At 45.3% G+C, this 132,343-nt stretch overlaps 1 protein-coding gene across 2 annotated transcripts; it reads right to left on the minus strand.

Annotated features, from left to right (window-relative positions):
* Positions 1-23,813: 23,813 nt before the first annotated feature.
* Positions 23,814-101,640, minus strand: LOC119649285 (protein rogdi). Of its 2 annotated transcripts, none has more exons than XM_038051378.1 (8): positions 101,340-101,640; positions 92,562-92,715; positions 92,126-92,197; positions 91,936-92,067; positions 91,632-91,789; positions 91,445-91,565; positions 91,126-91,335; positions 23,814-25,295 (listed from the first exon to the last, which is right to left on the minus strand). In XM_038051378.1, the coding sequence occupies exons 1-8, from the start codon at positions 101,354-101,356 to the stop codon at positions 25,227-25,229; spliced, it is 933 nt and encodes a 310-aa protein (XP_037907306.1). In that variant the 5' UTR covers positions 101,357-101,640; the 3' UTR covers positions 23,814-25,226. The 2 variants fall into 2 exon arrangements, with proteins under 2 accessions (XP_037907306.1, XP_037907305.1); XM_038051377.1 differs by lacking the exon at positions 101,340-101,640 and adding an exon at positions 101,220-101,332.
* Between the last annotated feature and the right edge of the window lie 30,703 nt (positions 101,641-132,343).

A 132,343-nucleotide genomic window follows, 5' to 3' on the forward strand; every position in this document is an offset into this window, starting at 1 on the left:
ATGCAATCGTGAGAGACCTTCAAACATTTTTCACTTTCTTCAGAGATCTCTTCACCTAGATTCGATTTTAAGATACAATCAATAGTTCGTTGGCTCTCTTGAGCTTTTTTGTGAGACCTACAGCAAAAATGACTGAGCATAAATTCGGTCCCCCAGGCAAGTGTGACCTAGTCGCCATTGTCTAGAAAAACAAATCACTGAACTTTTCATTGACCTACCTTTTGGGGTCAATCTTTCACGCATGCTTAAACCAATAAGAAAGATGCAAACTTATGCAAACCATTGCAACATCTGCTCAAATTAATTTGACTGCAGCACCTCGGTTGAAGCGAGGAATACTCATATGTACCTGCCCATTGTCAACATTGTGAACAACCACATGAAGTATGAGTTTTTCATGAGTTATGTAGTTGAATCACAGATTTCCGGCGAATGGATAATTGTGCAAATTATGGAATGTATCTTCCTACTACGTTAGCGGAAGATATAGATATTTAAAATTTTCTCTGTCATTGTCTTTGCGTCTAGACGTAATACTAATATTAGCAATTTTGGCACTGGTAATTTGGAAATTGGAAGGAAAATGTCAAGTGGAGGCAACTGAAAAAGAGCCCTTCCCAGATAGGCGCGGATGGAGAAATCTGTAAAATGACTGGGTTCTGTGAAATGATTACGAAAACAAGCCAATTTCCCCACGAGCTGTTACAGAATACTCAGCTTTTAATAAATGCGAATTTTCTTGAGATTTAGTTATTTACGTATTTATAGACTGGCGGAGCTCGAAACAGGTTATACTAACATCTAGCTTTTGGTTGGATACCGACCTAAAATTATAGGTCGTCCGGCCAGTTGACATAAATAAAGTCATCTTTCTCTGCTCAAACTCTAGCTTTTGGACCTTCCTATTAATTCAAAAGGTAAACCTGTAATTACCTTTTTGGGAGAAGAAAGGCTGGGCGTATCTAATTTCCAGATCTGAGTGCTCGTTCATCAAAGCTTGTAAAGGAAACAATTTACGTAATGGAATAGTTTTCATATAATTGCCCAATTATCAGGTTACTACTACTACTTACTAAATTTCAACCTTTGAAACGTTGGAAGGCAGTTGTAACACTACTAATGAAATTTAAATAATAACCTTTATGGAGGTGGAACAAAAATTCGCAGTGGCGGACAATCTAATTTGAGCTTTTCCTTTCGATAGGTTTGGTTACAATAAAAGCTCTATTAATAGCGTTTTATACATAACTTTATAGATATTTTTTAAGAGGCCCTGATTCCGGGTCGACTTAATGGTGCATGATCAAAGAGTAATCAGGATCCCTCCGTCTTTAACCAAAATTTGCCCTGCCCAACCCTAGACCAAATCTAGGAGCTTTTCATCCTCAATATAAGCCCCACCACTGGAAAACAGAACATCCCCATTTGAAAAATATGACGCTCCACAAAGACAACCCCACGTTCCCCCAGTGTAGTGGGTGGTCTAACACCAGTACCCGCCTAACCCCACGGTCTTCTTACAGTGCGGATTGATTTTATGGCCATAATCAAAGCCCCTTGTAACAACCCCAACGGTACCAATTTATACTGAGAGCAGAGTTAGTATTCATACTGGTGGATGCAAGAAGACTATACCTAAAGCCTCTCCCCAACTAAGGAGAAGGGTTTCCGAATTGTATAGCCGGACAAACGGTAGTATAGGTCCCGGGGCGAAACGTGGATTGGTACCCACGATGGAGCATAAAACCTGGGAAATGCCTGCTCAACCAACACCAACAGCTCTACTACCAAACCCTATCTCCACCTCCACGTGGTGACCGCTGGGAGCTCTTTCTTAACGAAAAGCTGCAGACGGAGAAGGATGAAGGCGAGTCTCCCGCGCCCAAAAACGGGACAAATTGTACCAACTGGTCCTCCAGGTTGGGGGTTGGGTAGGGCTGACAACCCTACACGGAAAACAACTTGTTACGAAGCCACAACAGGAGCCTCGGACAGGATGGGATTTTTAAAACGACGGACCCGGCAACAAACACGGAATAAAGATTTGCGCATTTTCTCATGGAACGTGCGCTCCCTGTACAGAAATGAAGCTGATGAGCAGCTAGCCGATACCCTGTCCCAATATAGGGCTGATTTAACAGCGTTGCAAGAGATGCGATGGACAGGGACCGGTTTCCTGGAGAAGAGCCACTACACCATGTATTATAGCGGTCATCCAGTAAACCATGTGCTCGGAGTAGGTTCCTTAGTCAGCCAAAAAAAATGAACCCTGCTGTTATCGGCTTTGAAAACATAAGCGAACGGCTATGCACTCTGCGCTTGCGAGGCAAGTTTAGAAATATAAGCCTCATAAACGTTCACGCCCCTACAGAGGAGACTGCAGAGTCGGAGAAGGATACCTTCTACGGGGCAGTAGAAAGAACCCTCGAAGCCTGTCCCAGATATGATATCAAAATCATAGCCCATCCCATATGGTTATTGGTACCTGGTTTACGCGGAAAGCGGTCCACAAACATACATGGGCCTCTCCAGACAGGACCACTTTCAACCAAATTGACCACGCGTTGATCGAACGCCGCCACCTCTCAGCCTTGATGAATGTCAGAACATATAGGGGGGCCAATATAGACTCGGATCACTATCTCGTTGGCATGGTGCTCTGAGCTCGAATAACAATACCACCTAGAATCCCCTCTGACAATCAGGTGAGAGTGAACACTGAAGCCATCCACAACACAACCCTCCGCGGCACCTATAAGAGGGAAATGGATGCCGCAATAACCGCAGTCAACAGAGGACCTGGAGATGAAGCAGCAACAAATGATCTTCACAATCACCCGAAGAACGTTATCATGGATACCGCCACAAACACACTTGGCCCCAGCCGCAAAAGAAGTCGGAACGGCTGGTTTAACGATGAATGTAAGCTAGCAACGGAACGGGAGAATGCCGCATACCGAGTAATGTTGCATTCTCAAAGAACGCGGGCACGCGCAGAGACTTATCACGAACTCCGTCGAGTGGAGAAGCGACTTCACAGACGGAAAAAGGAAGCCTGGGAGAACCAACAAGTCTGTGAACTAGAAAAGTACAGGGAGCAACCGCACCAGGCGCGCAAGTTTTACCAACAAGTCAGCAGGATGAAGCCTTATACACCTCGATGCTCATCCTGCCGAGACAAAGAGGGAAATCTGATTTTCGACAGAATGGGCATATTAGAGCGATGGGTTGAGTACTTTGATGAACTACTGAACAACCAGAACATCGGCGAGTTGGAGGTCCCGCCAACTGAAGACAACGGACAAATACTGCCACCACCAAGTTTAGGAGAAACAGTCCGTCCAATTCATCGGCTAAAAAATCATAAGTCGCCAGGAGCCGATGGAATTACAGCCGAATTGGTTAAATATGGAGGCGACCAGCTACACCAAGTGGTTCATCAACTTGTGCTCAAGGTATGGGACAGCGAATCAGTGCCTGACGATTGGCAACGAGGCATTATCTGTCTCATACATAAAAATGGAGATATCAAACAGTGTAGCAATTATAGAGGTATCACGTTGCTGAGTACCATCTATAAGATATTCTCCACTATCTTGCTAGGCCGGATAGCCCCATACGCCCAGAACATCATTGGCCCATACCAAAGAGGCTTCACTCCAGGCAAATCAACACCAGATCAGATTTTCTCTCTGCGGCAAGCGATGGAAAAACTGTTGGAATATGGACAATGGTTGCACCATCTATTCATCGACTTTCAAGCCGCCTATGATAGCATAGCCAGGGTAAAACTGTACATGGCCATGGGAGAATTCGGTATCCCGACGAAATTAATAAGACTGACTAGGCTGACCCTGACAAATGTGCGAGGCCAGATAAAAGCAGCAGGATCACTCTCAAGACCATTCGACATCAACAACGGTCTACGACAAGGGGATGCGCTATCATGCGTCCTCTTTAACCTGGTTCTCGAGAAAGTGATCCGTGATGCTGAGGTAAATGCAAGAGGGACGATCCTCTTTAAGTCCACCCAACTACTGGCCTATGCTGACGATATCGACATCATGGGAAGAACCACCCGAGACGTACAAACTGCCTTCATCCAGATCGAGCAGGCGGCTATTGGCGCGAGATCTTGGGCTGCACATTAATGAAGGCAAGACAAAATATATGGTGGCAACGTCAGCACCGAAGACGAATCAACCAACAACATCAAACCGCACTGGTCAAACACAAACACGAAGAAGAATAAGGATAAGAGAATACAACTTTGAGACCGTTGACATTTTCTCCTATCTAGGGTCGAAAATCACAACCGATCACAACTACGGTGATGAAATCCGTGCACGGTTGTTGTCAGTCAACAGAGCCTATTTCAGCTTACAAAGACTGTTCCGCTCGAAACGTCTCACCATAGGGTCAAAGCTCTTACTGTACAAGACTATGATCTTACCAGTCCTCATGTATTCCTCGGAAACTTGGGTTCTTAGCAAGAAAAATTGCGAACTCTTGGTCGCGTTCGAGAGAAGAATCCTCCGAAGAATTGTTGGCCCCTACATGAGGATGGACGATTCCGTAGTCTACACAATGACGAAATCTATGAGCGATATCATGACCGTCCGGTTGTGGATAAAATCCGGCTCAATAGGTTACGGTGGGCGGGTCACTTAATCCGTATGGATGAGGATGATCCCACCCGGAAAGTCTATAAGGGCAATATCTATGGTAGAAAAAGAAGACGAGGCAAACCCTGCCTAAGATCGAGCGATGGCTTAGGTCAGGACGCCAGACAGCTTTTAGGAATATCGAATTGGTGGACCTCGACGCAAAACCAGGATGTCTGGAGTTCCTTATTAAGGTAGGCCTAGACCGGATACCGGTTGTTGCGCCGTTGATGATGATGATGATAGCCGGATACAAGACCCAGGAATTCCCCTCAAACATATAAACTCGTAGGGCTATTTCAGTTCCGAAGATGCCAAATAACTTCTAGTAAGGCTTCGTGGCCGAAACCGAGATGAGTTTCCGTGCAGTTCGGGTCTGATCACCCAAAGCTTTGGAGCATTCATCTACTGCATCACACCCTGTAAATCAAAGTAATAATACAGCGTTTCTCGTTGCCACCACATGGAGGTTCTTCTCGCTTGATGTTGATTCAGTCAACAGGGTCTACCTCCTGGTCACTTCGGAACACCTGTCAAGTAACCAAACAAGAATGTCGCACTGCAGCAAGTGCCGTCAGACTGGACATCCTTCTAACTGGTTGCTAGGTGGGAAACAGAAGAGAAATTATCTCGGCCACCTGTGCACTCAAACGGAGTAAAATCGCTAAGCTCGACGGCTTCCCTGCAGAGTTATTTATAGCTGCACCTTTCCTTCCACTACAGGAGTGCGAGATCTTTCCCAGGGAGTGGAACACAGAGATGATCGTTAAGATTCCAAAGAAATGTTACTTACGGAACAGCTATGGTCCCACGTTGGGCGCCAACTCTGTTACGACAAGAGTCCAGCGTTACACCACCTTGACACCAACACGGTCACCAAGGCTGTCAACCAACAAAACTCCCCTAACAGGTTTGCTAGTCATAACCACCGACTGGGCGAGGTATATTTGAAATCGGACGGCATATGCTGGAGCTAGCCCGAATGCTAGCAATTCGGCGAGATGAGGGCCTTGGTCCATAAATATTATCTCTCTGTCAGGACTGAGAAATTTTACTCACGTGCGTGGACTCAATAGTCACAAAAACTAAACCCACCCAGGGTACACTTCTTTAGTTGAGACGTGAAGTCTCGAGGCGAATTGATACCACCAAAGATTTCAATCCCAAAGAAACTACACTGCCTAACGGCCTAGTAAGAGGGGGCACAAGCACAAAGAAAAAGGGCGTCGAATGTCAGTAAAATAGCTATATCACTCAAAAATGATCATCAAATAAGCAAAAGGCAAGAAAGGATATGTATTGAAGAATGAAGTAGTGGAAGCTCGACAGTTGACCATTTAGAGTATTGCATATTAATCGGGGAGCATTTCCTAATATATAAGTTTACGTTAGGAAATGCTGCCCGAGAATTCACACCCACGCTAATCCAACAAACGCGATGCTCCGGCGCCACACGCAATCCCGCACCCCGATTGCATATATCTTTCGATCGTGCCGTCCACATCGGTTTTGGGCACGTGATTTTTGAGAGGCATTTTTGCGACGATTGCTTACCAATTCTTACCAAGTCTTCTTTCCTCCTAGAACCCAATTCCCCAGTCATGTAGGACGAAGCATGTAGGCCGAAATCTCGAAAGCGGCCAGGAAAATTATATCGACGTAACAGAGGGGGACTCGTTTTGAATGTGATAATTGGAGGGGTATCTGCGTGCTCCCTACCATCGCCCCTCGAAAGCACGCTGGTTCCCGCTCCGGATCCTCCTACATTGACCACATCAATACCCTACCCTAGATTGATTTCGAGAATGTTTCCGACAGCGTGAAGGGAGAGTGCATCTGGCATGCTCTAAGGCGACAATTTCATTGGTAGTTACGCTATGCAGTGGAACACACTGTCCCAAAATGACCGCCGAATGGGTCGCCCAGAGCGCTTGGTGCAGATCAGGAGCACTGCGGGGGGTAGTTGCCCCGCATTTCAGCGATGGTGCATAGCAGTGGCACGCTATACCCCACAAGGAATGAATAGCAACGATATATATTGAGCTCCCTCTTAGCAAAGCAAGTAGATAGTATCTACTCTATTCTTCGTGAAAAGACAGGACTAAACAACGAATTCTTACATGAATCACTTATTCAACGATCCATGCAAAGATCTAAGTCTTCCGATAGCCAAATATTGTCATCTTCTTCTTCTTCTTCAGCCTTTGTCCCGTACACAAGCGGGGTGGGCTCGTCGTGATCGGTTTCGCCATTTGGCTCTATCAAATGCCTGATCTGGATGTAATCACGAGTGTTTTAAATCCCCATCCAGCGTATCAAGCCACCGTTGTTTCGGCCGGCCTTTTGGTCGCTTACCATTGATTTCGATGTTCACACCAATCTTGGCAAGTGAACTCTCGTTAGCACGAATTACGTGAATCGAACACGCCTCTCTCACAGTCTTTCCGCGATCGGTACAACCTCATATCGATCACGAATATTCTCATTTCGGATGTGATCAAAACGTGTCACACCACTATTCCAACACAACATCTTCGTTTCCATTATCGCAAGATGCCGTTCAGTGTCTTTTATAGTCGGCCAACACTCAGAAATATGAAGAACGACAGGACGAATAACATTGCGGTAAATTTTAGATTTGAGACGTTCACTGATACGTCGATCACAAAGAACACCCAATTGTGGAATGCCTTTTCATCCAGGTTACGTTAAAGTGTGAAGATATTTCATTACGCAGTTCTCCATTGGCTGATTGCGTTGACCCGAGATATTTAAATTGCTCAGTTCTGGGCAGGTCACTGCCGTTGACAGTGATCGTGCCTGCTGCATGGGGATCGGTGGTCAAAAACTCAGATTCACTCTGAGACCGTGTTGCATGAGGCGATCATTCCATTTTTGGACAAGTTGCTCGAGATCATTTTTGCTTTTAGATGCTAGGAAAATATCATCTGCATAAAGCAGTGTGTAGGGCGCTGGACGTTGGATATCCCGTGTGACGGTGTCCATAACAAGAACAAAGAGGAGTGGTGGAAGAAAGCTACCTTGATGAATACCAACAGATACATCCAACACATTTGGAACTTTACTTTTCGGATCGTGGTAGAGCAATTGAATGTACCGCACGAGTTCTTCTGGCACTAAGTGTTGTCGTAGAACATACCATGAGTTCGTGTGGCACACGGTCACGACTTCTCACAATGTTTCTCCATGAGCAGCGGCGCAGCGTGTATTGCGAGAAGAATCCCCCGGAGAATGACTAGCCCCCTACATTGGAATGGACGATTCCGTAGACCACATAACGACGAAATCTATAAGCGATACCACGACCGTCTGGTTGTGGACCAAATCCGGCTCAATAGGTTGCAGTGGACGGGTTACTTAATCCGTATGGATGAGGATGATCCAGCCCGAAAAGTCTATAAGAGCAATGTCTATAGAAGAAAAAGAAGAAGAGGCAGACCCTGCCTGAGATGGAATGATAGCGTAAGTCAGGACGCTAGACAGCTTTTAGGGATATCGAATTAGTGGACGTCGACCCAATACCGAGATATCTGGAGTTTTTTATTAAGGCAGGCCTAGACCTGATACCGGTTGTGGGGCCGTTAATGATGAAATGTGAAAAAAAAAAAACAACCATCGATTTCTTCTAAAGTAATTTAAGTATATAAAAATAATTATGAATTAATTGTATTGATTTTGCTCAAACCTCCCCAGAAGGGTTTAGAAGTTAGAAACCACGATGTTCACTGGTTATAACACTTTATTTATTTCATAAAAACAATGGCACTGAATACTTCAACAAAGGATGAATTTCATAGAAACTTTGTATAAAAATCTTTTCACTTTTTCCAACAACACAACTGGTGCTAGTTGTTTTTATTATTTTTCTGATATCTTGCATCCTTCGGTTCTCTTTTTTTCTCCTTCTCAAAATATGACATTTCTCGTCACGTACTCTGCTCTTCACTCCTGTAGCGAGGTCTAAACTGACAGGAGTGTAGCGACATGATAATGACATGACAGCACCAACATGGCAACGCCTTTCAACAGCTGATATGCTCAACAAAGTAACGTCACTATATGGATCGGCAAGGATATAAATTCGACGCCATCCGACTCTTTTACACACTCTTTCTCTCGACCTTCTCGGTGTTTGTTGAATAAATGGGTAGAACCTTAAAAACATACTTTTTCATCTACAGGAGAACGCCGGTGACGTCATCTGTCCGCTGGTATTCGCAACATTCGAAATAAATTTCGAATCCTGCCGCGGCACAAGGGCATCTACCCTCCCATTTAGTTAGGGTTCCCCACATTATGTTGGAAGCGGCAGAGGGCCCCCCTGAAGAAGAAAGGAAACTCGAGAGCCACTCATCGTGTAGATGCCTGAATCGGCTCAATACTTCCCTTTCCATCCCGCGCGCGTTAGGTTTTTGTGATTTAGTCCCCTCCCTTATTAGGCCATTTGGGCGCTTAGCTCCTTTGGGATTGAAATTTTCGGTGGTATCAATCCGCCTGGAGACTTCACGTGGGTGGGTTTAGCTTTTTTTGACTAGTGAGTCTACCCGCGTGATAAAAGCTCTATGTCCAGACAGGGAGGTAATATTTGAGAACCGGGAACCTCGGCCCTTGTCTCACCGAATTGGTAGCATTCGGGTTAGCTCCAGCGCGTGCCGTCCGGTTCCTCATATTATCTCGCGCAATCGATGTTCACGAATGACAAACCTGTTGGGAGTTTGGTTGGTTAGTATTCTGGGTGACCATGCTGGTGCCAAGGTGATGCATCGCCGTACTCTCATCATAACAGAGTTGGCGCCCAATGTGGGGCCACCGTTTTATTTGTTTGAAGAATTCAATCCAAAAATAAAAAATTACCCGTCATTATTCCAATGAATTTTTACCTGGAAAAGCTTTTAATTTTACTGTTTTGCGAAATAAAACCACCCCCAGTGAGTAGTGTTACGGGAGTAGCACATAGAAGGTGATACCCTTTGTTTCTTGAAAGCGTTAAGTAGCCGTGAACGCTTACCTGCAACGTATCATTGATAACTATGATCCGACAAGATTCCGATTAAAGCACTTCGTCGTCCGATAGGAACAAATCCCGTAGGTAGGTCACATATGCGACAAGATCCATTTTCTTAGGATGACCCACAAGTGGGTTGCCCCAGAAACGCATGGCACAGAACAGTGAAAGAGTTTCATGCAGTAGAAACTCAAATATATCAAAAATTAATTTTATTGAACTGAATATAGGACCGGCATAGCCTCGGGATCGGAGAGTGGAAGTAAATCTCGAGCTCCACGAAGGGTACATCAAAAATGTCCGCACTACGTGTGTTATGAGACGAGGTAATACGAAAAGTAATATCCGAGTTGGCGGAGCAGTCCATCAGATAATTGTAGAGATTGAAAAGAGTACACATATCAAGGAAGATACAGCGTTGCTGCAGGGATAGGAGATGGAGGGTGCGGAGTCGTGACGGATAATCAACCCGTGAAAGGTTCCTTTTGTAAAAGAGGGTCCGGGTGAATTTGCGTTGTACAACTTCAAGAGCGCGGCAGTCACGGATGCGGAAGGGGGACCAGACTACGCAACAATATTCAAGGATGTTTCTGACAAGGGAATTGAAGAGTGTTAAGGAGAGCTGAAATGAGGTAAAGTCGGAGAAGGAACGTAGAATAAAACCAGAGATTTTGGAAGCTCTATTGATGATGTCAACGAATTGGGAATTGAAACGAAGTTTGTCGTTGAATATTACACCCACATCTTTGAAGGAGGTCAGTAGTGAAAAGGGTTGTCCACTGAGAGAATAGGAAAAGGGTATTGGGGAGGGTTTAAGGAAATAGCGCATCCAGTGGCATTTGTCGACATTCAGTGTTAGCTTGTTGACCGAACACCAACGGACTAAATTATCAAGATTGGACTGTAAGAGAGCATAGTCCAACGGAGACGAAACAGAGGCAAACAATTTAAGGTCGTCTGCCTAAAGCAAATACGGGCAGGTGAGGATGAAGGCGAGGTCATTGATAAAAAACAGGAAGAGTAGCGGGCCAAGTATAGAACCTTGGGGAACACCAGAGGAAGGAGAGAAGGAACGAGATGAGTAACCATGAAAAGAAACTTTGCAGGAACGGTATGAGAGATGAGAGGAAAGCCAAGAGATGACTGAGGGAGGGAAGTCTAGTAATGAAAGTTTAGAGAGGAGAATGTTATGGTTAACGGTATCAAAAGCTTTGGAGAAATCGATATAAATAGCATGTACCTCCTGTCGTGAATTCAAGCATTTAGCAATAAAGTTGGTAAAGACCAGAAGGTTTAAAGCCGTTGATTTATGTTTTACGAAACCATGCTGCTCTTTGAGAATGAGGTGACCGAAGTGCGCGGTCAACCAGTCGTTGACGTATCTTTCCAGGATTTTGGAGCAAGAGGAGAGAAGAGAAATGGGGCAGTAGTTCACAGCAAAGGAAGGGTCTCCGCTCTTGAGGATAGGAATGATAAGGGCCTCTTTCCGGAGACGGGGAAAGTAGCATTCATTTAGACTTTTGTTGTAGATTATACTCAGGGGGAGGGAAATGTGTTTTCTACAGTTAAGGAGGAAGAGATTAGGAAGCCCATCGGGGCTAGGTCCGACATTGGGGTCAAGATTGCCAATGGAGGGCGAGAAAACACTGAAGAGAAGTAGGTCGCAGAATTGTTGTGGAGAGTTGGCAGTGCGGTCAGTGAAGCTGATAGAAGAAGGGAGAGATTGATTACGAGAATTGTGAGCGTGAGACCAAAGGGGTTTTAAGTTACCGCGAGTAAGAGCGGCTTCGACGTGCAGTAGGTACCTTTTACGCACTTTTCTGGCCATTGACTTCACAGTAGAGCGTATAGGATTAAAGTGAGCAAGGTCAGCGTCATTCTTAGAAGCCCGAAACTTCTTCCGCAGTGTATGTTTCAAACGAATGTTAATAAGAATTTCCGTTGTGAACCAAGTTGGGTACGAACGTAGGCAGGGAGGGGAAGAAGGGACATAACAGAAGAAGAGATCGGACAGGATATTGTAGAAAGTGTTTAGAGCTTGATCACACGATGAGTTGCTTAATACCCAGTTGAAATACGTTAAAGCTGAGTTCAGACCATCAAAATTGGCTTTGCTGAAGTTGAACTTAGTGGATTTACGCTTGGTTTTGGGTTTTGATCGAGGGAGCTCCGCTTCAAATTCAACTGCGGGGTAGTGAGCGTCAGTTTTGACATACGGGGATGTGCATGGAAATAAAAAGTGGTTGCGCTCGAAGAGGTTGGAAAGGAAGAGATCGATAGTGCGGCCCAAGGAATTTTTGGTGGTATTGAAATTCAGGTCAGAGCAAGTGTTCATAAAGGAAGAAAGTGGGAGGAAAGAATGGGAGAGGTTGTTGGAAGGAATTGGAAGGCTTGGATGATTAGGCCACTGGAGTATGGGAAGGTTGAAATCTCTGCAAAGGAAGAAAGGGAGGGAAGGGAATCTGACGGTTAGGAGTTCAGACAAACTGTCAAACAATTCTTCATACAGGTGAGAAGGGCTAGCACAGGGGACGTATACACAAGATACAATGAACGGAAGGAAGTTGGGCGGGGCGGCACGAAGAGCTACACAATCAAACGGAAAGCCAGAGGCGGAGAAGACGAGTTCGGCGGGGAGTGTATCTTTTATTGCAATTAGGACCCCACCGCCGGTGGACTTTCGAGATGCATCCCGGTCCCTGTCACAGCAGAAAGTGGAGTACCCTTTGGGAAGCTTAATTTTAATATGGCATCCTCCAACCAAGTTTCGGAGATACAGATGGAATGGTGTTGCTTAGCCAACGCAGATAAATTGAAGGTCCCCAGCTTGGTTCTTAAACCCCTAACGTTCTGATAAAAGAGACGGACAGTAAACATGGATCCAGTTATATAGCTCGACGAGGCAGGCGGGTTACCCTAAAAATTTACTTGATGGGAATACCTTCAGGCCAGTAAGAAGGGTTGCCGACATCAGCTTCGTGTGGGTAAATAACCTTGAAAGATGCAATCACCCGGTCGGTGTTGTTGTCTTTTGTGAGTTTAATGCAGGACAGAGGAGAAAGTAAACCAACTTTGCTCTTTATATACTCCAGAACATCGTCCGTAGAAGTTGTGAGCGTTAGCCTGAAGATAAAGAGCTGTTTAGGTGGGGACGCCACCTTTAGCTTGGGGCCACTGGTATGGATGGATGAAGTGCCAAGATATATGTCTGTGACTGTCGGTTTCGTCCATGGCAGAGGCAACTTATCAGACGCTACCTGGGAGCAGCGTGACCGAAAGTGGCGCTCCATTATGTATAATCGCAAATACGACATTAGTGCGAATTATATCCAAGTCAAATCCGCCTTTATATTGAGGTCCGAACTAGACCGAAGCGAAATTATTTTATCTGAGGATTGAATGAGTCCCAAGTCCGCATCCTGTTGATGTCGGTGGAGGACCAATTGGAAAGAAATTCCCCACTGTCGCGACTTTCCTGCCTCCAAAGCAAAGTTGAGGCAACATCTGATGAGTTGCCTCCGCACTGGACGAAACGACGAGCACTTTTACAATCTTCTTAAGATCGTTCATCTGTGGTTTGTTTTGCCTCTTTGTCTTCTCACCAAACACTACAAATCTTATCATAATCATAATTCCATAGTAACCTAATAATGGACACTATATTACTACAGAAACTCGTGCACTCCAATATGTAAAATATTGAACCATGGCCATAAACTCAATTTTCTTTGACCTTGAAGAAATCATGAATACATTCGTGCGGAAAATGAGCTTATCTCTAATTTGAAATTCAAATTGATCGAGCTCGGAAATACCTGACTTACTTTAGTTTTCAGTTGCTAAGAAACGTAATCTTTAAGTTAAGCAGCTTCATAGGCCGCCATTTCGTTACAACTGACCGGGCCCTTCTTTGGAGAACCAAGCGCGTGAGATAATCTAGATACAAATAATTTCAACGAGCCTACAAAGATGGGTCTTGTAACGATATGAGGATAGGTTATCCACAACATCCAAATTATAAGTCATCAGATCTTTGAAATGATGGCTGCTATGTAGTTAAGAATTATATGCTGGACATATTTATACCTTGAAGTGCAATCTAGAAAACTGCAGGAAATATAAAATAATTATTTCATCTAATTCAGGGGCAATAAAATCCGAAAACAAACAAAGTACAGAAAGAATTATTGGTGTATAGTAGGGTGGAGCCATCCTATATTGACTGTTTTCAACACAACGGGGTGATTCATTGAAATGCAATGATTTTTTCAGATTTGTGGATTGACATTTTCAATCTCCCGCACTCCCCACCTTTCCAGTAAATGTCAAAACTAAGACCGGCTTCTGAAAGTGCTAACCAAGACCTTTCATTTGATACCCCACATAAGAATATTTCATGAAAAAAAATGTACACGCACCTTTTGCATGTATGGGGAGACCCCCTCCTTAAGTTCAACATAAAAGGATGTAACTCACTGTTTGCATGAACATTCACAGTTCTCACTTTTTCACCAAATTTGGTGTCAATCACCGTAACCGTCTCCGAGAAAAATGGGTGTGACGGACGGACGAACAAACAGACCTATGAGGAGTGGCCAGATCTTCCATCAGGCGCGACCCCAGGTAGCGGCTAGGAGCATACCTATTGATATGTAAATATGTGTTCATGCGATTTTCTTTTCTGACTGTGCATGGGCTAGTGTTTGCTCATCTCTGGTTCGTGGACAAAAATGGATATGGGAAGGACACCCAGAAAATAAAACCAACATGGACGAATTCGGAAGGAGTAAAGTTACGGTGCAGGGGCTCGGAACCCCAGGCCGTCGATATCCCTCGACCGCAGTGCCTCGGTGGTGGACAACTTGGCCACCATGGCATCTAATGCTACAAGTGTTTTAGATTTGGTAAAGGAGGTGTTCAAATGAAACACAACTCTGCCATTCTCTGCAACACAAATTGCAAAGACAAAGAATGATGAGCTAAAAGAAGATAGCTGGCCAAAAAAAGTGATTTTGACACCCATCAGAACTGATCAAGAGGGACTCCAGCAACAGGAAATAGATCCATTCAGGAGAAGCGCTTCAATTTTACGATCGTCTCCACTACCAAACCCGGCAAAAGAGAAAGCTCATTGGAGCTCAGTAATTGAAAAAGTTAAAGGAGTCAGTAAAAAGAGTAAATCTGGCCAAGACTCACTGAGAACAGAGCCCTGACTCAAAAGAACTACCTTTTATGCAGCTTAGGACTAAAATAGTGGAGCTGTCCGAATTCATCAAGGACAAGCACCACGTGCACTACGCTATTAAGAACATGATGAGAGTCATCAGGGTGCTTTACAATAGGTCCCAGGAAGAAGTAAGGAAGCCTAAGAAAAAGCCGGACATCCCAGCCCCAACAGTGCCACAGATGACCCAAGTGACACCAAAGCACGAGCTCATCGACCTTCAATCAAGTAAGAGAGTGCGAGACAAAGAGGGGGAAGGGGGAAAATGTCGCGATTCGTTCCCAAAAACATGAAATCTAGATACAGTGCAAGGACCTCAATGAGGTAACATCCAAGGTAGAGATCTGCACCGCTTGGAAGCAACAATTCAAGTTGAAGGAATTCAGCGAAGAATCTATCGTGAGCCTAAGAAAAGCTTATGGCGGTACTCAAACGGCCACAATGCAACTGTCAGTGGAGTCAGCGCATAAGTTGCTGGCCGTGGAGAAGGTTCGGATTGGATGGGTTGTTTGCCTACTAAGGGGACAGATTTCGCAAAAGAGGTGCATCAATTGTCTAATGTTTGGACACTTCGCGAAGGCAAGGACTAGCGGCATCGATTGGTCCGGTCGAGGTCGAAGGTGTGGGGAGAAAGGACATATTGGCAAGGAGTGCAATACAGACCCCAAATGCATTCTGTGCGAATGAAAGGAGAGACGAGATAACCGACATAATACCGGAAGTGGTAAATGCTCGGAATTTAGGAAGGCGTTAACTGCAGTGAAAAAATGAGCCTCAATCATTGCAAGGTCGCATAAGTTTTGTTTGCGCAGACCATATACGAATCCACAATGGAGATTGCCATCATTATTGAACCGTACAAAAATCTTGGCGGAGGTGTATGAGTCACAGATTCGACTGATGGAGCGGCGATATGGGCGTGCGGTCGTCAAGCCATACAATGTAGCATGGGTCAAGCTGCTTCGTGTAGGCAAAAATAAGCTGTACATTCGTATACAGCTGCTACGCCCCGTCGAAATTCACACTGCCTGAGTTCCTGAGTTTGAAGACCTGTTAGATGATCTTGTTCACGACGCAACAGGACGAGGTCCAAAGGTGATAGCCGGTGACTGCGTGGGTTACCAAGTGGAACAGCAAAGAGACTAACGCAATGGGGCGGTGCTTATTAGAAGCATTCGCCCAGTTGGATGTATGTAGTTCTAGCCAACGAAGGTGATGTAAACACTTATCAGAAAGGGGGATCTGCTTCAATTGTAAATCTGACTTTTGTGAGCTCTGCGCTAGCACGTGACATGTCCTGGCAAGTTAGAGAGGATGGCTACGTACACGTACAGCGACCACCAGGCAATCACGTTTGACGTAAGGACGGAGACCCACACCCCGGATGCCGAAATCCAAAAGAACACCAAGATGGTCTGGAAAAGCGATAGATGAGCAAACATTCATGAAGGTGTGACTAGACCTACCCAACAGGATAGAGCTCTCCATGTTACACAAAGCATCTCCAAAGCATGTGACGCGTCAATGCCTAGAAGATGCTCATCCGCCACTAGAAGACCCAATTATAGGTGGAATAGTGAACCTGCCAGCTTTCGACCGATTTTCCACGGAACCAGACGAACGGCTCAGAGGGCAATAGGTAGGATCGAGGGCAAAAGGGCAAAAGGAGCATGCCTATAGGGAAGCCCGCAAGAACCTCAAACTCGCCATCCAGCGGAGTAAGAGGGAATGTTTTAAGGAACTCTGTCCGGAAGCGGACATAAATCCGTGGAGTAGCGCCTATAAAACCGTCACAGGACGATTCAGAGGCCGATCATCTCCGCAGATCACGTGCCCTATGCTCTTGTTGAAAATAATCCAGCGGCTATTTCCCCAGCAAGAGAGAGGTACTGACACCTTCTTGAATGTGATGCAGATTCCACTAGTCACCAGGGACGAGCTGCTGTAGATCTGCAGTCGAATAGACGACAGCAAAGCCCCGGGTCTGGACTGCATACCGAATACTTGCCGTCAAATGTAGACCGGATATGTTCGCGGATCTGTTCGAAACGTGCATGTCTGAGGGTATCTTTCCTGTCCCATGGGAGCGGCAGAAGCTGGTGTTGCTGCCTAAGGCTCGCAAACCTTCAAGGGAACCGTCCTCCTCTAGACCCATATGTCTTCTTGACACTATGGGGAAAATGTTGGAGTGGGTTATTTATAATAAATTACTCCCAGTCGTCGAGAGCCAAGCAAGCCTTTCAGATAGGCAGTATGGGTTCCGTAAAGCCAGATCAACCAACAGATTGATGCCATCAAAATGGTTACTGGCTTGGCCGAAAATGCAATTCACGGAAGGGGCAAATATTGTGTGTGGTGACCCTGGATGTGAGGAATGGATTTAACTCGGCCAATTGGAACCTTATACGAAAGTCTCTGGCGACGATTGGTATTCCCACCTAGCTCGCCGCTATTATCGATTGCTACCTGGTGGAAGTCTCCGAACAATATGCGAGGAAACTCCTTAGCAGCGGGAGAATCAAAATTGGATGTGTAGTATGCAGGGTGCGAATGTGGATAGACCCCACCAAGTGTAACAGATGTGTGGACTATGGACACACGTCAACAGCTTGGAAGGGACCGAACAGAAGGACAGCATGCCGAAGATGTGACCAAGTGGGTCATCAAGCGAAGACCTGCAATGAAAGCGAGAGTTGCTTTCTCTGCAGGGATCGTGGCGCGTCTGGTGAGAACGTCGCACAGACTGAGGGCTCGGGATGGTGTCCAATCTTCAGGGCGGAATTGAAAAGGGCTAGGGTGCGGATGGCATGATCCGCATTTTACAAATTGACATGCACCTGAGTGCAACCGCTCACCAGTTGCTAGCACAGTTTACTGCGGCAGTAAATGCTAATCTGGTGCTAATTAGCAAGCAATACCGAAACAAGGACCCGTCCTCATCGCGTGTCAACTTATCGGGCACTGCTGTCATCTGGATTTGGGACGACGTTCGACTTCATGTTCTTGATGAAAGCCGGGGGGGGCTGGATCCGGTGTTTAGGCATAACGTTTTTTAGCGTTTATCTGACGCCGAACGAGACGATGCCGGACTTTCAGCGCCGGCTTGATGCACTGGAGGACGCCGTTTCGAGCATGGAGGGACGAATTGATGGTAGGCGGTGATTTTAATGCCAGGGCTCTTCAATGGGGCACGCCTCAGTCAGACTCCAGAGGGAAACGGATTCTGGAAATGGCGGCGAGAACCGCACTCGTAGTTTTAAATACCAGATCCACGTGAACGTTTCGGCGCCCAGGCTGTGAACTGACATTACTTTTGCTTCAGAATCTCTGGCATCATCGATGGACGGGTGGCGAGTTCTAGAAGACTTCTCGGCAAGTGATCACCAGTACATCGCGTTCGAAGTGGTCGAGCACCAACGCGACGCTCCCCCTTTATGTGGAATGCCACGAGAGTGAACACCGGGAAGTTCGTCGAAATTCTTGGAGCAGGCAGGGCCGCGCTGGAAGCTGATACCGTCGTAAATTCAGTGATGAACCTGATAACGCCGGCGTGTGAGGCTTCCATACCCCGGAGGGGCTCCAGCCGCGACAAGTCTTCTATGTACTGGTGGACGGCAGAAATTCCCGACGTAGGAGGGAGTGTTATAAGCTCCGCCATTTGGCACAACGTTTGCACGCCAACGAGGGGGCATGCGCCATAAAGGTACAGTATAGATTAGCAAAAAGGAGACTTTGCAGCGCTATAAATAAAAGCAAAGCATGCGACTGGCAGAACCTTGTCAACGAGGTGAATGAGGATCCGTGGGAACTTGTCACCTGGAAAATCGGAGCTCTGCGAAGGCCCTGCATACTAAGCACCGACCAGATGGACTGCATGGTGCGGGCATTGATCCCCAGACATCCTGTACGAGTTGATGTCAATAGCGCGGAAAGGGTCCAGGATTGCCCCCTTTTCACAATGAGAGAGCTCGAAGAAGCGGTTCTCACTTTGGCTCAAGAAGACACCAGGTCCTGATGGCAACCCGACGGAAGTTTACAAACTGGTGTTCCGCCAACGGCCAGAATTGCTGCTTAAGGCGTTCAACGCTCACTTGAAGGAGGACATTTTTCCTTGTCGCTAGGAAGTAGCCAAACTGGCGCTAATCAGCAAGGGTAAAAGAGCTCCCGTCTGCATACCGATCGCTATGTGTGCTTGACACGGCCGAGAAAATGCTCGAGAAGCTCATCAGGGGTAGACTAAGTGAAGCGATTCATGTCGCCGGGGACTTATCAGCAAGGCAGTTCGGGTTCAGAACAGGAAGATATACAGTGGATGCTGTTATGGAGGTCGTAGATGCGGTTCATCGAGCCGAGGCACACAGCCGCCGATCTAGACGAATAGTGCTCCTCATAACGCTTGATGTCAGAAATGCCCTCAATTATGAAAGATGGACAGATATGCTAGGCACAGTAGAAAACTCATCTCACGTGCCAAGCTATCTCTTGCGGATATTGAGGGATTATCTGAAAGACCACACCCTACTTTATGAGACGCTAGAGGGCCAAAGGAGGATCGAAATGACATCGCGAGTAGCACCGGGATCCATCCTAGGGCCGGACCTCTGGAACGCTTTCTATAATAGTCTGCTGAGACTCGATATGCCCGAAGAGTCGCGCCTGGTTGGTTATGCAGACGACGTTGCGGCACTTGTTGCCGGACGCACTGTTGAACAGACGCAAAATCGACTTGGCATATTGATGCGACGGGTAAGCTAATGGATGACTGCTCACGGTTTCAGCCTTGCGCTGGAAAAAACCGAAGTAGTCATCTTGAGCAGATATAGCACTGGTTGTGGTCGCAAAGCATCCGAAGATGCTTAGTTGTACTCAAGCGAAGCAATCAGTGTTGTTAAGGCTTGGTTAAAGAGTGCTGGACTGACGGAAGCGGCCCTTATCACTAAGTGCCGGAAGCATCCACCTGGCAAGGATGATGCCGAACGTAGGAGGACCGCGGCATATTTGCAGGCTGCTCATAGCTGTATGCAGTCCCAGTTTGGGGAAAAGCGCTGCATGTTTTAGGCAATGCACAGTCTTAAGGGTGTGTTCTGCCTTCAGGACCGTCTCAGATGATGAACATTTATAAGACCAGGTCCATTTTTCCCTTTTCGCAGGTGAAAAAAGCCGAAAGGGAGAGATCGATAAGCAGTGGCAACAGCGATGGGACCAGTCAGAAAAGGGTCGTTAGACTTACAGGTTGATCCCTTCCATCGGGGAGTGGCTGAAGTGAAAGCATGGGAGATCAGATGAAGCGCTATCACCGGAAAATTTTGTACGGAGAATGGTAGCTTGTCAGGAGGGCGTTGCGATGCGATCAATTTCATGATCGCAGCAATCCATCATGATCGCGTGGTTACGAACCCCGCGGCTAGACGGAAGGAAACCTAGCTCTTCTTGTTTTTCTTCAGCCTTTGTCCCGTTCACAAGCGGGGTCGGCTCGTCGTGATCGGCTTCGCCATTTGGCTCTATCGAATGCCTGATCTGGGTGCAATCTCGAGGCTTTCAAATCCCCATCCAGCGTATCAAGCCACCGTTGCTTAGGTCTGCCTTTTGGTCGTTTACCATCGACTTCGATGTTCAGACCAATCTTGGCAAGTGAATTCTCGTTTGCACGAATTGCGTGACCATACCATCGAAGACGCCTCTCTCGCAACTTTTCCACGATCGGTGCAACCCCATAACGATCGCGGATATCCTCATTTCGGATGTGATCTAAACGTGTGACGCCACTAGTCCAACGTAGCATCTTCGTCTCCATTACCGCAAGACGCCGTTCATTGTCTTTTATGGTTGGCCAATACTCCGAACCATAGAGAGCGACTGGACGGACGACATTGCGGTAAATTTTAGATTTGAGACGTTCGTTGATACGTCGATAACAAAGGGCACCAGTTGTGGAACGCCACTTCATTCAGGTTGCGTTAATGCGTAAGCAATTTCATAACGCAGCTCTCCATTGGCTGATAGCGTTGACCGGAGGTATTTAAATCGCTCAGTTCTGGGCAGATCACTGCCGCTGACAGTGATTGTGCCTGTTTCATGGGGATCGGTCGTCAAAAATTCAGTTTTGTTTAAATTCAATCTGAGACCGTGTTGCATGAGGCGATCATTCCATTTTTGAACAAGTGGCTCGAGATCATTTTTGCTATCAGATGCTAGGAAAATATCATCTGCATAAAGCAGTGCGTAGGGCGCTGGACGTTGGATATCCCGTGTGACGGTGTCCATAACAAGGACAAAGAGGAGTGGTGAGAGGGCACTTCCTTGATGAACTCCAACAGAGACACGAAGCGGTTTTGATACACCCACCATACTTCGAACTTTACTTTTCGGATCGTGGTAGAGCAATTGAACCCAGCGCACGAGTTCTTCTGGCACGAAGTGTTGTCGTAAAGCATACCAGATGAGTTCGTGTGGTACACGGTCAAACGCTTTCTCTAGATCCAGAAAGGCAATGTAAAGAGGGCGATGCTTCTCACGGTGTTTCTCCATGAGTAACCGCGCAGCGTGTATTGCGTCAGTAGTTCCGCAGTTCTTGACAAATCCGGCTTGATTCACGGTTATTTCAACGATTTCGCGAATACGGTTGTCAAGAATGCGTTCAAAAGTATGGGAAAGTAACCGGATCGGACGGTAATTTGAACATTCTGCTGGGCTACCTTTCTTTTTCCATATTGGAACAGTGGTACTTTCTTGCCAGTCAGATGGTGTTTTTCCTTCCTGAATAACCCGGTTAAAGAATTCACAGTGTTGGGTCCCAGCTCTTCGCTTTCCAGAGCTCAGATGCGATGTCGTCAGGTCCTGTTGCTTTCCCCGATTTCATTTGTTTTATTGCCTCCTCGACTTCAGTTGCGCTGACTGGTGGAACTGCTCCAAATGTCGGCAATGATTATGGAAGTGGAGGATGAGCAAATTCTTCAGTTGAAATCTGCTCGAAGTATTCTCGCTATCTATCCGTTGCGGCTCGACGGTTGATAAGCAGTGTTCGATATCCTGTGTGCGTTCATCACGGCTTTTAGCAAGTCGATACAGATCTCTCTCGCCATCCCGAGTGTCCAGTTTATCGTAAAGATTTTTGAAATGGTCCGCTCGGGTGACAGCGACCGCTTTCTTTGCTTCATGGTTGGCATTCTTATAAATTTGCCAATTAGCAGGCGTTTTATCGTCGAGAAATTTGTGGTAGAGGCGTTTCTTTTCACGGACCATTATTTCAACATCATCATTCCAAAGCCAAGTATCTCGATTGATGTACCGCTTACCCGGCTTGGTGACCCCGAGGGTTGCAGAGGCCGCTTTGTGGATCGTGTCTTTCATTTGGTTCCATGATTCTTCCACATTCGTAATGGTTGGCAATCGTATGAGTGAGACCGTTTCTTCTTTCTTCTCACCAAATCGCCACCAATTAATGCGCGGCGGGCCAGTGCGTTCCTCACGCTGTTTTATCGGTGGCTTAATTCGCAGGACGGCAATCAACGGTCGATGTTGAGGTGCGATGGTCTTATAGGGAACGACTTTACAATCAGTGACAGTGGTAAAATGTTGGCGTCTTATGAGAATATAGTCGATTTGCGTTTTACTCACTATAAAATGTAGGAAGATGAGACAATCGTTTGATGAACCATGTATTCATAAGTACAGGGTCATGGGTATCCGCAAAATCGATTATACGCTCGCCACCCTCATTGCGCGCTACGAACCCCTTTCCCCCATGGCACCTGTTACCGTCTGCCTTTTCACCCACATGACCATTAAGGTCGCCGGCAATGATTATGTAATCGTCAGCAGGCACGTGACCAGTCTTTTCATCGAGAAGTTGTCAGAAGGCATCTTTCTCGGCATCAGGTCGACCTGTTTGTGGTGCATACGCGGTGAAGAAGTGAATAGTGCGATCAGCTGATATAATGGTGAACTTCATCAGCCGATCATCAAATCGTTCGACTTCTTTAATGGCATCACGGAAACCCTCTGAGATGGCAATGCCAACACCATATTGAGTGTGTGGGTTACCAAAATAGAGAAGTTTGTAGCCATTTTTACCGCGTTCGCGTTCAATGTCGCAGCTTTTGGCACCAGACCATCGGGTTTCTTGCAGAGTGCAGATATCAATGTGCCTTTTCCGAAGGGCTCTCGCGAGTTCCTCCGTCTTTCCAGTTAGGGTACCAACATTTAGCGTGCAGACACGTATTTGTTTTGTTCGTTGTGTGCGGACTAACTTGCTTACGTCCTGACGCCGTCCATGCGTCAAGAACCCTTGCCCATTTCTCGACAGGACCGGGGCCGCGTCGGCTGAGGTGGACGCCCTAGCATTTCTCCGAGGCTTGTGACTCAATCCGATCATCATGTTTGTAATGACATTCTATGCATTTTCTTGGTCGACCTGTCGCGGGGCCTGTCACCAAGAGAGATCAGGTAGGATTTAGCATAGTAGAATAACTCCAACTATACTCTATTTATCTCTTTCCCTGATCTCAGCATTTTATTTTTGTTTTACTGAGAATAGTACAGAGTACGTTGCCTCAAACCCTCCTCCTTTACCTGGGCTTGGGACCATCATACTATGTGAATAGCATGGCGGAGTTACGGAAGGAGGTAAGGTAAGCTAACTCCGCTCCGTAATGCAATATCTAAAGGTGGTTCCACGGGATAGGGGAAGAGTCGGGGGTGGTTTTAGTGGGCAAAAAAAATCCCACACTCTGGTGTCTCCAGGCCAGAGTCTTTTGAAGATTTCCACCTCCTTAAAAAGAAGACAGACAGACAGACACACAGTAAACACAAAACCTTAAAAATCCGCTGCAACTGTCAGCCAATTCCTGGAATAATTTCCGTCTTCTTTGTTTCGTTCTTTAAAAATAAAACAACATTGTTCTTCGAAAGATGTTATATATTCGAAATTAACAAGAACGACATACTACTACCGCCATCGTATCCAATGGCAATGGTTCAAATCCACAAATAGTCAAAAGCTTTGGTTTTTACTGGTTAACTAGTTGGAAATCCTAATCACCACAAGTGTTACCTTTTGTTCTCCCTCTCAGTGTATTTTAACTTGTTATTGTTATAATATTTTATTGTCATCATCCTATGTTTTCAGCCAATGCAAACTACATTTCTTCATTAACAATTACCACCGTTTTCGAATGCGACCATCGTCATCCAGCACAGGCCCATTGTGGAGCACTTGAAAATTGTATCTTTTTATTACCCTAAGACAGTAACGATTTCGAACTTACAACTTTTGGAACGTTACACAATAATGAATGCATAAGTGCAAAAATGTTATCCAACGTAGTTTCACTTCGGTAAAAAGTTTAGTAACATTTATATGTGTTATTTTAGTGAAATGGTTTTTAACCACGCAATTAACCTTCAATTATACTCGTATGTGAACAGGTTTGTTCTTTTCAACATTTTCTTTTTGGTAATGTGGAGTTAAGTGTGTGCTTTGGGATGAATTTCGTCATATTTTTTTTCCGTAAAGTATGTCGCATTGTATGTGCAATAAAACTTCATAAAACTGCGCAAAGCGATTAGTGAGCCTATTAAGGTTTTATTAGAACGTAATTAAAGTAAACTTAGAGCCAACTTATACTTACAGGGATATAGAAGAGAATGTAACTACACAAATGGTAAAAGGATCTTAAGTGTTCATACCGTTGTCAGACCTACTATTGACAGATACAAGCTCGAATATCATGAAGCCAGGCAGGCTGTTGGGGGGAATTCAAAAGCGCACAACATTGTCCTGTTGTAATCAAGCGTAAAATTATCTAGAAGTTAAAAAAGGGTCTTCATATGTACAATTGCCTCACAAAAATATGAACTCACAGAGAATACAGTTCTGGACTTAACTTCATTTCCAATTGACAATCATAATTAACTATTGACTTAAATTGTAACTAAAAGTACACACATACTACTTTCAGGTGATTTGATCTTTTAGATGAAATTGATGTTTGTCTAGCGTAAATTACATTTATCTTTTCACTTAATCATATTTGATAAATAACAACATTTGCTTTATCATTTCTTGCTTAATCGTTTACTTACTTAAAGTGAAGGCATCATAACTTCAATTTGGTAATAGCGTTTTTGAAAATATTCGATAGTCTATTAAAATGAACAAGAGTTTGGGAAGTAAGAGGGGGAGGGATAAGACGGAGTGAAGGAAGCGATAAGATCACTAAATTATTTTTATTGTTAAATAATTCTCTTGACCAATAGTAATAATTATCAGTGAATGTATAGTTCACATGTATATTTGCTTCTAAAGATTGTTCTAATAGGAAAGTGCCGAGGCAGACCGCGATCCAACTGTAAAATCCTTATATTGAGAGAACACTGAGATCTGAAAAGAAAGAATCCCACAATTATTTTATGTTTCTCATGAAAAACAATTCAAATTTAACAAAAGATTTTTAATCAAAAACAGGAACCTTTTATTAGCAATAAATGTTCATTCAAAATAAATTCCGTGAAATACAATTATCCCACTCAAAAGATATTTGTCAATCCAAGAAACTTTAGTTAGATATGACTAATATTTGAAAGACCTATTTCCAGCAGGTGCGGGATTAAATTAAACAAGTCTGGAAACCGGAAGCTTGACACTTCAGGTATAAAAGGTTTTGTGTTTCCGTATGTGAGGAGCATAACGTAGAGATATTGAAATCGCTCAGTTCTGGGCAGGTTACTGCCACTGCCAGAACTGAGCGATTTGAATAAACTCGAGTCAATGCTATCAGCCAATGGAGAACTGCGTTCTCCATGCGTTGCTGCTCTGTGATCGACCTATCAGCGCACGTCCCAAATCTAAAATTTACTGCAATATCGTCCGTCTGCCGCTCTCTATAATTCTGAGTGTTGGCCGACTATAAAGATCAATGAAGGGCGTCTTGCGGTAATGGGGACGAAGAAGTTGCATTGCACTGGTGGCGTGGCACGTTTTGATCACGTCTGAAATGAGAATATCCCCGATCGATATGGGTTTGCACCGATCGTGGAAAAACTGCGAGAGAGGCGTTTTCGATGGTGTGGTCACGTAATTCACACTAACGAGAATTCACTTACCAATATTGGTCTGAACATCGAAGTCAATGGTAAGCAACCAAAAAGCCGGCCAAAACAACGGTGGCTTGATACGCTGGGTGGGGATTTAAAGGCCTCGCGATTACATGCTGATCAGGCATGTGGTAAAATAAAATGACGAAACCGATCACGACGAACCGACCCCGCTTGTGAACGGGACAAAGGCTGAAGAAAAATAAAAAGATGTGAGGAGTGGCGAGTGCACGACAGCTCCGTGTCACATGACTAAAAAATTCAATGCCCCCTATTTTTTAGAAAGTGATTTAAATAAATCATTTGATGGGAACCCCTGTATTGATAATAGTCAACCTAATACGCTTCACACTCTGAGTTTATTATTTACAAATGCCAAGAATGTAACCTACAGTCTGTCAAGTAAGAGCGTGGTCGACTTCACCGACAGGTAATGGAAGATTTCGCTCTAATTCATTCGCGAGCCGATAGAGGGAAGCTTTGTCCTTGATGCATTGTTAACAAAGATTCAGTTTTCGTTGATATTTTGAAAGAGAATCACGTTAAACGCCATAAGTGCTAAGTACGCGTCGCGCTACGAGGCTGTGTTCCTTTGCATCCACCCGAAAGGTCCCAAAATGTCGCAATCAGCGGCTGCTAAATATATGAGAAAGTCGAAGGCATTTGTACAGAAGTGGATACAGCGATATAAAGTGACTAAAAATGTCGATGATTTACCAGAACGTGGCTCGATACGAAAAGTGAACAAAAAAGATGAAAAAAGAATAGTAAATCTGTTTTCGCGGAATCCTGCTTTAACACTGCGGCAAGGACAAGCAAAATTAATGGCAAAAGATTTAGATATATCCTACGAAACTATCCGAACCCATCTTTGTACTCATGATCTGAAATGACGCAACACAATGACGAAGCCTCTGTGGACTGAAAAACATGTGACAAAGCGACTCGCTTGGGCGCATGAGAATATTGATAGAGATTTTGAAAATGTCATTTTTACTGATGAATGTTCTATATGGGCACGTTCTGTCCTCACGCAAGCCTGGTCAACTTCCACCAATAGGCTTGTTCAGCGGACTGTAAAACATGGAATACAGGTGCATCTTTGGGGCTGCTTCTCAAAGCAGGGATTCGGCACTTTGCACCTCTTTACTGGCAACCTAAATGCCGAGAAAATGATAAAAATCTACAAAAAGGCTTTACTGCCATCTGCGAAACGATGGTTCATCACAAGAAATGAAGATTGGATTCTGCAGAAGGACAACGATCCTAAAAACCGCAGCAAGGTCTGTACTTAGTGATAGACTCAATCTGGCATCGTTACATTGGATTGGCCGTCGCAGTCGCCCGATGCAAACCCTATTGAAAATGTGTGGGCATATATTAAACGGAAGCTTCGTGGAAGACGCACATACACTTTCAAGCAGTTGTCTTACGAAATTCGTCGGATCTTGAGATCCTTGCCACTAGAATACGCCGTCAAATTAGTAGAAAGCATGCCTCGGAGATTCCAGGCAATTATCGACGCCGGTGGTGACTGGACACATTATTGACCAAATTGCATCATTGTTTGTAATGTGTACAATGAATATATGAATATGAAAGTTTCATCAAATAAATTTTTTTATAAATTAACACGACCACGCTCTTACTTGACAGACTGTACATCAAATATAAACAAGTCGGCAAACCGGAAGCTGGACGCTTCAGGAACGAAAGGTTTTGTGTATATCTTAGTACGTAGCACATAATATATTCATATATTATGTGAGAGTATCCACTTTCGGGTGATATTGACATTCATAGTCTTCAATTTTCAAAGAAACAACAACTGTGACGTATTATAACTTTGTTAGTAATAGTGCGATTTCCACCAAACTTGGTAAGATCATGCTAGCCAATTACAAAAAAAATATAGTAATATACTATTATTATTATAACTTTATTTGAATAGATATCGGTATGGAAGGTATTTCGGAGCCCAGGCACCATATAGTGGCAGCCTTCTGATTTTTTTTCAGATTTTTCGGTTTAGTAGTTTCTGAGAATGGCCTACTTAAAGAAATGATCACTTTCAAACCCCCGCACTCACCACCTTTCCAGCAGATGTCAAAACTAAAACCGGCTTTGAAAAGTACTAATCGAGACCTTTAATTTGAAATCCCACATGACTATATTTGATGAAAAAAAATTGTACACCCTCCTTTTGCATGTTTGGGGACCCCCCCCCCCCCCCCCCCCTTTAAATTCAACGTAAAAGGATGTAACTCACTGTATGTGTGAGCGTTCACAGTTCCCACCTTTCTACCAAATTTGGTGTCAATCGCTATTACCGTCTCCGAGAAAAATGCGTGTGACGGACAGACAGACAGACGGACAGACAGATAGACAAACAGATAGGCATTCGTCAAGAATTACAACTTATTATCTTCACAAACACTATGGAATGCAGTGCTACGGTAGGTAACTTGCTTGATTTGTTTTGATTAGTAGATTATTTGAAAAAAATGAAAGGTGAATATAATCAACCCGGAAAAGAGACATCCGCCCGGACGTTGGATGGTAACACAACATCCAGCCTGGTCCCCACTAGTAAGGGCGTCGGCGAGAAGACGCCACTGGTAAATATTGGAGGCGACCCATTTAAGAGGAGCGGTAAAGTAATGCGATCCCCGACAGCAAAGCCCGATAATGCTCACATAATTAGCCAACGCGCCTCGATTAAGGATGCGAGTAGTGAGCCGGAGGCGATAACTAAGCTAGGGACATTGATAAAAAACCTCATGGAGTATGTAAACGCTCGACATAATGTCCATCACGCGATTAAAGACCAAGTGCGTGCTATTAGAGCTGCGTATCTTGAAGTACGAGAAGAATTAAAACAAAGTAGTGAAGGGAAGAAACAGGGAGAAACTGCAGCACTGCAGTCAACGCCTAGAGTGCTGCTTCCATCTAGGGGCAGCCCCTTCACTATTAAGGAAACTCCGGAGCTCCGTAAAAGACCGAGAGAGTCTAATGGGGAACCGGAATTTCCTCGACGTAGCTAAAAACGCAAAATGGAGAAAACGCAACTACCAGAGCCTACGGCGAAAGACGGTAACTCCAATCAAGGTTCCACTTGGACTAAGGTGGAAAAGAAGAAAAAGCTGCAGAAGAGAAGCAGGCCCGATGCGCTAATAATAACAAAAACAAGTGAGCTTACGTACGCTGATATTCTGCGCAAGGTCAAAACAGACACCTCGTTAATGGAGCTAGGTTAAAGTGTGAACCGCATAAGGCGAACACAGAAGGGCGCCCTATTGCTGGAATTCAAACCAGATGAAAACAAGTCAGAAGACTTGTAGAAAAAAATCGAGTCGTCACTGGGCGAGGCAGTAGAAGTGAAGCTCAGTCAAAATCGTGTGGTTATTGAGTGTAAAGACTTGGACGAGATCACAACCAAAGAAGAAATTTGTCAAGCCCTACGATCCCAGTTGGGAATACAGTCGGTCCAGGTGCGAGATATTCTACGGCTGAGGAAGGCATATGGTGGCACACAAACTGCGTCCATAAGCCTAACACTTGAAGCGGCCAAAAGGGCTATCACAGCCAGTAAAGTTCGGATTGGCTGGGTCGTCTGCCGACTACGAGAGCAGATAACTCTGAAAAGATGCTTCAGGTGTTTGGAATTTGGGCACGTGGCGAAGAAATGTACTAGCGTTCACGATAGGTCCGAGCTGTGTCGTAAATGCGGAAATAAAGGCCACATTGCAAAAGCCTGAGAAGAAAAACCCAAAAACCCAATTTTCTGTTCTGCAGGTAAATAAACGACATTGACAGCGCCCATGTCACAGGCAGCAGCACATGTCCGGTGTATAGGAAAGCGATCAACACTCTGCGCAAATGAGGTTCCTTCAGCTAAACCTGAACCCCCAAGCGGCACAGGACCTGCTCTCCCAGGCGATATTCGAAAACAAAATCGACGTTGCTATTATCTGCGAGCAGTAAAAAAACCTAGACAGTGGAGTATGGGTCGCGGATAAGAGCGGAAAGGCAGCGATATGGACATGCGGAAATCGGGCCATAGAAGGAACCACCAAGATCCTCGAGAATGGCTTCATTAGAGCAAAAATAGGCGGAATATCTATTTACAGCTGTTATGCGGCTCCAAGCCTTACGACAGAGGAGTTCCATTCTTTGGTGGAGAGGCTAGCAACAAACGCACAAAACCATAGTCCTAAGATAGTGGCTGGGGAGATTTCAACGCATGGGCTGACGAATGGGGCAGCCGAGAAACGAACGCAAGAGGACGAATATTACTCGAAGCTCTTTCTCGTCTGAATCTTGTAGTGGCTAACACTGGATGCGTGAACACTTTTCGTAAGAGAGAAATGGGGCCGTGATAGATGTCACTTTTGTTAGCGATGTTTTAGCTAAGGATCTGCAGTGGTATATCAGTGACGAATATACACATAGCGACCACCAGGCCATCATTTTTGAAATCAGACATGGAAAACGAATGAAACGGTCTCGGACGAGAGCTGAAAGGTGGGCAGCTAATAGGTTTGACGAGGAGATTTTCGAAGAGGTTCTGCAGCAAAATACAGCGCTTGAAGGAAGCGCAGAAAATAAAGCTCTGCAGATTGGCGAGAAGTTGCGATGAGCATGTGACGCATCCATGCCAAGGTATGTTGTATCACAGAAGCGAGTTCCGAACTTTTGGTGGAATTCTGAAATCGAAGAATGCCGCAAGGCCTGCCTCAAGGCCAGAAGGCGCAGTCAGCGAAATAGAAACCGATCTGGATACGAGCAATTACATGAAGAATAGAAAAACGCTCGAAAGAAACTACATGTGGCCATCATGAAAAGTAAATGCGAACACTTTAAGCGACTGTGTAATGAAGCTGACACGAACCCCTGGGGTGGCGCTTATAAAACCGTAATATCGAAAGTTAAAGGCAAACGCTCCCCACCGATCTCTTCCCCTACTCTGCTTGATGAAATAGTAACGGATCTTTTCCCACAGAATGTGAGTACCGCTAACCTTCCCACTGTCGAGATAGACAGCGCGGAAGTTCCCATGGTAAGCGAAAAGGAGGTCCTCGAAGCTGCGGATAAAATTGTTGGAAATAAATCACCTGGCTTGGATAGCATCCCCAATAAGGCTCTGAAGGCAGCAGTAAAAATAGCTCCAAATATGTTTGTCGAGGCGCTCACCACATGCCTTAAAGAAGGAGTATTTCCTACACAATGGAAAAAGCAGAAATTAATTCTAGTCCCCAAGCCAAACAAATCTTTGGGTGAAGCTTCGTCCTACAGGCCGATATGCCTTCTAAATAATACTGGCAAACTATTCAAACGAGTAATCTATAACAGATTAATTCGAATTGCCGAAAAGGATGGCGGTCTCTCCGAAAATCAGTTCGGTTTTCGAAAGGGGAGATGTACAACGGATGCACTTGTTCTAGTAGCTAACACAGCTAAGACCGCACTTGACGAGGGCAAATGTTGTACAATGATTACACTTGATGTGAAGAATGCCTTCAATTCCGCTAGATGGAGCAAGATACTTGAGTCTCTAATCAACTTAGGCGTGGCGAAGTACCTGGTGCGTATCGTTGCCGACTTCTTGATCGATAGGATTCTGTGCTGCGAATCAGATGAAGGAAGGAAATCATACCAAACGCCATGCGGAGTTCCACAAGGGTCTATCCTAGGGCCACTCTTGTGGATTATTATGTATAACGGGGTACTGACGTTAGACCTTCCTACTGGTGTAGCCTCCATTGGTTTCGCAGACGATATTGGTGTGACAGTTGTTGCATGCCTTCTCGAAGAAGTCGAGTTTTATGCAAATCAAGCAGTCTATGAGATCAAATCCTGGTTAGAGAATGCTGGTCTACAGCTCACAGAGCATAAGACGGAAGTAGTACTTATTACCAAGCGGAGAAAGCGCACTTCCATGAAGATCAAGGTTGGAACGCAAACAATTCACTCCAAGCCTGCACTTAAGTACTTAAGTGTAATGATTGACCAGAGGTTAAATTTCAAATTGCATGTGGAGCGTGCAGCAGCCAAAGCATATAACATCGGAGCGCTGGTTGCGAGAATACTACCAAATATAGGTGGCCCAAGGCCGAGCCGTCGACTCCTTATTTCGAGGGTGGTCAGTTCGATCCTACTGTATGCAGCCCAAGTATGGAAAGATGCACTGGAAAATATAGCAAATAAGAGAAAGATTGGAGCTGCGTATCGCGTAAGTGTACTCCGAACATGTTGCGCCTACAGAACAATATCTAATGAAGCAGCTTGCGTGATAGCAGGAATGGTTCCGATTGAGATTCTGGCGGAAAAAAATACAACGACTTTACGACCGAACGTACCTTACCGGAGAATCTCCTGCCCGTCGGCGACAGTTCGCACGAACTGCAACTATCGCGGAATGGCAAGAGTAGTGGGACGAGGAAAAAGGCCGCTGGACTCATAAAATCATATGGGATATCCAGAAATGGTTCGAGCGACCCCACGGCGAAGTAGGTTTCGACCTAACTGAATTCTTGAGCGAACACGGAAGCTATCGAGCATATCTGTATCGAATTGGGCTAGATGATTCGCCATATTGCCCAAAGTGCCCAAATATTGCAGAGGACGCAGAACACGTCTTTTTTCATTGCCCCAGATTCGAAGCCCAAAGGACTACATTAGAAGCTACAACCGGGGAGCACTTTACACCCGAAAATATAATGGAACTTATGGTGAAAGCCAAGGGGATATGGATCGAAGTCGAAAAAGTGATTGCAGCCATCGGAAAGAAGCTTAGGCAGGAAGAAGTCATCCGAAAGAATGAACGCACGAGGAAAACGAATATCAACATGAGCGCAGAATAAATTCTGATCCAGCACCGCGAGGTAATACCAAATGAGAGTCCCGCGGGGAGAGTGGAAGGAGGTGGTTAAGAGTCCCACATAACAGTGTGGCAGGAGCCTGCGGTAGCTTTTGAAGCTTTCCACTTTCCATGGAAAAAAAAAGACAAACAGACAGACAGTAAACCGATTTTAATAAGATATTGTAAAAAGCGAACTCAATCTCAAAATTGAGAGTGTCATTTTTCTCACTATTCGAACTTTTCCACCGGCCTCTTGGCCCCTCTCTTTCCAACTGTCGACATCGCCTCGCTACAGTACACCGCCCCTAGCTAAAACAGAGGGGTTTCCACGAAAGAATTCGCGGTGGATCTACTTGATCATGGTCGACTGGCGGACGTCCAAACGACGCGGCGTTTCTACTTCCTGCCAGTGCCGTCTGCCTCCTGGAAGAAAGGCTTCACCCTGTCTAAAGAAACCACCTTGAGCTTACCACCGACAACGCGTACTCCCCATGATCGAGGACTTTATAGGGACCCTAGTATGGTGACGAAATGACGGAGGCACTTCAATTTGAGAACGGCCTTCCATAGCAGGCGCAACAACACGGTGCCTCCAAACCCGTTTCTCTTGTCAAAGACCAGGCCGCCAGGGAATTTTAAGTTCTTCCCGTACATCAGATCAGTAGGACTAGCAGCAAACTCCTTGCAGACGGTTGTGCGGAGACCAAACAGAACCAAAAGCAAGACCTGTGACCAGGACGGCTCTCGCACGTCATAATGGCTGCCTTCAGCAGTCGATGCCAGCGTTCTAGCATCACATTGGACTGCGGTTGGTATGAGATTGTCCATTGGCATTTGAATCCAAGGAGCCATCCGAGCGCTGAGAAGAGAGTAAGTCCGAATTGCATTCCCACCAAAGTGAAAAATGCACTCTCGACAGAGGACCTCAGCACATGACTGCACTGTAGTGTCCTTCAGAGGTATTGCCCCAGGCCACTACTTGTAGCCGTGCAAGTGTCGCAAAGAGCCTACAAGGTCGAGGTCTATGACGTGGAAGCGCCTTGTTGACTTAGAGGATATACATACTTCCTTCTTAGCATGACTAGTGACCTGACACTTTTGAGATGCGCTGAATTCTCTCTATAAGCGTCCTTGTTAATGGATGATCAGAAATATTTTCTGGAGACTAGCCGGTTCGTTGTCCGAATTCGCAAAATCGTGCGCCGAGCAAAGCACCTCCTTACGGAAAGCGACCGGAATATATGACCTAAGTCCCTTTTCTCGCAGTCAGTGAGACTTTTTAATACCAAAAGGACTCAATTTAGTGTCTTTTAAGATCCATCAATACCTCAGTGCTTTCTGTCGTTTTTCAGTACTTTTTCACTTAAATAGGGGCTTTTCAATAGAAACCGCGGCAAAAGTAATGTTTGGCAATATCACACACGCTGCCTGTGGTCACTTTGTAAACAGATAAAAGTAAAAAAAAATAATTTTTTTTTTAGAATTTGTTAATAATGGGTTGGGAAAAAAGAAATATCGTATTTGTGATCGAAATTTGACGCTTTATTTAACATACTTAGAATTATCCCATTTAAGTCAAATATGCGCCGTTTTGTTCGCAAACTTGTTGCCATTTAGAGGGCAACTTCATTATCGCCCCCTTATAAAACCCCCCCTCCTTATTTGCAAAAAACTCAAACAGCCGGTTTTCGCAAGCCTCTTTTGAGGCTAACTTAGTAACACCAAGAGCGTTTTGTATGGACCAGAAGAGATGGTAATCACTTGGTACCAGGTCCGGACTATACGATAGATGCGACAGGACATCCCATCCGAGCTCCCGTAACTTCTGGCGGGTCATCAAAGATGTGTGAGACCGAGAGTTGTCCTGGTGGAACACAACACCATTCCTATTGACGAATTCTGGCCGCTTCTGGTGAATCGCCTGCCTCAAACGGTCAAGTTGCTCACAGTAGAGGACCGAATTGAGGATTTGGCCATAATTGACCAGCTCATAGTGGATGATTCCCTTCCAATCCCACCAAACACACAGCAAAACCTTCCTGGCCCTCAATCCGGGCTTGGCGATGGTTTGGGCCGGCTCGCCGCGCTTCGACCACGATCTTTTTCGCTTGAGGTTATCGTACGTGATCCTCTTTTCGTCACCAGTCACCATCCGCTTCGAAAATGGGTTGAATTCGGTTCGTTTCAGCAGTGCATCGCAGGCATTGATTCGGTCCAAGAGTTTTTTTTGCGTCAACTCGTGTCGCACCCAAACATCCAGCTTTTTTTGGAATCTAATCTTCTGCAAATGATTCCAAACGGTTTTATAGTCTATACCCAGTTCCTGGCCAATCGAGCGTGTGCTCACATGCCGGTCTACTTGAATGATATCGACGATTTTATCGGTTTCTACGACGATTGTCCTACCAGTACGGGGTATATCTTCGACATCCCCTGCACCAGAACGAAATCCATCGAACCAACGCTGTGCTGTGCAAATCGTTACAGTACCTCTTAGGTAGTAAAAACGTAAAATATGACGAATTTCTTGCTTGGTGGACTCCATCTTTGACGCGCTATAACTTGAGACTGAAACGTACGATCACAGCACTGCCAAAGAGACACTTGTAGCGCAGATTGCCGTCTTCAAATCGCCGTATAGTATGACCCGATGTGATAAGTACAACACAAAATATGTTTAAGTGTCATTTCTGTGACATTTCTTTTTCCCCAACCAAATATATTTAAAAAATTTAAAAAACTGAAATAAAAATTTGTAATGTTTGGGCAATTTTTCCCAATCTATACCGGGGGTTATCCCATGGTCGCCCTCGTTGATCAATGAACTAGCAGATGTTATGTTATGGAAAACAAAGGCTTTTATTTGAATTATGGGAATTTGGGGGCTCTGAGAGCAGATACCGACTTGGATTGTGTGGTATATGAGGTTATTATTCATTTGGGGGACTATTGAAAACAGGATTTGTTTTCGAAGAGACGACTTTATGTATATATATGTTGCGTTCTTGCGTTCTTCCTTGTTTATGGAAGGTAAGAGATGATAAGAGAAAATATTCAGAAGTGGTCTACAGTACCAATGTTTGAAAAGGAATCTCCTAAATGATAGCCGTGTAGGTTAAACCGGGAAACATCGTGACCCAGTATTAAACCTGCATGCATCCTTCAGCGGTCAATCTTCCCGAGATCATTTCCACCATTTGGGGCAGACATTTTGGGCCCTATCTCCACTGTGTAACCTAATATCAGAAATAAGATCAGTTTCGAAAAGTATCATACTAATCGCGCCCTTTCATTTAGTACCCCACATGACCATATTCTGTGAAAAAAATGACATCCCTCTTTCGCATGTATTGGGAGCCCCCTTCAAAGTCAACACAAAATGGCGCCACTGTATGTAAACGGACACACAGCCCACATGTTCTCACAAAATTTCGTGACATTCCGTTTATCCGTTTCCGAGTAAATCGGGTGTGACAGACAGGTAGACCAACAGGCAGACATTGAATTAATTTTAATAAGATTTTGTGTCACACAAAACCTCAAAAATGAAATCTGCAGCTAGTTGGTATTAAATTTTCACAAAAGAGATCATTTCCATGGCTGCAACGTTCATCAAATGTGTCATAAGTGAAGACGAGGCGGTTTATGGGCACCGTATGCATTGCAGGGTGGTCAAAGGGTAGTATAGGTCCCAGGGCGAAACGTGGTACCCACGATGGAGCATAAAACCTGGGAAATGCCTTCTGAACCCACACCAACAGCTCTACTACGAAACCCTATCTCCACCTCCACGTGGTGACTGCTGAGAGCTCTCTCTTAACGAAAAGCTGCAGACGGAGAAGGATGAAGGCGAGTCTCCCGTCCCTAAAAAGGGGACAAATTGTACCAACTGGTCCTCCAGGTTGGGGCTTGGGTAGGGCTGACAACCCTACACGAACTTGTTACGAAGCCACAACAGGAGCCTCGGACTGGACGGATTACACAACAACGAAACCGGCAACGATAACGGAATAACGATTTCCGCATTTTCATTCTCATGGAACGTGCGCTCCCTGTACAGAGATGAAGCTGATGAGCAGCTAGCTGATACCCTGTCCCAATATAGGGCTGATGTCACAGCGTTACAGGAGATGCGTTGAACAGGGATCGGTTTCCTGCAGAAGAACCATTACACCATATACTATAGTAGTCATCCAGTAAACCATGTGCTCGGAGTAGGTATCTTAGTCAGCCAAAAACTGAAACCTGCTGTTATCGACTTGACGGCTATGCACTCTGCGCTTGCGAGGCAAGTTTAGAAATACAAGCCTCATTAACGTTCACGCCCCTACAGAGGAGACTACACAGTCGGAGAAGGATACCTTCTACGAGACAGTAGAACGAACCCTCCAAGCCTGTCCCAGATATAGCTTACATTAAAATACAAACGATAGCGGACTGCGGATTATTCAATTCGCAGGGCCAAACGAAATGGTTGTTGGAAGTACCTGGTTTGCGTGGAAAGCGATCCACAAACATACGTGGGCCTCTCCAGACGGGACCACTTTCAACCAAATTGACCACGTGTTGTTTGAGCACGGCCATCTCTCAGCCTTGATGAATGTCAGAATATATAGGGGGGCCAATGTAGACTCGGATCACTATCTCGTTGGCATGGTGTTCTGAGCTCGAATAACAACATCACCCAGAATGAAGCCATCCACAACACAACCCTCCGCGACACCTATACGAGGGAAATGGATGCCGCAATAACCGCAGTCAACAGAGGACCTGGAGATGAAGCATCAACAAATGATCTTCACAACCACCTGAAGAATGTCATCATTGATACGGCCACAAACATACTTGGCCCCAGCCGCAAAAGGAGTCGGAACGGCTGGTTTGACGATGAATGTAAGCTAGCAACGGAACGGAAGAATGCCGCATACCGAGTAATGTTGCATTCTCAAAGAACGCGGGCACGGGAGACTTATCACGAACTCCGTTGAGCGGAGAAGCGACTTCACAGACGGAAAAAGGAAGCCTGGGAGAATCAACAAATCTGTGAACTAGAAAAGTACAGCGAATAACCGCACCAGGCGCGCAAGTTTTACCAACAAGTCAGTAGGATGAAGCCTTATACTCCTCGATGCTCATCCTGCCGAGACAAAGAGGGAAATCTGATTTCCGGCAGAATGGGCATATTGGAGCGATGGGTTGAGTACTCTGATGAGCTACTGAACGACCACAACATCGGCGAGTTGGAGATCCCGCCAACTGAAAACGACGGACAAATACTGCTACCACCAAGTATAGGAGAAACAGTCCGCGCAATTCATCGGCTAAAAAATCATAAGTCGCCAGGAGCCGATGGAATTACAGCCGAATTGGTTAAATATGGAGGTGACCAATTACACCAAGTGGTTCATCAAAACTAATGCTCAAGATATGGGACAGCGAATCAATCAATGCCTGACGATTTCGGTATCACGACGAAACTTATAAGACTGAGTAGGCTGATCCTGACCAATATGCGAGGCCAGATAAAAGCAGCAGGATCACTCACAAGACCATTCGACATCAACAACGGTCTACAAGGGGATGCCCTATCATGCGTCCTCTTTAACCTGGCCCTCGAGAAAATGATCCGTGATGCTGAGGTAAATGCAAGAGATACGATCCTCTTTAAGTCCACCCGACTACTGGCCTATGCTGATCACATCGACATCATGGGAGGAACCACCCGAGACGTACAAACTGCCTTCATCCAGATGGAGCAGGCGGCGCGAGATCTTGGGCTGCACATCAATGAACGCAAGACAAAGTATATGGTGGCAACGTCAGCACCGAAAACCAACCAATCAACAACATCGAACCGCACTGGTCAAACGGGAAGAATAAGGATAGGAGAATACAACTTTGAGACCGTTGACAATTTCTCCTATCTAGGGTCGAAAATCACAACCGATAACAACTACGATGATGAAATCCGCGCACGGTTGTTGTCAGCCAACAGCGCCTATTTCAGCTTACAAAGACTATTCCGCTCGAAACGTCTCACCATAGGGTCAAAGCTCTTACTGTACAAGACTATGATCTTGCCAGTCCTCATGTATTCCTCGGAAACTTGGGTTCTTAGCAAGAAAAATTGCGAACTCTTGGCCGCGTTCGAGAGAAGAATCCTCCGAAGAATTTTTGGCCCCCTACATGAGGATGGACGATTCCGTAGCCTACACAATGACGAAATCTATGAGCGATACCATGATCGTCCGGTTGTGGATAAAATCCGGCTCAATAGGTTACGGTGGGCGGGTCACTTAATCCGTATGGATGAGGATGATCCACCCGCGAAAGTTTATAAGGGCAATATCTATGGTAGAAAAAGAAGACGAGGCAGACCCTGCCTAAGATGGAACGATGGCGTAGCTCAGGACACCAGACAGCTTTTAGGGATATCGAAATGGTGGACCTCGGCGCAAAACCGGGATGTCTAGAGTTCCTTATTAAAGCAAGCCTAGCCCGGATACAGGCTGTTGCGCCCTTGATGATGATGATAAGACGTTAACGGGAAGCAGTTTTCTCCCCAAACGTAGATTTTACACTACGATACTTGGTGATAGCGCACTACCATCATTGCCCGCAAATTTTAAGCCAAATACGCAACCAATACCATTTGAACAATCGAGTCACAAAACACTGCAGGTGTAGATTCAATGCTGAAAAAGTTATTGAAAAGGAGCGATAGAATAACTAATCCAATTCAGCATGGAAAAATTAAAATAAATACAAAGAATAAAAGGAAAAGAGGTGAAGGGGTACATGCAGGTCGCCATAATTTTGAAGTGCTTTGGCTTAACCGCCGAAGCCATCCTTATTTGCAAATGACACTCTGCAAACGACATCAAACACTTTGTCAAACTGATTTGGGCTTTCCGAAATGAGAAAGTGATAGCCTGTGAGGGGAGCCGCGACTGCCCGATGGATGGATGCGTCTTTCCTCCGCCCGGGTCCTTATTTCGTCTGCGTTCTTCTCTAATGGAAGACAATGTTTAGTTTGTGAGGGTATGACAAAGATTGTGGTTGTCACAGTTTAGTCGAAAATAATACAAATGAGAGCATCATAAAATTTAACTTAAGGGGGTCCGTTTGTGAAGGCCGTTTCTTCGCTTTTTTGTGAAGAACTGGATAAAAATGTAGTGCCTGCGGTTTAGCAACAGGAGCGGTATTTCATTCGCCTTTTCCGGGGTCAATTTGACCAAATAATGCAGTTGATAATGTGTGATAGTCCCATTTTCTCCACCCCTTCCAAATGGTCTCTCATTACACACATTCACAATTCCCATCCTGTCTTCATTTAAATACAATTCTTAATATTTCAACTAATTTTTTTGTCAAATTTTTTTTTAAAGCAATCCGACAACATCACATGTTGCAAGCTAAATTTGACCGGCTGATCGATTGACAGCGGATTAGCTGAACCAGGCAGTTATCTAGAGGCCACTGTAGAACTGAATGATGTTAAGTTAAGAAATTTAATTAAATTCTCGCAGCGACCTGTTTATAAGGTTGAAATCGTGCTCGCTCCCGTTTCTTGTATTGAGTTGAAAGTGGTTCAGTTTTGTTTCTAGCTTCAAGACGACCTACGGTTTTGTTCTTCTAAGTTGTGTCAGGCTGGAAAAAAATCTGAGAAGCACACTCCTTCCTTGGAACAAAAGTCAGATTTGTGGGAAATTGGTCTGCTTGGGACTTTCGGACAGGTGATCTTAATTTGACGTTTTGATCAGAAACTTTCGTCTGTGTTGTTACCGCGACGGCCGCAACTGCCTGATGAATGGATCCATGTTTCCTCCGCCTGGGTTCTTATTTCTCCTGCATTCTTCACACATGCGGAGACAGCGATGCTAGTGAACCAACGAAACATCAAGTTTCAGAATATACAAACGGTGGTTGCGGAAGAGTGAAATTATTTGGAAGTTTCTCTCCGCGAACGTCTATCGGCGATCGTTCATGTTTAACACAAAAGGAAGGATTGTGCCTTCTCGGTATCTAAATGTCTGGACGCGTTCAATGTTTTCAGTTCCGAACTAAAATCAATTGATCTTGGATCCCTCCAACGCGCTAGACTCAAGGCGGCTTTCATTCTTACCTTACTTGTTTTTGTTGCTACAGCGCATGAAAAGGATGGGAATCGACTGTAAGTAGAAACTATATTTGATTGCTGATAGCTGGCCAGCACTAGATTCCGCTACCAGATTCCGCTGATAAAGCAACCGTTGCTATTGATGAATATGCTCTTTGAAAAAGGGTCAAGTGCTTCAGACTTTGATAAAGGGAAAATAATTCACTCCAAACAAATCGTGTTGTTCACAGGAAAAGGAAAAGGACCACCACATTAAAGAATCATACGTTAGGACGGGACGGACCACCGCTGTATATCCTTGGCTTGGTGGTAAATACTATCAATAACATTCTAGTTAGATTTGTGTCAATTCCACGTCTTGCAGTCCCAAGGAGCTCTTCATATTCTTGCTGATAACGTTAGTTTTTTTATTATTTATTGTGTGGTTTTCTTATGTCAGAAACTTCACCAGCACAGTCGTCTTCTTTTCTCCCTCCTCAGAGTAATATCATCATCACTGGTAACAAGCGCCAGAAACCAGCTAACACATCGATGGTGGCCCAAAATCGATCCCATTGTGAAAATATTGCAAAAGTCATACGTTCTAATTAGGCATGGAGGAGGAAAAATTTCAATCTTTGTCAGAAATTGAATATATCGGAATATAGTAACATCCAAAGAAACAGGACACACATAGAGACTCATGACAAAAGAATTGCCCTCCAAATCAAAGAAGGCATATTAAAAGACCTTTCCCGCCCTTCCATAATTACCAGTTAAAGTAATAATACAAAAGTGCAATAAAGTCTCGAATACAATACAATACAATAAACCCCCTCCCTCAAATTACTATATCACAATCAACAATAGCGTTCTGGCAATAAATCCCGAACTCTCCTCCTCATAAATCTCAGCATAGAATGCACCCCCAGCATATTCCACAAGTCTCACCGACCAAATTACACTTCCCCAAGTATGCACTTCATCCTGAAAATTTCGGAATATATGTAGCTATTCTGTTTCATGTGCAGACTTTTAGAAAAAGGAACTACATATTACAAAGATATGAGGTAAAAGATTCAATTTCATGAATTTTTCAGATACAATCAAGTTTCTCAATTGAATCGTGTACGAAATCAATGCAGAGTCGTTTAGACATTGGCAAAAAATGGGAATATGGAAGTGCAGAAATGAATGAGTGTACGTTCAACCGTTTGCAACCCTCCGACTGGAATAGTAAAAGAAATGACTGTCTGTTCCCCGGCGCCGGGCCATGATGCCCATGAAATCCACTTGAAGACGTATTCAGGTGGTGAAAATGAAATCCTACATGTGCACAAAAAAAAAAGGAAAGTATATGAGAAGGTGAAGTGATGCATAAGAAAATTCAATGCATGCAGTCCTCGACTTTTCCATATAGTGATGAAATTTTGAATATTGATTGGCTCCGCTGATAGGAGCTCTGGTACGTAGATGGAGGCGGCCAAGTGGGGGAATAATGGATACTCAATTATGAAAGGATCCGGTGTTATTGCAGTTGGATTGTGGAGCAACTTTCCTGCCCAGTATCGACCCTGAACCCCAAAAAGCGCAAATCGGTGGTAAACGAAGTCTACTTTGCATCCAAATAGGAACCTCAAAACCACTTAGGAGGGTCATTGCAATCACGTTATTACGGGGCATTAGATCCCTTCATAGTTCCGACATCTTATTCAATTTATTATTGAAATTCGTCAACGTAAAATGTAAGCAACTTTGCACTGAGGAAGAGAACAGCTGGTTGCCGAAATACAGGACCTGGCAAGGATAATCCAAGATGTGTTAGCCACAAAAGGAACGTTTTTCCAAACTTCCATTTCCACTTTGTATCCGGAGCTTCAGCGACAACTCTTTCTCTGAACAATGGCGTCACCTACAATTTTGCAGAGAATACCGAGAGTATAAACCAAAATCAATACTTCCACCCCACCCTCCCACCCACGCACACAGTAATCGGCAATAAACTTCGCGAACATCACAAGATAAGTTAATAAAAATCCCAATTTTTAAACCAGAAATCACCCTAAGTGCCGGTCATCAATAACATCTACACACTGTTCCTGTCAATACCGAATCTGAATAAAAACCATCTCCGCTACCCAATATAATAAAAAATATTAAAAATATTAAGATAAAAGACCGCCATAAAGAGACAATAAAGTGCAGACAATATCGTGAGTGGAAAGTAAAATATGTATTGAACGTGGAGGGAAAACCAAAGGAAAATTCTTGTCGTAAGCAAATTGCTGGGAATAAATAAAGGTACCACGATTTTTAGTAAATATATCTTCTGAATGGTGTGCTCTTCATTTATGCTTGACAAGGCAGGGATGGTGTTTTCGCATAAGGCCTACGTCACAAAAATGGAGTGAATTCGTGTCAAAAAAATAGGAAAACTATCCGCGCTGTCAAAGATTACGCAAGCAACTCATATTCAGGAGTAATATAAGTTACATCCACGGAAGGGATTAAGATAAACTGCAAAGCCCTGCCTGGTCAGTTCGTCAGCCTGCTTACTGCTCTCTATGTCCTTATGACTGGGAAGCACCTCCGGTTGGAAGTCCCACCCCAAAATTCATCAAGCGTAGTCCGTTGGGAATGTCCAGAGCACAGAGTTCCTGTGGTACTTCGTCTAGAATGTCACTATATAGGGCTTCGGTAAACAGCATCCTGACTCACGCAGTCTAAAGTCACTGCAAGATGCAGAGGGAGGAGTACATTAAGGGCATCTGTATTGACCACCACATAAAAGAAACATACGTTAGGAGGGGCGGGCTACGGCTGTATGTCCTTGTCTGGGTGGTAAATACCATCAGTAACATTCTGGTTAGATTTATATCGAGTCCACATCTTGCAGCCCCAAGGAGCTCTTCATATTCTAGTTGATAACGAAAAGAAACATCCCTGACACCAGTATCGCCAAATCGTCTCCATACTCCACCATCTCAGTTCGCTCCCAGTATCCGTAGAATATTATCCAAGGAATAGACAAATACTCCTCCAATTATTGCTCTTGAAACTTCTTCCCAATCTTAACGATAATAAGGAAAGTTCTGTTTCACTGATAGTTTTACATCGCTTGAGAGCAGGCAGATTTCATTTTTGTGATTAGTGAGATTTTAAGAAGGCTGAAAACAGACCTAAACCTCCAAAAGCAGAGCTAAGAAAGCGGGGAGCAGCGGAGATTAGAGAGGAAAATCCTCCCAAAAACCTAGATACAAACCCAAGAGGAGGGAAGGTCAGAGGTGAAAGCAAGAGCCACGACACCCGTCGTTAGCTATGCTAGTGCAGTCAAAGCCATTCGACTGGCCATACTGCCGAAAATGTTTCCAGAGCAAATACTCAATCATGAGGAGCAGAAAACTATTGATGATATACCACGGGAATACGTGGTGACAGTGTATCTTCCTAAAAACGCAGCGCTAGGAACGGAAGAACTTGTGAGCCTCCTAATTGCTCAAAATGATGGTCTGCATACGCGATTATGGAGAGTCATCAGAAGCAAAGTGGAGGACAAAGACAGATTCCTCACGTTCGGGGTAAATGACCGATCCTTGGAGCAATCAAACGAAAAAACTGCCTCATAAACCATAGATTCAGCAACATACTTGTACCATAGCGTGCGGACCGAGAGAGGTCAAGGAAAGATAATTCGGAGGAGATATCGGGTGGAAAATCTACCGAGATCACCGAGAGAATCGCGCCATAAAAGCTGAACGGGCTGGAACAAGCATAGAAATAGATATGCTGCCCGGTAAGAAAAAGAAACTGGACAACCTAGACCTGGATTATCTAGGGTTAAGGGTAGACGGCGATATGCAGAATAGCGTCATGTCGAAGGAGGAGGATGACACTTCAACAGTGGGGAAGAGCTGCAAATACTAATGGAACTAATGACCAGCATTAAGATGGGCCAGATAAGCACAGTGCCTTTGAATTCATGATGTGATTAAACCTCAAAACATCTGTATTCATCATTATCAACGGTGCAACAACCGATATCCGGTCTAGGCCTGCCTTAGTAAGGAACTCCAGACAACCCGGTTTTGTGCCGGGGTCCACCAATTCCATATCCATAAAAGCTGTCTGACGTCCTCACCTACGTCATTACTCCGTTTTCTTTTTCCACCAATATCTATAGCCCCTGTAGACTTTTCGGGCTGGATCATCCTCATCCATACGGGTCAGGTGATCCGCCTACCGCAACCTGATGACCCGGATACCTATATATGCTGAGGACTTTGTCCGTCTTCAGATGGCGAGACTTCCAACTCGCCGATATTTTGGTTGTTGAGCAGTTCACCAAAATACTCAACCCATCGCTCCAATATGCTCATTCTGTCGGAAATCAGATTTCCCTCTTTGTCTCAGCAGGATAAACATTGAGGTGTATAAGGCTGCTGACTTGTTGGTAAAACTTCCGGTTTTGGTGCGGTTGCTCCCTGTACTTTTCGAGTTCACAGACCTGTTGGTTCTCCCAAGCTTCTTTTTTCTGCCTGTGAAGTCGCTCGCCGCCCGCCGCAGCATTCTTCCATTCCGTCTTCAGCTTACCTTCATCGTCGAGCCAGCGATTCCGATTTTTCTTGCAGCTGGGACCAAGTATGTTTGTGGCCGTATCAATGATAACGCTCTTCGCTCTCGCTGGTTGTGAAGATCATTTCTTGATGGATAAAATCCGGCTCAACAAGTTGCGGTGAGCGGGTCACTTAATTCATATGGATGAGGATGATCCAGCCCGGAAAGTATATAAGGGCAATATCAATGGTAGAAAAAGAAGACGAGGCAGACCCTGCCTGAGATGAAGCGGCGGCGTAGATCAGCACGCCAGACAGCTTTTAGGGATATCGAATTGGTGGACCTCGGCCCAAAACCGGGGTGTCTGCAGTTCGTAATTAAGGCAACCCTAGACCGGATACCGGTTGTTGAGCCGTTGATGATGATGAAATTTTCTCTCTTTACTCGCGTATTTAGCAATTTACGTTAAAACCGGTATGAGTTTCAGAAAACGCTAATCGAGGCCTTTCATTTGATATCCAAGATGATAATATTCGATTCAAAAAATGTTTACATCCCCCCTTTGCATGTATGAAGTCTCCTTTAAATTTCACATAAATTTATGTTACTCAATATATGCGTGGGATTTCATAGTCACCACATGTCTATTAAATTTCGTTTGAATCGGTGTAACTGTTTGGAGAACAATGCGTGTGACAGACAGACAGTGAATATAATCTATAACAGAGAACCAGTTCGGATTTCGGCAGAAAAGGTCTATGACCGATGCGGTTAACCTTGTGACTAACATAGTCAAAGCCACTCTCAAAGAGGACCCATGGTGTCCAATAATAACACTTGACGTGAGGAATACCTTCAATTCCGCAAAATGGAGCAAAATAAGAAGAGCCAGCTTGAACCTATCGTCCTCAATATTCAGCGCATCTCTACATTACCCTGCTAGTCTGGAGGATATCCCCGCTGAGTACAAACCCTTAATGGCGGTTGGCTGCCGCTCCGTATGACCATGTTATGCTTGGGATTCGGAGCATGGCCCAACCTTCGACAGAAATCCGGTTTCGCTAGTACCTCCACTTGGAATATACTGGCGTGCCCTAGAAAACCGTACGACACGTTTATATCGCCCGTATTGGAAAATGCTACCAGGAGTCAAGAATACGACTTCCCAAGCCACCTTTGATACATCATTAAGCAATAACAAAAAGAACATAGCTATTCTCACCGATAGCCAAGCAGCGATCAAGGCACTTAGGTCCAACCAGGTGAACTCTAAACTGGTATGGAAATGCCTTGAGAGACTGAATACACTCGGCTCGTCCAACAAGGTCTGGATACTTTGGATTCCAGGCCATGCTGGGTTGGAAGGCAATGAGGCAGCGGATAAACTAGCCAAGAAGGCAGCAGGGATGCCTTTACTCGGGCCAGAACCCTTCTTTGGAATCGGAAACGGTTTCATGGCTAAGAATCTAAGAAACGAAGAGAAACGGTTGAGGGAACTATATTGGGCGGGCCTACCAGGGATGGAGCAGTCCAGGGTACTTATTGGGGGATACGAACCCATGCGCACAAAGGATTGCTTAAACCTCACCAAAAAGGACCTGCGAATCATAGTGGGAATTCTCACTGGTCATTGTCGGCTGAACTATCACCTAAGGAAGCTAGGGATATCTACGGACACTGCCTGCAGGTTCTGTGAGGAGGAGGACGAAACCTCTATGCACGTCCTGGGACAGTGTCCGGCACTTGTGCAAAGTAGGTCGATACATCTCTAGTAGTTAGGTCTTTCACTCTACCTTTGTCGGAAATCCCACCGCAAAATTCCTCTTGGAGCATGACGAAGTCTGTTGAGAACGATCAAAGCCAATGGTACTCGTAGTGCTCTGATACTTCGTCTAGAATGTTACTATGGATATTTATTCGGCGACGACCTTTCCAGATGAACCAGAACTTAGGACAACCTGAGAAATGATCGTCAATTTGCTTTGCACCAGAAACAAAATGATTTTTCATGTCGTCTCTAGCGAATTGTTTAAGGAATCTATCTAGCCCGTACAGCATAATAGTTTTTCATTGCTGAATGACAGCCACATAATGGAAACGAGTCAAGTTGAAGACTGAAGCAGAGCAAAGACGGAAATATGAACTCCTCCTCCTTCACTAGATGACGCATGAATTGAAATTATTCGATGTTTTAGAGATAACAGATTAATGGAAACCAGGCAGCAGCGAAACCAAAAGTGGTACCTAGCTATTATTCGCTTTCTTATATAGAACCTCAAACAGGATATCAGTCTTTATCATCAATCAAAAACCGTCTACTTCAGATAGAAGCTGCTCAGCACCTGATAGGTTGCCTTTGTCATGCATGAAACTGCAAATCGCAAAATACAGTGCTTGGCCCACAGAGAGGGAGAACATCTCTGTCCAATTGGCACGATCCGGCATCAAGTGGATGTCCTAGTTTAGTTAACTGCAGCTCCAAGCACTTAGGTCTTCTATGAGGCCTATTGTTCTCTCTGTCAAAACCGCCTATTCAATATACATATCTTCCTCTGAGATCTAGGGAAGCAAGGCAGCTACTTATGAAATGCAAGGCCCCTCCGTCTCTTCCTTCTCACATTGTCAGCATCTAGTTGAGACAATCACCCCATTTTTTCCGCTATGATGACCGGTATTCCATTAAAAGCCCTACTACGGTTTTCATGCTCCACCTCTCAATAGAGAGCAAAACGGCGTAAATCTTTGCAAATTCACCCGTCAAAGTAGAATTTACAATGGATGGCCGAATGCCAAAACGCCAATGCAGATTATTAAGTCTGTAAAAGACTCGTGCCAATTATCGAGCACAAGACAAACCTGAGAACCATATGACCATGGGATCAGAGCCACCTGGTTTGCCAAGCAATTTCCAGATGGACGCATGGCCGTACGATTCATCGCCTTTCCAAGCGCCAATAATATCGAATCTATATGCATTGTTAGCTACTTTCCATTTCCTCTCCAAATAAAAGGGGAAGGGGATGGTGAATTAAGGATAGTTTCGAGTGACGCGGTCGGCGTAGCATTCATTGCTTTAGTAGTTATTGGACGAGCGATTGAATCTGAACTTTACTTACAGCTTCCTGCTGTTGGTAATCTTCAGTCTCGACCACAAGACGATGCATGCATAGAAGCACATCAAAATGGACCTTATTATGAATATATACATCCAATGAATCCGTCATAGTGAAAGCCCCTAGATCGTCCTACATCACCAGAGCAATCTACAGTATTTCTGGTATTATTCTTGGATATAGTGTATCCACGTTAGCTTGGACTATTTCTGTCAGCTGGACTTCCACCCCTGATAAAGTCAACAGTAAGTAACTGTGACACATAACGTTCCTAGTGAATATAACAAGTCCAGTCTTCCATGATGGGGTCATAAAGACGAACTTAAAGGAGTAATAGGACAACAAGAGGGATGACAAGAATATGCAGCTTTACGGAAACTTATTTCACACTTAATTATATACTGCGCGTTCTCTTCAAAGTCAGAAACTGAACTGACCCTGGCGGCGGACCTCATCAGTGAGCATCCTAGTTCACTAGTGTCAAGCAATGAGCACTTGAGAGCAGTTTGGCAATTGTTTGCCCCATTACTAGCCACTTCGAGAAGGTGAGTCGGTTCCCTTGGCATTTCGTCTCTCCATCCTATCATGACATATCAATGTTTATTTCGTTGTCAATTTTCCTCACAAAAATTGGACTTAAACCCCAAAAAACCAAGGCTCTTTCTTCTTCTTTTTCTTCAGCCTTTGTCCCGTTCACAAGCGGGGTCGGCTCGTCGTGATCAGCTTCGCCATTTGGCTCTATCGAATGCCTGATCTGGGTGCAATCTCGAGGCTTTCAAATCCCCATCCAGCGTATCAAGCCACCGTTGCTTAGGTCTGCCTTTTGGTCGTTTACCATCGACTTCGATGTTCAGACCAATCTTGGCCAGTGAATTCTCGTTTGCACGAATTGCGTGACCATACCATCGAAGACACCTCTCTCGCAACTTTTCCACGATCGGTGCAACCCCATAACGATCGCGGATATCCTCATTTCGGATGTGATCTAAACGTGTCACGCCACTAGTCCAACGTAGCATCTTCGTCTCCATTACCGCAAGACGCCGTTCATTGTCTTTTATGGTCGGCCAACACTCAGAACCATAGAGAGCGACTGGACGGACGACATTGCGGTAAATTTTAGATTTGAGACGTTCGTTGATACGTCGATCACAAAGGACACCAGTTGTGGAACGCCACTTCATCCAGGAAAAACCTAGGCTCTTTCTAGAGATTCAGATTAATATTTCCAGTCCATAAAGCAACCTAATTTTCCTTTTATCTTATTTTATCTTTGAAATTATACTAAAACTTTATTCGCAAATTTTAGATACATTCGAAAACTCGAATGAAATCCAAAATATTATACACCTCTTTGTAACTAGTCCGTCCGAACTACCTTCTTCCTTTCCACTGCACTGCCTCCTTCTCTACCACTCTTCACTGCTAAAACTCTTTAAGAAATAAGAATAATGTCGGCAATTTCTTCTTTTGTATCGACTGCATGATATGTGCCTGCTTTATTCCCATCTCATTTCCAAGTCATCGTTCCAATACGAGGTTGAACAGATGAAAGGAAAAGAATAATAGTAATGGCATCAGCCAACGGTCCGTTGTATAGTGTGTCTGGGGTTGATCGAATAGTTAAAAACGTACGGAACGGTAAGAAAGTAACGGCAATTTCAAGAAATACATTCTTATTCTTATCCTACAAAAGGGGGGATATCTGGAGGAAAATCGATGAAATGAGATATGTTAGCTATAAACGACTGTGAATTGGTTTTTGATTGTAGTCATTCCACTTTTACTCCTTCGGGAATGAACGGACGAGGATTGTGCAAGAATAATGTAATTTGCACAAATTAACGTGGTGCTGCATGAATGTATCTTAAATATTTAAGGAAGCTATCTCTGGAAGGCAATTATACATTAAAGGCTTTTCTTTGATTCTACAAAAATCTTGAACGCTGAGGTGGTTTAGTCATGCCCATTTTAGATCTGAAGAGTTCATTGAATCCTTGCAATGAATAATTTTAAAAAATAAATGGAAGGATGATGGGGACCCTTAAGTGGTACGAAGTATGGAATTGTCTCCTAGTGATTCGATGAAATACTATATGTGCCAACATGTCAATGTCAACATTAGTAAGTACCAAAAATTGATCCTTGTACTACAAAAATGAGAGCAAATTGATCTCCATTTGATCCGGTCCGACATCAAGTGGATGCAGACAGATCCCTCATAAAGATGTCCCTAGAGGAGAACAATAGGCGATGCAAACCCCTAGCGACACAATCACTACTGAACGTAAGGAGTCACAAAAGGCTTCTCAGAATCGAGAACCGAATTCGTTTAGGAGAAACTCAACAATTATGAAATCTCCTCCAATATCCAAATCGTTAAGGATCCCGAGCCTAAAGAACTCAGTAAATGTCCCGAAATGTGCAGAAACAGAAATGCAAATCCCTCCGGAGAGAAAAGCTCATCCATCCTTCGCTCGTGAATGGACCTAAAAATGCTTCCAATAATCTAACAAATCCCGGGGAGATGCGAAGGAATCGAAGGATAGCCCCAAAATTGCTCCTTCGACAGTCATGCAATCAACGCAGGTGACATCCCACCATATACTCGCAGATGGGCTATGAAACATGAGGGTTTCGGAAAACAGAGGAAACAAGCAGGTTCCCAAAGAAACACAAAGGCATGTTACCCAGTATGAAGCAGAGGGCTAAAACCTCGGTGGACGGGAAAATAGTGTCCAAAACGATAACGCCGCTAAGGTTAGTGATGTCCAATCAAAAAGTACGTAACGATTGGACTAAGATTGAAGGAAATAATGAGGACCGGCCAGAGGCGATAATCGTTTCAAACACTGGCTACATGTCCTATATAACGTAAGCTGCTAAATGTCATGAAGGTCCGTATTGGATGGGTCGGTTGCCTCAGTAGATCTCTTCAGGTGTCTCTTGTATCAGGTGTCTCTTGTGGCAAAAATGTACAAGTTTGGTTGACCGGTCTGACAGATGCAGACGATGTGAGGAAAGGGGTCACATTGTCCGGAAATGGCGGTGATTTTGATGTGTGCGCCATAGAATAGGAAAGTTCACTGAAGAAGTCTCTTGGAGGCCTTCGCGAAGTTAGATATCATATTCGCTAACAATGGTCGGGTTCATACTTATTGAAAAGAAGAGTCCGGGCCGATAGTGACTCTGACATTTATTAGTTCTTCACTAACTCGCGATATGTCCAAGAACGTTAATGAACTCTACACCCAAGCAATCGTCTTGGATCTGAAGAACAAGCCAAGCGGCAGGGGAACGTGCCGTGTCTACAAGGAAGCTAGAAGAAACCTCAAGCTAATTATACATCGAAGTAAGAGAGACTGCTTGAAAAAACTCTGCTTGGTGGTGGATATAAGCTGAGTAAGCGTCCACAAGGCTGGGGAGACTTAAAAGTCTCGCAGCTCTACATGTAGCACATGCCAATCTCCTACTGAGAATTGGTCGAGGCTTTGTTTCCACAGGAGAATACGGGGGCTAACAGTCTCCAGAGACCTTCAGTGTGTGGCTATGATACCCCAGTTACTACGAAAGAAGTACCGGAGATTCGCAGTAGACTAGCAAACAACATAACATTGGGCCTCCACGATATAACAAACAAAAGCTGTTAAGTCAAACCAGACAAATTTGTGGAGTCGTTTGAAGCATGCTGTTGCTTGAATCTTAAGACTTCTTGTGATAGGACCACTATTGTAGAACATCAAGTGTAATGATGTCCTCAACGTTCCAGTCGGTAGCGAGGCCAGAATAATGAGATACGCTGATGACAAAACGATGATTGTTCTTACAAAATATCGGAACTGTTGGGGAGGTGGCAATAACAGGGCAAAGGAGCGGCGGTAATTTGAGCAGCTAAAAATCTCAAGGTCAAGGTCAAAGGGTAGTATAGGTCCCGGGGCGAAACGTGGATTGGTACCCACGATGGAGCATAAAACCTGGGAAATGCCTACTGAACCAACACCAACAGCTCTACTACCAAACCCTATCTCCACCTCCTCGTGGTGACCGCTTGGAGCTCTTTCTTGACGAAAAGCTGCAGACGGAGAAGGATGGAAGCGAGTCTCCCGCGCCTAAAAACGAGACAAATTGTACCAACTGGTCCTCCAGGTTGGGGGTGGGTAGGGCTGACAACCCTACACGGAAAACAACTTGTTACGAAGCCACAACAGGAGCCTCGGACAGGACGGATTTTAAAACGACGGACCCGGCAACGACAACGGAACAACGATCTGCGCATTTTCTCATGGAACGTGCGCTCCCTGTACGGAGATGAAGCTGATGAGCAGCTAGCCGATACCCTGTCCCAATATAGGGCTGATATAACAGCGTTGCAAGAGATGCGATGGACAGGGACCGGTTTCCTGGAGAAGAGCCGCTACACCATATATTATAGCGGTCATCCAGTAAACCATGTGCTCGGAGTAGGTTTCTTAGTCAGCCAAAAAATGAAACCTGCTGTTATCGGCTTTGAAAACATAAGCGAACGGCTATGCACTCTGCGCTTGCGAGGCAAGTTTAGAAATATAAGCCTCATGAACGTTCACGCCCCTACAGAGGAGACTGCAGAGTCGGAGAAGGATACCTTCTACGAGGCAGTAGAACGAACCCTCGAAGCCTGTCCCAGATATGATATCCAAATCATACTTGGGGATTTTAACAGCCAAGTAGGGAAGGAGCCAATATTCAGGCGATACGTTGGCTCCCATAGCTTACACGAAAAAACAAATGATAACGGACTCCGGACTATTCAATTAGCAGGGTCACACGAAATGCTTGTTGGAAGTACCTGGTTTGCGCGGAAAGCGGTCCACAAACATACGTGGGCCTCTCCAGACGGGACCACTTTCAACCAAATTGACCATGTGTTGATCGAACGCCGCCACCTCTCAGCCTTGATGAATGTCAGAACAAAAAAGGGGGCCAATATAGACTCGGATCACTATCTCGTTGGCATGGTGCTCCGAGCTCGAATAACAATACCACCTAGAATCCCCTCTGACAATCAGGTGAGAGTGAACACTGAAGCCATCCACAACACAACCCTCCGCGACACCTATAAGAGGGAAGTGGATGCTGCAATAACCGCAGTCAACAGAGGACCTGGAGATGAAACAGCAACAAATGATCTTCACAATCACCTGAAGGACGTTATCATGGATACGGCCACAAACATACTTGGCCCCAGCCGCAAAAGGAGTCGGAACGACTGGTTTGACGATGAATGTAAGCTAGCAACGGAACGGAAGAATGCCGCATATCGAGTAATGTTGCATTTTCAAAGAAGGCGGGCACGCGCAGAGACTTATCACGAACTCCGTCGAGCGGAGAAGCGACTTCACAGACGGAAAAAGGAAGCCTGGGAGAACCAACAAGTCTGTGAACTAGAAAAGTACAGGGAGCAACCGCACCAGGCGCGGAAGTTTTACCAACAAGCCAGCAGGATGAAGCCTTATACACCTCGATGCTCATCCTGCCGAGACAAAGAGGGAAATCTGATTTCCGACAGAATGGGCATATTGGAGCGATGGGTTGAGTACTTGGATAAGCTACTGGCCAACCAGAACATCAGCGAGTTGGAGGTCCCGACAACTGAAGACGACGGACAAATACTGCCACCACCAAGTTTAGGAGAAACAGTCCGTGCAATTCATCGGCTAGAAAATCATAAGTCGCCAGGAGCCGATGGAATTCCAGCCGAATTGGTTAAATATGGAGGCGACCAGTTACACCAAGTGGTTCATCAACTTTTGCTCAAGGTATGGGACAGAGAATCAATGTCTGACGATTGGCTACGAGGCATAATCTGTCTCATACATAAAAAGGGAGATATCACACAGTGCAGCAATTATAGAGATATCACGTTGCTGAGTACCATCTATAAGATATTCTCCACTATCTTGCTAGGCCGGATAGCCCCATACGCCCAGAACATCATTGGCCCATACCAAAGAGGCTTCACTCCAGGCAAATCAGCAACAGGTCAGATTTTCTCTCTGCGGCAGGCGTTGGAAAACTGTTGGAATATGGACAACCGTTGCACCATCTGTTCATCGACTTTAAAGCTGCCTATGATAGCACAGCCAGGGTAAAACTGTACACGGCCATGAGAGAATTCGGTATCCCAACGAAATTAATAAGACTGACTAGGCTGACCCTGACCAATGTGCGAGGTCAGATAAAAGCAGCAGGATCACTCTCAAGACCATTCGACATCAACAACGGTCTACGACAAGGGGATGCGCTATCATGCGTCCTCTTTAAGGTGGCCCTCGAGAAAGTGATCTGTGATGCTGAGGTGAATGCAAGAGGTACGATCCTCTTCAAGTCCACCCAACTACTGGCCTATGCTGACGATATCGACATCACGGGAAGAACCACCCGAGACGTACAAATTGCCTTCATCCAGATCGAGCAGGCGGCGCGAGATCTTGGGCTGCACATCAATGAAGGCAAGACAAAATATATGGTGGCAACGTCAGCACCGAAGACGAATCAACCAACAACATCAAACCGCACTGGTCAAACACAACCACGAAGAAGAATAAGGATAGGAGAATACAACTTTGAGACCGTTGACAATTTCTCCTATCTAGGGTCGAAAATCACAACCGATAACAACTACGATGATGAAATCCGCGCACGGTTGTTGTCAGCCAACAGAGCCTATTTCAGCTTACAAAGACTGTTCCGCTCGAAACGTCTCACCATAGGGTCAAAGCTCTTACTGTACAAGACTATGATCTTGCCAGTCCTCACGTATTCCTCGGAAACTTGGGTTCTTAGCAAGAAAAATTGCGAACTCTCGGCCGCGTTCGAGAGAAGAATCCTCCGAAGAATTTTTGGCCCCCTACATGAGGATGGACGATTCCGTAGCCTACACAATGACGAAATCTATGAGCGATACCATGACCGTCCGGTTGTGGATAAAATCAGGCTCAATAGGTTACGGTGGGCGGGTCACTTAATCCGTATGGATGAGAATCATCCCACCCGGAAAGTCTATAAGGGCAATATCTATGGTAGAAAAAGAAGACGAGGCAGACCCTGCCTAAGATGGAGCGATGGCGTGGGCCAGGACGCCAGACAGCTTTTAGGGATATCGAATTGGTGGACCTCTTTGCAAAACCGGGATGTCTGGAGTTCCTTATTAAGGCAGGCCTAGACGATTGAATTCTTGCAATAAATAATTTTGAAAAATAAATGGAAAAATTATGGGGACCCTTAAGTGGTACGTAGTATAGAATTATCTCCTAGTGATTCAATGGAACACTATATGTGCCAACATATCAATGTCAACATTAGTAAGCACAAAAAATTGATCCTTGTACCACAAAAATGAGAGCAAATTGATCTCCATTTGATTCGGTGCGACATCAAATGGATGCGGGCAGATCCCTCATAAAGATACCTCCAGGGAAAAATAATGGGCGCCGGAGCCCATAGCAAGACAAACACAACCGAACCTAAGAGTTCGCAAGAGGCTTCTCAGAATCGAGAGCCGAATCCGTTATGGAAAAACCCAACAATTATGAAATCTCCTTCAATATCCAAACCGCTACGAAGTCCGAGCCAAAGGAACTCAGTAAACGTCCCGAAATGTGCAGAGAGAGAAATGCAGATCCCTCCGGAGAGAACAGCTCTGGAATAGACCTAACAGATTCATCCTTCATTTTGAATGGACCTAAAAATGTTAGTGTCCGAATTGCACCAAGCAAATAAGCATATACTTAGAGCCATAAGGGTTCTGTATAACAAATCCCGGGAAGATGCGAAGGAATCGAAGGATACCCCCAAAATTACTGCTTCGACAGTCATGCAATCAACGCAAGTGACATCCAACCATCCACACAAAGAAACAAAAAGGCGTGTTACCCAATATGAAGCAGAGGGCTAAAACCTCGGTGAGCGGGAAATTAATGCCCAAAACGCGAAGGTAAGTGATGTCCAATCGAAAAGTACATAATGGTTGGACGAAGATTGAGGCAAAAAAGCTAAAAAAAGATGGAGAAAATGAGGATCCGCCCCGAAGCGGTTACATGTCCTATACAAAGATACTAAGAACGATTTCAAAAACTGAAGGGAAAATTTCGGCAAGATCAGCAGGAACCAAAAGGTGGATCTCATGCTGGAGCTGAAGAGATGCAACGAGAGCAAAGCCGAAGGATTCCGCAGTCAAGTCAAAAATCTAATAGGTGAGTGTGCTCTACAGCATGAAATCGTAGTTTTTCACTAGCCCGCGATATATCCTATAACGTCAGTGAACACTACACCCACAGTGATCCCCTGGTGATCGTCTACGACCTGAAGAACAAGCGAAGCAGCTTAGGACCTGCTTGCCAAGGAATAAGAAAAATATCATGTTGATCTATGAAAGTAATTGACGGGCTAACACTTATAGATGTATGTTTGGACCAAGCAACCCCCAAAGGGAGCCCAGCACACCCTCAAAGGGGAACTTAACTTAACCCAATTAACTGTTTGCTTTTCTGTCAATGGGTAGGATTAATGAAGAGATGAACCAGCGTGTCTCTAGACATATGTACCGGTGTCCTTTGAAGATTTCCATCTCCGGAAAACAGGAGAGACAAACAGACAATGAACCGAAGTGTCAAAAATCTTGATTCTAGTACGGACTATAGCGGCTACCTTATATAGTACAACCATATTTTTGTTTTCAGAGTTCAAGCTGACCAGGGAGTTCTTCAACATCTGCGACAGGCACAAATATTGGCAGCCATACAAGAACTGCCTAAAGAAATACAAGTCTGCCATCAAGAATACCAAGAGTCGGTCTTGGTTGGATGATTGTGAGAACATTGAAGGCACCAGCGAATGTATGATGCTCAGTTAGATTCTGTCCAAGGAATATCCTTTCATAAAAGCCCGCAGGCTCCTGAACGGAATATTCTGTTGAAAGCGTGTAGGTCGTGATTCAGACGCACTTACCAGTCAGTGAGGAGGACTGTGGGAGAGTAAGTGAACTTTGCTTAGAGGGTATGTAGCTCCAGTCGTATGAGACTACCAAATCGCTAATTACCGAGGATAAAATCGTCTGGACTATAAACAGATTCCCCGCATTTAAATCTCGAGGCCCAGATGGCATAATGCCAGTCATGCTACAGAAACAACTAGAAAGAGTTGCACCGTGGGTTGTCGAGATCTACAGGAGCTGTATCTCGTTGACGTACGTATCACGGTTCATACCGAAACGGGCAAGCTTGGCTATGAATAAGCGAACGACTTTCGACCAATCAGCTCACCACTTCCGTGTTGTAGACCCTCTTGCGCCTCCTGGATAGACCGAATTAGACACTATCCCATTTCACATGTATGGGGAGCCCCCCTCAAACTCAACACAAAATGAACGAAATTTTACATGTTCAGGACCGAAGCGAAGGTGATGGCCTAAGCCGACGGCCTGGTGATATTGGTGTCAGGGATGTTTACCTCCATTATGACTGACATCATTGAAAGAGCGTAGCATAAATCCAACCAAAACGGAACTGATGCTATGCACCACCAAGGCAAGGGTACGCCAAATCCATTTCCCGCGGCTGAATGAATAAAGATTGGTTCTTTCCTCCAATGTAATGGATCCGAAGCTAAATTTGAAATTGAACATAGGACTCCAGGTTAAAAAGATCTTTATAGCCTTTTATGCTTGCAAATAAATGGAATTTCCAGCCAAAGATGGTTCTCTGGATGTACACAGCTCTGTTACGCCCCGCCCTAACATATGGCCCTATTGTATGATGGCAGACTATGATTGAAAGAACCGCGTGTGCAGGTGCTACCAGAACTCTGCAATCCTGTTCGGCCGATGCTCTCAATTTACTCCTACACCTCCCTCCTAGACCACCACATTAAATATGTTTTAGCGTGAGAGCTGTCAGACTACATGAATCCGGATGCTGGACATCGAAGTCCTACGACCATGATAACATCCTAGACAAAGTACCTCGGATGCTATGGGCATTCCCCACGGACTACGCCATATGCAAGCCAAACTTCACGAGAAACTTTGCTGTGGACCTTCCAATCAGGGCAGAATGTAAGGCAAGCGGCGTGTTGCAAAGCTAGGACACCGTATTCTTCACGACGGATTAAAGATAGTCTGTGAAGTCGGTGCGGGGGTTTTCACGAATACACATAATGTATCCGAGTCATATGGTCTTCTAGCTTTCGCCAGTGTATTCCAAGCGGAAGTCTGTCGATGACTGGGGCATGAACCGAGCCCTAAGCGTAACACAGCCATTCTGACCGATAGCCAAGCGGCCATTAAGGCTTTGTACTCAGCGACGACATTCTCCAGGTTGGTGGGGCAGTGCTGAAACGCGCCGAGCAGCATGGACGACACGTTCAAAGTCAACGCTAGGTTCCCGGTCATAGGAACATAGAGAGGAATGAACAGACTGACGAAGTGGCCAGGCGGAGCTCTGCTCTTGGCAGCCCTTCAATGGATACAGTCGATGTCTCGCTGGCGACTGTCAAGGGCGAAATCTACTCGCACAACTTAGCATCCGCGTTAGTTAAACTAAGGAAGTTGTAGAGCGTTGCAGGACCGGCATAGTCTCGGAATCAGGGAGTGAAAGTAGATGTGCGCACTCCGTGCACCACGAGAGGCGATGCGGAAAATAATATCGGAGTTGATAGAGCAGTTTATCAGGCAATTGCAGCTTGAAAAGGGTACCCATATCAACGAAAGTGCGGCGTTGCTACAGGAAAGGGAAATTGAGGGTGCGGAACCGTGGCGGATAGTCCACACGGGGAAGCTTCTTTTTGCAAAAATAATCCAGGTGAATTTACATTGTACAGTTTTAAGAGCGCGACAGTCACGGTTGCGGAAGGGGGCCCAGACTACACAACAATACTCAAGGATGTTTCTGGCAAAAGGTTGAAAATGATTAAGGAGGTTTGGATTGAGGTCAAGTCGGAGCAGAAGCGTAGGATCTATTAAAACCAGACATTTTGGAAGCTCGATTGATGATGTCAATGAAATAGGAACTAAAGTGTAAGAGTAGAGAGAGTTTAGAGATGAGAACATTGTGGTCAACGGTGTTAAACGCTTTGGCGAAATCGGTATAAATAACGTCGTGAATTAAAGCACTTAACAATGAAGTAGGTAAAAACCTAAAGGTTTGAACCAGGAGAAAGCACGAAACCATGCTGTTCTTTCACAATAAGTTAATCAAAGTGCGCCATCAGGGAATCGTAGAGGTATCTCTCGAGGATTTTGGAGCAAGACGAGAAATGGGACGGTAGTTCACAGCTAGTGAAGGGTTTCCGATAATAGAAAGATATGGTAACGGCCTCTTTCCAAAGATGAGGAAAGTAGCATTCTTCGAAACTTCTATTTGAACAAGTCGGAGTACCGGAAGCTCGTGCTTCAGGTATAAAGGTTTTGTGTTCATCTTATGCAGGAAATTTCAACGCACATTTTTCTATCCGTATATAACTACAAATTCAACATAATCTTTCATATTTTTTGCCAAACTACGAAACATACGTACATATTACAGCCATAGATATTCCGCTCACCCTAAACAAACAGTCAATTTCCGAATACTGTACACATATATGCACGTATATAAATGGATCGTACCCATATTTCCGATTTACTTCGTATATCTATTTGAATTAGGCACTACCCGCAAAGTTCATTAGCACGCATGTATTATATACCTACATACACACATGTCTGGTTGACAAATGACTAAAAAACTAAAACAAAATAATTCTTTGCGACCCCATCCATAACAACTGATTTCGTTGTGGTATTGACGAATTGATATGTCATGATGACGTCATGCAGGTTGTAGAGTCCACGAAATTCACAAAAAATTGTAAAGTTTTACCCTCTATAACTTTGTTAATAATAGTTTGATTTTCTTCAAACTTGATCAAATTGTGCATTATGTTCTTCATTATACGCATGCCAAATTTTGTACTTCTGGGATGAACATAAGAGGGGTGCCGGCGAAATTTCTAAAATGTGGAAATATACTATTATTAACTTTATTTGTGAAGATATCGGAACCGGATATATTTTGAGGCCTAGATTTCGTAGAGATGCACCACTGTGATTTTTTCCAGATTTTTCGGTTGGATAGGTTCTGAGAACGAGACCTGTTACACTTTTTGTGGGTCATATTTTCAACCCTTACTCCCCTATGTTTCATCTAATATCAAATATTGAACCAGATTCGAAAAGTACTAATTAAGACCTTTCATTTGATACCCCACACAGCTACATTCTGTGAAAAAAAAATTTGCACCCTCCATTCACATGTATGGGGAGCCCCCCTTAAACTTAACACAAAATGGCGCCACTTACTGCATGTAAAGGGAACACCAGATTACATACTCTTATCAATTTTCGTGACAATCGGTCCAGCCGTTTCCGAATAAATCGGGTGTGACAGACAGACAGACCTGTGCGGAGTTGCCAAATCTCCCATCAGGCGCGTCCCTTCGTGCGGATAAGGGAATGCTCGGCGGATGCGTAGGAATATGCACATATACGCATTTGGAGGTGTGCGTGTATGGGCATGCTTATGCGCAGGCCGGGTAGGTGGGAAGTAAACGCCCGCCCGTGGATAAAAATTGGCTATGGGAAGGATACCCAGAAATAAAACCAAACATGGAGGAACAGAAGGAGAATAAAGTTACGGTGCAGGGCTTCGGAAACCCAGTACCGGCGGCTTTTGGGAGTGGGCAAGCAGGCTCCCGGCCGTCGATATCCCTCGACTGCAGTGCCTCGGTGGTGGATTACTTGGCCACCGTTGCATCAAATACTACAAGTAGCCTAGAGAAAGAGGCATTTAAAAGGAGTACATCACTCCCGAGAACGCCTGTTCAAAACCCAAGAAAAGATGGGGCACAAACTGGTCCATAGCGGGGTAACTACACCTGGTCGAAATATGTCGCAGGACTTAGTGGTTGATCAATTTAAGAGAAGCTCGACGATAGTGCGATCTCCTCCGAAATCAACCTTGAGGGGGGGGGGGGGCGGGGGGGGGGGGGGGGGGGGGGGGGGGTACTATACAATGGTGCCAAGGAAGAAAAAAACGCCTCGAAGAAATCAAGCGTCACCCAGGCAACACAAGTGACAGCCCCTCAACATCCAAAGGGCGGTAAACTTGAAAAGAGGAGTAGAGAGTGCGCGAACGATTCTTTCGGATCCTCACAGGACGCGAAAAGGCAAAAAGGCCTCTCGCCGGCAAAAGGCAAGGGAAACAAAGTTACCAACATCGTGGAAACTGCGGCGCCGGCTCCAATTGACCCAAGGGAGGCAAAGCCTCAAAAAGGGACCAAGGAAGCATAGACCAAGGTTGGCGGAAGGAAAAATACGACGCAGAAAAGAAGATTACGGCCCGAACTAATCATCATCTCTAAAAAAGGGGATATGACTTACGCCGATATCCTTAGGAAGGTCAAATCCGATCCTGAGCTGATGGACCTTGGAGAAAACGTCAGCCGAATCAGACGCTCCCAGAAAGGAGACTTGATGCTGGAGCTGAAGAAGTCTCCGGGCAAAACGGTAGAAAATTTCCTCGGCAAGATGGAGAAGTCCTTAGGAGAAGGAGGATATCCGTGACGGCCTAGAAAAGCAGTTCGGACCACTTGGCTTGCAAGATTCCGCAATCAGGGGACTGAGGAAGGCATACGGAGGCACGCAAACGGCAACTATAAGCTTACCAACTGAAGCAGCGTTCAAACTGCTGGCGGCTGGGAAAGTAAAAATAGGTTGGGTCGTTTGCCGACTCAGGGAGCAGGTATCCCTTAAGCGCTGCTTTAGATGCCTGGAATTCGGCCACATAGCGGCGAAATGCACCGGTGACTGTGACAGGTCAAAATGTTGCAGAAAATGTGGGGGAGAAGGCCATATGTTCAGGGAATGCAAGGCTGAGCCTGAATGCATGCTCTGCAAGGAAAAAAAGGTCGTCGACTGTCGGCACGTTGCAGGCAGCAGCAGGTGCCCAGTGTTTAGGCGAGCCTTGAATGCAGTAAAAAAATGAGGTTGATACAAATCAACCTCAACCACTGCGAGGCAGCGCAAGACCTTCTCTCGCAGACCATCTATGAGAAGGGAATCGAAGCTGCCATAATCAGCGAGCCCTATCGCAACAATAAGAGCGGTGCCTGGACTGCAGATGAAACTGGCAAGGCGGCAATATGGGCGAGTGGAAATCAGGCCATTCAAGAAGTGATGGAGTTTCCAGAAGTTGGATTCGTCAGGGCAAAAATAGCTGGTATCTATATATATAGTTGCTATGCTCCACCAAGCGCGACGATAACAGAATTCGAAGGAATGCTAGGTATGCTAGTCTCGGATGCAAGAAGTCGAAACCCCAAGATCATAGCTGGTGATTTCAACGCGTGGGCCGTGGATTGGGGCAGTCACACTACGAACACCAGGGGCCGTATCCTGCTCGAGGCTTTCGCGGAGCTAGATTTGGTGCTTGCCAACACGGGAAAAGTTTCCACTTTTCGTGGGACAGGGTCGGACTCAATAGTCGATCTGACATATGTGAGTACCACATTGGCGAGGAGAATGACATGGTTTGTCAGTGAGCATTATACTCACAGCGACCACCAGGCGATTTTCCTCCAGATCGAATATGGGCCATGCGTCGATGCGTGTTCCCGTGAGGCTGGAAACCGGGGCTGGTCCGTGAAGGGGCTTGAAGAGGATGCATTCATAGAGATGCTATTAGGAGGCCAATGTCCCGGTGATGCGGCTACGGAAAAGGTAGAGCAAATGATGGGACGCATAACAAGAGCATGCGACGCTGCTATGCCGAGGCGACGAGTTCTCGCAAAAAGGCGCTCAAACTATTGGTGGAATGCATGTTTTCGTGCTAGAAGGATCTGCCAAGGATCTAGAGCAAGGCCAGACTTCGACGAGAAACGGCTAGCATATGTGAACCTTCGAGGTAGGCTTAAGCAGGCTATACGGACCAGCAAGCGAGAATGCTTCAAGGAGCTTTGCACAGAGGCAGACCAAAGCCCTTGGGAACAGCGTACAGGATAGTTATGAAGAAGATGAGAGGGCGAACACCACAATTGACCTGCCCGCATCTTCTGCTCGATATCGTGACGGCGCTCTTCCCCCCGGATAAAGGGGAGCGCAAACAACACAAGCGAGCACTGGACGTCTACACCATACCTGCGGTAACTGAGGAGGAACTTACGCAAATTTGCCGGAGAATTGGTGATAACAAAGCACCCGGTCTGGATGCTGTTCCCAATAGAGCCCTTAAACTCGCTGTTAAGACCAGACCCGACTGGTTTATCAGCGTGTTTGAGACATGCATGATAGAAGGAATTTTCCCCGAGCGGTGGAAGAGGCAAAAACTAGTTTTGCTCCCGAAGCCGAATAAACACCCAGGACACCCATCATCATACCGACCGATTTGCCTTATCGACACGGCAGGAAAGATGCTCGAAAGGGTCATCTACAACAGACTGCTCCCTATCATCGAATACAAGGATGGACTATCGGAGCGACAATTTGGATTTCGTCAAGCCCACTCAACGATCGACGCCGTAGACGTTGTTTTGAAGCTGGCTCGAGACGCGATGTCGTCTAAAAAATGCTGTGCCGTAGTGACATTGGACATCAAAAATGCGTTCCATTCCGCAAGCTGGGAGTGGATAAAAAATTCACTGGCTAACACGGGTGTCCCTAGTTACTTGACTAAGCTCCTCAACAGTTACCTTTCGGAGAGGACACTGTGGTACGACACGGATGAGGGATCCAAGCAGCACACCGTCACCGCAGGAGTATCACAGGGCTCAGTGTTGGGTCCTCTCCTGTGGAACGTCATGTACAATGGGGTCCTTGTCCTTCCCGTGCCAAAGGAGGCCACGATAATCGGTTTCGCAGATGATCTAGCTGTGGTTGTCGTCGCGAAAGAACCTAAAGACGTTGAAATGTACGCTAACGAAACCATTAGCGCCATAAAAGCGTGGCTGGAGATGGTTCAGCTTGACCTTGCGGAACAAAAGACGGAGGCGGTCTTGATTACCAATCGTAGGAAGAGGAATACGATTAATATTCGCGTTGGTGGTCACGTTATCACTTCGAAGCCGGTTATCAAATACCTAGGGGTGATGATTGACGCTAAAATCAATTTCAAGGGACATCTGGACTACGCCTGTGAGAAAGCGGCAAATACCAGCGTATCATTTGCGCGGATGATGCCTAACATTGGAGGTCAAGGTACAGTCGCAGATTACTTGTGGCCGGAGTGGTTCGCTCCACACTATTATACGCGGCACCAGTCTGGGAGGAAGCATTAGCGTGTGAGAGTAATCGTAGGAGAGTGAATATGACTTACCGCTTAGTGGCGCTAAGGGTGTGCAGCGCCTTCAGAACAATATCAGGCGAGGCAGCGTGTGTTATTGCGGGAATGATCCCGATAGACATTCTGGCAAGTGAGACACGCTGCCTGTACGAGTCAAGGAAAATGAATCCTCTTGAAAAGGATGCAGAATGCCGAAAGGCGGCAAGGCGAGAGTCGCTGGAGAAGTGGCAGAAACGGTGGGATGACTCGCAGAGGGGTCGCTGGACCCACACTTTGATTCCCCGTATTGAAGAGTGGATCCAGCGACGACACGGTGAGATTAACTACCATCTGACGCAATTCCTGTCAGGACATGGCGGTTACAGGAAGTACCTGCACCAATTCAGGCTGGATGATTCTCCCTTGTGTCCTGAGTGTGGTTGCACACCTGAGGACCCGGAGCATGTTATGTTTCACTGTCCACGATTTCTCTCAGAAAGGAGGAGTCTGGAAGACTCCCTGAAAACCACTCTAAGCCCGCAGAACATAGTCGGGGAAATGTTGAAATCGGAGGGAAACTGGTGTGCGGTGAACACGGCCATCATACGAATACAAGAGGAACTGGCAAGAGCGGAGCGCGCAAGGAGGACGCGAAGAACGGAAGGCGTGGTCGCGTAAAGCGCAGTCCACCCTGCGAAGTAATGCTTTGCGGCGGTCCCGCGGGGAAGGAAAAAGGAGAAAGTGGGGGTGGTTTTAGTGGGTGAGAATCCCACACGCTGCTGCAACCTGGCGCGGCAGTGTCTTTCTAAGATTTCCACCTCCATCCATAAAAACAAAAAAAAAAAAAAAGACAGACAGACAGACAGACGGACAGACAAACACCGTCTCGATTCTAATAAGGTTTTGTTTAACAATAAAATAAAAGAAACAATAAAAATAAAGAGAGGGGGAAATGTTTCATTTACAACTGACAAAGAAGAGGTTAGAAAGCTCATCAAGACTAGATGCAGCATTGGTCAAGATTACCAATAAGGATCTCAACTAAGGGCATGTTTCAGGCGGATGTTTCGTTGTGAACCAAGTTGGATAAAGACGAAAACAAGTAGGAGAAAGAAGGACGTAACAGGAGAGGAGATCGGACAGGATATTATAAAAGGTGCCAAGAGCTTCATCACACGTTGAGTTAGATAATGTGTGATCCCAGTTGATATACAAGAGGATGAGTTGAGGCTACCAAAGTTGACTTTGCGGAAGTTGAGCTTAACAGATTTATGCGCAGTTTTTTGAGTTTAAACGGGGGAGGTATGCTTCAAATTCATATGGGGGTGGTAAGCATCAATTTTGACATACGGGGATGTAGAAGGAAATAGTGGTGGCGCTCAGGGAGGTTGGAAAGGAAAAGATCGAAAGTGCGACCCAAGAAGTTCTTGGGGGTGTTAAAATTCAGTGCAGAACAAGTGTTCATGAAAGGAGAGAGTAGAAGGGAAGAGTGAAAGAGATTGTTGGAAGGATAGGAAGGCTAGAATGATATGATTATCTCCTCAGAGGAATAAAGGAAGGGAAGGCAACTTGACAGTAAGGACTTCCGACGAGCTATCAAACAGTTCTTTGTACAGGTGAGAAGGGCTACCACAGGGGGACGTAAATACAAGTTACAATGATCGGAAGGGAATTAGACGGAGTGTCACAATCATAACGAAGGCCAGAAAAGGAAAAGATGAGTTCGGCCCGGACCACTTGGCAGGGCGGATTCATTGCAGGTTGACAGCCAAGAACCATCGACACCGACGGTATGTACTTGAATGCAAATCACCACTGATAATAAGAAAATTGATCAGGTTAAAATGTAGTTCCCGTAATATTGGAAATTCAAACATGTACTTAATCTTACGTCCAGAATGTTCAGTCTGGCAACGAATCATGATTCCAGCTGCCTCTGAAGCACGATAAATTAGAAGTAAATAAAGTAACAACTGTAATGACGCAAACAACTCCTATCCAACTTCAACTTTTGTCAGTCTTAATAGTTTTTAGTGTTTATATTTCTCAAGAACATTTAATTGGAAATATATCGCCAACAGCGGCATTCATCACGAGTACTCCAGCAATAAACCACAATTTTCTTCGCCAACCCGCTAACAAGCTCTAATTGAAATGAATGGCATCGAATCTCGCCAAACAAATAAAACTTCTCTCCGCCATAAAACATAAATGTTTTGTTACAAGGCACATGCATATCGCCGCCATACATTCACACTAACATTTTTATGCTCCTGCTCTGAACGAATCAATTCAGTTTGCAATTGAATCCTGAAATGACAAATAACTCTCGTCGAGTACACATAACTTTACTTAAACGCTATTTGATGTAGATACACTTCTTGATGTAACATTAGCCGACTTCCAGCTCTTGACTCCTGGATTCGATCCCAGCCGCAATTGTTATTTCATCCTTGAATCGATTTAGTGGCGTTGCAATGCATTCTTCTGTTTTTTCTTCGATTCGTCCCTATTTTATCGTGTGTCCTCCTAGGATCCAGCTGCTTCCTACTCCTCCGACGTGGAGTCGATTCGCAAATGTACTTTTCCTCCAGAGATCCGCCCGCCTTCTTTCGGGTTTGTGTTACAAGCGAAAATAAGGACAGGCAACAAGAAACGAGGAGCCGGCAGCCGGCAAGGACATAAATAAAACATTACTCAATGCAATAAAAGGCAATTTACACTTTTCGATCGGTTGAAGGAATAAATTTTTCAGGAGCAGGCAGAGGCAAACCGGGACGCAGGGCGAAAAAGGGGTGCAGTAGGCGGAATGGAAGATGCTCGAGAAGGGCGAACAAGTTATTGAAATCTTAGCTTTCTACGATTTTAAATTGCGTTCGAGATATGAAACATTTTGGGAACGTTTTACCAACAGACACCGACACTCACAGTGTATCTTGCAATGTCTGATAAGTTTATTATTATTGGAAACGCTGGAATGAAATATTGATAGAGTCGTATTGTGATTCGCGCTTACTCGGGGTGGTTGTCGCTTATTGAAAAGTTAGAACTTCAATGGCCTTTATCTATCCCCTAATGAGGACCAATGAAATACTAATTACATATTTAGAAAAGGCGGTGTTTTTTGAACGGCCCAAATGTTTGAGGATGGGGCGAGTCCTGAGTCCACGATGCACTGGATGAAGAACGCGACCAAATGGGGAGCAATTTTCTCTCACTTTGTTTGTCTGCGGGCCCAACATGACCAGCGAATTCGTCCAAGGCAGAAGCAGAGCGGAATGACCGAGGTGGTTCCTAAGGCTCGTTTCATACATATAGGGTTCCATTCGATTCACTTTATTTTCAGTCGCAGCCTAAAACCAAAGGAACTGAATGAAATCCTCATGCACATACTTGACTCCTATTCGGCAAACTGCTCATTTTCACCCAAATAGAACCCGACAACTTTTGGCAGCACATCATTAAAATCCACTCACTATGAGGTCATACGTCCACCATACGTCTATGAGTCTGTGAAAGCCTTGATTGCTTTCTACTCTATGCACACGAGTTCCAACCGCATTTAAACCTGATAAAACCTATTCGTGTCGCGGGACATTCGGTTCTATCCGGTTTCAATTATGTACCAAATAGACACCGAACTGAAGCCGAAACACCGTTTCGCGATTGCTGGCAACGATCGAAACTAAACCCAAAATGAACTAAACAGAATGGAACCGTATACGTATGAAAGGAGTCTCTATAAAATCCATCCATAAACTCGCTTTGTAATTCGGACCTAAAAGGACTGGGCCGAAGCAGAACTAATTTTTGTTTTAGGATGGAGTCATCCACTCCCATTAAAGCCGCTAAAATCAGGAAAAAGATAAATAAAGAGGAAGGTGTCCTTCGCGATTAACGCATCAAACTTCGCCGGGTCGCTTCCTATGACTTCTTATGGTATGCAGCAATCCAAAACAACAAAACGCGGCTCGCAATTATGAAGGTAAAGGTCTTACGATGAATCAATGGTATAACCTCCCATGGCATATCATAGATGGGGAAGGGGGCTTGTCCTTTGCTTTCATTAACCCCCCCCCCCCTCCACCGGTTCCACGTCATAACATGAAAGGATCAATTCTCCGGAGACTTTCTCCGTCCGTGCTTTACTAAAATCAACAATGCCTACAAGGACATAAGGCTGTCCCATTCGACCAGATTCCGAGGGAACGCGGGTTATTCACTTCTGGTTTTCGAAGTTTTGCATGGACAAGGACAAGCTGGTATCTTCAAAATTGCAGTGGTGATGATCGACGAGGAACCTCAGGTGAACAGCCAACTTCTGATAGTTCGCATTAGTGAGAACCCGGAGGTACTGGAAAAGTGCGGTAGGGCGTCCACCAAGGACATTCGACCAACCAACCTTATTTCTTTCGTAGTGAAAATCCTAGAACGCGTCCCGAACATCATGGAGAGGACGGCTTTTTCCAAGTCTCAGCGAACCTATCTTAAATGCAAGCCCACAGAAACCACTCTTCACGATCGGTCGCTACACTACAAGCAATATACTCTAGCTGCCTCCCTAGGCAAGACGGACATTCAACAACAGTACAAAATTCGTCAAGGAAACTCTAAACAGAATAGGATTGGTCATTGTGTTATGCTGACACATCTTCGTTTGGGTTCCCGGTTATAGAAAGCAAGTTAGCGTCCCATTGGCGACTATTAACAGCGAAATCTACTCAGACTAATTATCAGCCGCTGTCTTTGGCTACTTCCTGCGCCTAGTCCAGAAGGATTTGCAGGATACAACAAAGCCCGGAAGAAATTTTGAGCCCGACGTCTGCAAATGATACGGGGATATCTACGGACCACCGACCTCAACGGACTATGTCACCAGACTCGGCATACAATACATAATGATACGGGAATATCTACGGGCCACCGGCATAAACCGATTAAGCCACCAGATTCGGCATACAATACAATTCACATTGCCAAAATTGCGGAGAAAAGAAAGAAATCCTCAGGCACCTTCCCTTCGATTGCCCTGCTCTAGCTAGAACCAGGCTTCGGACACTAACGTAGGTAAAAAATTCTTTGGTTGATCTCCAAGTGCAGAATGGGGGAGCTACTATCCTTCGTAAATGCTATTGGTTGGTTTGGAAGATCCAAACCTGATTCTGCACTTTTTGCCTTTCCCACAGCAATTTAAGAGCTTATGTGATCAAAGCGGCGCACAACAGCGCTAATTGGGCACCCCGGAGCTAACATTGATGCCAAACATTCTAGTCAATACCTATTCCATTTTTCTAATAACAAATGGATTTCATTTGGCAAATGCAAGTTAGGTACAGGCCGAACAATTTTTCTCGTCTTCTCATAAAAAAGGAGTGCTGCTCTGAAAGGCTACGATCGGAAAACATCGTGGTTCAAAGGCTTCTATCAGAAGTGGATATCGCATTTCTAATAAATTCCAACCTTCTCAAGTCACCCCAAGAGTCATCGTATCGGCAAAAACCTGATGAATGAACGAAATTTTTGTCCAGTATATTACGCCTTAAACTAGACAGAACAGGACAGTAAAACACTGGAAGTGTATTCAATTCATTTGAAACTGGGCGCGACAATACCTCAAAAAATTCCTGTTATTTCTCATCAAAGTGAAAATAGCGAAAAAGTGGGTTTGGCTATAAATAAAGTCTCCAAGGATTCTGAATAAGGGGAAGAGACAATCGGTCTGAATTAGTTTGTAGAGCAAGCCCTCTTTACAAACTGAATTGAATGCGCAGGCTACGGTGCAATGCCTATTTTAAAGGTGATTGAGGATGTGTTCTTGCAGGTAGCCTTCGATGGTGATCTGAGCGAAGGTTAGGGAGTTCATAATTCTACCAATAATTGGGGTTTCTACAGTGGAATATGCATCACCTCATTCGAAGTTGTATTTTTCTGCTTTATTTATATCTTTCGGTGAGAGTACTTGATTTGACCACGCCCCTACAAAAATTTTCGGGTCCATCGCTTTTTGTTTGTGGTTTGACGGTAATTTTGGGCAAGTTTCCTACAGTCTTCCTCCTTAACTGGAAGAAAATTACCTGGTAGACACTAAGCACTAAAATATGTTATGCCCCCGCACAGCGCTAATGAATGTCAGTCCTAGCATGTTCAAGTGCGCAAAGCCTATGCATCATTGAATTGCACTTTCTTAGTTCTTTGCTGTCATCAACACTCATGGATGTCGAAAAGTAGACTACGAAGTATCTTCCGGAACTCTATCAAAATAAAACTTGAAGGAGCGTAGCATCTATACACATATAACCCACCTGTCATAGCTAACACAAAGCTGCCTCATATAATCTAGCAGCAATTATGTTAAGGCACAATAGTGATTAGAGGTTCTGTTGTACTGCTTGGAAATTGGCTGCTTTTCCTCGCAAGTTCTGGATCGTACGAACCGAGAGAGAAAATTAGGGCCCAAGTTGAATAGAGGCCCCTCTTTATTACCAAAGTATCTATTTAATTTGATTAAAGTCTCCATCCATGGTTACCGAAAAATTCCGAGCCCGGGAAGAACCACTCTTTTTTTTCTCCTCCCCCTCTCGTTAGGCCTGCTGATTTTACCCCTCGAGACGACGTTAACTTTGATATACTAAATCAACAATGTCATGTGTTCAATTTTGGATGCAATATCAGACGAAAATGTATTTCAACTTTCTAATTCACGAAAAGTACCTTTTCTAAATATGTAATTAGTATTTTAGTCCTCAGTATGGAATAGATAAAGGCCATTGAAGTTCCAACTTTTCAATAACCGACAACCACTCCGAGTAAGCCCGAATCTTCTTTTTCTTCAGCCTTCGTCCCGTTCACGGAGCGGAGTCGGCTCGTCGTGATCGGTTTCGCCATTTTATTTTATCAAATGCCTGATCTGGATGCAATCGCGAGGATTTTAAATCCCCATTCAGCGTATCAAGCCACCGTTGTTTCTGCCGGCCTTTTGATGGTTTACCATAGACTTCGATGTTCAGATCAATCTTGGTAAATGAATTCTCGTTAACGCGAATATGCCTCTCTCGTAGTTTTTCCCTGATTGGTATAACCCCATATCGATCGCGATTATCTTCATTTTGGATGTGATCAAAACGTGTCACGCCACTAGTCCAACGTAATATCTTCGTCTCCATTACCGTAAGACGCCGTTCATTGTCTTTTATAGTTGGCTAACACTCAGAACCATAGAGGACGACATTGCGGTAAATTTTAGATTTGGCGACCCTCACCCACCCTTTCTTCCCAATGGCAATGGTCCTCCCGCATCAAGAGGGACCCTCTTCGCTGACGACACCATCCTATATGCGAGTGGGCCTAGGCCCTCAATAGCCTCTCTCTTTCAAACTCCTAACCAATAGGGTCATTGCGTATTTCAACCGGTGGGGCATCTTTAATTCACAACGGTCTGAAGATGACGAGGTAGAGAGGGAGCACCTCAAAGGTCATACCTTATTAGAATCGGAAGCAAGAAGAACATCGATTAAGGATGTGATCCGCATCCGAATCAGACCTAACTTCTCGCCGCATTCAGGTCACGAGCTTTTCTGCTTAACAACACGGTCGATTTTTAGCTATACATTCGCTCCCATTTGGTATTTCAGGTACTGGTACGATCCCAAGACCTCGAATGCATGACATGCATGCAAGTGCGTGTCCATAGGTCACCCAGTAATGCCGCATTTAGGTACTAGCAGAGCTACATGATAAGTTTCACCAATTTTTTTTTTTTTGACTTGATATAACTCAGCCCCCTTGGTTAACCCTGTTCAACCCAGATGGTCAATTTGGCCATCCCGCAGTTCACTGAGTCATTACAAAGTACCAATGAAGCTACATTTATCTGGAGCTGAACAGTCATTGGTTGCCAATTTTTTCAGTATCTCTTCTGTCCTTGTGGTGGACAATAACCAGCTTCCTTGCTCATTTGTCGAACCAAAAGTCTTCATTAATTTCTTTTAACATAGAACGTAATATTGGTGTCGGGGGCGAGGTTACGTTGACGATGTTTTTACAATGTAATATTAATCTCACGTAAAATGTATGCCAACCTTCTCAATTGAAGTCCCTTCGAGACCAAATGCTACACTTTCCAGTGATTAGAAATTACGAATGATTCTTTGGCAAACGAACTATGTACCTAGTAACATTCTAATTTATTCATTCCACCCTCATCCCCTAAAACAACCACAATTTACTGTACGCAATCATATATTCTACCTCACTCGTACCCAGTACAACATAGATCAATTAAACTCCACACATCACCTCATTTCCCATTTTCAATTATTTCATCAAGTTAATCGATTAAATTATCAATCATAATCTTAATCAGCTTAAAGATGTCTCACATGTGAATCTTGTACAATTTGATTACAATGAGCAAGCAACAATGCTACAAAAACAATAGCACAATGACCACAAGGACCAAAACGACTTCACTCCTCGACGGTAGCAGTGGAAAGAGGAGGCAAAAAGGCAGTGAACATTATGGCCTATTTCGGTACTAGCATTATAATCCTACAACTTATGTCCTTGTTGGATTATAGGAGATTTTGACCAATAGATGAGAAACGAAACTGAACTGGAATTCGAGAAAGATAAAATAGGATTTTGGCCTGGCCTTGAATCTGAGTTATAATTTCGTTATATTTTCCTTGAGTCCTTGTGTCTAGGATTAATCAAGATTTCGGCCTTTTCACATATGTTTGAATCTGCAACGATAATTTATTAATATCGTGCCCAGATAGAGCCTGAATTTCACATTTTACGATGAATTATGTTTCAACGATAAATTTGGATATCACGATGAAAGTCGGTAGTTTATTTTTCAACGTACTTTACTGTATTTTGCTCAATTTCTATCACTGACGGTTTTATTTATGGACATTCGATGATAAGCAGAATGCAAGTAAGTATGGCCCTCAGCATATAAATTATCAGAATATTTTCTGTTTCTTCAACAGGCGAACTACTTCGCTTGAACCTTTCGGGGTCGTGGATGTAATAATTTATTGCTTTCTCACATCGGGCCCAGCTTCCCAAATGATAAAATTAGAAGGAATAAAACTATTGCTTCTTTTCGATGGAAACAAGATAAAATGAATTGATTTATTCTCTAGTTCAACTCAGAGAATAAGAAAGAGACTATGTCTCATCAAGGTGTTTTCTAGGACCTTTGCATATGAACTGCTCATCTGGAACGAATAGACTTTGTGGCGTGGGTATAGTCTGGACTTTCCCCCACCAACGTGAATTAGAAGCAAAGAAGGTTAAAAATGGGCCTATTGCAGACGGTAACCCCCAATCAGCATACCAGCGCAGCCAATAGATGAATGACGGTGAATCCACCCTCTATATTAGTCACCTTGAAAAAATACGAGATTGCTAGAAGCCACGTTCCCAAATTTTTTTTTCTTAAAAAAATTCGCAAGTCCGTCGAAGAAAAATCAGTACAACAGTGTGACTAACTAGATGCCGAGCAACCTCGGATTCCAAAGCTGTTTCTTCAGAAGACACCGCCCTTTAATCAAATTCTGTAGCAGTCACGCGAATTCGACATCAGCACGTCCATATGCTACAGAACATCTACACCAATTCAGCTCTTTTACTGTTTCATATACCCGTCGCTCAAATGTTTATGGTTCCTCGATATCCAGCTTCCTAGTGTCTTCGACTTCCCTCAACACAGTTGAATCATTTAAGGAAGTATGGTGGCCTTCGTGTGGGATGTACTTTGCCTCTGCCGAATTTATCATATTTTCGTCCTGCCCTCTCTTAGCACTTATCCCTGTCCCCCTCACGTATTCATTAAACCTCGGGCTCCGAGCCTTTTGATTTATCCTATGTACAACATACCACATACAGAGCAAAATATCTGCTAGCTCCCACTTTTCCCCCAGAGATCTTTTTTGTCCTTAACTGAAGCTGTCTTGTACTTGTTCTTAAGTCGATTTTTAGCACTGCTAGAAAGGACCCTATCAAAACTCTCTTTAGTTTGTGGGTTGCGATTGAGTAGGTGACGGTCATTCTCCTTTTACTATTAAATTTTTCGTTCTGGTCATACTGTGTGGTTCAACAGGGGAGGTGGCGAGAAGGAGGGGTTACTCCACCTATAAGCACCGTTTGGATGAAAAAACAATTGGTTAAGAGATCGAGGAAAAATTATAATAAAAAAATTTCCACCATTGGCAATGGCCGCTGGTTTCGCGGAATACAGATGATCTTCTGCCTTGCTGGCAACATGAACTCGAGCAGTCCAAGGCCAAGTTTAGCGGGACCGGCTGATCGAGAGACAGCTAATGGGCAGAGGAGATCATTTTTGGCTCAGATTTCGGACTCGCTGGAAGTGAGTTGATAGTTGTGCTTTTCTTTGTACCGACAAACTTAGGAGAAGGATTTTGACCGCAAGTAATCAACTTGGAAGTGGATCGAAATCGCGAGATTTTATTGAGATGTTGTCATTTCGGGTGCATTTTCTTTTTTGTTTCTATTTTGCAAACATTTCATATTTCTTTTAGACAACTTCACTAAGAGGATGAAAGATTGGTAGGATTCGGTGAACATTGTCCGGACGGATAAAAACCGCTAATTTGCTGTAAAAGCAGATATTTATTTCGAATCGCTAAGGAGCAGTTAGGTGATCATCCTTTGTGAGGCTGAGCTTTCAGATTTCTAGGGATGTCACAATAGAAAGGAGAACATAATTTTTTTGCAACCGATTCACATCGAACGAGAGCATTGCTTTTGATTTTGCGTGATTTTCCTTTTTCAATCAAGGAAATTTATCTAAAGAGATTGTAGCTTGGAAAACTTTTCTGTAGTGAATTGTTTCGTGCAATTTTCTCTGAATCTTGTGGATTCGAAAGCCTGAAAACTTGCAAAGATAGCAACCGAGCATGGTGAAAGTGTGGCGCGGCAGGATCTGCAGCATTCGAAATTTATTTCGAATGTTGCGGATGCGGACAGATAGATGGCGCGGAACTCTCCACTCACGCATTTTAGAACGCACCAATTGAGTGGAGAATTAGCGGTGGAAAAATGCCGTTGGTTGGGACAGTAAGGACCGCATGGAAATAAGCCGGTCTCTTCGACACCTGAGCTTCATAAGCCAGTTTACGTCAGACATCCAGCACGGCAAGGACAACATAGTTGCTGACGCTTTGTCTCGTGTCTCCGAGGTTAACATCCCCGCCTCACTCGATTTCTCGGCTATTGCCAAGGCGCAGGAGGATGACGCAGCGCTTCAGAGCCTCAAATCCAACCCCAAATACAAATTTCGGGAGTTGCCCATCTTCGGCTCAAACCTCTCGCTCTGCTGCGAAGACTCGGAAAAGAGACCTCGGCCATACATTCCGGCCACATTTCGCAAGGAAGTGTTCCACGCAGTTCACGACTTGGCGCATCCCGGCATCAGGGTTAGTCACCGGAAAATACTTCTGGCCCTCCATGAACAAGGATATCAATTCCTGGGCCAGAGAGTGCATCGCATGCCAGAAGTGTAAAGTCTCCAGGCATGTAAGGAAAAAAGTGGGCTCATTCCCCCGCACTACCAAGCGTTTCCACACGATATACCTCGACATAATAGGGCCTTTGCGAGACTCGCACGGCTACAAGTATTGCCTCACAATCATCGACAGGTTCACGCGGTGGCCTGAGGCAATACCTCTGAAAGACATTACGGCGCAATCTTGTGCCGAAGCCCTCTGCCGAGAGTGGATACCTCGCTTTGGCGTCCCTGCAATGGTCATCACTGACCAGGGAATGCAATTTGAATCCACCCTTTTCTCGGAGTTAGGCAAACTCCTGGGTTTTAAACGCCAGCGGACTACGGCATACCACCCGCAATCCAATGGGATGCTAGAACGTTGGCACCGGACGCTGAAAGCCGCCATTATGGCACGCGACGACCCGTCCTGGACTCAGGTCTTGCCTCTCATCCTACTCGGCCTACGTACAACCCGCAGAGAGGAATTTGCTGCCAGCCCCGCGGAGCTGGTTTACGGGGAGAGCCCAAGACTCCCAAGTGATCCGGTCTTCGACAAGAGATCGGGTCTCACCGAGTCGGGGTTGGTGCGTCTGCTGAGGGACAATCTCCGACGCATCAAAGCGCCACCACCCACTCGACACTCGTCCATACCTGCTTGTTCGCCCAAGGAACTGGACACATGCACGCACGTGCTGATCAGGACGGATGCCGTCCGGAAGCCGCTGCAGCCTCCATATGAGGGCCCGTACCGCGTTCTCGAGAGGGGAGAACATTTCTTCCAGCTCGAGATCGGTGGACACAAAAAGGCGGTCTCTTTGTCCAGGCTGAAACCCGTGTGCACCCCGAAGCAGCGTCGTGTCCGCTTTGTGGATTAACGGAGAACGAAGTTCCGGGATCCGTCGCCGAAACCCCCTAGGTTTCGTCTGGGGGCGGAGTGATGTGGCGCGGCAGGATCTGCAGCATTCGGTAGATGGCGCGGAACTCTCCACTCACGCATTTTAGAACGCACCAAGGAAGTGGAGAATTAGCGGTGGAAAAATGCCGTTGGTTGGGACAGTAAGGACCGCATGGAAATAAGCCGGTCTCTTCTGTTTCCAACCGCGGCGGTGAACACATTAATTTTCTTACCATCTGTTTTGTATCGCTCTTCATAATTAAAGTAAAATTTAAATATTCAGTATACGTTAAAAAAATAAAAATACTTTAAGGAGAAGACATTTTTTGAGAAACATCATAAGTTTGCAACGTGCTAAAAAAGTACAAAATTTTGTCTTTGTCGAGTGGAAAATTTAAATTGCAAAAAAGGTCACTTACAGTGTTGAGTTTCTTTCCTGCGTCAGTTTCGCTTAAAATTGTGTGACATCAAGTGCAGGCATTTGGGAAATTACCCATAGTTTTGGAAGAGCTTTGTGTTCAGCGTAGAGGAGACGCTAGGCTAGTTTTCGATTCCAAGTTTTTTTGTTGATTTTCTTTTCGATTTTTGTGAATTGTTTTACGATTCCTAAGAAATACTGGTTGCGGAAGAGTACTTTTTTGTATTTTCTAAGTAGATCAGAAAGAAGGTTTGAACTTACGATCCACGGTTCTGCTGGAAGTAGTGGAGATCAGCGTGCAAAACCCCAAACGCTCAGAAAATTTTTATTGTATGCATCTGATTAAGAAAAAACCAAAGGCGGGAGTACTCTTCGGCAGAAATTATATAAAAGTAAAACTCTTACTGCTGCCTGTTTTTGTAGACTTTGTTAGGTCTCAAATCAGAGGGCCGAAGGCCGCCGGACGAGGATTGCAAATACTTCATAAGATGTAAGACATAAACTTAAGATATTGAAGACATATTTTTGTGTTGTTATGGAAACCATTTCCATTTTCGGAGTGGAATCGATGAACACGCAAAGCTATGAGGTGCAAAATCGTGAGTTTTTCTTTTCTTTTCCTAATTCTATTATTTATTTATTTTATTTTTGTCTTTTATTTTAATTATATTTTATCAATTTATCTTTACAATCCCTCAAAAATGTTATGTTTGTTTTTTATTTATTTTTATGGATAATTACTTTTATTGTTTGATCTTTTAATATTATCCATAAAAACACAGTGTCCGGATAGCTGAGTGGTTGGAGTCCAAGGCTGTCGCACGGAAGGTCACCGTTCAAATCTCACTGGTGACATCAGTGACCAGCAAAACTTACGTTAGAGGGATCCAAATAATGGTCTGAGGATGTCAAGAAAGGAAGGGAACTTCAGAGGCTGCGTCTCAATAAACATCTGAGGCAGAAGAAACAGGGATCGAGGCAATGACCCGTTGTGGATCTTCCCTATCAATCGCAGCACTCGGGCCCGGAGATTCACGGCTTCACGCGCGCGGTCGGGCCGTCTTTTTTTTCAGGTTTCAGCTCGCGTTTTGGATCAACTCACTGATATGGACACGTGAATTTCATATAATGATCGTAGCGCTAAAGTATCCCCCCCCCCCCCACATTCCCGAACCTGGCTAACACAGAGGCGTGCAAGCACGTATCGACCGAGGTGTTTCAGTCTTTGCGGGCGGACGATCAATTTCGCCATTTTGTAGGTTTTTAAGATCGTTTTTGGTCACCAAGAATGGCTGTGTGATCATCCTAATCTCAGAAGTTCATTACTCATCCCTGACAGGGCAGGTCAAATATCTATTAGCTAGAAAAGGCCCTTAAAGAAATTTTTCCAAGCGGCATGCTAGTTAGGATTAGAGAACCTATGGGATTTCTTGGATGGCAAACTGACGAAGAGATCCATTACCACCCGACCCGGTTCATTCATAATAATGAGTGATGCCGATATTTTTCTACTTAGAACATTTAGCAGGTGTCCGGATGGCTCAAGTGGTTCAAATCTCACTGGTAGCAGAGGGATTTACTTTAGTGACTGGATGTTAGATACCAGTCAACTCAGCTGTGAATGTGTACCTGAGTCAAATCAGGGTAATAAACTCGGGCGAGCGCAACTCTGACCATATTGCCTCCTACAGGGTACTGTAGCATACCCTTACAGTCTTGGATGAAGTGCTCTAACACACTTCAAGGCCCTGATCCAATATCGATTATTGCACCAATACTGCTGTAGATTACAATCAAGTCTTCATTTCAGTTTTGAATGGGAACTATTTTATTTGTAAATACGCATTTCGGGCACAAGTTGTACCCTTCCTCAGTACTTGATCATCTAGGATATTTTGTTCTTGTGCCCCACTTGCCACCTGTCAGAAACTAAAGATAAAGATTCCGCGTTGCCCATGCTATGGTTCAACCTGTTCCCTTCTGGTTCTCTTAGGATTGCTAAGCTCTTCCATCCAAATTCCTACTGTTTCCGAATTCCTTGATGGCCTCAACATTGTCCCATGTGATGCTATGTCTCTCCTCAATGATGTCCCGTGCTATCACGGATTTCAGCGTTGTACTCTTCTTATTCTTTCTCCTAGCCGTTTCCGCTTCTCTCTCGTACTCCCCCCAGCGTGCCGCAACCAGTCTTTCCGTTCGTCCTATGTAGCACTTCTACCAATCTGGACATGCCACTTTATATATTCCGCTGGATTCGTGCGATTCGTGAGAGATCCTAGCCTGCTTTTGAGCTGGTGAAGAGATCTCTATTCTTCTTTTATCTTCCAAGTTATTAACAAGGGATGTCAATGCCCTTACTTCTTGCCGTTTCGCCTTTTCCCGAATGAGTTTTTCAATAGTCAACTGTTGGAAGCCACACGCAGCGAACAATTCCGGGAATTAATTTGTGCCATCGATGGCTCCTGAGGATTTTTTAACGTAATCCACAGGATTTTTGATCGGCAACGTTTTTTTCCCGAAAAGTGAGGAAAAGTATTGACTTCATCAAAAGAGGAATTTCTTCTTCTTTTTCTTCAGCCTTTGTCCCGTTCACAAGCGGGGTCGGGACGTCGTGATCGGCTTCGCCATTTGGCTCTATCGAATGCCTGATCTGGGTGCAATCTCGAGGCTTTCAAATCCCCGTCCAGCGTATCAAGCCACCGTTGCTTAGGTCTGCCTTTTGGTCGTTTACCATCGACTTTGATGTTCAGACCAATCTTGGCAAGTGAATTCTCGTTTGCACGAATTGCGTGACCATACCATCGAAGACGCCTCTCTCGCAACTTTTCCACGATCGGTGCAACCCCATAACGATCGCGGATATCCTCATTTCGGATGTGATCTAAACGTGTGACGCCACTAGTCCAACGTAGCATCTTCGTCTCCATTACCGCAAGACGTCGTTCATTGTCTTTTATGGTCGGCCAACACTCAGAACCATAGAGAGCGACTGGACGGACGACATTGCGGTAAATTTTAGATTTGAGACGTTCGTTGATACGTCGATCACAAAGGACACCAGTTGTGGAACGCCACTTCATCCAGGTTGCGTTAATGCGTGAAGCAATTTCATAACGCAGCTCTCCATTGGCTGATAGCGTTGACCCGAGGTATTTAAATCGCTCAGTTCTGGGCAGATCACTGCCGCTGACAGTGATTGTGCCTGTTTCATGGGGATCGGTCGTCAAAAATTCAGTTTTGTTTAAATTCAATCTGAGACCGTGTTGCATGAGGCGATCATTCCATTTTTGAACAAGTTGCTCGAGATCATTTTTGCTATCAGATGCTAGAAAAACATCATCTGCATAAAGCAGTGTGTAGGGCGCTGGACGTTGGATATCCCGTGTGACGGTGTCCATAACAAGGACAAAGAGGAGTGGTGAGAGGGCACTTCCTTGATGAACTCCAACAGAGACACGAAGCGGTTTTGATACACCCGCCATACTTCGAACTTTACTTTTCGGATCGTGGTAGAGCAATTGAACCCAGCGCACGAGTTCTTCTGGCACGAAGTGTTGTCGTAAAGCATACCAGATGAGTTCGTGTGGCACACGGTCAAACGCTTTCTCAAGATCCAGAAAGGCAATGTAAAGAGGGCGATGCTTCTCACGGTGTTTCTCCATGAGTAACCGCGCAGCGTGTATTGCGTCAGTAGTTCCGCAGTTCTTGACAAATCCGGCTTGATTCACGGTTATTTCAACGATTTCGCGAATACGGTTGTCAAGAATGCGTTCAAAAATCTTCATGGTATGGGAAAGTAACCGGATCGGACGGTAATTTGAACATTCTGCTGGGCTACCTTTCTTTTTCCATATTGGAACAGTGGTACTTTCTTGCCAGTCAGATGGTGTTCTTCCTTCCTGAATAACCCGGTTAAAGAATTCACTGAGCCACGGTGTTGGGTCCCAGCTCTTTGCTTTCCAGAGCTCAGATGCGATGTCGTCAGGTCCTGTTGCTTTCCCCGATTTCATTTGTTTTATTGCTTCCTCGACTTCAGTTACGCTGACTAGTGGAACTGCTCCAAATGTCGGCAATGATTGTGGAAGTGGAGGATGAGCAAATTCTTCAGTTGAAATCTGCTCGAAGTATTCTCGCCATCTATCCGTCGCGGCTCGACGATCAGTAAACAAAGTACCGTTCTTGTCATTAACACAACAGAAGTGTTCGATATCCTGTGTGCGTTCATCACGGCTTTTAGCAAGTCGGTACAGATCTCTCTCGCCATCCCGAGTGTCCAGTTTATCGTAAAGATTTTTGAAATGGTTCGCTCGGGTGACAGTGACCGCTTTCTTTGCTTCCCGGTTGGCATTCTTATAAATTTGCCAATTAACAGGCGTTTTATCGTCGAGAAATTTGTGGTAGAGGCGTTTCTTTTCACGGACCTTCATTTCAACATCATCATTCCAAAGCCAAGTATCTCGGTTGATGTACCGCTTACCCGGCTTGGTGACCCCGAGGGTTGCAGAGGCCGCTTTGTGGATCGTGTCTTTCATTTGGTTCCATGATTCTTCCACATTCGTAATGGTTGGCAATCGTATGAGTGAGACCGTTTCTTCGTTCTTCTCACCAAATCGCCACCATTTAATGCGCGGCGGGCCAGTGCGTTCCTCACGCCGTTTTATCGGTGGCTTAATTCGCAGGACAGCAATCAACGGCCGATGTTGAGGTGCGATGGTCTCATAGGGAACGACTTTGCAATCAGTGACAGTGGTAAAATGTTGGCGTCTTATGAGAATATAGTCGATTTGCGTTTTATTGTTCCCACTATAAAATGTGGGAAGATGAGACAATCGTTTGATGAACCATGTATTCATAAGTACAAGGTCATGGGTGTCCGCAAAATCGATTATACGTTCGCCACCTTCATTGCGCGCTCCGAACCCCTTTCCCCCATGGCACCTGCTACCGTCTGCCTTTTCACCCACATGACCATTAAGGTCGCCGGCAATGATTATGTAATCATCAGCAGGCACGTGACAAGTCTTTTCATCGAGAAGTTGCCAGAAGGCATCTTTCTCGGCATCAGGTCGACCTGTCTGTGGTGCATACGCGGTGAAGAAGTGAATAGTGCGATCAGCTGATATAATGGTGAGCTTCATCAGCCGATCATCAAATCGTTCGACTTCTTTAATGGCATCACGGAAACCCTCTGAGATGGCAATGCCAACACCATATTGAGTGTGTGGGTTACCAAAATAGAGAAGTTTTTACCGCGTTCGCGTTCAATGTCGCAGCTTTTGGAACCAGACCATCGGGTTTCTTGCAGAGCGCAGATGTCAATGAACCTTTTCCGAAGGGCTCTTGCGAGTTCTTCGGTCTTTCCAGTTAGGTTACCAACATTTAGCGTGCAGACACGTTTTTTTTTGTTCGTTGTGTGCGGACTAACTTGCTTACGTCCTGACGCCGTCCATGCGTCAAGAACCCTTGCCCATTTCTCGACAGGACCGGGGCCCGTCCTGCCGCGTCGACTGAGGTGGACGCCCTAGCATTTCTCCGAGGCCTCTGACTTAATCCGATCATCATGTTTGTAACGACATTCTATGCATTTTCTTGGTCGACCTGTCGCGGGGCCTGTCACCAAGAGAGATCAGGTAGGATTTTGCATAGTAGAATAAATCCAACTATACTCTATTTATCTCTTTCCCTGATCTCAGCATTTTATTTTTGTTTTACTGAGGATAGTACAGAGTACGTTGCCTCAAACCCTCCTCCTTTACCTGGGCTTGGGACCAGCATACTACAATCCTGTAATCAATCGAAGATTCATTTTTGGACTTAACCAAGTAAAATGTTTTTGTTGGCCGCTATTTTATTTAACTCATGCTGTTGAACCCATTTGGGACAATGGCAACGGAAGACGACGTGGAACCAGTCGAGGCCGCCAACGAGCTCTTGGAGACGGAGACTGACGGCCTCCCTAAAGAAACAGATCATGGTGAGAGTAACGCAAATAAATCTGTAGCATTCGAAGTGCGCCTCAGCTGTTGGTCTTCCTCCGATAGGAAAACATTAACATAACATTGGTCGCATCGGAAGAAATCGAAGCATCTCCAAGGCTCCAAAGTAAATATTACAATTAATTTCACAGCACAAAGGCCAGGATAGACCTTAGAAATGTACCCTCGCCAGAAAGAACCTGCACGCCTTCTTGAGTTCCAGCGACCTAACCGCTGCCAAATTGGAGCAGACGGGAGCGGAGAACCTGTACATCTCTTCAGCATACATGGCTCACGCTCGATTGGCTCTTCCGGAACAATTACAACATTTGACATCCACCATCTTAGCAAGGAAAGCCAACCTGTAAATCAGCTGCGACGTCAGCGCAAGACAGACGAACCTCAACGAAAAAGGTGAGTCTATCTTGAACTTTATTATTAACACAAACCTATCGGTGCGGGGCTATACACTTTCCACTTCCCCAGCTCAGAGAACTGGAACTGTTGGGAGAAGGTCTTTGATGTCACACTACTAACCGACAATGGGAATTTCAGGGTGGAGAACTGGAGATTGTTTGATTCGAGATCCTTCTCAGATAACAATTGGATGCTTTTCAGTCTAAATCTCGCTGTGGAGGTCTCCTACCCTCTAAGAAACTCTAGGAGAATCGGCTGGAGGAAGTTTAGCCAAGTTATCAACAACACACTCTTCGGTATTCTCAATGGTAACATTCACACGACAGCCAAACTAGAGTCAAAGGTCGGGGCTCTCGAAAAGCCATTCGAAACCGCATCTAAAGTCTCATGCCCTGCAAGTTACAACAAAAAGATATTGACCAGAGATATCGCTAACATCTGGTTCCGAAGAACGGAACTAAAAGCACGGAAGGTAAAAAAACTGTGCCCCAGACACGAGCGTCAGCAACCGAAGGGAAACCTAAGCGGATCGTAAAATGTGGATGGACGAAAGTGGTTAAAAAAAGCGAAGAAGAAAGCAAAAGTGCGAATTCGAACGCGGAGATTTTAAAAAAAGTTGAAATCTGAGCCGGACCTAAAAGATCTGAATGGAAATGTCAGCACCAATCGAAGAACCCAGAAAGGCGATCTCATGTTTGAACTGAAAAAAAAATTCAGCTTGGGTACAACCGAAGGCTTTCGCATCCAACTGAAGCACTCACTTAAGGGGAACGTCACAGTTCGGGGTCAAAAACATGAGATCTACATACAATGCAAGGTTCTTGACGAAGTGACATCCAGACGAGAAATATGCACTGCATTGAAAGAACAATTGAAGTTGTAAGAACTGGAGAAAGAATCCACCGTGAGCTAGAGAAAGGTAAAACTCAAACGGCCACAATGCGACTACCAGTAGAGGCAGCGCAGAAATTATTGTCGGCTGGAAAAGATCGAATGGGATGGGTTGTCTGCCGCCTGCGAGAGCAGCTTTCATTAAAGAGGTGTTACAAGTGCTTCATGTTTGGCCAGTTCCCAACGGCATGCATCACCGACAATGATCGATACAGAAGGTGTGGGGAGAAAGGACATATTGCGAAGGACTGAAATAGGGACCCCAAATGCCTGTTGTCCGAAGAAGGTGATAGTCGGCATATTGCCGGAAGTGGTAAACTACCGGAACTCAAAAAGGAGTTGACTGGAATGAAAAAATGAAGTTTATCCAAATAAACCTCAATCATCAGGGTCGAACAGGACTTACTTGAGCAGACCAAATATGAATACAAATGGAAATTGCCATCATAAGTGAACCCTACAGAAACCGTAACGATGGTGTACGACGTGCGTGCGCCAAGCTATACAATGCTACATGAGTCAGTCGGCCAGTGGTTTCGTGTGGGCGAAAATAAGCGATGTGTACGTGTTCAGTTACTACGCCCCATCGAGTCTCACATTCTCTGAATTTGAACACATGTTAGACAATCTTGTTCTCGATGCACGGAGACGAAATCCAAAGGTGATTGCCGGTGACTTCAACGCTTAGGTCCTCGAATAAGGAAGCAGGGAGAGTAGCGCAAGCAGTTGATGTTTATTAGAGGCTTTTGCCCAGTTGAATTTAGTTTAGGTCAATGAAGGTGATGCAAGTACTTTTTGCAAAGTGGGGCCTTCCTCAATCCTAGACCTGACCTTTTTCCTGCACTGGTACGTGGTGTGTCCTGGCACGTTAGCGAGGACTACACCAATAGCGATCACCCGGCAAACATCTTTGAACTAAAGAGGGAGCCACAGACCAGAGAAACAGAATGACTAAAGCCGAAAAGGGCATCAGGCCAACCTACCAAGCCAGACAGTCCCACGGAGAGAGCCCTTCATGTCACACAATGCATCGCCAAGGCTTGTGACGCGTCCATGCCTAGGAGGTCCTCATTCCCCAGTAGAAAAATGAACTACAGGTGGAACAGTGAATTGACCAGCCTTCGATCAGCCTGCTACCGAGCCAGATGAACGGCTCAGGGGGCGGTAAGTAGGAGTGGTCAGAGACAAAGGAGAATGTTTACAAGGTAGCCCACAAAAGCGGCTGAAGCTGGTACGGCTGCCTAAGGCTGATATACCTCCAGGAGAACCATCCTCCTATAGACCCATATGTCTTCTAGACACTATAGGGAAAATGTTGGAGCGGGTACTTTACAACAGTCGAGAGCCAAGGAGCCCTTTTGGATCGACAGTATGGGTTCAGTAAAGCCAGATCAATCATTGATGCTATCAAAATAGTTACTGACTTGGCCGAAAATGCAATTCACGGAAGGGACAGCACCAGCAAATATTGCATGGTGGTCACCGTGGATGTGAGGAATGCATTTAATTCAGCGAGTTTAAACATACCAAAGTACCTAACGACGATTGGATGAAAATAATGCTTTATTTTAATTAATAATTAATCAATGAATTTACATTTTATTAAAAATATTGTCTGCCACTTGTGATCACTTTTCCCCACCTTTCTTTTAGCTAATGATTTCCGCGTCGGAAAAAGGCTTCGTCCATTGAAGCCAAAAAAGAATCAAGCCAATTTTTGATACCTTGCACAGAAGTAAAGCGTGTTCCAGTGAGTGTGCTTTGCATATAATGAAATAAATGGTAGTCAATTGGCGCCAAGTCTGGTGAGGTGAGACCACTATCCTCCAGGTAATTTTTGACCGGTATAGCAACGTGTGGCCGAACATTGTCATCGTGGAAAATTACAGACTCGTGGAAAATTACAGACTCATGGCTGGTCCCATATTCTCTCAATACTCGCTTCAAACGAGTTAGTTGTTGTCGATACCGTTGTCCTGTAATGGTTTCACCTGGTTTTAGCAGCTCATAGTGGATCGGTCCCTTTTGACGCCATCAGACACAGAGCATTACCTTAGAGTCGTGTATATTCGGCTTTGCCATCGATGTTCCTGGTTGGCCGAGCTTCATATACAGTCCCTTGCCCGTCAGGTTATCCATTTTTCATCGCCTATAATAATTCAATGCAAAAACGTTCGAGGTACATTCCAAACATGCTGAATCGCCGTTCAACATCTCTTGGCTTCAGTTCGTGTGGGAGCCAATTTCCTACCTTGTGGATGAACCCCAAAGCTTTCAAATGCCTGGAAATGGTTGCTTGTGTCACGCCTAGTTCTTTTGTGAGCTCATCATGCGTTCAGCACGAATCTTCACTAAAAAGGGGCGTCTAATTCTTCGTCTTCAAATTGTCTCTCTTGACCAGGGCGCTGTTTGTCCTTAATGTAAAAATTGCCACTTTCGAAGCATTTAAACCACTCTAAACATTGTGTCCTGGATAGCGCATCGCCGCCATAAACATCCACCAACAAAGCATCTAGCGAAAGCTGAGTTATACTCTTGCAAAGCAATTCAGTGCTGTTAGAGAGCGTTGGACTGACACTTGCGGAGGAAAAAACGGTAGCGGTCCGCCCCACAAAGCGCCGAATTAAAACCGGCAATCACATCATCACTTCGAAGGGGACCATCAAATACTTGGGAGTGATGATAGATACGAAGTTAAGTATTAAACAACACGTGCAATACGCTTGTGACCAGGAATCCACGACGAATATGGCCCTGGCAAAAATAATGCCAAACGCAGGAGGCCTAGGTATTTGGGGAAAGACATTTCGCATATCATGTAATGCTCATAAACTGAGTGCGATCTAGAGGAAGACAGCCCTAAGGATTTGTTGTGCCTTCCGAACCGTCTCAGATGAGAGATTCGTCATCTCGGGAATGATGCCGATTGACATCTTGGCAGAGGAGATGACGAACATATACAATGCGAAGTCTATCTCTTCTTTGTCGCAGACGAAGGACGCCGAAACTGGGAGATCTGTAAATTGATGACAAGAGCGTTGGGACCATTGGGGGAAGTCCGGGGCTGATCCCCATCATCAAGGAATGGCTCATGCAGTTTCTGACGAGGCATGGTGGATATCACCATTACCCCTACAGATTCAAATTGGACAATTCGCCCAATTGTCCAAACTGGAAGGGAGTGTCCGAGGACCCAGAGCACATATTCTTCCACTGTTGGAGTTTCAGGGACGAGACGAGAAACCTTTAGGTGAAGAACTGATACCGGAAAATGTAGTGAAGAGAATGCTAACATCGCAGGATGATTGGGATGTGATCAATTCAATGATCGCATCAATCCGGGGCAAACTGCGAAAAGCGGGAGAGGTGAGGAAGGCGCGGTTATGAATGTCGCACATAGACGGTAGGAGAAATAGCTAAAGTGAGCTAACGCCCCGCAGTCGAGTAAGCACGACTTGGATTTTCACGTTGAAACCGCTTGATTTCAGCGGGAGGTGCAGTGCTGTGACGGAGACAAAATCAATCGATGTCCACACAATCTACATACTGACTTCTCGATCCGATGATTAGCCATTCGTCTGAAAATCAAAAGCCAAACCACGCTAAGCCCCGTCTCGGACAATGAACCAAAAGTCATAATGCGATGACTCGCTGAAGCGATACGCGCTGCCGGAGATGTATCTCCCCGGCAGTTTGGTTTTAGGGCAGGGAGATCGACAATTGATGCTGTCATGCAGGTCGTGGACGCCGTTCGACGAGCAGAGGCATATAGCCGCCGAACTCGACGGGTGGTGCTCCTCGTAACGCTTGACGTCAGAAACGCCTTCAATTCCGTAAGATGGAAAGACATTCTAGGCACCTCTTACGGATTTTGAGGGACTATCTGAGGAACCGCTCCCTGCTCTATGAAACACTAGAGGGTCAAAGGTGGATGGAGGTCACGTCGGGGGTAGCACAGGGATCCATCCTAGGGCCGGACCTCTGGAACGCTACCTATGACAGTCTGCTTAAACTCGACATGCCAAGGGAGTTGCGCCTGGTCGGCTACGCAGACGATGTCGCAGCGCTTGTTGCTGGGCGCACTGTCGAACAGGCGCAAAGCAGACTCGGCATATTGACGCGACGGGTAAGCGGATGGATGACTACTCATGGTTTTAACCTTGAACTGGAAAAAACCGAAGTAGTCATCCTGACTAAAAAGAGAATTCCGACCCTGCGTCCCATATCGTTCGGCGAGTCGATAATCGAGTCAAAATCAGCGGTAAAGTACCTCGGATTGACTCTTGACTCAAAGATGAGCTTTTCTGAGCAAATCCAAGCAGCAGCGAACAAGGCTGCAGCTGGAGTTTCGGCGTTAAGTAGGCTAATGGCAAACATTGGGGGTCCTACGTCTAGTAGGCGACGTCTCCTGATGAGCTCAACGCAGCCTGTCCTGTTCTACGGCGCAGAGGTATGGGCTGGCGCTCTTAACAAGGAGGTATATCGTAGACGCCTCGCGCAAGTACAGAGACGGGGAGCTTTACGGGTGGCGTCTGCGTACCGCATAGTCTCTGAACCCGCCGTGATGGTGATCGCGGGAGTGATCCCCGTTGTCCTTCTTGTTAGGGAGCGTCAGGCCATATACAAGCGCAAGGGAGATGAGCCAAGGGAGGTGGTTGCTCGCGAAGAACGGCAACACACTCTAGACGAGTGGCAGCTCTCTTGGCAAAATAAAACTAGAGGTAGATGGACTGCGCGGCTCATTGGCAACTTAGGTGCGTGGCTGAATCGGAAGCATGGGGAGACTATTTCCTTACCCAATTTTTAAGTGGGCATGGAGGTTTTCAGTCTTACCTGCACAAGATTGGAAAGGCACGTTCTCCGGATTGTGTGTTTTGCAATGGAGTTGTGGACGATCTTGTGGAAGGTGGGATGGGGTTCGTCAGCAGCTCTATTTAAACACAGGGGATCTCTCTCCAGACAACATTGTGGAAGAGATGCTGAGGACTGCTGACAGGTGGAACCGTGTTACCCATTACGTTCGGGTCCTTCTCGTTGCTAAGAAGATAGAACTTGACCGGTGGAGACGGATGGCAGGGGGTTCCTTGAACTGACAGTTCCCTTCTTCCTCTCCGCTCCCGTTGGTGAAAGGAATTCCCTGATTTGAAGGCTTCGCAAGGCGGGAGAGTTCGGGAACTAGCCCGAAGTAATGTGACAAACGGTTCCAGACTAGCTCTCTGACGATGGGGAGGTGTTTAGTTGGTAGTCCGACGACGTACCGAGTCGGGAGTCCAACACTGTGTGCGTAAATGCATTCACCTACCCTACCCCCAAAAAAAAAAAAAATGCGATGCTCATTAGACAAATTCCAAATTTTAGTTTCACAAAAACTTCCCTATTGCCCTGCACGGACCTGTAAGGCAAAAATGAATTTCTTGGCATGCCAGCATGGTGACATATATGGTATAGCGATGCAATTTTCTGAGAGAAAAAGAGATTATTTTGAAAAGATTGAACAGGGTTTAGGGTTTCGGGGAATATTAAGGTAATTTTAGGTGTTTTGCATGTGGTGAAACCGCGGATACTACAGTGTCAACTATTTTGTGAGGCATTTTGAATGAGACTAGAGTGGCTTGAGGATAATGATAAGAAACATGAACGCCGACAAAGCCATCCATGACCGGAACTAAGAAGGAAAGTGGGACATAATATCATGGGATTGAATCATTTCAAGCATTACATCGTCATTTATTTTATATGCTGCCGTCGTTCGTTCCTGGCGACTCGTCACTTTCTCGCCAGACAAGCATTAATATCAATTCCACAATCAACGGATCAAAAATACCCAAAACCACCTAAATTTAGAAACGAACAATTCCTCCATTATCTGCAATTGTTTTCCTCCAGACCCGCCATAAATAGCTTTGCCTAATGAAATCCACGCCCTGGCAATTCCTGCTATCGCCAAATTATTCTGGGTTCGAGTTATCTAGTCTTCGCAATCAATTGAAAGCTCATCACGCTAATCGGGAAGTGACGCCCCATCCAAATCACGCTGGCATGCTCACTTACCTTATCTTTAAGTTGCTGACACAACTGCAAGGCAACTGTGAACAGAACGAGAACTTCATTCAACCACGGCACTGAGAATTCCGCTTGACACGAGTCGAACTTCATCGTTCCTTGGATATTTGTCAGCTGGTAAACCGCAAATATCAATTTGTGACTTTGAAAGTAAAAACTAATGGCCAGGTCCTCGCTCAGATTCGGCGACAACGATTTCTGCAAGGGAAACGGGAAGAGGGTTAGATTGCGGTTTTAATTTTGATCGGGGCCGTGTCTAGGCCTCGATGGACTCTGGATCTGGGATTTAGGGGGGTGAAACGCTTACCATATTCCTTCCCTTCATCAGTTCGTCAATGGGTTTCTTCTTGGGGATCACTAAGCTTGTTCGGCCGCGTTGCAGGGCGTTTAAAATATTACCTACGATGTGCATTACCTCGTCGGACGTTCTGCGGGTGGAATGCGAGATTATATAGACGATTTGAGCTAATTCAGGCAAAATGGGAAGCGCTTACTTAAAATTGTAGGAACCATCGACGTTGTCGATGTGATGGATGGCCTGTTGCAGGTGGTTGGCAGCATCGAGGACCTGCTGCAGCTTCCACGGCGACTCGGGCACTATCGAGGTCCTTTGTATTTGGTTAGGAGCCTTTTGTAATTTGAAGCTAATGTCCTGGAACGGGAAAAGTTGTTTGAGCCTGACATTGTTAGAAACTGAGGGAAGTTGCTCGTGATAGATGAGGATAACGGGCCGCTCTCCCTCTTAAGAATTGCTTCCTGGACCAGAGCCCACCAACCCCGATCCTGTCCCATACTAACCGCTTGCGTAATGCTATCACCCGTCAATGTCATGGCACAGCGAAGCTGGTCCTGCGGCGCTGTAAGAACGAACTTCTCCTGCTTCTTGCCCTCATTTTCGTACAGTGGCACGGGAAACCGATGGGCGCATTCCTGCAATCGAGACCTTGACCATCAATCATCCAGAAATAGAAAAATCATGGGAAATTACCACTAGAATTTGTCGTAGTTGTTTGAGTATGGAGTGGACCTCCTCGCGCAGCAGCCACTCGAATTCGATTTGCTGAAAATCAATAAAAAGCATGAGTCGGGCATTGGGAGTCGTCACGGCACCGTTTAAGTGCCAATTGCAGTCATTCAATTAGGAAAATCTCGGCCAATCGATTGGCAATCAGCGACGGGAGATTTGTCAATCAGCTGACGGACGCACACGCCAATTGACATCTCTCCCCGTCTCGGGCTCTGAATGTCACACTGCGACTGTCATCGCGACCTACTTCAACTTTTGAATGCTAATTCCGGGCTTCACACGCCGCGCACTCATTTGAATTCTAGCAGAGATAAGCCGACATGAACTTGACTTGAATTCCGCTTATCGCTGGCGGTCGAAAGGCACGAGATAATCACAGAATTCGTTGTTTACTTACGAGGTTCGTCGCTTCTTCTTTCTCGCCGTCAGCCATCTTTAGACGTTTGCGCAATTTCCGACGTTCGGTTAGACCTAATGTTTGGTTCGAGTATAGGCTTTCTGTGTCGGCGCTGTGCTGCCGGTTCAGCGGGCTGAATGTCCAATTTCCGTAGCTAAGGGAAGTAGCCCAGTTATCAGTTAGTTGAGGAAAAAACATAATTTCAAAAGAAATTTCGATAGTAGTAAAGCAATGAGTATGGCAGCAATATATCAACAAAAACTACTCATTTGAAAAGATGCTAATAATTCATAAACTGACGTGAAGTAAAAGATATTTAAAAAATGTAACGTCAAGGCAAAAACTTGTTTGTTTTTTTTCATATAACTAAACCAATAATTATTGCCACAATTTAGATACAAGTTGTTATTGCGCTATTCGAATACAACCTGTAATAAACGGACAGTCAATCATAAGAAGAGTTTGAATTTGAAGCGAGCGAATATTGCCATACAACCCGCCTCCTTTCAGCAAAAAGGGGCTCTGCCAAGATTGACTTACATTCGTTGGTAAAAATAAGGCCCGGGTCGTAATTATGAAAAACCGCTCAACTAAAAACTTGAAAGAAAGCAGAAACCCGAACTAAGTTTCGATCATGAGTGCAGGGTCGACCCTGAGCTCGATGAAAAATCTGAGGCTGAACCCAGATCCTTTTCTGCAAGTTGAAACCAATCCAATTGGGATCCAGTTCTTAAGGGACAAATCGAACCAGGCCCCTTCTGTCAGGACTTCTGACCCGGACTAAAATCGGCGCCACCTCCTCAGAATAAAGTTTTCTCAACAATAGCCATCTGTCTTGGGACAGTAAACAGCCTTGGGATAAACCGCATTTGGCCTCCGAGTAAACCACTTTCAGGCAAACCACAACCACGGACTACAGACAGTTTAGGAGGAAACCCCTCCTAACTGAATGGACTGCATCCTCGCAAGGCACTAAGCTTCGTTTTGACTCGGTAGCTGTATACCGTAAAATTGTTACGGCTAAACATTGGAATGTGGACACGCTCCTCGATAAGGGTAGCTAGGGCCCTCACAATCTCCAATACTAGGGATCCATGGACTAATAAACGAGGGAGTAAGTTGCTCCTCATTTAGTCCACCATCAGGTGGATGGGGACTTAGGATCCCGCAGATCCTAAACAACACCCTCACAATGCCCACTTTCTCTAACTTGAGCGGTAATTCAAGCAACATAAACTGGACTTTCTGGGCCCTCTTGCAGAAATGTGTAGTCTGGAAGGCCAAGAGGTAGCAGACGCGAATCCAGTGTCGGTTAGGCACGCTCTCTTGACCTAGGATTTTTGATCAGGTTAAAGGGCATCACAATTGTACAATGCTGTGCACCAACGGAGTGCAGAAGGATGCTTTCTATAAACAATTAAACGCGCTTCAGGTGAAGCTTCCTAAAGGTGATATTGTGATCGTGATGGGTCATCTGAATGTCAAAGTAGAATCTGACAACATGTAATGGGGAAGCACGGTTTTGGCAGGAGGTGGGAGGTTCGTGGATTTTTGCAACTTCCACCGCCTCACCATTGGTGGTACATTGTCCGAGCACAGAGCCTACCATAAGGTCAGTTGGGTATCAATCAGAACAATCAGATCGACCACTTCGCGATCACCAGTAGATTTTGGAGGTGTCTTCTGGATATGCGTAACAAGAGAGACGCTGACACTGACCTCGAAAGGGATCACCATCTGATGGTCGATCACGTTCACTTGCGTGTTGCATTCGCCACTTCTCGCACGGATGGGGAGCTGCGACTTCCTAAGTTCAACATCGACTCATTGTACGACCCAGCTGTCGTTCGACAGTGGGAGAGCTATCTTGGTGATCAAGCAACAAATCTACTGAGTAAAGCTTTTGCGAATATCGATGAACATTGTGCCACCATCAAAAATGCTCTTTTCTCGGGTGCTGCACAAGACGTCGGCCACGTCCCGAAAGAACGTCATAAGATCTGGCTAACTGCGGAATCGTGGAAACAGATCGATGAACAGAAGGGGTTGATTGCAGGTGTGACTCCGATTCCGAGCGAAGTCTCGAGAGGTTCAGCGTAACATACGCCGTCAAAACAGAGAATTTTCTATTGCGTGGGTCAGGGAAGCGGAGGATGCCACAAATCAATGCCCTCAAATGGATTGAAATCACTGGGTTTGACGGTCTCCCCGCAGACCTATTTATCGCTGCATTTGCAGTCACAGCATATCTGCTGCTTCTACTCGTATGGGAATCTTGGGGATCCGAGACCATTCCCAGAGAGTGAAAGAAGGGGATGTCCGTTAAGAATCCAGTAAAGGGCACCCGTTTCGTGTATAACAATTGGAGCTGAGTCTGCGTGCTCCAAGCAGTCGCAAAGATAATAGCTAAAATAAAATTGGAACGCACCAAAGCACATCTCAAAAACTTGATCGAAATAGAGCAGGATGGTTTCCGCTTCGGATCTTCCTGCATTGACCACGTCAACACCAACCTTCAATGCACCTGCTCTTCACCGATTTCGAGAAAGCATGAAGAGGGAGTGTGTCTGGAGTGCTCCACGTACGAGGGGCATTCCGGAGAAACTAGTAGCTATTATAAGAGCTACACATGATGGCGTAAAATGGCACCAAGGTAAAATCTCGGAGGATTTTAAGGTCCAAAGCAGAGTCTGCCAGGGTTGCATCCAATCAGCGATATTATTTTTTCTTGCTATCGGTAACGTTCTTCATGCTTCCTTGTCTGCAGGACGTGGAGGAATTCAATGAAGAATGACACCTTTCTTCGAGCACCTTGACTAGGTTGATGACATTTGTTTGCTCTGTCACCGGGTCATGGACCTTAGCCAAAAGCTCTGAATTTGGAAAGAGAGACAAATAAGGTTGGATTGAAGATAAACACCAACAAAACGAGGGGTCATCGCATTCTCCTTATTAACTTTAATGGGGAAAGCACCGAATCGAATCGATCAATTTATATATCCAGGAAGCGTGGTTTCTGCCGACGGTTTCACTAGCCTGTCTAAAATCTGGGAACGCAGTTATCTCAACGCCAAGATCAAGTTGAGATTGTTCTGTGCCACTGTTCTTTCTGCGTTACACATGGAAACGAACCTCCCCACTCCACTCCAGACTTTCATCAATACCTGTCTGCGTCCTATCATCGAAGTAGAGGTTTGACACTCGTATGCGATGTGATTGAAAGACGGAAGTGCATTGCGGGCTATGCCATGTAGTGGAATCTACTCTCCCAAGATGGCCGTCGAGTGGGTCGCCCTAAGAGCTCTTAGCGCAGAATAGGAGAGGAGGAGTGCAAGCATCTCGGGAAATCGTGGGTGGAACTGAAGGTAAACACACGGGATTCATGCCTACTTTGATTCCTCTCAGGTGGTCTGTAGGCTTCACATTATAGCTCTCGAGCACCAATTTTCTAGGGACTTTCTCGGTTCGTGCGTAGCTAAGATCTGCGAAGCCTGGGAGGGCGTAAAACTCAATGTCATCCTTTACGACGAGATTCCCAAGAGACCGGTCGATCGTATTTAGTTGTTGAAGATCCGCATGGATATGAACAAACTCGTCCAATCCCTGCGCCTTCAAAAGTCCAGGATTCTCATGGACGACTGGATTGTTATCAAGGAGGAGGAGCTCCATATAAATGGAGAGTGCCTGGAGGCACTGGAAAAGGTCGACCATAAAGTGCGGCTCGGAGTCAGAAAAGCAAAGGTGAAAGTGTTCCGCTCAGCAAAACCAGACGACGACCGGGATCCAATCGACCCCGCCAAAGAGCTGTTTGAGAAGATAAGGATCGACGGTCCGATGGAGACTGGGACAGGAATCCCACACGCAAGCAGATCATGCTGAAAGTAACGCAGATGAATCTGTAGCACTCAAAGTGTGCCTCGGCTAATCTGCTTATCTTCCTCCTAGAGGAAGACATTGACATCGCAATTATACAGAAGCCTTGGGTCGGAGGTGACCAAAACTCAAAGGGCTCCAAAGCAAATATTTTAATTTATTCGACAGCACAGCAGACACTATCTCCTCGCGAAGAAGAGTCTGCATGCTTTTCCGTGGCCGGACCTGAGTTCCAGCGATCTAGTGCTGGTCAAATTGGAGCAGGCGGGGGCAGAGAACGTGCATATTTCCTCGCCATACAAGGCTCACGGCCGATCAGCTCCGCCAGAGAACTATAACATTTGACGAGCACCATAGCAGCAAAGAAGGCCATCCTGTTGATAGGCGTACGCTTTGGGGCAGCTCGGAAATCAACGAGGGAAGTGAGTCATTCTTTGATTTTATTATTACTACAAACCTATCGGTGTGTAACCATGGCAGTACCCCAACCTTCCATTTCTCTAGCTCGGAGAACTGTTAGGGTTAATACCACCCTACTAACCGACAATGGTATTCTTAGGGTGGAGAACTGGAGAGTGTGTGACCAGAGATCCTTCCCAGATCATAGTTCGATACTTTTTAGTCTATATCTCGCCGCAGAGGCCTCCAAACCCTTCAGAGACCCGAGGAAGATTGATTGGAGAAAGTTTGGTCAAGCAATTAAGAACAAACTCTCCGGTGCGCAAATTGACAAGATTGGCACGACAGACGAGAGGCATTCGATACCGCCTTTAAAGTCTCGTGCCCTACTAAGTACAGCAGGAAGACACTGCCACCGTGGTGGAATGAAGATCCCTCCAGCCTCAGGAAGTTAACTAGGGAAATCTTCAATATCTGCTACAGGCATAAATATTGGCAGCTATACAAGAACTGCCTGAAGAAGTACAAGAGGCCATCTTGGTTGGACTATTTTAAGAACATCGAAAGCACCATCGAATCGGCGAGGCTCAGTAAGATTCTGCCTAAGGAATATAAGAGGCCATCCTTTCTTAGAAAGTTATAAGGTCCCTGGACCCAAGACAAGGGTACGTTAATACCACCTACCACGGCTGAATGAACAAAGATTTGTTCTTTCCTCCAAATGGGAGAGTGAACATAGAACTGAGGGTTAAGAAGGCCTGCATAGCCTTCTTTGCCTGCAAGAGAACCTTTGCAAAGAAATGGGATCTTTGGCAGAGGGTGGTTCTCTAGATATACGAAGCTGTGGTGCGTCCCATCATAACGTACGACTCTATTGTATGGTGGCAGGCTTTGAGCAAAAAGTAGAATAGAACGAAGCTGAATAGGATTCCAAGAACCGCATGTGCAGGTCCTACTAGGGCTGTGTAGTTCTGCCCAGCAGATGCTCTCAATATACTCCTGCATCTCCTTCCCCTAAATCTCCACATTAAATACGTTGTAGCGTACATTGCCGTTAGACTACGTAAGTCCGGATGCTGGACAGCGAAGTCCTACGGCGTAGAAACATCCTAAACGAAGTACCTCGGGAAATCTGGGCCTTCCCTAGGAACTATAGCATACCTAAGCTGAAATTCACGAGAAACAGGGCAGAGGGGAAGACCCGCGGCGTCTTTCAAGATTATGACACAGTATTCTTCATCAATGGATGGATCAAATATGGTCTGTAGAGTCGATGCGGGGGTTTCCCTGAATAGACAGAGTGTATCCGGGTCGTATGGTCTCCTAGGTTTCACCAGTGTATTCCAAATGGAAGTACTGGCGATACTGGAAGTCTGTCGATAGCTGGAGCGTGATCCGAGCCCCAAGCGTAACATAGCCAATCTGACCGACACCCAAGCGGCTATTGAGGCCTTGTACTTAGTGACGACATCCTCGAATCTGGTTGCGCAGTACAGAAACGCGCTGCACAGTCTGGGCAGCACGCTCAAGAGCCCCCTTCTCTGGGTTCCCGGGCATAGAAGCACAGAGGGGAATGTGCGGGGCTCTTCTCTTGGCAGTCCTTCCGCAAATACAGTGTCTCACTGGCGACTGTCAAGGGCAGAATCTACCCGCACTACTTAGCAGCCGCGGGCTTAGATGGCGAAGGCTTACCACCTGGGTCAAGTCAAGGAGGATTTGGCCTGCTAATAGCATAGCCCGATCACGAGAGCTCCTGTGAAAGGCGCAAGCAAATGCATACATGATTACGGCGGTCCACACGGAGCACTGGCCCATAGGGGACCATACCGCATAAATCGCATTGCCGAAGCTGCGAAGAAGGAGGGGGGGACCCTGAGGCACTTTTTCTACGATTTCTCAGCTCTAGCTATAATTAGGCTACGGACTGGGTAAACCATTCTTTGGAGACCTCAGAAAGATTTCTAGCTGTAAGGTGGGGGAGCCGCTTTCCTCCGTAAATGCTACGGTCTGTCTCTGGAGATCTGAACCGATTGGACTCTGTCTCCCTGTTCTCATAACGGCAGCCACGGTCTTAGGTGTTTCCGGCATCAAAACGGCGCACCACAACGTTAATTGGACTCCTCGGAGAGGTCACTGCCATCTACCTACCTACCCAGGAGACAAAAAATTATTGGTACAACCTTGGCTGACCACGCTTTGGACTTGAAATTCCTCAGAGATTTTACCCAAATACAACAGATGCCATTTCAGATCATCAAATGCCGCTTTGATAATAACTACGAATAAGGACAAGCGAAACCCATGGTGTTTTACGTAGGCACCTGTCGTGAGACTTAATCCTACGGTCCTCTTAAGACACGGATTGATTTTGTGACCACAATCAGAGCCCCGCTGAGACAAGCAACAACGGTACCAGTCTATACCAAGTCCATGGCTTAGCATTCATACTGGTGTATGCAAGAATTACCTAAATCTCTACCGAATTATGGAGTACGACACCCGTGTTGATACACAACACCACGTCGAGGCCCGAAGGTCTCTTCTCGCTTGAGCATAACCACAACCACCATGAAACTCCCACTAGGGGGGCCAACCGCAAATAACCGAGCTGTCCTCACATACAACAGGAGTTTACCCGAAGTATGTGAGTCCAGGGGCTTTCCCGGTTCCCATGGTACCAGTATACCCCTGGTAAGGTTTCGTGACCAATTTGCCACTTCAGATGAGTCCCCGTGCAGACTCGGGTCTGATCGCCCTGATTAGGCCTTTGGAGCATTCGCCTACTGAATCACGGCCGGCAAACCAAAGTGATTACAGCGTCTCCCGGTGCCACCACTATGGAGGTTCTCGTCAGCCACTTGGTTTTGGTTTGGCCGATAGGGTTGCCGCCCCATCTTCCTCGCCGCCACCTCTGAGCACCTCGATAAGGACAGACCCCGTCTTGGGCTAACACCTAATTTTTAGAAAAACAAACTGCTAGCGAGTTCATCCAGAGTAAAGACATTTTACTTCGCTTGCAAACTGATGTCGTCACTGGATTTCTTGCTAAAGATAAAGGTTGGTCCAAGTTTAAAACCGTGCTTTCGAAATTTACACAGCTTCACAGTCCATAAAAGCTTGCCGCATAAATTCTTCCCATATAGTCCTGTCTTGTACTAACACCCATAGTTTCCAACATGAATGATATGCAGACCTCTCCCAACTGCATTCCATCCCATCCTGGTTTTCTTTGTGTAAAACAGAATTTACAAAAAAAAAAATGGTTTCCACTCTATCTGTCCGCGTCTCTGGCTGTCTGCCTCTCGCTTTTTTCGTGAATACGCATCTGTATTTGAGAGACGCATGTTAAACTCCTACCAAAGCCAAAGCCTCCCATGTTTTCTCCACATACCCCCACGAGACCTCCCCCCCGGTCTATTATTGCTTCCTGGAGCTACGAAGTCGTTAACTGCTCTTCCTAGTTGCCTTAGTTACTGCTTCAAAACGCATTTAGCCGATGGCATATCGGTTATTGAAAAACTCTCGCTTTGGACAGTGATACTATCAAAAGTGCACTATCTAGATTCCCCCGAAAGAGGACTCTCCAGAATGAACTCGTCGTGCGCCGGAAATAAAACCTCAAGACCATTGATATTAGAAGTCCCCAGGCTCACTTTACTACTCACTATATTTCATGTTTAAAAACGGCCCAAATTTCAATTGAAAAAGTAGTTTTGATACACTGTGTCTTTGTTAATAACGACAAGAGTTGCTCCAAACTTTTCAATTTTCACGCATATGAAGAGAATAATACATAATGGGAAGAATGGACTCGAAACCAATAAGTCACTCTGAATTGTTGAAAAATAAATCGGTTGAGAACGTCGATGTTAATTTCATGGAGTTACACTTTCGAATAAGAAAAATTTCAGCCCCTGCTTCGTAATGGTAAGGAGTTATGTAAGTTTATTATTTTGAAGGTTTTCGCTAGGAATAATCGTGAATGCATGCAAACACTTAAAAAGAACTAAGATTTCGTATGAGTTATCATAAACATTCTGTTTTAGCCACTATGACTTGGGTTAGGATCATTTCACTGATTATCACCCACTGAGGCAAAGAGTTCCATCAATATCTCGCCTTTGATGGTATCAATCGAAAAACTATCTAAAAACTCATTATTTTCGGACAAAACACGGAATCAAGATTTTATGCCATTTTAAATTTAAGGGGCTGAACACAGTCCGAGTAGGGTAGACTCAATTTTGAAAAAAGTCCACTTTTACTTGAACTCTCTCCCCGCGAGCTCTTCACTCACACCAAAACTCCCCTTAATCTTATCACGAGCGCTTCTGTGTATTTCCCTGAATTTATCACTTAAGACACTTAATCTCTATCATATCGTACACGTGATCGTTGTTTTCGAGGAGGAGCAGTTCACCCGCCATTCACGGCCGTTTCACCACTAACCGACCCCCATCCACACTCGCCACAATATTGATTCCTACATCACGACCTTGTACGTACCTTCTAGGCATTGTCATCTACTGCTTCGCGCAATTAATAATAAATTTTAAATTAATCAAAATCGTTTAACACTCAAAAGGGGGGACCGCAAGATAGTACGAGCAGTCCGGCGATCCGTCGACGCGGCTAATATCGAACTGTTTCGCAATTTAACAAACATTTGTACTGGCAAAATGAATAATGAACGTACAAGACATGAATTTTGATTAGATAAATAGCAGGCGGCAAATAAAACAAATAATCAAGAGAATATGGAGATTACGTCGATAGGCCTACACCGTGGAAACTACCCCGCACTTGTACTAAGTGCCCGGGGCTGATAACATGCAGTCACTGGCGAAATTGAGCTGATAATCCACCAACGTTGGATGCAACCGCCAACCGGGGTTGGATCAGTGACGATAAGGCGGTTGGGGCTTAAATTGAACGTGATGGAACAATAGCGTGACACTTGAGGCACAACTTCTTATCTGTATTTATATTACAATCCAGGGTAAGATTTCTAAAGTGCAGTTGCTGAGGTTTCATTAAACAACACAAGATTAAGCCAGTTGTTTTTCGACACCACGCTACTTGGGTGCATCCAGAGAATCCTCTGATCAAATTCTAACGTTCTATATCTTCGAATCTTTTGCTAACACGATATGGTAACATACAGGTATAAGCAACTTAAAGATATATCTTCGTATCTTAAAGACTTAATTCCAGTGCAGAGGCAACTCGTCAGACGCTGCCTCACCTCTGCCCCGGGAGCAGCGTGTTCGAAGCATGTCATGTTCTGCGAATGATACAAAATGAGTATTTTACATCTGCGAGCCGCTTAGGTCAAGCTGCTCCCAGGGCTGAGGTGAGGCAGCATCTGGCGAGTTCGCTCTGCCCTAGTACGAAACCTTGAAGCCATCTTCGGTACTTATTTTTGAAGCTTCGGTTGCTAAAACTAAACGAGAGGTCCGTGGACCTAATAAAAGGAAGTAAGTTGTTCCCCATTGGATATCAAGTGGATGCAGATTTTGGATCCCTCAATCCACTAACAAAATATTGAATGGATTAGTTTTGCTTCCATTCTGCACAACAGCAGATACAAGGAAAGACCATTCCGGAGTTCAGTTTAGAGTCCTTTCTAAAATGTTTCAACCGACTCCAGTTCTATTGGAGCGCGTGACAAATGCCCACATTCAAAGTCTCCACAGTGTACCGAACTTACCCATTGGCATCTCCTTCGAAGATTACCTACGTTGACGTGGTGGGGAGGTCACTATAAGAACAGTGGAGAAATCTGAAACTAAACTGTTATCGAAATCCAAACCAAGCTGAGACTATCTCTTCAGGACTGAATGAGTGTCCGGATGTGGCCGAGGACCGTAAACCCTAAGTACCAGGCGACGCCAGGTCTTACTGAAGAGCCCTTGTCGATATCGACTTATTTTCCCTTTCAAATTTGAAAACTACGGCAGCCACTGATAGTGTACCAAGACTAAAAACTGACGAAAACAAAATTTTGTACTTAACGATCGTGAACTAAACGAAGAAATATTCTTAATCGCAATCTAAACTCAGGTTTTAGGCACATTTAATTGAACTCAGTATTAAGCAGGCGAGCCAAACCACGCCCCACCGCCAGCTTAACGGACACCCGATTCCATTAGCACCACCAACCGGATCAAAGTTTTACTAACAGATAAGTCATCCCCTTCACCTTACCCTTGTCGTAGTGGGGCAGCCAGTGGTAGTTTACTACTACACTAAGGGTGTCCAAAAACACATGAAGATGGAAACTCTACAAATGGTAAAAAGTTACAGTCTTCGAATCCACCTGTGACTTTGCGAAATCAGCTCGTGGCCAAGGCATGGATTTTGGAGGCCTAATCAGATTCATTTTCCCCCACGGAGAAGTCTATGGAAGACAGGCTCTTCACTTCAATGGAAAACCTACACCCAGTGTCTACTGCGAGGTCAGCCAGAAAGGATAGTTCAGCAACTCCATTAACGAGAGGAACTAGAAACCTGACTACGGCCAGCATGCCGATGTCATTGTTGCCTAACTCGTCCAAAAAACGGGGGAAGAAGGTTCGGCAGAGAAAAACTTCAGTCGGAAAGGAGAAGAGACAATCAGCGCGCCTGTCAGAACCTTCTCCTCTGCCTCGACCAGGTAAAGCAGAAGAAAAGGAAGGTGGACGCAACTGGTCTAATTCCAATATGTGGAAACAGATCCATGCTACCCGGACACCGTGAACCTGGGAGGGTTCCCAACCGACGACAATGAAAGGCGCTGCGAAAGAAGGCAAAGTTTTTTGGGAACAAGGACATGGAAGTTGCTACACCACCAAGTTTGGCGATATCCACAGGAATCGGAAGCAAGAAAGCAGAACTTTTGGCGGACAAGCTGGTAACCTCCGCGATATTCACACTGAATGCGGCAGACGTTTCAGTTACCGGCGGTTTTCATACAGGGTGCGGCAGCATAACTTCCTTTTTTAAAATGCGCGCCACTCAGTTAGTTGATGTCATAGCGGAGCGCTAGTGGTCTCGTTCAAGAGGGGATACTGTAAAGTTTTGTCCCGACACGGTTCAGTCGCTATCATGCGTTGGAATAGTGAGGAGCGTGCCTTTGCCGTTGAGGTTTACTTTTCAAGCGGATGTTCGGTTATTGCAACACAGCGTGCATTTCGGAATCGCTTTAATTTAGCCCCGTTGGCTCCCGTCCCAGACCGCAAATCAATTGCTACATGGGTCACTACATTCAGACAAACTGCAAGTGCGACAAAAGGAAGAACTGGAGTCCCTCGGCCCGTTAGATCACCTGAGAACATTGAAGCAGTGAGAGCGTCAATGTTACGATCGCCACGGCGTTCTGCGCGCAAACACGCATCTGCCCTTGGACTATCCGATCGTTCGTGTGAGAAGAATTCTTCGTGACGATCTTCATTTTCATCCCTATGAGATGGCGATAGTGCAGGAACTTTCAGAACGTGACTTCAATTCTCGGATAAACGCGTGTGAGCTTCTTCTTGATGTCGTCCCCGAGGGTGCTATTGTTTTTTGTAGCGATGAAGCCCATTTTCATTTGTGTGGGTCGGTTAACAAACAAAACATGCGCTACTGGGCTGACACCAACCGTCGCATTCACCCAAAGTCACAGTGTGGTGTGCAATTTCCTCAGCTGGAATTATTGGTCCCTGGTTTTTTGAGGAAAATGAGGTTACAGTGACAGTGAATTCGGACCGGTATGTAAACATGCTACAAAATTTTTTTTCCCACGGCTAGAAAATTTGGATTTGGGGGACACTTGGTTCCAACAAGACGGTGCAACAGCACACACTTCAAGAGCATCGATGGCTGTTTTGAGGGAACACTTTCCAGAGCGCCTTATCTCAATTAGAGGCGATTTGGAATGGCCGGCACGCTCTCCCGATCTGTCCCCTTGTGATTTTTTTCTATGGGGTTTTTTGAAATCCCGTGTTTATGTGAACCGTCCAAGAACCCTACAAGATTTGAAGACCAACATCCAAGAAGAAATTGCCAACATAACACCTGCTATGCTAACAAGAGTCATGACAAACGCCAGAAATCGGTTTACGCAATGTATGGAGAATGGGGGACGTCACCTAACAGATTTGATCTTCAAAACAATGTAAATAGAAACTTTAGACATGTACCTACATTATAAAAAATAAATAAATATTTTCCGATGCATACAATAGTTTTTATTGAGTTTTGAAAAAAGGAAGTTATGCTGCCGCACCCTGTATATCTTCGAAGCTTTTGCTAGGACGATACGGTAACATATAAGTGACTTAAAGATACTCATCTTTTCGTATCTATAACCAAAGATTGTTCTCCCAAACATTAATTGGATGGACACATTTTCAGAAAGTAGAAATTCGACCCTTATTCTTCGTTCTATTGGAACATGTTACAAATGCCCACTTTCAAAATCTCCTATTTGTAGAGACCTTACCCATTGGTATCCCCCTCAAAGACTACCTACACTGACGTGGTGAGGAACTTGCTATGGAACCTATGGTGAACTAGTGGAGAAACCTGAAACTAAGCTGTTATCGAGACCCCAGCCAAGTTGAGATTATCCTGACAGGGTTGAATGAGTACAGGTGTTAAGATGTGGCCAGGGGATGGTAAACCCTGAGTACCCAAAACAGAAAAGTAATGAAAACAAAATTTTGAACTTGAGAGCCATGAACTCAGCGAAAGACAGTCTTAAACACAGTCAAAACTCGGGTTACTGGGTTATTCAATTGGAACCCAGTATTCAGCAGACGAACCAGACCCCACCGCCACCTTAACTGACATCAGACTACAATTAGCACCACCTACTGATCTCACCTACCCATAAATAAGTCTTTATCTCTGCAAGGAAGAAGCGTGCAGGTAATTTGGGAGTCCTCTTGTGAAAAAAGAGCTTGTATCCTTCTAAAGCGAAACTTAAAATATGTATGTCTTTCAGTGTTCCTAACTGCAGACCTGCTCACTGTCCAAGTCTCAGTCGAAGCCGGGTGAAGAACTCGGAAGGCAGTCATAGCAATGGGATAGTTCCTGGAGAACGACATCCGGATCCCACCGAAATTAATCGTTAAACTGGCAAGTTCTGTGAGAGGAAAGCGTTACTATTTCTCCCTAGCTATGATGCCAACGCCACCATGAGATGATCAATCGAAGAGGTCGGTACCTTCTTGAATTCATCCTTAGTAACTTTGGTGACCAGTACTTGGCAAGAGGTATCAGACATAATGATGAGCGGCTTTATCCGATGAGACCCCTATCGGATCACATGAACAGGTTCGACATTGAGGGCAACTCGGAAGTAAACAAAATAATGAGGAATCTTAGGAGTATAGGCAGTGACTCCTATATAAAACATCTGAGTGACAATGTGGGTCTCCTATAGGTGAGGGGTGACATTAGGAGCGAAATCGAATTGGAAACAGTAGTGGAAGACCTCAACATAGTTGCCATTGATGCATATGAGTTCACTTAAGATAGCCTAGTCATCAAGTGGTGTACCCTGGTCAGTGAGCCGCACAAACACTCTTCAACTTGGCGAAACAAACCAGCGACTGGCAGAGGTAAACACTGACAAGGCGATCAGTTATAGGGAATTCTGTCCAGGATAGAAGAAACGACAGAATCATCCAGGCTATACAACCAAAGACAAGGCAATATCTTCTGTCTGTCTGAAAAAGGAAGATTGAATATTTACCGGAAATGAGGAAGGCAAGGATATCTGCTTTTTAGAACTCATTTCCCGGGGTCCCATCCGACGGCAGAAGGCAATAGCTAGAATAAAATGAGCAGTCGGAACCACCGAAATCACCCAGCATAAATGATATTTTCCCGGCACTACTCCTAAGAGGCCCAGGAATCATCCTAGGATCTCTGTTAAGAGTGCTACGAGGCATCATATACTTGGAATATCTACCAAGGGCATGGAGGCGGTCAAGAGGGGTCTTTATTCCGAAAGCGGGTAAAAAGGAACCCTTTCACCCTAAATCTTTCAGACCAATCTAACTGGCATCGTCCGTACTTAAAACGGCGGAGAAGGTCATAGGTCATCATAGTCAACTGTCCTAAAACATTAGTTCTCTTGCGGAATTCACTACATCCATGTCCACACGTTTACCCCGCAGGGAGGTCAACGGAAACTGCACTGTATCAGCTGACGGGTGTCGTAGGGGACGTCATAGAAACAAAAGAAATAACGCTGTGCGTTTTTGGATATCGGAGGAGCGTTCGATAACACATTGCACACAGAGATACGAGCAGCAAAGGAGTAACAAATACCCCGATCTTCTGGATGGCCAGAATGTTAGAGAAACGAGAAACAGAGGTCAAATATTTCGGAATTACATTAGATAAAAAACAATTCCGGAAGACGCATGGAAATCTACATGGACTCTGATGACTTGCAGGTCCTTCATCATCATCATCAACGGCGCAACAACCGGTATCCGGTCTAGGCCTGCCTTAATAAGGAACTCCAGACATCCCGGTTTTGCACCAAGCTCCACCAATTCGATATCCCTAAAAGCTGTCTGGCGTCCTGGCCTACGCCATCGCTCCATCTTAGGCAGGGTCTGCCTCGTCTTCTTTTTCTACCATAGATATTGCCCTTATAGACTTTCCGGGTGGGATCATCCTCATCCATACGGATTAAGTGACCCGCCCACCGTAACCTATTGAGCCGGATTTTATCCACAACCGGACGATCATGGTATCGCTCATAGATTTCGTCGTTATGTAGGCTACGGAATCGTCCATCCTCATGTAAGGGGCCAAAAATTCTTCTGAGGATTCTTCTCTCGAACGCGGCCAAGAGTTTGCAATTGCAGGTCCTTAGTAGGAAAAAAATGGGTTTGCACCCCGAAGGTGTTGCTTTGGATATATACTGTACCTAAGTGTCGGTAATCTGGGCAGAACAACCAGGGTGTTACACAAACTCTAAAAACTGGCTTGCTTGTGTACCAATGGACATGCAGATGCAGCCAAGGAGGGCAATCCTTAGAGAGTTCAGGAGTACCAGTGTGCCTAAATAGAAGGAAGATTGAGACTATTTCCAGGCGGATAGCATCTCGAGGTACTGATGTCAAGGGATAACTTGACAATAAGGTTTCACTTTGATAAGAAGTTTGAAACACCTTGGAGCAACAAGACAATTTGGGAGAGCGTGGGTTCCAAGCAACGTTGGGTTAAGAAACAATGAGGAAGTTGAACGAACTGAGCAGAAGAGGAGCAAAGACGCTGCTATAAGGGCGGAAATGGGTTCATGGTTACGACATTGAAAAATGAAGAAAGGCTAAGGGAACTGTACTGGACGAGCATACCAGCAATGAAACAGTCCAGGGTGCTCATAGGAGGAAAGATTCTTTCAATCTTACAAAGAAGAACCTCCGGATAATAGCGAGAGTATTGACTAGCCACTGTCTGGTCATTGCAATCGTATTTGCGAAATCGTTGAAATAACTGTGAATCAAGCTGGATTTGTCAAGAACTGTGAAACTACTGACGCAATACATGCAGCGAGGTTACTCGTGGAGAAACAAGGTGAGAAACACCGCCATCTTTACATTTCTGAATCTAGAGAAAGCGTTTGACCGTGTGCCACACGAAATCATCTGGTATGCTCTACCACAACAATCAGAAGAACTCGTGCGCCGGGTTCAATTGCTCTATCACAATCCGAAGAGTAAAGTTCAAAATAAGGCAGGTATATCAAACCCGCTTCATGTCTCTGTTGGTGTTCATTAAGGCAGTACCCTCTCACCATTCTTCTTTGTTCTTGTAATGGACACTGTCACACGGGACATCCAATGTCTAGAGCCTTATATAATGTTTTATACAGATGATGTTTTACCAGTGTCTAATAGCAAAAATGATCTCGAGCAACTAGTCAGCAGATTGAATCTAAACAAGACTGAATTTTTGAATGTCGTCCGTCCTCTCTATGGTTCTGAGTATTGGCCGACTATAAAAGACAATAAACGGCGTCTCTGGGGATGCAGGCGAAAATGTTGCGTTGAACTAGTAGCGAAACCGCTTATGGCGAGCCGACCCCGCTTGTGAACGGGTCAAAAGCTGAAGAAAAAGAAGAAGATATCTGCAGGTTTTTTGAAACAACGAGTTTCTACTCAGCTTCGTGCCTAGGTAAGGCAATATAGGTGTCCTAGAAACGACGAAGAACTAAACTCTAATGTCCAATAGAAAAAAAAACTCGTTTTGGACATGTAGCACCATTTTCAAAGAGTATCTGAGTTGTTTGAAGGCCGTTCGGAGTGTGAAAAGAACTGTCGGCAGCAGATCAGGCCACTTGAAGCACCGGTCATATTCGACCATGACGTTTCGTTGATGATAATATGAATCGTACATACTCGGTTGGCATTGAGAATCGTATCCAGTTCGATGGGAAGGTCATCCGATATGCCTAAAAGCTGTCTGCCTGGCCTACGTCATCGCTTCATCTGATGCACGATCTGCCACCTCTCCTTTTTCTGCCTTGAACCTGCGGTGAATCATCTACCTGATATGTAGATTGTTCAGTCCGACATCTGGAACATTGAAGTTTCTTTGAGTGCTGTGGTTGTGACCTTGGAACTTTGCGCGTTAATAGGGTTGGCATTATTGTGCCCAGCATGTCAATTTTTTCCTCTTCTTGGGCCATATTTATTTTTACAATACCAAGTGCACCTTGGCTAGGATGAGCCAGTCATCATTACCTCTTTTTTGAGAATCTTTCCCTTTTAACAGAGTCCAGGTTTTTTAATACCTCATTTAAGTAGTACCAGGCCAGAAGGTGGCCCATGGTACATTGTGGTGACTGCGTAGAGTTACGTACACCAATTGAAGAACGAGAGAGAATAGAACCTTAATGGTATTGTGCAGAATATGATTCCCCGCTATCGGTATATGGTAGAAAGCCTTAAGAAAATACCCCTACTGTTCACCATCAGCAACGAGTTTTCAATAATGGGCACTACCACGTGCCAAACGAGGCGAAGCAGACTAGTTCATTGACTGAACGATGGTCACATGATGCCTTGCTCCTGTGTTGAAATTGCTCTTTGACGAGGTTGCGGACGTGCAATTGGACAGAAATACAATCATCCATGCCATGAATGAGAAAACGAAGGTGTTCCTTATTATCAATAACAGGTTTAACAATACTGTGGATATCCACATTGGTAATCACGAAGTCATCTTAACATCGATCATTAAATGCCTGGACGTGTTGGTCGTTACCAAAGTAAGCTTATACAGGGAGCTAGAATATAGTCGCAAAATGCCTGACACAGGGACCATAAAATGCTAGCTATATGAGTTGTTGTATACAATGCTGTGACCCGGAACGGGTGAGTTCGGCATGCTAGAGGGAGGAAAGGTGAGTAAACAATTCAAAGTAACTGGAGGCCTCCAAAAATTCAGTAGGAAAAAACTACCAGCCATGTTGTCTGGTAATACTAGTACCAGTGTAGGTTCGCTAGTTGCTGCTGCTCGTTGGCTAAGGCAGTGATTTGGCTCTCGATAGATTGCCTGATCAGTGAGATAGGCCGGACCATGCTGATTCGTAACGCTGACATCACTTTAACTACAGGTTCGACAGGGCTTGAGTGGCAGAATTTACGAGGAGGCAGCATTCGTGGAAAATAGCTCATCCGCGGGAATTTTTAGTTCGCCGAAGACTGATGTAACAGCGTTACAAGTGATACGTTTGACAGGGACTGATTCATGTGCTAAAATGAAACCGGCTGTTATCGGCAATTAAAACATAAATGAACCGCTATTCCTGTCCCAAGTATGATATCAAACTTATACTTAGGGATTTTAGCAATCAAGTAGGGATGGAATGTCAAAACATATAGGGGAGCTAATATAGTGAAGAAGCGACTTCACAGACAGAAAAAGAACCCTGGGGAACCAACTAGTCTGTGAATTCGAATGGGCATATTGGAGCGATGGATTGAATATTTTAATGAACTGTTCAACAACCAAAATATTGGCAAGTTGGAGGTCCCGCCGACTGAAGACGACGGACAAATGCTGCCACCACTAAGTATAGAAGAAACAGTCCGTGCAATCCACCGGCTTAAAAACCATAAATCGCCAGAAGTCGATAGAATTATAGCCAAATAGTAGATCATCAACTTATGCTCACGATTTGGGAGACCGAATCAGTCCCGACGACTGCCAATCAGGCATTATCTGCCCCATACATAAAAAGGAAGATATCACACAGTATGGCAATTATAGAGGTATCACATTGTTGAGTACCATCTATAAGATATTCTCCGCTATTCTGCTAGGCCGGATAGTCCCATACGCCCAGACATTATTGGCCAATACCAGGCTGAAGGAAAATCAGCAACAGATCAGATTTTCTCTCTGTGGCAGGAGCTGAAAAACTGTTGGAATATGGCGGTCAGCTGCACTATCTTTTCATCTACTTTAAGGCCACGTATGATAGCATAGCCATAAGTATTCGGTATCCCACCGAAATTGATAAGACTGACCACGCTGACCCTGACCAGTATGGGAGGCCAGATAAAAGCAAACAGGATCACTCTCGAGACCATTCGACATCAGCAACGGTCTAAGGCCAGGGGATACCAGGAACGACCCGAGACATATATATATATATATATAGTTAAAAAAGCCCACGGACCCTCTTCCCGCCCAACCGGACCGAGGGGCGACCAACCTAAGGATGGGATGAAGGCAACATCCAAAGGCCCGCATCACAGCGATGATGGGCAAAGTGTGTGCGACCATGCGAAAATGTATTACTACATCCCGATTGTCGCAAACACTTCAGCCAATGACGCGGAGGTTCTACACTACAGAGACATGGATCTTATATCGAAGACAGTGCGGATCAAGACTGAAACCCATTAGGTCAGATTGTTACCGAACAGGACTCTTCGGACTATAGCACAGGTTGCAAGGATAACCGCTTTTTGCATCTCCATGTAAAGTCCAGCCCTAAGATCGAGCCTTTTCAGCGCTTTATGTAAATTCTGCGGGACTAATCCCGTCGCTGAAATTACTACTGGGACTACTTCGATCTTTTGTAGTCTCCAGGTCTGCTTCATATCGTTTGCCAAGGGGCCGTAGTTCCGGATTTTTTCGTGCTGTTTTTCAACAGTGTTCCGGTCTAACGGTACGACTACATCGATTATAAAGCACGCTCGTTCTTCCTTCAGAAGCAGAACTAGATCGGGTCTGTTATGATTAACACTGTGGTCGGTGGCAATAGTGTGATCCCACAGTAGTTTGACCCGATCATTTTCCAAGATTCTCTGCGGAGTATACTTATAGTAAGGATGGTAGGTTGCCACTAAGTTATACTTCAACGCAAGGTTTTGATGGAGAATCTTGCAGACGGAGTTATGACGATTGGTGTACTCGGTACCGCTTAACATCCTGCACGCAGATGTTATGTGCTGGATGGTGGAAAATGCCACGCCTGATTGGTATCTCTCCTGATGTTTGTGAGAATACCGATAGCTTCGTGCTCCAATTCTTCATTACCGTTCTCAGAAGAAGAACGACATTCGGGTTGATTTTATACAAACGTAACACTTGTAGTAACCACGAATGTGATATGGAGTCAAAGGCTGATTTATAATCGAGGTAGGCTGTCGATATGTTTCGTTTTCGGTGGACAGCCTGCTTTACCGCTACCGTATCGATTATAAGCTGTTCTTTGCAGCCTCGGGAACCTTTTGCGCATCCTTTTTGCTCCTCAGCTATCAATTTATGAACATCAAGATGTTTTGAGATGTTCGCGCACAGAACTGAAGTGAAGACCTTGTAGATGGTAGGAAGACAAGTAATTGGTCGACATTTAGAAGGGCAAGAGGCACCCTGTTCCTTGGGGATGAGGAAAGTTATCCCCTTAGTGAAAAATGGTGGAACTAAATCAGGATCGGCAATCATCTGATTGAATTGATTTGCCAATATCCTGTGAGCGCTCTTGAACCGCTTCAGCCAGAAGTTGTGAATCTTGTTAACTCCTGGCGCCTTCCAGTTACCTGCCTTGTCAAGGGCTGCTTCAACGTCGACTTGAGTTACGTCAGGCATGGTCATTTCGGGCAGGGCCTCGCATGAACGCATAAGATGTGGGAGCCACGCCGCTTCTAAATTGCAACGACTGGATTCGCTCCAAACACTTCTCCAGAAGTCTTCTGCCTGATCCAGATAGAGGTTACTTTCCCTATCTGAGTTGGTGAGATTTTTGTAGAATCCCCGTTGGTTCTGGAAGAACAAGGTGTTGTCTGTCTTTCGCTGAAAGCTTTTCTGATACCTACGGATGCGATTGGAGCATACCGCAAGTTTCTGCTTCAGCACCTCGAGGATTTCTTCGATTGGCATATCATTGGACAGATGGTAGTTTCCAATGATGTTCGCAACGCATCTGTGCGTCACACGACCAATCTCCTTTCTCAACTTTTCGACTCTGCGCATACCTCTATTATTCGCTCTAAGATGTTGATTATGGAGACGAATAACCGTGGCAGCTGCAACGTAGATCAGGCTGTGAACCTCTGTAGCAGTAATCTCGCTAGCCAAACGATCAGCCAAAATTCTGTCAACGGCAGTAATGATGTTAGTAGTTGCCGAAGTAAACTTCAGTTTTGGGATCTTTGGCCTAGCGTCTGGGAGAATCTCGGCATACTCTGTGAATGCGACCTGGAATGCGGTCAAAGCCTCATTATAAATTGGGTCGACATCCCCAGTTACTAAGCTTCTCCTGACTACTGGATTCATGGAGTGCCTTACAGGTGGAGTACTTGTGTTACTCCTTTGACTAGTCCGGTAATTCGATGACTCCAGCCCGAGCTCAAGTGAAACCTCTTGGAAGATTTGTTGCCTAGTTGGTAAGGCAACTCGGTTGTTATTCACGATCACCCGGTACTGGTTGACGACGTTCTGTTCCGGAACATGACTTAGCTCCGGAAATCGGGTTATGAACGCGTCATGTAATCGATGTCTGTACCCTGATGGATTCCGTTCCAAATCCGTGACACGGTAATAGGCGCGGACGATAAATTCGTTGAGTTGGTTCGTCCAAACCATACGACGCCTAGGTCTCCCGTCTCTGGTGGTTGACGGCATAACCGCCAAAACATCCAAGGGCGAAGAGCCGCTCTGATGTTGTTGAACGACCCTTAACCGTGTTGGGTACTGTCTTCGTGTCCCTGGGGTCCCATTAAAAGAATTTAAATTGTTTTCACCAATTTTATTCCCACGAGTATTGGGGAAGCAGTCAACCCTGCAACAGAGCCCCAATGTTGCAATGTACCATGGTTACCTTCAAAGGTAAGGAAGGTATTTGGAGGGGAGCCGCTGAAATACAGTGTAACGTCACTGCAATTCATCCGATAGGCGCGTCGATCCCTTCACCCCGGATTACGGATTTATTAAGGAGGTTTACTCCCCCTGAACGGGAAGAATCGGTAAGGGAGGACGAACACAAAGGGAAACGTTCTGCTTGTCCGCGGCTACTTATTTACAAGATTAACTTGCGATATTCGTAGCTGACCCGGTGGGTCATGTCATTATCCGCAACTCATGACACGTGCCTGGTCGCATGCAGCTCTGCGTTTGCAACTCAGGTGAGGATAAGCCTGGTATCTAAGGTGGAAAATCACAACCGATAACAGCTATGACGGTGAAATCCGTGCACGGTTGTTGGCAGCCAACAGAGCCTATTTTAGCTTTCGCTCGAAACGTCTCATCATAGGCTAAACTCTTACTGTACAAGACTATGATCTCACCAGTCCTCATGTAGAGTGGAATCCTCCTAAAAAGTTTTGGCCCCCTACATGAGGATAGACCATTCCGTAGCCTACATAACGATGAAATCTATGGGCGATATCACGACCGTCTGGTTGTGAATAAAATCCGGCGCAACAGGTTGCGGTGGCTTGGTCGCTTAATTCGTATAGATATTCCAGCGCGGAAAGTCTATAAGGGCAATATCTATGAAAGGAAAAAGAAGACGAGGCACACCCTGCCTGAGATGGAGGGATGGCGTAGGCCAGGATGCCAGACAGCTTTTAGGGATATCGAATTGGTGGACCTCGGCGCAAAAGCGTCCCTGGAGTTCCCTATTAAGGCAGGCCTAGACGGGACACCGGTTATTGCGCCGTCGATGACGATGATGGAAATTTTCGGGGTAAGTACAAGGTTGCTAACTGTCCGGTGACCCTTATGGTTCATGTATTAGTTTGACGGTCCAGCAATTGTGTGGCCGCTCAATAGCGCACATACTTGGCATTAACAGCAGAGTAAATGAGCATAATTTTTCTGACGCAAATGACCGAAGAAACCCGAACATGTGCAATCATTTTCTTCCACCATACTAATTGAAATAATACGCCGGAAGACGGAATTCCTTTGTTTAAACTTCTTGAGTTCTATTTTCTTTTTGAATGTCATGCGACATGAAGTTAGTGCATTTTTTTTAACGATTCTTTCTATTTGACGTACTAATGTGAAGTTAGAAATCGAAAGAATGATTACTTCGTTTTCTACTGAAATACAATCCTTATCGGCACCTTCTTGACCATCAACTCTACTGCTTTAATAAAAAATCCGGGCTACTCGAACATTTTTCAACTCTTTGCTATAAAATTGGTCCAAAAAAATCTTTTATTCTCCCCATATAATTAGATACTAATCCAGAAGATATAGATATGCTACAAAGGATTCGCGGGCATAAGACAATTATCTTGTGTAATGCATCCAATCGCCCAGCTTAACGGGTACATGCTGAAAAGCTAGGCTAGCTCTTGGCTCCTGGTGCCTTGCTCTGCCAGCTTCCATCGGATTAGTGCTTACTCTTTGTTGAGAGGATTTTCAGATTAGTTAAATCTGATGCTTTTTCAGATCTATATAAATATGCAAACGTAAAGATGCACAACGAGAGCCGATTAGTTAAGATGGTTGATGCTCAGCCATCGCATCGTCTGCCCAAGAGCGTAATTACCTCAATGCAAATCACTACATTTGTCACGTCAGAAATGATCTCCCAAAGACCATAATGGCCGTGTTGATGTGGAGATGATCCTGAAATCCTGCATCATCAAAGTGGCAAGCACCATATTGTCTAATTTGAATAATCAAGTTTTATAATCTCCTCAGTAAGCGCCAAATACTGAACTTGTTGATTTAGGGGATGAAAAAATTCGCACCCCTTTTAGCAGATCAATTTCTGAACAATTCCGTTCTAAATATCTGTTCAGATAATTTTTATAAATAAAATATGGATACGAACTTGATTGTCTGAGCGTCTGCATGTCATCTATGGTTGTGATAAGGAAAACATTTCAAGTTCAATTGCGCTTCAATCTACTCTCGAAATTGGCCTTCGGATCCACTTTCTCTTGATATTTTGAGTACGTTCTGTATCGACATTGAAGCAATTTAATATCTGGTTAATAACAAATGACTTTTCCTTCATGATCGCGAATCCATTTGAGACGCCTACAACTCAAGGTTTTCGCCAAAATTATGGGCGGACGAATTTGTTTTCACAATTCCAACTTCATTCGTGAATCTGTATGTGCACCCTCACCTCTGGTATATAAAATAAAAAATCTGATTTTTTTCTGCAGTTTCCACTGATCCCACATATTCACGTTTTTATTTCTATTTTCATGTATATGAAACCATAAATTAGTCCTGAAGAAAAGATATTTCTTTTTTTTTCGTTTCGATTTCAGCAACTGCGATTCGGTTTGGGCAGACTTACGTCAGAGGGAAGAGCTAAAATCCGATAATTCCCCTTGCGGATCTTCTAATGATTCAATTCGATATAAAAATAATATTAATAAAAAAATATTCCTTCAAAAAAAAAATTAAATAAAATCAAACCTGAAAATCCGATGTGAAAATAAAAATGTATTAAAAGATATCACCGAGGGGTCGAGGTAATAAGTTACTATCAAAAATAGCCACCAAGAGATAAATTTAAGACTGGATTTTTTATTTAATTCACATGACTGAATGTTCGCTTGTTTATATACGCAAGGCTAGATTCGGCTGAGTTTTCAGATATTGGACAATGCACGGGGGCTATTGTTAGCTCGCGAGGGACGAGAAGCGCTGCAACCCGCTCCAAAGGGGACAGCGTCAAAACAAATCCAATTGTGATTTTGGAGACTTTCCGGCGTGCAGACAGCATCTCCCGTGAATGATGGAGCAACTATAATATAGCCAATGAAATCAGCACTTGGATCAATAAATAATCCGCGGTGGTATTTCAGTGAGCCCGTCGGCGTCATCTAAAACTATTTTCTCTTAATCCCACACTATTTTATCTATTTCTCCACAAAATGTTTTATTATTGATAAAATGGTTGAGATTAGGTGTGAGATGGAATATTAATATCAGACGGAAAATATTTGAACAGAAAAAAAAAAAGAAAATTATGAATCAAAGAAGTCTCGAGGGTTCTAATTTTAAATTTTAGAGCTCCTTTGGTGATACATATATTTTGGATTTCAAAATATTATCTTGTCTTGAACCAGCCAAACACCTGTTTTTGTTTAATAAAATATGAGTGACACAAGGATTAACATTTTTTTACAATCAATTGCTCAAGTTCCTTGAATTTCAGGAGCCTCAATCTGGCCTATCTCAAATATGAATTTAGAAACTGCACTTGAGCAGATCTTACTCTTGCTCTAGCTCGAAATAATATCTTCCGCAAATGGGGTATGACAAAAAAATCCTCCCATAGTAAGGTAGCTAAGGATCATCTCCAGTATTTCGCCTTCATCGAGGGATTAAAAGTCGTTGTGGATCAAATTGGGACAAACATTCCTTGTAGGACCTGAGGCTTTTAAAGACCAACCATTTTTTAAAGTTTTGTAAAAAAAATATTCCATGCCATTCTGAGGTTCCTTTTTCTGGTCCTTTCTGTTCCTCCCAATAGGCGATAGTTGCATTTTGTGCAAACTGCAGCCGGTGAGCGGAAGCGGTCATAAAGACGTTGTCCTTCCTTCCTAGAATATTAGTTGGGATCATGGCCGCTATCACCTAGACCGCTTCGCAAATATTGTTTCGTAAGCACAACATATTCGGAATGTAGTTAGGCTGCATATACCTATGTGATAGCGAGACCACATCAGCTAAACTAACCATAAAAATTCAATGACGCAGTAGAAGTTCCCAGTGGAATGCCAAAAGTAGAGGCATGGGGGTAATAGCAGGATGTGATGTCAATGCTCACCACATATGCTGGAGAAGTTCCAACATCAAAGCAAGTGGATCGAGGCTACTGGAGTATTTGGTAGGAACCGATCTGCAAATCCTTAATTTGGGTAATGAACCCACTTTCTTCAACGTGGTCAGGTGAGAGGTCCTCGACATCACGGTGGAATCCCCTAACATCGCGGCTCTGGTCGGAGAGTGAAGAATATCAAACGATATCACACACTCGGATCACAAACTCATTGATTTCGGAATAGGCATGCATCCACCTTCACCCACTTCATTTAGGAATCCGCGGAAGACAGATTGGGCGACGTATAAAATAGAATTAAACGCCTGTGTCACGATCCTTGGGAAGCGCATCAAATCCATTGCTGGAATTGAGAAGACAACTCAGATGATCACAACTAGCATGAGAGAAGCCTTCGAAGAAATCTGTCCACTCAAGATGCCAAAGAAGAGTAAAACACTATGGTGGAACTCGGATTTGGCAAAATAGAGGTAAACGATAAGGATGGATCGTGCCTTGATTCAGCCGCTAGCTGAATTCGCTATAAAGAGGCACAGAAGGCTCTGAAGAAGAGCATAAGATCGGCTAAACGATACGCTTTTGCGAAGAGACTCTCTTAGGGCAACCTCGAAGCTGAAGCGGATTCTGGTTAAAGAACGTAGCCAGAAGCTGGGTTATTTACGTTTTTTTTTTTTTTGGGAGTAGGGTAGGTGAATGCGTTTACGCACAGAGTATTGGACTCCCGCAACAGCACGCTGGCGGACTACCAACTAAACACCTCCCTGTCATCAGAGAACTAGCCTGGAACCGGTTGACACATTACTTCGGGCTAACCCTCCCGCTCTCCCGGCTTTGGGATCCTTCAAGTCAGGGAATTCCTTTCACCAACGGGAGGGGAGGGGAGGAAGGGAGTTGTTAGTTCAGGGAACCCCTTACCGTCCGATCCCTCTGCCGGTCGAGTTCAACCTTCTTCGTAGTAAGAAGAGCCCGAACATAATGCCCAATACGATTCCAGCTGCCAGCGCTCTTCAGTATCTCTCTGACAATGTTGTCTGGAGAGAGCTCCCCTGTGTCTAAATAAAGCTGCTGGCGGAGGCCGTCCCACCTCTCGCAAGAGAAAAAGGTGTGTTCAGCGTCATCCGCCACTCTATTGCAGAACACACAATCAGGAGATCGCGCCTTCCCAACCCTGTGCAGGTAAGACTGAAAACCTCCATGCCCACTTAGAAGTTGGGTAAGGAAGTAATCAATCTCACCGTGCTTTCTGTTCAGTCATGGGTCTAATTTGTCGATGAGCCGCGCAATCCACTTGCCCCTTGGCTCATTTCGCCAAGAAAGTTGCCACTCGTTAAGGGTGCATTGACGTTCTTCACGGGCAACCACTTCTCTTAAGTTTTCGCCCTTACGGCGATAGATAGCTTTGCGCTCCTTGGCAAGGAGGGCAATGGGGATCACTCCCGCAATCACCATCACAGCCGGTTCGGAGACGGTGCGATAAGCAGACGCCACTGGCAAAGCTCCCCGCCTCTGCACTTGAGCGAGGCGTTTACGATGCACCTCCTTGTCAAGGGCATCAGCCCATACCTCCGCACCATAGAGAAGGACGGACTGCGTTGCTCCCATGAGGAGACGTCTCCTAGTTGATATAGGCCCGCCGATATTCGCCATTAGCCGACTCAAGGCCGCGACTCCTGCTGCAGCCCTGTCCGCGGCTGCTTTGATTTGCTCAAAGAAGCTCATCTTCGAGTCGAGCATTAAATCAAGGTATTTAATCGCTGGTCTTGACTCTATAGTCAACTTGCCGATCGATATGGGACGCAGGGTCGGGATTCTCCTTCTGGTCAGGATGACAACTTCGGTTTTTATCCAGCGCAAGGTTGAAACCGTGAGCAGTCATCCATCCGCTTACCCGTTCGCCTGTTCAACAGTGCGTCCGGCAACAAGTGCCGCAACGTCGTCTGCATAACCGACCAGGCGCGATTCTTCGGGCATATCGAGTCTCAGCAGACTATCGTAGGAAGCGTTCCAGAGGTCCGGCCCTAGGATGGATCCCTGCGCTACTCCCGACGTGATTTCCATCCTCTTCTGGCCCTCTAGCGTCTCATAGAACAGGGAGCGGTCTTTCAGATAATCCCTCAATATCCGCAAGAGATAGCTTGGCACGTGAAAGGAGTTCTCTAGTGTGCCTAGCATATCTGTCCATCTTACGGAATTGAAGGCATTTCTGATATCAAGCGTTATGAGGAGCACTATCCGTCGAGATCGGCGGCTGTGTGCCCCGGCTCGATTAAACGCATCTACGACCTCCATAACAGCATCCACTGTAGATTTCCCTGTTCTAAATCCGAACTGCCTTACGGATAAGTCCCCGGCAGCACGGATCGCTTCAGCGAGTCTACCCCTGATGAGCTTCTCGAGCACTTTTCCGGCCGTGTCAAGCATACACAGCGGTCGGTATGCAGACGGGAGTTCCGGGTCTCCTTTACCCTTACTGATCAACGCGAGTCTGGCCACTTTCCAGCGACAAGGGAAAATGCCCTCCTTCAAGCACGCGTTGAACGCTTCGAGCAGCAATTCTGGCCGTTGGCGGAACACCAGTTTGTAAACTTCCGCCGGGATGCCATCAGGACCTGGCGCCTTCCTGTTTTTCATGTGAGAACCGCTTCTTCGAGTTCTCCCATTGTGAAAAGGGGGCAATCCACGACGCTTTCCGCGCTATTTACATCAACCCGTACAGGGTGTCTGGGGAACAATGCCCGCACAATGCGGTCCATCTGATCGGTGCTCAATATGCAGGGCTTCCGCAGAGCCCCGATTTTCCGAGTGACAAGCTTATAGCCAAGTCCCCACGGGTCCTCATTCACCTCATTAACAAGATTTTGTCAGCCGCGAGCTTTGCTTTTATTTATAGCGCTGCGGAGTCTCCTTTTTGCTGATCCATATTGTGCCTTTATGGCACATGCCTCCTCGTTGGCGTACAAACGTTGTGCCAAACGGCGGAGCTTATGGGTTATTTACGTTTACAGAAAGGGAGGTGCACAGAAAGCGATGAAGAAACGGCAAACCATTTGCTTGAAGTGCACTTGCCAGGCAGCATCCAAAATCTAATCTCGGGACCAACAGGTGCATACTGGAATCTGACATGCAAAGGAGCGAGTAAAATGGGCATTTAACTCGTTCCATAGATACAAGTCTGCAGGTCCGGATGGAATCATCCCTGCGCTAGCAATAGAAGGAATGGATGCTCCGGGTCTACACAGATTCCTAAGTGGCCACTTCACTATAGGTAAGACGCCTACCAGAAAGGCAAATCTACGTTGACAACACTCCATGAACTTACGGCAAAAATTGAAAAGGCGATGTCCAAAAAAGAATACGCCTTAGGTGCATCGAATGTACCTTCAATTATGCCTCATTCACGGCAATTTGCGATGCGGCAAAACAACATGGAATCGAACCAATCATAATCAGTTGGATCCTTCACATGCTAGAGTGTAGAAAATCCACATATTGCTCAGCCAGAAGTCTATTGAAGCAGGATGTCTTAGGGAGGGGTTCTTTCTCCACTGTTATGGCTCTTGGTAATGGATACCCTGCTATGGCTCCTGGCGGACGAAAAAGTTTTCGCGCAAGCATTTGCGGACAACCTAGCCGTAATAATTACCGGCAAGTTTGCGGCCACAGTATGTGACCACTCTGCATGAAATCCATAGTTGGTGCCTCCGTAATGGACTCATGGTGAACGCTAGGAAAACTGGACTAGTTATGTTCACTAAGAATTTCAGGTGGGGCAGCTATACGCTATCCATCTTAGCAGGGGCGGAAATCCAGCTGGCACAAACAGTCAAGTATTTAAAAGTACATTGCGACTCCAAGTTAATGTGGAAGCACCAAATCCAGGAACACTATCAGAAATCCTGCAGATTGCTCTGGTACTGTAGGAATGCAATAGGTAAGACCTGGGGGCTTTGACCAAAACGGATACATTGGATCCATAATAAAATGCATTGTCTGGTTTCCGGGACTGAACTTTGCTAACAGCAAGAAGCTGCGAACACAGATTCAGAGGCTTGGTTGCCTAAGTATTACTGGAGCAATAAGTACCACGCCGACTGCGGTACTTCAAGCTATCCTAAATCTATCCCCCGGTACCGGTCAATCATACGGTCATGCGTCTATCTGGAAATTCCTTGACAAACATCCGGTAGCACTGATGCAGGCCAATCATATGGTTTCCAGATTCGTCTTTGAAAAGACATACACTGTTGTAATCACTAAAAGAGAAGAATGGTCGATAAATGTCCATGAGTCTTTGCAGATTACAGATTTAATAACCTTCACCGACGGGTCACTTATGGAGGGCGGATCGGGCGCAGGGGTGTTCTCGGGGAACCCGATTATGGAACTGGTCCTTCTCCCGGAAAAATAACGACTATATTCCAGGCCGATATATATGCCATTTCATTGGCAGCAAAAGAACGTCTGTGACAAAAATGGAGGGATCACACCATTCGAATTTGTCCCGACAGTCAGACGGAATTATCAACACTAAACAGGAACGACATATCAAGCCAGTTGGTGTAGAGTTATCATTAGGTACTGCTGAAATTCGGCCGACTGAACGAAATATTCCCGGTGGTTACCCGGGCACTTAAACATCGCTGGTAATGAGGAAGCTGACAGGCTGGCTCGCCGAGGGTCTGGATCCACAATGGTGGCGCCAGAACTAGCTTTTGGAATCCAGTCATGCACAGACAAGTCTACCCTGAAAGGTGGAATACCAAAGATTCAGGCAGCCGGGTGGAGAAATTTGAACTTTTGCCGGGAGGCGAAAATCCTTGTGAAAGAACCTGGGGTCATCGGAGCGACATTTTTGTCGTCCCTTAAGAAGTGGGACATGAAAAACTCAGTAGGGCTTTTAACGGGACACTGCTCCTTAAAATATCATATGAAAAAGATTGGGGTGGTGGTTTCGGCTGTGTGCAGCCAATGTGAGGAGGAGGAGGAGGAGACGGCTGTGCACTTTTCATGCAGCTGCCCGGTCTCCTCACATCTCAGACGAAGGCACCTTGGTAAGGCTCTCTTCAATGAGGAATCTGCACACTCTCTGCCTTTGGAGAATGTTCTCAGATTCGTTAAGCCTTCGGACGCCGTAGGGGGGAAGCCATTCAATAGGCGATTTACGGCGATGGTACAATGGGCCTGAGTGCTCAGAGCTGTGGCTCCCCCCAGTAAACTAAACTAACTAACTAGTCTACATATTCCCTGGTCGAGCTAACCATTCTTAAAATGAAGAGAAGAATGCTGGGCCCCGGCAGCATATCCTCTGTACCATTCGTGCAACGAGTATTCGGTTGTTATATGCCTTGGTTGCTGTACATTCCACATGTAGTTTGAAACTTAGCCTCTGATCGATATTTACACCTAAATACTTGAGTGCAGGCTGGCAATTTATAATTTGCATTCCAACTTAATCTAAGTACTACATCCGCCATATGATCTGCGGGAGATAGACCAGCACTCTTCAAACAAGACTTCCTGCTCAATTCTCCCAGATGGAGAGGAATGCCTCAGCCGCAAAGGGCAGACGACTTCAGAGTAAATCTTGCTTGCCAGAAGCTTCTCTTCCACCTTTACTAAGAAAACACGGAAGAAAGGAAGGCTAGTGATGCGAGCGCAACTAACTGACCTAACACCAGTATATGTAAACGGATTCATACAATTAGGACACCGTGATACTAGGAGATTCCCAGCTGCCGCCAAGTAAAGGTGAAGGTGAACATTCTTGAGAATGCAGACATGGATTTTGCTGTTTCAACAAGTGTGGCAATATCGAGGAACATCCGAGACACGCATTAATTTCATACTCAGAAATCATATACGTCGTAATTTCTTTGAAGTACACTTATCTGAAACTAGCACTCGGAGAGAAGACTCAAAAATGGAGAAAAGCGGAACAAGATCAGTCGGGTCCCTCTCCTTGGAACAAATGTCTACTGAAAGGATAATGGACCCATTGGTTGAACCATTAAAAACCTGTTTCTTCCTGCATCCTCCTCCTTCCCAAGCTAGTATAAAAAGCTTAATTTTGGTAAAACCCTTCCAGAAGGGAAAAAAGGATTCGAATGTCGGCACGTTGCAGGCAGTAGCAGATGCTAGACGACCTTGTTCACGATGCAAAGGGACGGAGTCCAAAGGTGATAGCCGGTGACTTTAATGCGTGGGCTATTGAGTGGGGCAGCAAAGAGACTAACGCAAGGGGGCGGTGCTTATTAGAAGCATTCGCCCAGTTGGATGTGGTTCTGGCCAACGAAGGCGATATAAACACTTATCGGAAAGTAGATCTGACTTTTATCAGCCCTGCGTTAGCACGTGACATGTCCTGGCAAGTTAGTGAGGACTTCACGTACAGCGACCACCAGGCAATCACCTTTGAACTAAGGATGGAGCCACAAGGCAGGAGACCCGCACCCCGGAAGCCGAAATCCAGAGGAACACCAGGATGGTCTGCCAAAGCGATGGATGAGCAGACATTCATGGAGGTATGGCTAGACTTGCCTAGCAAAGCAGGCACCTCCACGGATAGAGCTCTCCATGTCACACAGAGCATCTCTAAAGCATGTGACGCGTCGATGCCTAGGAGATGTTCATTCCCCACTAGAAGACCCAATTATTGGTGGAATAGTGAACTTGCCAATCTTCGATCGATTTGCCACAGAGCCAGACGAATGGCTCAGAGGGCAATAGGTAGGATCGATCAGGGGCAAAAGGAGCATGCCTATAGGGAAGCTCGCAAGAACCTCAAGCTCGCCATCCAGCGGAGTAAGAGGGAATGTTTTAAGGGGCTTTGTTCGGAGGCGGACATAAATCCGTGGGGTAGCGCCTATAAAATCGTGACAGGACGATTCAGAGGCCGATCGTCTCCGCAGATCACGTGCCCTATGCTCTTGTTGAAAATAATCCAGAGGTTATTTCCCCAGCAAGAGGGGGGTGCTGACACCTTCCAGCGCAACCTGAATGTGACGCCGATTCCACCAGTCACCAGGGACGAGCTGCTAGAGATCTGCAGTCGAATAGGCGGGAGGGTATTTTTCCTGCACCATGGAAGCGGCAGAAGCTGGTACTGTTGCCTAAGGCCGGCAAACCTCCAGGTGAACCGTCCTCCTATAGACCCATATGTCTTCTAGACACTATGGGGAAAATGTTGGAGCGGGCCATTTATAATAGATTACTTCCAGTCGTCGAGAGCCAAGGGGGCCTTTCAGATAGGCAGTATGGGTTCCGGAAAGCCAGATCAACCATCGATGCCATCAAAATGGTTACTGGCTTGGCCGAAAATGCAATTCACGGAAGGGGTTGTACCAGCAAATATTGCGTGGTGGTGACTCTAGATGTGAGGAATGCATTTAACTCGGCTAATTGAAACCTTATACGAAAGTCTCTGGCGACGATTGGTGTTCCCACCTACCTCGCCGCTATTATCGATAGCTACTTGAAAGAGCGGACACTCTGGTATGATACCGATGACGGATCCAAAGAGTACGTTGTCTCCGCGGGTGTCCCCCAGGGTCCTGTACTGGGCCCACTACTGTGGAACATCATGTATAATGATGTGCTCAACCTTCCGGTTCCGGAGGAGGCTACGGTGGTGGGTTACGCCGATGATATAGCACTGGTTGTGGTTGCAAAGAATCTCGAGGATGCTGAGTTGTACTCAAGCGAAGCAATCAATGTAATTAAGGCTTGGTTAGAGAGGGCTGGACTGGCACTCGCGGACTAAAAGACGGAAGCGGTCCTCATCACTAAGCGCCGCAAAAGAAATTACGCCTGCATTAGAATCGGGAATCGTATCATCACTTCCAAGCCGGCCATCAAATACTTGGGGGTGATGATAGACGGAGGACTTAATTTTAAGCAGCACATAGAGCATACTTGTAAACGAGTATTTCTCTGGCAAGGGTGATGCCGAACGTAGGAGGCCCGCGGCATACTTGCAGGCTGCTCATAGCCAGGGTGGTGAGCTCTATCATGCTGTATGCAGTCCCAGTTTGGGGAAAAGCACTGCAGGTTTTAGGCAATACACATAAACTGAGTGCGGTCTACAGAAGAACATCCCTAAGAGTGTGTTCTGCCTTCAGGACCGTCTCAGACGATGCAGCGTTCGTCATCTCGGGAATGATGCCGATTGACATCCTGGCAACCGAAATGATGAACATTTATAACACCAGGTCCATCTCTCCCTTATCTCAGGCGAAAAAAGCCGAAAGGGAGAGATCCATAAGCAGGTGGCAACAGCGATGGGACCAGTCAGAAAAGGGTTGTTGGACTTACAAGTTGATCCCTTCCATCGGGGACTGGCTGGAGAGAAAGCATGGGGAGATCAATTATAATCTCACCCAGTTTCTCACCGGCCATGGAGGATACCGTCAATACCTGTACAGGTTTAAATTGGACACCTCGCCTAATTGTCCAAACTGCGGGGTCTCAGAGGACCCGGCGCACGTTTTCTTCCAGTGTCCTAGGTTCGTGGAAGAAAGGAGGAACCTGGAGGAAACTCTAGGTGAAGTGCTATCACCGGAAAATTTTGTCCGAAGAATGGTAGCCTGTCAGGAAGACTGGGATGCGATCAATTCCATGATCGCTGTAATCCAGGAAAAACTGCGAAAAACAGAAGAATTGAGGAAGACGCGGTTACGAACCCCGAATTTATTTATTCAGAGCACTGCAATGAGAGCAGCTCAAAGATTAATTCGATTACATGTGTGGGGAAACCATGGACTTGGGGGGCACAGAGCATTCGAAGAGTTATTGAGTGAACTGAGTCCAGTTTACGCAATGCCTGCTAATTCTTGGATCCCCATATATCTGTTTGGTAGGACGGAAGGAGACCTAGCTAAAGTAAGCTAACTCCGCCCCGTGATGTAATACCTAAAGGTGGTCCCACGGGGTAGGGGGGGAGTCGGGGGTGGTTTTAGTGGGTAAAAATCCCACACTCTGGCGTGCCCAGGCCAGAGTCTTTTGAAGATTTCCACCTCCTCAAAAAAAAAAAAAAAAAAAAAAAGATGCCCAGTCCTTAGGAGAGTCTTGGATGGAGTAAAGAAGTGAAGCTAATACAAACCAACTTCAACCACTGCGAGGCAGCGCAAGAACTTCTCTCGCAGACCATCTATGAGAAGGGAATCGAAGCTGCCATAATCAGCAAGTCTTATCGCAATAATAAGAGTGGTGCCTGGACTGCAGATGTAACTAGCAATATGGGCAAGTGGAAATCAAGCCATTCAAGAAGTGATGGAGTCTCCAGAAGTTGGATTCGTCAGGACGAAAAAAGATGGTGTCTACATATATAGTTGTTATGCTCCACCAATCGCGACGATAGCAGAATTCGAAGGAGTGCTAGCTATGCTAGCCTCGGATGAAAGTCCTGGGGGGTTTAACGTGAGTACCTGCCATGAAGGAATAATCCCACGGTCCTCTTCGGACACGGATTGATTTTGGGACCACAATCAGAGCCCCGCCATTCAAGCACAGCGGTCCTGGTTTATACTGAGTGCAGGAACAACATTCATACCAATGGATGCGAGGCCTATCTAACACCTCTGCTGCAACTAGGGAGTACGGCACCCGAGTTGTACAGCGCAACTCGACACTCGAGCTCCGAGGAGCTCTGCCCGCGATGTAGGCATAACCACAACCACCATGAAACTCCCACTTTGGCCCCCTAGGCTAATAACCGGGCCGAGAACACATCCTCCAGGAATTCTCCTGGAGCATATGCTCTCAGAGGGCTATCCCGGTTCCCATGGTACTAGATAACCTCCGGTGAGGCTTCATTACAGAGCTACATCAGATGAGTCCCTTGCAGACTCGGTTCTGATCGCCCTCCTTGAGTACGTGGGGACGGAATGCTAGTCTCAGATGAAAGAAGTCGAAACCCAAAGATCACAGCGGGTGACTTCGACGCGTGGGCCGTGGATTGAGCCAGTCGTATTACGAACACCAGGGGCCGTATCCTGCTCGAGGCTATTGCGGAGTTAAACTTTGTGCTTGCAAATACAGGAAATGTTTCCACTTTTCGTGGGTCAGGGTCGAGTTGGTCGATCTGTCGTACGTGACTACCACATTGGTGAGGAAAATGGCATGCTTTGTCAGTGAGCCTTATAATCATAGTGACCACAAGGCAATTTTCCTCTAGATCGAATATGTGCCATGCGCCGATGTGGGTTCCCTAAGAACTGGAAATCAGGGCTGGTTCGTGAAAAGGTTTGAAGAGGATGTATTCATAGAGATGCTATTGAGAGGCCACAATCCCGGTGATGCGGCTTCAGAAAAGTAAGAGCAAATGATGGAGCGCATAACAAGAGCATGCGACGATCAAGAGGGAGACCACACTTCGACGAGAAACGGCAGGTACATGTGAACTTTCGAGGTAGGTTTAGGCAGACTATATGGACCAGCAAGCGAGAATGCTTCAAGGAACTTTGCAGAGAGGCAAACCAAAGCTCCTGGAGAAAAGTATGTAGGGTGGTTATGAAGAAGATGAGAGAACGAACACCACAACTGACCTGCCCGCATCTTCTGCTCGATATCGTGATAGCGCTCTTTCCCCCGGATAAAGGGGAGGGCAAACAACACAAGTAACCACTGGACGTCTACATCATACCTGCAGTAACTGAGGAGGAACTTGCGCAAATTTGCTGGAGAATTGATGATAACAAAACATTCAGTCTAGATGCTGTTCCCAATAGAGCTCTTAAACTCGCTGTTAAGACCAGACCCGACTGGTTTATCAGCATATTTGAAACATGTATGGTAGAAGGAGTTTTCCCCGACCGGTGGAAGGGGCAAAAACTAGTTTTGCTTCCGAAGGCGAATGAGGACCCAAGGCATCCATCATCATATAGCCCGATTTGCCTCATCGACACGGTAGGGAAGGTGCTCGAAAGGGTCATCTACAATAGACTGCTCTATATCATTGAATATAAAGGTGGACTATCGGAGCGATAATCCGGATTTCGACACGCCCACTCAACGATCGACGTTGTAGACGTTGTTTTGAAGCTGGATCGAGATGCGATGTCGTCTAATAAATACTGTGCCGTGGTGACGTTGGATGCCAAAAATGCGTTCAGTTCCGCTAGCTGGGAGTGGATAAAAAGCTCACTGGCTAAAACGGATATCCCTAGTTATTTGAATAAGCTTCTCAGCAGTTACCTTTCGGAGAGGATACGTTGGTATGATACGGATGAGGGATCCAAGCAGTACCACAGGGCTCAGTGTTGGGTCCTCTCCTGTGAAACGAGATGTATAATGGCGTCCTTGTCATTCCCGTGCGAAAGGATGCCACTATAATCGGTTTCGCTGAAGGTCTAGCTGTGGTTGTCGTTCCGAAACGACCTGAAGACGTTGAAATGTACGCTGAATGAAACCATTAGCGCCATAAAAGCGTAGCTGAAGATGGTTTGACTTGACCTTGCTGAACAAAATACGGAGGCGGTTTTGGGTACCAACCGTAGACAGAGGAATACGGTTAATATTGTTGGTGGTCACATCATCACTTCGAAACCGATTAACAAATACCTGGAGGTAATGATTGACGCTGAAATTAACTTCAAGGGACACTTGGACTCTGCCTGTGAGAAAGCGGCAAATACCAGCGTATCATTAGCTCGGATGATGCCTAACATTGGAGGCCCAAGATACAGTCGCAGACTACTGTGGGCGGAATGGTTCGCTCCACACTATTATGCGCGGCACAAGGTTGGAAGGAAGCATTAGCGTGTGAGAGTAATCGGAGGAGGGTAAATATGACTTACCGCTTAGTGGCGCTAAGGGTGTGCAGTGCCTTCAGAATGGGAATGATCCCGATGGACATTCCGGCACATGGGGGGTTACTAGAAGTATCTGCAGCAAAGCCCGCAGAACATCGTCAGGAAAGTGCTGAAGTCGGAGGGAAACTGGTGTACGGTGAACTCCACAATTGAAAGTATACAGGGGGAACTTGGAAACGCGGAGCGCGCAAGGAGGACGAGAAGAATGGAAGGTTTGGTCGTTTAAAGGGCAGTCTTCTGCGCGAAGTAATGCTTTGCGGCGGTTCCGCGGGGAAGAAAGAAGGAGAAAGAGGGCGCTGGTTTTAGTGGGTGAGTGTCTTTGTAAGATTTCCACCTCCATCCATAAACCGATTTTAATAAAACTTTGCCTGTTAAAAATTGTATATAATTTTAATAGACTGCGAAATAGATCCTTAATCAGATATCTGTCATCACGTCTGCAATCTGATTATTCCGTACTCAATATTTATTCAATAAATTTGAAAACCCAAATGTCTTCAATTAGGCAATCATCAACGCATATCTAATTTCAGAGCTAAATCGGATCCAGCTGCCTTTCCAATAAACACCTAAGAGCGTGATGAAATCAGCGAAACATTAATTAACTTCCAATTCGATGCCTCGTGCCAAACAACAGCAAACAATTAATTTCGGCCCAGCTTCCATGAAATTGGCTTCTGATTATCCAAAGTCTCTTTTTTCGGGCCGCGTTGATCCTCTCAAACAAGGTGTTCTGGAGATACATGTGTGCCTCGCGAAGATTCAAATACAACCCAGAATCATGTGTATTTAACCGGAACGTACTATAACCTGGCAGAATAATATATTTGCGTACAACATGGATGCGGGAAGCGTTAAATATTTACAAATCCATGCCCCCGCACATCGGTTCTGTTAATTTCATTAAATCTGGACCTGGACGTGCTTCTGATTCCGATTCCGTTTCTGTTCTTTTATAAATAGCAATTGTTAGTAATGTAGCACGTTTCCACCGGGGCAACCGCAACAAGGCAACGCGGAATAGACCACTACCGGCCTGTTTTCCGCCAGCCGAAAATGACCCCGGGGGCAATTAAACTACGAGCCAGGATCTGCTTAAAATCAAATCAACTTTTAATTATACTCGAAACTGTGCCCCCAAAAAGAGGGTGGAATCTGTTTATGTCATCGGATCACACAGTTCCTTACTATAATGTCTACTATCTCGCCTGCCTCATTAAGATCGCTGAAAAGCGGGAGTATCTTCATCAATCAGTGACGTCATTGGCGAAAGTATAAAACTGCAGAGGAAAATGGGAAAATGCACATTTCACTAAGCCAATTTACGAGTATCATGATCGCGGTGACCTCTATTCGGAAAATGTTTATAGTTTCGTCTGGTCAGAAAGTTATGACAGATTCGTGCGATGATATTTAGGGGTTTAATTTCAATCTATTTATATTTGGCTGCGTTGAAGATTTTTATTTGAAAACTTAATTGCGAATCGGAATTTATGGGCAATTCCGAAAATGATAAAATTAACGAAAATAGGCGGATCGCCTGATGTGGAGCTGTAACACAAGATTTTGCAGAATGTCAGTTAGTCATTCCCATGAGACCACACGGTAATCCATGAATTCTTGGTTACAAAGCTTAGAGGATGTTGTAACCTTTTTTCACAATCCACGGCTTTATAGCCACGGATAGCAGACTGGTAACATCCTTGACTGCTAATAGGTGAGTCCTTCTCATCTTCTCAGTTGATTTTTGAAATTTTTTCTCAACTCAGGATCCTACAAAATATTATAACCCCTGGTTGCTCCTCAGCATCTCCTAGACATCATTGTCGAGGAGGCGCTGAGGAGTGCTGACAGTTGGAGCCGTATTGCCCATTCGGGGCCTTCTTGTTGCTAAGAAGATAGAGCTCAACCGGTGGAGGAGCTGATGGCAGGGGGTCCTTGAATTGACAGTTTCCTTTTTCCTCTTCCTTCCCGTTTGTGAAAGGAATTCCATGATTTGAAGGCTCCGCAAGGCGGGAGAGTTCGGGGACTAGCCCGAAGTAATATGACAAACGGTTCCAGACTAGCTCTCTGCTTATGGGGAGATGTTTAGTTGGTAGTCCGACGACGTACCGTTCCGGGAGTCCAACACTCTGTGCGTAAATGCATTCACCTACCCTACCCCAAAAGAAAAACCCTGGTTGCTTGAAGTCCTGTTGGCCTCAAGGCCTTGTCCACATTTTTTTTTGCTTACTAGGTTCTATCATCTGGCCTACATGCACAGCTCCCATTAAGTCTCCAAAGGTCGACAACTTGGCAGTTTAGGAAGCAACTTTTTTAGGTAGCAAGGTATTTGACCTTTACACAATATTTTTCAAAATGGAAAAGAGCCCATGAACAGGAAAATGCGTTGTGGCTTTTATCGTTCATAAGAATTTCACCGGCAACATCATAGCTTTTAG

Source organism: Hermetia illucens, chromosome 2 (genome assembly GCF_905115235.1).
Source record: "Hermetia illucens chromosome 2, iHerIll2.2.curated.20191125, whole genome shotgun sequence".
In the NCBI taxonomy this organism is placed as follows: Eukaryota; Metazoa; Arthropoda; class Insecta; order Diptera; family Stratiomyidae; genus Hermetia; species Hermetia illucens.

Coding starts and splice junctions, on each gene's coding strand:
- LOC119649285 (XM_038051377.1), bottom strand. CDS start 101,260: ATGGCGGGTGAACTGCTCCTCCTCGAAAACAACGATCACGT. Junction 92,716..101,219: donor CTCGAAAACAACGATCACGT/GTACGATATGAT, acceptor TACTTCCCTTAG/CTACGGAAATTGGACATTCA. Junction 91,566..91,631: donor GATGGTTCCTACAATTTTAA/GTAAGCGCTTCC, acceptor TTCCACCCGCAG/AACGTCCGACGAGGTAATGC.